The sequence below is a fragment of the Oncorhynchus kisutch genome, linkage group LG13 (genome assembly GCF_002021735.2).
Source record: "Oncorhynchus kisutch isolate 150728-3 linkage group LG13, Okis_V2, whole genome shotgun sequence".
In the NCBI taxonomy this organism is placed as follows: domain Eukaryota; kingdom Metazoa; phylum Chordata; class Actinopteri; order Salmoniformes; family Salmonidae; genus Oncorhynchus; species Oncorhynchus kisutch.
This window is the reverse complement of record NC_034186.2, coordinates 16632401-16755269: the sequence shown is the minus strand read 5'-3', so window position 1 is coordinate 16755269 and position 122869 is coordinate 16632401. Positions and strand designations below refer to the sequence as shown.

Sequence of the window (122869 nt, the reverse complement as noted above, 5' to 3'; positions counted from 1 at the left end):
TGTACAGAGGTTCGAATTGATTAGCAGCCCCGTTAGTTCCATTTGTGCCAGAAAAGTGTCTACTGCACTGTAAAACCTTTCCCTGTAAATTTACAGCATTATAATGGCACCACAGTTGACAACTTAATACTTTTGCTTTACAGCAGAGATGCTGTAAAATGTTTTACAGTACTATTTTCCTTACTGTAAAGACATATTACAGCATCCTTGCTGTACATTTACAGGGATACTGTAATGTTTTACAGTAAGGAATACAGTACTGTAAGTAAAATGACAGTATTAAGCTGTCAACTCTGGTGCCAGGATAATGCTGTAAATTCACAGTGAAATTTTACCTGAAATCTAAACGTAAGAAAAACAATAGATTTGTACATAAAATGTATTTATTCAAAGTGGTAACAACATTAACAACAGAATTGAGGCAACAGAAGTAACAAAAATGAACATGTACAGTACACTACATGCTCGTCAAAATTGAATATGGAGTTGGTCCCCCCTTTGCTGCTATAACAGTCTCCACTCTTCTGGGAAGGCTTTCCACTAGATGTTGGAACATTGCTGCGAGGACTTGCTTCCATTCAGCCACAAGAGCATCAGTGAGGTCGGGCACTGAAGTTGGGCGATTATGCCTGGCTCGCAGTCGGCATTCCAATTCATGCCAAAGGTGTTCCATGGGGTTGAGGTCAGGACTATTTGCAAATCAGTGAAGTTCTCCCACACCGATATCGACAAACCATTTCTGTATGGACTTTGCTTTGTGCACAGGGGCAATGTCATGCTAAAAAAGGAAAGGGCCTTCCACAATCTGATGCCACTATGTTGGATGCACAGAATCGTCTAGAACGTCATTGTATGCTGTAGCGTTAAGATTTTCCTTCACTGGAACTAAGGGGCCTAGCCCAAACCATGAAAAATAGCCCCAGGCCATTATTCCTCCTCCACCAACTTTACAGTTGGCACTATGCATTAAGACAGGTAGAGTCCTCATGGAATCCGCCAAACCCAGATACATCCGTCGGACTTCCAGATGGTAAAGCATGGTTCATTTGTGTGCTGCGGTCTAAGGCACTGCATCTCAGTGCAAGAGGCATCACTACAGTCCCTGGTTTGAATCACATCCAGCTGTGATTGTGAGTCCCATAGGGCGGCGCACAATTGGCCCAGCGTCGCCAGGGTAGGCCGTCATTGTAAATAAGAATTTGTTCTTAATTGGCTTGCCTAGTTAAACAAAAAAAAAATAATAATAATCATTGCTCTAGAGAACGCGTTTCCACTGCTCCAGAGTCCAATGACGGCAAGCTTTACATCACTCCAGCTGACGCTTGGCATTGTGCATGGTGATCTTAGGCTTGTATGCAGCTGCTCGTCCATGGAAACATTTCATAAAGCTCTCAACGAACAGTTATTATGCTGACGTGGCTTCTAGACACAGTTTGGGACTCTGTAGTGAGTGTTGCAACCGAAGACAGACGATTTTTACGCGCTACGCGCTTCAGTACTCAGTGGTCCCGTTTTGTGAGCTTGTGTGGCCTACCACTTCGCGTCTGAGCCGTTGTTCCTCCTAGACCTTTCCACTTCACAACAACAGCACTTACAGTTGACCGGGGCAGCTCAAGTAGGGCAGAAATTTGACAATGTGACTTGTTGCAAAGGTGGTATGTTGAAAGTCACTGAGCTCTTCAGTAAGGCCAATTTACTGCCAATGTTTGTAAATGGAGATTGCATGGCTATGTGCTCATTTTATAAACCTGTCATCAATGGGTGTGGCTGAAATAGCCGAATCCACTCATTTGAAGGGGTGTCCACATACTTTTGTATATATAGTGTATGTAACCAAATAAGATAATCATTACAACACTAATGTAAAAACTAGATTGTGTGCCTGTGTGTGGGCTGTGGGGGGAGAGCGAGACAAAGAGAGAGAGGTAGACGGAGTTAAAACTGGGACTGGTACAATCCTAGATCTTCAGATTCAGTGCGCCAAGCTCCAACATGCAGACTAAGTGAAATAAAACAATGAAAATGGTAATAGGAAAAACAGAAATAGTACAATATACATAATAACAACTGTAGCAGTTATGAATGAATAAATATCCATTGGGGTGGACATTGGCCATAGGGGGAACAGCAGGCTGACTAAACGACCATAGAGGGGGTGTGGGGACCAAGTGAAACAATAAAAAGCAGATAACTGACTAGTAGTGGCTTCCAGTTTTCGCCATATTGCTCTTGTGCTGCCCGTGTCTGAGTAATGGAAACTGGGAGAACAGGCCGTGGCTCAGGTGGCTGGGTTCCCTGATGATCTTCTTGGCCTTCCTGCGACACCTGGTGTTGTAGGTGTCCTGGAAGGCAAGCAGTGTGCACCTAATGGTGCTTTCGGGTGTGTGTATCACCCTCTAAAGTGCCTTGCGGTCTGCGGTGGTGGAGTTGCTAAACGCATAACAGGACAGTTTGGGCCAGAGAGCATCCAGGAGAGAGAAGTCAGCGCAGCATCAGGTGTTCCTCATGGAGCCCTGTAACAAACCTCCTCAATTCTGATTTGTCAGCTCCTCTCACCCCTAGGACAAGCATAGAAAAAGAAAGAATAGAATGAGAGACAGAGAGCACCAGGGCTGCTACTCTGTGGTTAAAAAGACAGGGGACAAGGGACATATCAAGCTGGTGTCGTGTATATGTACTTACCTCACTAGAGGTCTTCATTCAAACTCAGTGAGCTCTTGGAAGAATGGGGCATGGTAGGGATTGAGAATAAACAGCTGGCTTCCTCTGGGCCACCTTGTCATGCACTTCTTCAGGATTCATCATCTTGGGTTGATTTGAACCTACAGCATATATTCACTTTAGTTTATGAAATCAATTGAGGCATTGAACAAATACAAATAAGACTGCTAGATACACCTACATCAAACCCTAACAAACTAATACAACATCACTATAGGCTACACAATATCACAGATTATTTTACCAGACTCACAACATGTTCCTTTCTAGCTGTGCCACCAGATGTTTGCATACTACTGGTCAAGTGAACAGGTTTAGCTAATACTGTAACATTATGGAACAATATTGTTTAAATTAAACAAATGGATAGGGGAAGAGTATAGCCGCAGGAAGTAGTTTGGGGTTGGGGGTGCTGGAAAAATGTTTTGCCCACGCTGCAGACAGCTATATCGGTCCACTAATGCAGGACTACTAAAGGCCCAGTGCACTACTTTTGTGAACAAAAACATATAAATAATATTCTGATTTTTCAGGGGCTGCTGCAGCCCCCTCAGCATCCCTACTTCCCACGGCTATGCAGGAGAGGCTATACGGGACACTCCTGGACTGCAAAACGATGACTTACAGTATGTAGCGCAGATGAGAGCCAAGTGAATGGAATCCCACAGGGTTGTGACAGCCTAGGAGGACTCTGTCCTGGTGTTATAGTCATTTATGCTCTCCCCTTGGAGAAGAATATATCATGGTGACATCTAGATGGCGACTAATATTAGTTATTTCTTGTGTAGGCTTCTATCCTACTTGAAACACTGTATCATCTTGGGCGGGGAAAAAATGTGCCATGTTGCTAGCTTCCGCCGCCGACACTGTGTTAGGCTACAGCCGACCAGTTGCACTGCACCTTAGGTTGTCAAGCACCTCAATACCACACAATGCACTGGTCATTCGCATCGGCTTTAGCAGCTCGTGAGTACGGCCCACAACCTGGTTTATGCAAGATGTGGCCCGTCAATACGAACAAAATATGGGTCATCTTTACAACTGCTAGAAACCGGCCATTTCTCTGTAGTAATGGTGGAAACATAGCGGTCACGAATCTGTGCTCAGTGTATTTCTATGGCACTCAGGAGCTGGAATACAGCCTATAATCACAATCTTTTTCTATGGGTGATGTTTTCTACATCGCACAGCTAGATATTTACGAGCAATTTAGAGCATACCATTAGCCAGCTGTCTAGTTAGGTTAGCTAAGGAAATGTACAGTAAGTCAATGTTAGCTAGCAATAAATATACTTATATAAACAATAAACAATTATAAACAAGTCAACGTACCTACCAAGCATCTGCTGAAAATATTCTTCCATTTCACAGCTGCTTCAAGAAGATATTTACTAAAACTGTCTGAGCTTCATGTGTCTCGCCTGACAGCATAATGTTGTCACCTGAAACTGATCATTTGAACCTCTAGAAGGCATAAGCTATTATTGTAAATAAATAGTATGTTACAGGAGGCTTCCAAATTACAGTTAATAAGAATATTTTTCAGCATTTTACCCATAACGCAGTGCAATCTACAGCATGAAGGCTGTAAGACACACGTATGCTATTATACTGTGCATCGTACAGTGTTTTACTGTTGAAATGACAGAAAAGTCTTAGTGTACTTTGTATCATTCACAACCACATATCATTATTGTCTTATCGTTCACTTAGACACTTTTGGGGACACAATTTGAACTCCAGGGTAGTGTCTCCTGTTGTAACATCCCTCCTCCCTGTCTAGGGCAGTGTCTCCTGTTGTAACATCCCTCCTCCCTGTCTAGGGTAGTGTCTCCTGTTGTAACATCCCTCCTCCCTGTCTAGGGCAGTGTCTCCTGTTGTAACATCCCTCCTCCCTGTCTAGGGTAGTGTCTCCTGTTGTAACATCCCTCCTCCCTGTCTAGGGTAGTGTCTCCAGTCATAACATCCTTCCTGTCTAAGGTAGTGTCTCCTGTTGTAACATCCTTCCTTCCTGTCTAGGGCAGTGTCTCCTGTTGTAACATCCTTCCTTCCTGTCTAGGGTAGTGTCTCCAGTCATAACATCCTTCCTTCCTGTCTAGGGCAGTGTCTCCTGTTGTAACATCCTTCCTTCCTATCTAGGGTAGTGTCTCCAGTCATAACATCCTTCCTTCCTGTCTAGGGCAGTGTCTCCTGTTGTAACATCCTTCCTTCCTGTCTAGGGTAGTGTCTCCAGTCATAACATCCTTCCTTCCTGTCTAGGGTAGTGTCTCCAGTCATAACATCCTTCCTTCCTGTCTAGGGCAGTGTCTCCTGTTGTAACATCCTTCCTTCCTGTCTAGGGTAGTGTCTCCTGTTGTAACATCCCTCCTCCCTGTCTAGGGCAGTGTCTCCTGTTGTAACATCCCTCCTCCCTGTCTAGGGTAGTGTCTCCTGTTGTAACATCCCTCCTCCCTGTCTAGGGCAGTGTCTCCTGTTGTAACATCCCTCCTCCCTGTCTAGGGTAGTGTCTCCTGTTGTAACATCCCTCCTCCCTGTCTAGGGTAGTGTCTCCAGTCATAACATCCTTCCTGTCTAAGGTAGTGTCTCCTGTTGTAACATCCTTCCTTCCTGTCTAGGGCAGTGTCTCCTGTTGTAACATCCTTCCTTCCTGTCTAGGGTAGTGTCTCCAGTCATAACATCCTTCCTTCCTGTCTAGGGCAGTGTCTCCTGTTGTAACATCCTTCCTTCCTATCTAGGGTAGTGTCTCCAGTCATAACATCCTTCCTTCCTGTCTAGGGCAGTGTCTCCTGTTGTAACATCCTTCCTTCCTGTCTAGGGTAGTGTCTCCAGTCATAACATCCTTCCTTCCTGTCTAGGGTAGTGTCTCCAGTCATAACATCCTTCCTTCCTGTCTAGGGCAGTGTCTCCTGTTGTAACATCCTTCCTTCCTGTCTAGGGTAGTGTCTCCTGTTGTAACATCCCTCCTCCCTGTCTAGGGTAGTGTCTCCTGTTATAACATCCTTCCTTCCTGTCTAGGGCAGTGTCTCCTGTTGTAACATCCTTCCTTCCTGTCTAGGGTATTGTCTCCTGTTGTAACATCCCTCCTCCCTGTCTAGGGTAGTGTCTCCTGTTATAACATCCTTCCTTCCTGTCTAGGGCAGTGTCTCCTGTTGTAACATCCTTCCTTCCTGTCTAGGGTAGTGTCTCCTGTTGTAACATCCTTACTTCCTGTCTAGGGCAGTGTCTCCTGTTGTAACATCCCTCCTCCCTGTCTAGGGTAGTGTCTCCAGTCATAACATCCTTCCTGTCTAGGGTAGTGTCTCCTGTTGTAACATCCTTCCTTCCTGTCTAGGGTAGTGTCTCCAGTCATAACATCCTTCCTTCCTGTCTAGGGCAGTGTCTCCTGTTGTAACATCCTTCCTTCCTGTCTAGGGTAGTGTCTCCTGTTGTAACATCCTTCCTTCCTGTCTAGGGTAGTGTCTCCAGTCATAACATCCTTCCTTCCTGTCTAGGGCAGTGTCTCCTGTTGTAACATCCTTCCTTCCTGTCTAGGGTAGTGTCTCCTGTTGTAACATCCCTCCTCCCTGTCTAGGGTAGTGTCTCCTGTTATAACATCCTTCCTTCCTGTCTAGGGCAGTGTCTCCTGTTGTAACATCCTTCCTTCCTGTCTAGGGTAGTGTCTCCTGTTGTAACATCCCTCCTCCCTGTCTAGGGTAGTGTCTCCTGTTATAACATCCTTCCTTCCTGTCTAGGGCAGTGTCTCCTGTTGTAACATCCTTCCTTCCTGTCTAGGGTAGTGTCTCCTGTTGTAACATCCTTCCTTCCTGTCTAGGGCAGTGTCTCCTGTTGTAACATCCCTCCTCCCTGTCTAGGGTAGTGTCTCCAGTCATAACATCCTTCCTTCCTGTCTAGGGTAGTGTCTCCTGTTGTAACATCCTTCCTTCCTGTCTAGGGTAGTGTCTCCTGTTGTAACATCCTTCCTTCCTGTCTAGGGTAGTGTCTCCTGTTGTAACATCCTTCCTTCCTGTCTAGGGTAGTGTCTCCAGTCATAACATCCTTCCTTCCTGTCTAGGGCAGTGTCTCCTGTTGTAACATCCTTCCTTCCTGTCTAGGGTAGTGTCTCCTGTTGTAACATCCTTCCTTCCTGTCTAAGGCAGTGTCTCCTGTTGTAACATCCTTCCTTCCTGTCTAGGGTAGTGTCTCCTTTCATAACATCCCTACTTCCTGTCTAGGGTAGTGTCTCCAGTCATAACATCCTTCCTGTCTAGGGTAGTGTCTCCAGTCATAACATACTTCCTGTCTAAGGCAGTGTCTCCTGTTGTAACATCCTTCCTTCCTGTCTAAGGCAGTGTCTCCTTTCATAACATCCTTCCTTCCTGTTTAGGGTAGTGTCTCCAGTCATAACATCCTTCCTTCCTGTCTAGGGCAGTGTCTCCTGTCATAACATCCTTCCTTCCTGTCTAGGGCAGTGTCTCCTGTCATAACATCCTTCCTTCCTGTCTAGGGCAGTGTCTCCTGTCATAACATCCTTCCTTCCTGTCTAGGGCAGTGTCTCCTGTTGTAACATCCTTCCTTCCTGTCTAGGGCAGTGTCTCCTGTCATAACATCCTTCCTTCCTGTCTAGGGCAGTGTCGCCTGTCATAACATCCTTCCTTCCTGTCTAGGGCAGTGTCTCCTGTCATAACATCCTTCCTTCCTGTCTAGGGCAGTGTCTCCTGTCATAACATCCTTCCTTCCTGTCTAAGGCAGTGTCTCCTGTTATAACATCCTTCCTTCCTGTCTAGGGCGTCTCCTATCATATCATCCTTCTTTCCTGTCTAGTGCGCAGTGTCTCCTGCTGAACAAACTGTAAGTCTACCTAGAATTTTTTATCAAGTTGCTTCAGTTTTTGATTCAATACCCCATGCATGTCCAACCCAACATAGGATCCACAGTTCAATAAAATCCAGTATCATTTAACATAGTTAAATATTGTCATTTATGCATTTTATTTATGAAGGTATGTCATTTTAGTTTATGGTTTTGGTCTACAGTTATGTCACATTAGCTGACATATGTTACATTACTGTTTGAACTTACCTACTGGGTTTGATTGAATGGTCCCAGGAGGTATCTGGAATGTTTTTTTTTATCTGGAGATTATTAACCTCTTATGGACAGACAACATAACATAAATGGTATTGTAACATCTAATGCAACTACATGATATTTTAGTTATGGGTTTCTGAGATTAGGAGAGGAGTAAAGGAAGTATTTTGGTTTATTAACAAACAAAATGCTAGTGCATGGCTGCATGTAGGAGAGTGACTGGTTTAAAGCATCATCTTGCCTCAAGTCTTTCTTCGTTTCCTCTAGTAGTCTGTGGTTGAACGTTTCATGTCGACTGACTTTTCAGTTTGGATAGTGATTTTACGCTTTACCCACACCTACCCAAATGCACCTTTGAGGATTCTGCCGTCTGTAATCGGGCCCTTAATTAACTGGTGTCCGATATCCGCTGAATCTCTCTTCTCTTTTCCGAACTGCACCACACGCACACACCTGCTTAGCCTTTTTGTGAGTGCTCGTTTGATCATTAAGATCAGGGATTTACCATTTGACTTTCACACTTCAATCATATTAGGACGTTTAAAGGGGGATGGGGGCGTGTAGAGACTGACAATGCACTGAAGAATGAGGAGTCATTTCCACAGTCATTACCGTGAGTTCACGGTTTAATTCCTGCAAATCAAACAGAGTGGGGGACCACATTGGGGTAGTAAACTATATTGAGAAATGTGTATCCTAGGCCCCCAAACCCTTCAAGGGAGCAGCACAAAAGGTAGGCAAAGCAGGCAGGCAGGCAAAGTCCCACTGGCTATATACACTACATGAACAAAAGTACCTGCTCGTCGAACATCTCATTCCAAAATCATTAATATGGAGTTGGTCCCCCCATTGCTGAGATAAAAGCCTCCACTCTTCTAGATGTTGGAACATTGCTGCAGGGACTTGCTTCTGGTCAGCCACAAGAGCATTAGTGAGGTTGGGCACGAATGTTGGGTGATTAGGCCTGGCTTGCAGTCTGTGTTCCAATTCATCCCAAAGCTGTTCGATGGGGTTGAGGTCAGGACTCTGTGTAGGCCAGTCAAGCACAGAATTGTCTAGAATGTCATTGTATGCTGCAACATTAAGATTTCCCTTCACTGGAACTAAGGGGCCTAGCCCAAACCATGAAAAACAGCCCAGACCATTATTCCTCCTCCACCAAACTTTAGAGTTGGCACTATGCATTGGGGGAAGAAGCGTTCTCCTGGCATTTGCCAAACCCAGATTTGTCCGTCGGACTGCCAGATGGTGAAGGGTGATTCATCACATCATAGAACGCGTTTCCACTGCTCAAGTGTCCGTTGCCGTCGAGCTTTACACCACTCCAGCCGATGCTTGGCATTGCACATGGTGAGCTTAGGCTTATGTGCGGCTGTTCGGCCATGAAACCCATTTCATGAAGATCCTGAATTCCAGTTATTGTGTTGACGTTGCTTCCAGAGGCAGTTTGCAACTCGGTAGTGAGTGTCGATTGTTATGCGTTAAGTGCTTCAGCACTCGGCGCCCCGTTCTGTGAGCTTGTGTGGCCTACCGCCTCATGGCTGAGCCATTGTTGCTCCTAGACCTTTCACCTTCACAATAACAGCACTTACAGTTGACCGGGGAAGCTCTAGCAGGGCAGAAATTTGACGAACTGACTTGTTGGAAAGTTAGCATCCTATGACGGTGCCAGGTTTAAAGTCACTGAGCTCTTCAGTAAGGCCATTATAATGCCAATGTTTGTCTATGGAGATTGCATGGCTGTGTGGAATAATAGTGAAGACATCACAACTATGAAATAACACATATGGAAACATGTAGCAACCAAAAAAAGTGTTTATATTTTATATTTGAGATTCTTCAAAGTAGACACCCTTTGCCTTGATGACAGCTTTGCACACTCTTGGCATTCTCTCAACCAGTTGTGTTGTGACAAGGTAGGGTTGGTATACAGAAGATTGCCCTATTTGGGCTATTGCAGCAAATGAATGCCTCACAGAGTTCAAGTAACAGACAAATCTCAACATCAACTGTTCAGAGGAGACTGCTTGAATCAGTACTTCATGGTCGAATTGCTGCAAAAAAACAACTACTAAAGGACACCAATAATAAGAAGAGACTTGATTGGCCCAAGAAACATGAGCAATGGACACTAGAATGGTGGAGTCCAAATTTGAGATTTTTGGTTCCAACCACCATGTCTTTGTGAGACGCAGAGTAGGTGAACGGATGATCTCCACATGTGTGGTTTCCACCGTGAAGCATGGAGGAGGTGGTGTGGCGGTGCTTTGCTGGTGACACTGTTAGTGATTTGTTTAGAATTCAATGCACACTTAACCAGCATGGCTACCAGAGCATTCTGCAGCGATATGCCATCCCATCTGGTTTGCGCTTAGTGGGACTATCATTTGTTTTTCAACAGGACAATGACCCAACATACCTCCAGGCTGTGTAAGGGATATTCGACCAAGAAGGAGAGTTTTTTTATTTATTTATTTTAATTTTATTTAACCAGGCAAGTCAGTTAAGAACAAATTCTTATTTTCAATGACGGCCTAGGAACAGTGGGTTAACTGCCTGTTCAGGGGCAGAACGACAGATTTGTAACTTTCTCAGCTCAGGGTTTTGAACATGCAACCTTTCGGTTACTAGTCCAACGCTCTAACCACTAGCCTACCCTGCCGCCCCAGAGTGATGGAGTGCTGCATCAGATGACCTGGCCTTGGACCGCAGAGTGAAGGAAAAGCAGCCAAGAAGTGCTCAGCAGACTGTTGGAAAAGTATGTGGGAACTCCTTCAAGACTGTTGGAGAACCATTCTAGGTGAAGTTGGTTGAGAGAATGCCAAGTGTCCAAAGCTGTCAATCAAGGCAAAGGGTGATTACTTTGAAGAATCTCAACTATAAAATATATTTTGTTCAACACTTTTTTGGTTACTACATGATTCCATATGTGTTAGTTCATCATGTTGATGTCTTCACTAGTATTCCACAAATCAGAACATTTAAAAAAATAAAGAAAACCCCTTGAATGAGCAGGTGTGTCCAAACGTTTGACTGGTACTGTGAATTTGTAGTGTATTTAGGCAAATGCCAGATATGGCCAACAATTCTGTGCTGTATTCCATGACTTAATCAAAAGATTAGAACTTGAATGATTCCGACTGTTTTCCATAAGGAATATAAAGTAAGTATGTCAATTAGGCTCCCTCTTTATCTATATCCAGGCCTCTTATCAAGAGTTAGGCCTGTTTCCTTATCATGGACACACATTTCATTAGAAATCCATTCCAATTAATGATGATTTAATGCATTTACAGTTAGTCTGGCTCAAGTAGTAGGACAGATTTCCCTTTTTGGTAAAGCTAGAATGGGCTTTAGAAGGGGGACAGCACACTCAGTTGTTTCCAAACAAACATACACACAAAAAAGTTTTTCTTTATCACAGGATATCACATACGATTTTAGAGAAATCTGATCAACAAAAACGGAAAAATAAATAAACAAAAACGAAATATAAATAAATAAACAAAAGCTGATAAACAAAAACAAAAAAAGATTATGTTCAACAGGTGTGTTCAAGGCTATGGAAGTTCCATGGGGTTCAAAACCATGCAACACCACCTCATTGTAATGATTCATTTGAACTGACTAACAATGGATCTTAAAAACAAGTTATTTCTCTCTCTCTCCATTCAGTCCTGTTCATCTTGCTCTCTGTTTCCTCGTCCCCATGCTTTATTCTTTTTCCCTGATGCAGGCCGTGTCAATAAAAACACACTGCCATAAATCACCAAAGTCTGTACATTTAGATAACTCTCTCACCCAGGCCAGCTAGTCTTTTGACACACACAAGGTCATCTGGGTCGTATTCATTAGGCACAAACAATAAAAAAAATGTCCCGAATGCTTAGGAACTGTCTGTCCAACAAGAAAGTTGTCCAATAAGAAATGCTCGTTTTCATTTTCCATAATGATTATGAGCCTGCTAAGCACTGGGCCTATGTTGCTGCTCTGCTCGCAGCTCAGGGGAGAGGCGTGATAAGGCAGGTAACCAAGGTGCAGAAAGGACATACACAGCACAGAAGCCAGAAGTTTTATGAGTCGGTCTACCTAGCTTCACCCTTCACACAGAGGGCTTCACAGTACAGTACATTAGCACCTGATGATGAATTGAGATGATGGACATAGCTCATGGTGAAATAATCTATATGGTGATTTTCAAAGGTTAACATATAGCCTACAAGGTGTGGACGTGTAAGGACTAATTGCTCATGTGAGTAATACTCTTTACTCTGTGATATGTAGTGGCTGTGAGGCATTGGCCTGTGTCCAATATGGAACATAGCCAAATATCTTTCACAATGCTGTGTAGAAGAGAGGTGGTTAAATAATCATAGCACTCATAACAATGGACAAACAGTCAAATTATTTCATTTTCAGAGAAGAATTCTGTGAAACCTTGACTGCCTTCTTCTGCTCTGTATTCTATTCTGACCAATTGAATCTGACCTGTTTTCCTCTCCCTCCATCTCTCTCTAGGGGATCCCTACATATCTCATTACCTGTATCATGGCCCTGAGAAATACCTCTGGAACTAAAGCAGTCCCCAGACTAGTTGTCAAGATCATAGGCAGCAAACAGGTCAAGTATTTCATCACAGAAGAGACAGACAAGTGAGTTGAATCAGGTCGATCAAAGATCAAGCTGTGTTCTAAGAATATAAAATAATGGAATGGCATAAAATAGAATAGAATGACATACAATAGAATGGAATAGAATAGAAAAACATAGAATACTATACAATATAATGAATACTTTACTTTTCATTCTTGTGAGAAACGGAAATCTCAAGTAAAGTAGCAGTAAAGTCTCAATGATAATTCTGCTTCAAAACACTACATCTTACACGTGCTTATTACTGTGACTTAACTGGATCTCGATGCATGTCTCTTTAACTTTGCACAAGGGTGAACAAAGCAGCTATTCCTCTGGCCGTTGTGGATAATGTGATGAAGGAACCACCAGACAAACAGGACTCTATAGTGACCAGATCAAACAGACAAGCTGAGGCTGAGGGGGGTGTGGGGTCAGCTCTTCAGGCTGAGCTCCACAAGGTAAACCCTGAACAGTAATATAGTGGTTATACTTATGTTATTAAGTTATGTTATTATTATTATTATTTATTATCATGTAGCTTTGAAAAATACATAATTGTACATTATTTAAAAAATGGTATCTACCCTCTTTTAAATGTCGAATAAAAAAAGAAAATATAACAATAACAATAATACATAGTGAAAAAATGACATTGCATGAGTAGTATATTTCAAGATAGATAGACAAAGGTGACATAAACCCTATGGTTACGGGATTTCATTGATGTATATAGTACATTGTGCACAGTGAGCTGTATCTTTCTAGTGGAGAGCTCAAAACACTGAGTGTTGGGTTCACTTTACAGGCCTCAAACAGGCTGTGTATGACAGCTCCCTCTGGTGACCGTTCCCTGTCCTACATCCATGGGCCAGTATCCGAAAGGTTGCTGGATCGAATCACCGAGCTGACAAGGTAAAAATCTTTCATTCTGCCCCTGAGCAAGGCAGTTAACCCACTGTTCCCCAGGCACCGAAGACGTGGATGTCGATAATGGCAGCCCCCCGCACCTGTCTGATTCAGAAGGGTTGGGTTAAATGTGGAAGACACATTTCAATTGAATGCATTCAATTGTATAACTTACTAAGTATCCCCCTTTCCCCACATCCACACAGAGAGATCTACCAGAGGAAGAACAGGAAGACTGTCTCTCATTGGCCATCAGTGAGCAGCTGGCTGACTGGCTGGCTTCTTCACCCCTGAGGACCATTCAGGAGGAAGTGGTTGCAATTGACTCTGCCCTCAAAGGGACCATCAGCCAATCACAGATCACTCAGGCATTTCTGAGACACGAGGTTCCACTGAAATTATCAGCTCCTCCTAGCGTTCTGTGATGCTGACCATCCAGATCAGGTAGGGTTGAAATTAAACATCACAAAGGAGTTTATTTAGGGTCTTGTTTTTTATAGGAAATACTTGTGGTTCACCACTTCAAGTATTACTGCAACATGGCATTCAAGGTAGTGGCAAGCAGAAGGCCTACAGTAAAATAAGTTGACTGTTACAACATTTTATAGTTTATAGTTAATATTTAATTCACATCAGTGCAACTGTATGAGAGCCTGAGACTTTGGTATCTATTGCATGACATTGTTCTCATACTTAATAAAATGTTTACATACCCTACATTACTCATCTCATATGTATATACTGTACTCTATACCATCTAATGCCTCTTGCTATCTTTATGTAATACATGTATCACTAGCCACTTTAAACTATGCCACTTTTATGTTTACATACCCTACATTACTCATCTCATATGTATATACTGTACTCGATACCATCTACTGCATCTTGCCTATGCCGTTCTATACCATCACTCAGTCATATATCTTTATGTACATATTCTTTATCCCTTTACACTTGTGTGTATAAGGTAGCAGTTGTGGAATTGTTAGTTAGATTACTCGTTGGTTACTACTGCATTGTCGGAACTAGAAGCACAAGCATTTCGCTACACTCGCATTAACATCTGCTAACCATGTGTATGTGACGAATAACATTTGATTTGATTTGATATTTTAGGTGCATTACAAAGACCTTCTACAATTCCTCAGTGGTATTGTGTTACCCAAAGAGCTACAAGATGACATTAAGGTTCTCTATTCTCTTCCATTCTCTTCTTTCTCAGCCCTTGCATCTCTAAAGTTCTCTTCTGTAAATCTTGCTGAAAGTCCTCGTTGATATTTTGACAGGCAGAGTTTGGGCATGTGTCACACACATCAGAAGTCCCCAAGGGTTGCACTGAGCCCCCGCCAGCTTCTGTGTATCCCATGTAAACAGAAAGATGGCTCCAAAGGTTCCAGAGAATGGAGAGAGCCATGCACATATGTGACAGCCAGAACACCGGTACAGTTTTAAAAGTTGATAGGTCAAAATAATTCATAAGGGGCTGTTTTACCTGAAATATAGGGAACTATCGGAACATAACTTGCAGTTACATGTACTAAATTCAAAACATTTTGTTTTTAAACTACTGATATAATTCTGATGATAAATATAGAATTTCTTATGAAATTAATTGGGGATATTATTTAATGTACAGTATTTTTTACCTTTATTTAAATAGGCACGTCAGTTAAGAACAAATTCTTATTTTCAATGGCGGCCTGTTCAGGGGCAGAACGACAGATTTGTACCTTGTCGGGGATTTGAACTTGCAACCTTCCGGCTACTAGTCCAACGCTCTAACCACTTGGCTACCCTGCAGCCCCAGTAAACATTCATTTCAAAGAGACATCATCACTAATGAGCTACAAGTATATGACAGAATTAGGAATCTGTCTGCCATTTCAGGTTACATAGACCAGGACAAAGCCAGACGTCTGATTCAGAACTACAACCACATCTTCAACCTGAACCTGAGTCCCCTGAGGATCAGTGAGGTCACCTACTGTCATGGAGGGAGAAGACAGGGCAAAGTCCACCTGGACACAGCCCTACAGTACCTAAAGGAACTGTGATGGTGTTTGGTGAGGACTTGTAATACTGTGTGTGTGGTGTGTGTTGAAGACTGTAGGTTTTTGTCTGTAAGTAAATATTGGCATTATCTTTGTAGTAGCTACTATGTAATGTGAGTCTTGTTTAGAAAGCAACATTTGGGCAGAAAATAAAACATTTTTCTCTATACACTTTCACTCGAATACTTCCAGTTCATTACTGCATTAATCATTTGGTGCTCTAGCTGTGAATCACATCAGACTAGTCAATCCATCCAGTGCAAGGGCTTTGAAAGTAACTGAAGCCTCAACCCAATGCCCATCGGTACCAGATCAGTCCCAGGTCCAGTTGCGTATCGATCATTTAGACATTTAGTGGCCCTTTTGGGTCCTTTGGATTATCACAGGTGTCTGTAATTATCTCTGACTTATCACATGTAAAATATTTCACAAATAAAAATGTAATGATAATACTGTGAAACATTATCTTAAATGTAAACCATTAACTTAGTTAATACCATTGGTGTTTAATATGAGGATGTAGGAATGTATTTAATGTTTTTGTTTTACAATGTTAATATGTTTTGACGTCAAACTGGTGGCAGTTGTGAAAAAAGTAAATAGTTGGAAGACTTGCAGAGTTAATGGAAAATAATTCCATTGTTGATTAGAAGCTTTTTTTATTTATTATTAGGCTATTTTCTGTTGAACCATATGGTCATATGGTCATATGATCTACTAGAATCAATATGGACAATATGGACACAGATATAAAACATGTATACTTTTTATGAATACATTTTTTACAGTTATCCAAGCATAAATGACCAAAGTAACTTTGGTAAATTACCGGTAGCTTTGCAACCCTATATGAGACTTCTACCAATACTAGCTGAAAGATAGTGTCTGTGGTCGTAATGAAGACTGGACAGGTGTAGAAACATTTATTCTGCAGGCAATGTTATCAAGTTGTGTAATACTTTGCCTGTCTCTTTTTGCATCTCACCTGCATTTCCTCACCAAGTCCTCACAGTTCTTCATGTTGTCCATCAGATAGTTGTGGTATCCACGGAACTTCATGCCATTGTCTAGGAAACGCTGGACCATCTCATCCTGGTCATCAAGGTGTCCTTTGCCCACTCTGTGGAGCATCTCCAGGTGCTCCAACTCCCGTCTGCCCAAAGACTTTCTTCATTATTTATACAACAACACATTCAGACTTTCTTTGTGAACAGTGCAATCAATTGCAAATGACTGTGTTCCATTTTCATGAAAATAAATAATAGTGCAACGACAGCCCTTCCATAAGACTCCGCCTACCTGCTCCTGTTCCAGCATATCCTCAACGTCCCATATATATGAGTTCAGCCTACCCAACGCTCTCCGATGTGACCCATCATGGTCCTAACCAGGCGCATCCTGTTGGCCCAGGTACAGAGAGACTACAGCCAGGACAGCCATCCCAAGCAGGGTGGATATGATCAGTGAGCAGAGACAGACCCTCCTGCAACCCTGTCCACACCTAAATAGAAGAGGCTATTTCAGCCACTCATGGAGGACAAAGTTGATTTTAAAATAAATATTTGTTTCAGCGTGTAGCCTTCATCTGGGTTTTACAGACAGAAGTGGGACATGCTGTAGAAAAACAAGAGGCTTTTCGTCAACACCTCCTATGGCTCTCCCCCAGTCAAGCTCCACAGCAGGTCAGGGGCTACCAGGACAGTCCGTATAGCCAGGACTAACAGCCACAGCATCGGTCTCACCAGATTCAGCACACACCACTGGGCCCACCGAAGCATTGTATCTGGATAGAATAGGTCCTAAGGGTGGTCAATATAGTGGCATCAATACAATGATCCTTTTGAATTATTCTGATTCTATGTGGAATTCTCTGTGCATCAATGTCAGTATAATTTGGAGTGAAAACCGAGAAAATGAAGAAGAAAATGAAGGTGTTATGAATAGTGTCTTATCTTTTGTCCACTGCTATCTTATCTTTTGTCCACTGCTATCTTGAAATAAAACTGCCTGATGTTTTTGTTGTTGTGCTCTAGAATCCAGAGGTAATTTAGAACATCGGGTGACTGGTTCATTCTACTCCTATGTGTTCGTACCTTCGATTTCAGCACTATCTAGCATTGGTCAGCGGCACTTCCAGTTACAAGATGGGAAAATAACAATTTGCAAACTAAACAATTTGTATGGATTAACGCAAAGACATTTAAAACCTAGGCTAGCCGACTGCTTGAAAGCATACTATCTTTCAGAGAAGGTGTATTGCTGTTAAGAATGTTAATAAACCACTCCCATGAAGCGATGGACAACAAGGATGTATTTGATTGTTTCATTTCTGTGAAACCGAAAGTAAAATATCGACTTGAGGAGATCAACTGAAAAACTGTTTGGTAAGCTTTATTCTACAACTACGTTAAGTATTCGTACCTGTTGTTTCTTGTTTTACATGTTGAATAATGAGCCAGTGCTCGAGAGCCTATGGCTGTAAAGTTGTATGCCTAGTGACGACAGGTAGCTCAGTAAACGCCTGAGTTTTCAACTTCATTGAACATAACTACATTATTGTATTACAGTAGCCGTAAACGCCTGCGGTTTGAACATCATTGAACATAACTACATTTTTGTACTACAACAGATATTTATTGTTGAAGTATCCAGCAGCAAAGACAGATGATGGGGAAAGAGAACCAACATAGACAATTAACCATGAGCTATAGAGACGCCCTTCAAACACAATCTAACAAAGGTGAGCTTTCTTTTTTAATTGAGTTAGGGTACTGTATTTTGTAAGACCAGTATATGACAACCCAACCTTTTTGCTTTGGGGAGGGTTGTGTGTTTTTTATTGGGCACAGGGAAGAGTAGTGTGTTTGCCCCCGATTTACATTCACTCTTTTGCAGATTTGACTATATAATGTCTTCCATCCTAGCCAACTTTCCTTGTCTGCTAGCATGCGCCTCCACTATATCAAGGTGTTTTGGTATTTCCCTTATGCGCTATGGTTTTCCAGCTCTCTAACTTTTAATAAAAAACTGGGTGATTTGAGCCCTGAATGCTGATTGGCTGACAGCGGTGGTATATCAGACTGACAAAACATGTATTTTTACTGCTTAAATTACATTGGTAACTAGCTTATAATAGCAATAAGGCACCTCAGGGGTTTGTTGTATATGGCCAATATATGGCCAATGTTCTTATCCGTGATCCTTCGTGCATAACACCAGCCCTTAGCCGTGGTATATTGGCCATATACCACTCCCCCTCATGGCTTATTGCTTAACTATACCACAGGTCAATATAGTCTACCAGTCTATCCTGCCCTTTATCCACCATTCATCGTGACAATAGTGGTAAGGTTGATCGTTTCTCCAGATCTGCAGAAGGCTTAGTACTAGCGGTCAAGCAACACATAAAAGCAACCTGCACAAATGCTCCATATGAATCCACTAGAACAAATAGGAATAGCTAATAGGCAGTGGAGGCTAGGTGCATCATTGCGCATGAATGAGACAAGCAGCTCAAAGGCCTCCCCTGATCTTGTTTAGGGACAATACAATTATCCAGTGGCGTGTATGCTTGGATGCCAAGGAAAGCCAGGCTTCCCCAAAACATTTACAAAGAACAAAATATATATACCTTTTAAAAAAATATATATTTCATCTCTCTATGTTTCATACATTTCCTTCAATTCGCAAGAGGCTGAATGTATTTCACTGGAGAAAGCATCCGAGCGAAAGAAAAAGCACCTCTCTGTCTTACTATGTGAAGCACATCTATCTGATGCTGTCCGGTCAAAATTAATATGACATTGTTTCTGCCCATTGCATTGAATGCAATGGAAGCCAGCAGACATTTGGCCTCCCTTGATTAAAAAAAGAAGCTGAACTGAGTGAGCTCACCTGTGAATGGTCCTGTTGCAAAACAAAAAAAGTGTCAGGCTTGCTAAAATCGTCCCTTTCATTAGGCATGGATGGAGACAGGGAATTGAACTTGTGGTTTTACTTAATTCTCCGTACTGGCCAATGATTATAACAGCGATTCTGATTCAACCATAAATGCATACATTGTGCCCCTGTCCTGAGGATGGAAGTTCAACATGTAGCTAAATGTAGCTAGCTGTCAACTAGCTGGTAGCCTAGGACAACAAAAACTAAAAGCATGTAGAGTCATAGACCGTTTGAGTAACATGAAAGAGAGGAGGATGGCATTGGCGTTTCTCTTTTTCTACTTACACACACACACACATAAATTAGTACCATGGATGATATTTTGCTGACGTTGATTGGACTAAATCATTTTTTGTATCTTTGTTGTCACTGTACTAGACTAAGCATAGGTGATTTGATGTTGAAATGGTGCTGGAATAGGGGAGTCAGCTCCTGTTTCCTCTGCGACTTGCAGTAACTCTTCTGTGTTCTAAATCAATAGTTGTTTAGTAGTCCGAAAAAGTCGGAAATATTAATTTGATTGTCCATGTAAATGTGTTACATGCAATATGCTTTGTAGACTCCACCACTTATTGTCTCGGCCTTAGGCCTACAGTGCATTCGGAAAGTATTCAAACCTCTTCCCCTTTTCCACATTCTGTTACGTTACAGCCTTATTCTAAAATTGATTCAATTGTTTTTTTCCTTGTCAATCTACCCCATAATGACAAAGCAAAAACAGGTTTTTAGAAACGTTTGCACATTAAAAAACAGAAATACCTTATTTACATACTGTAACTATTCAGACCCTTTGTTATAAGACTCAAACATGAGCTCAGGTGCATCCTGTTTCCATTGATCATCCTTGAGATGTTTCTACAACTTGAATGGAGTCCACCTGAGGTAAATTCAATTGATTGGACATGATTTGGAAAGGCACACGCCTGTCTATATAGGGTCCCACAGTTGACAGTGCATGTCAGAGCAAAAACCAAGCCATGAGGTCGATGGATTTGTCTGTAGAGCTCCGAGACAGGATTGTGTCGAGTCACAGATCTGGGGAAGGGTACCAAAAAATATCTGCATCATTGAAGGTCCCCGAGAACACAGTGGTCACCGTCATTCTTAAATGGAAGAGGTTTGGAACCACCAAGACACTTCCTAGAGCTGGCTGCCTGGCTAAACTGAGCAAGCAGGGGAGAAGGTCCTTGGTCAGGGAGGTGACCAAGAACCTTATGGTCACTCTGACAGAGCTCCAGAGTTCCTCTGTGGAAATGGAAGAATCTTCCAGAAGGACAACCATCTCTGCAGAACTCCACCAATCAGGCCTTAATGGTAGAGTGACCAGACGGAAGCCACTCCTCAATAAAAGGCACATGACAGCCCGCTTGGAGTTTGCCAAAAGTCACCTAAAGGACTCTCAGACCATGAGTAACACGTTTATCTGGTCTGATGAAACCAAGATTGAACTCTTTGGCCTGAATGCCAAGTGTCACGTCTGGAGGAAACATGGCACCATCCCTATGATGAAGCATGGTGGTAGCAGCATCATGCTGTGAGGATGTTTTCCAGCGGCATGGACTGGGAGACTAGTCAGGATCAGGGGAAAGATGAACGGAGCGAAGTACAGAGAGATCCTTGATAAAAACTTGTTCCAGAGTGCTCAGTACCTCAGACTGGGGCAAAAGTTCACCTTCCAACAGGACAATGGCCCTAAGCACACAGCCAAGACAATGCAGGAGTGGCTTCGGCACAAGTCTCTGAATGTCCTTGAGTGGCACAGCTAGAGCCCGGACTTGAACCCGATCGAACATCTCTGGAGATACCTGAAAATAACTGTGCAGTGACGCTCCCCATCCAATCTGATAGAGCTTGAGAGGATCTGCAGAGAAGAATGGGAGAACCTCCCCAAATACAGGTGTGCCAAGCTTGTAGCGTGATACCCAAGAAGACTCGATACTGTAATCGGTACCAAAGGTGCTTCAACAAAGTATTAAGTAAAGGGTCTGAATACTTATGTAAATGTCATATGTTTTTTGTAATAAATTAGCTACAATTTCAAAATTATGAGGTATTTTGTGTAGATTGATGAGGATTTTTTTTTATTTGATCCATTTTAGAATAAGGCTGTAACTTAACAAAATGTGTAAAAAGTCAAGGGGTCTGAATTCTTTCCGAATGCACTGTATATATCACGGTGGCAAGGCATATGAACTAATAGGTTATAGAGCAAACAACTCAATTATCACAACACATAGGTTGTAATATGGCTTTTTTCTCTCTGGTTTGCTTTCCCTGGTGATTTTACCTATGCACCGCCATTGCAATTATCCTCCATAGAATTTATTTTCCAATTTACAGATTATGTGAATATTCTAAAATCTACATAAAACAATATACGCATTTTCCTACTGGAGATGTGTTTCCAACTGACTTATTGTGGATAAACGGCTGTGCGTGATGACCTAGTGCACATAAAAATAACTTCTGCAGTTAAATTATCATGTACCCGAATGAAAAATACAAGTTAAATGGGTTCCATGGCATTATCAACATTACTGATGGTTTTGTCACAAAAACTGTTGAGTTTTATAGCAAATGTGCGCACTATTAACAGCAGCCAAGCATCGATCATCATGTCACCAGAATAAGACCCTCAATATTGATTGGACACTCACCACCTTGGATACTCACCACCCTGTGAAGTTCATAATTTCTTTAATCTGCTAATCAACTGCATGCTTTCACGAGTCGTAGTGGGAGGACCACTTAACATATCATCGCATGACTCCCAAGTTTACGTCGACATGGTCATTATATCAATATTTGTGCATAAAGGCGTTTCTCACATAAAGGCGTTTCTCACATAATTCATTTTACATACAAAAATATCCAACCATGTCGACCAAACAAATTGTCTGTCGGCATTTATAAAATTCTACCGGCATTTGCTGTTTCATCAGCCCAGTTTTTTTTTATTAATGCGTCAGGTAATTCATCCTCATGAAATGTTTGTATGGAAACGTGGTAAGTGTCTGCAGCCGGCTCTTGTAGTGTAATGAGGGAGAGCGAGCTCGTCCATTGTTCTGGACGAACCCTCAACTTTCTGGCCGTTACATGCTGACCACACCGCTCACGTTACCTGTGCGAGCTTTCTAATTCTGAGGGGAGAGATTCTGCAAGTGATTTACAGTACAAGGGGAGTCATGATTGAATCAGACCCCCCCAGTACATTTTTAACTATCCCTAATTTGGTTATATTACAACAATGAGAGGACAGCACCGGAGTGCAACCTCATAAGATGATTCTCTTTTCTTTTTCTTAAAAAGTAAGGACTTCTGCTAGACCAGCAGCCCCTACTACTGCCCAGAACAGTTACCTGACCAGACTGAGGAGGAGCCTCCATGACCTGATGAACCAGCACCCAGAGGGAGTACCCCTTTCCCGTATGAGTCAGGCCTGCTCTCTCCTCCTGCACCCGGAGGTACTTAAGCCCTATCCCTCCACCAGGTACCTCTTGGCCTCCCTCCCCGCTGTGGTGAGGCTTCAAGGGATCGGGGTACAGACACTGGTGCTCCCAGCACTAAGCCATTGTGGAGGTGGGACGGATGCTGGTCGTGTTGGTTGTCGCTAGCCTTCTCGACCTATGCCAAGCAGGGACCAGGCCGTCCGCAAAGAGACTGATTTCAAGATTCCAATCAAAGCCAAGACAACGGAAGAACCTCAAATCTACACAGCCCATAACGATATCAGGGAAAAGCATTAGGGAAGTCTACATACAAGACAATGGCACGTCTTACAAGACGGGATACACACAATCAACACATTCTTACCATGAAAGCACACGCCTGTGAATTACAGATGTATGATTTTTTACATTTTTAGACTGTGGCAATACAATTCATTCAATTATTTTATATTTATGATACATCATGGGAAACAAGATTTCACTTTAAAGTGTACATGTTTGAACATAGATACTTTGTGCCCAATTTTATTCATGTTTGACAGATTTTAGACAAGTAAACCTAGAACGCTACATAAACTAATCACTGTTGTGCAGCGTCAATTTGATTATATTTTTCTTAGCGTGATAAGCGATATACTTTACCATATAATAACAGTTTTCTAAACATTTGAATAAAACATTCTGAAAAACATGGAAAGTGCTTTTTTTTGTGCCTCAGACTGAACAGGCAAGGTCTATTCTATCATGTTAAGGTCACATCCCATTCAACAGCATTGTACAATAACACACCCACTACCTCTTCAACACTCTAGTCATCTTACTTTCCCACACAACCTACAACATTCAGTACAATAAAGTCAAAATAAACCAAACACTTTGAATGACACTGAGGGGCAATGCTGTTACATGTAATGCCTGTTTGCCTGAGGCTGATGCCGTGCAGGTGTTGGTATGCATGCATCCACACATTCACTCACACGTAAATAGTGCCATACATGCACTCAAAGGTATTCAGTTGTCCTTGATGTCTTGTTTTATGTTCTCCTTTGTTTTTCGCTTTTGTTCATTGTTGCTGCATTGGGGGATGGGGGAATGGAATTATTTTATCATTATTATTTTTATCAGAGGGGGGGGGGGGGGGTCTCGGATGATTGAGGGGCAGCTCTCGGGAACTGTGGGGGGGATCTTGGAGGACTGGTGGCCTGGCGGTTGGGAACTTGGGCCGGTGGCTGATTGGTTCCTGGGTCGGGTCCCTGTTTTTGACCATGTGGGAGAACTGTCGACATGCCCTTGGGCAGGACGTTGACCCTGGTTGCTTCTGTGGGTCCCTCTGGATGGGAGTCTGTTAGATGACAATGTAATGTAAATGTTGAGCGGCTTCACTGCAGGTAGATTGTATGTTTAATATTCCATAAAATAAAAATGTAAAGTGCTCACGGTGCCATACGGCTGTCTCCATACCGATTCACCTTTAGCTCCTCTCCCTCTAGTCTACTTTGTTTTAACATGATTACTCCACCACAGGGCAAGCTGTAGCAGTTACCCAAGATGGGTATCTAACTGTCAACATCATTAGTCAAAGGGCAAGGAACATCGTCACTACCTCGCTCTCCAACCAAGGGGCTTTAATTAAGGAGAAAACCTAACCGAAGATAACATTCTGCAACTCTTGGAAGTTGATAGAAATGTGTCTTTATTGTTCAAACCAACACATTTCGACTCATAGACACTGTCCTTCAAGAGTTGTTGAATTTCCTCTATACTTCAACATCCCATTAGTTATAAAAATCCCTGGATAATTAAAGTCATTCACACAGCATGTTTTGAGATGAGCTAAGTGTAATTCCATTATTCACCCTGCTGCCCTAGCATTTTCATTAGCTAGCATTTGGTGTTAAGACTAAAGAAGACCCTTAGTTTCATCATATTATTCACTCATTGGTAGACAATCTTGGCCTATGTGATTACTAAACTCAGGTTGGGTTTTGATACAGATGCTTGATACATACGGCCCCTGGTCTCAGTGTTTGGTGCCAAGGCTGTGACAGAGCATGGTGAAGGGTTTGGGTTTGTGGATCAGGTTGAAGAATGCCCTCCGTGTCCTGGGGAGAAGTGTTGGGGGGCCAGGATAAACACAGGCGCTGCAGCAGGGATGTGAAGAACACAGACAGATCCAACTGGCCAGCTACTCCCCCAGACACCCCCACGGGCCTTCAGAGGACAGGGAGCCAGTCAAATCAGGGTTGGGGTCCTATTCAATTCAGTCAATTTAGGAAGTAAATTGAAATTCTAAAAATTACTCAATGCTACTCAGAGAAAAAAATATACACTTCTCAAAAAAATAAAGGGAACACTGTAACTCCAAGTCAATCACACTTCTGTGAAATCAAACTGTCCACTTAGGAAGCAACACTGATTAACAATACATTTCACATGCTGTTGTGCAAATGGAATAGACAACAGGTGGAAATTATAGGCAATTAGCAAGACACCCCCAATAAAGGAGTGGTTATGCAGGTGATAACCACAGACCACTTCTCAGTTCCAATGCTTCCTGGCTGATGTTTTGGTCACTTTTGAATGCTGGCGGTGCTTTCACTCTAGTGGTAGCATGAGACGGAGTCTACAACTCACACAAGTGGCTCAGGTAGTGCAGCTCATCCAGGATGGCACATCAATGCGAGCGGTGGCAAGAAGGTTTGCTGTGTCTGTCAGCGTAGTGTCCAGAGCATGGAGGCGCTACCAGGAGACAGGCCAGTACATCAGGAGACGTGGAGGAGGCCGTAGGAGGGCAACAACCCAGCAGCAGGACCGCTACCTCCGCCTTGTGCAAGGAGGAGCACTGCCAGAGCCCTCCAGCAGGCCACAAATGTGCATGTGTCTGCTCAAACGGTCAGAAACAGACTCAATGAGGGTGGTTTGAGGGCCCGACGTCCACAGGTGGGGGTTGTGCTTACAGCCCAACACCGTGCAGGACGTTTGACATTTGCCAGAGAACACCAAGATTGGCAAATTCGCCACTGACGCCCTGTGCTCTTCACAGATGAAAGCAGGTTCACACTGAGCACGTGACAGACGTGACAGTCTGGAGATGCCATGGAGAACGTTCTGCTGCCTACAACATCCTCCAGCATGACCAGTTTGGCGGTGGGTCAGTCATGGTGTGGGGTGGCATTTCTTTAGGGGGCCGCGCAGCCCTCCATGTGCTCGCCAGAGGTAGCCTGACTGCCAATTAGGTACCGAGATGAGATCCTCAGACCCCTTGTGAGACCATATGCTGGTGCGGTTGGCCCTGGGTTCCCCCTAATGCAAGACAATGCTAGACCTCATGTGGCTGGAGTGGGTCAGCAGTTCCTGCAAGAGGAAGGCATTGATGCTATGGACTGGCCCGCCCGTTCCCCAGACCTGAATCCAATTGAGCACATCTGGGACATCATGTCTCGCTCCATCCACCAACGCCACGTTGCACCACAGACTGTCCAGGAGTTGGCGGATGCTTTAGTCCAGGCCTGGGAGGAGATCCCTCAGGAGACCATACGCCACCTCATCAGGAGCATGTCCAGGCGTTGTAGGGACGTCATACAGGCACGTGGAGGCTACACACACTACTGAGCCTCATTTTGACTTGTTTTAAGGACATTACATCAAAGTTGGATCAGCCTGTAGTGTGGTTTTCCACTTTAATTTTGAGTGTGACTCCCAATCCAGACCTCCATGTGTTGATAAATTTGATTTCCATTGATCATTTTTGTGTGATTTTGTTGTCAGCACATTCAACTATGTAAAGAAAAAAATTCATTCATTCAGATCTAGGATGTGTTATTTTAGTGTTCCCTTTATTTTTTTGAGCAGTGTATATAATTTCAGTTTACTTCTTGAAATGACCCCAACCCTGGAGGGAGCAAGGAAACATGCTGTAGAGATGAGGAACTAGGTAAGGAAAGGAGATGCACACACAGAATATTGCTGCTCCCTAGTGCTTTTCAGTCCTGCAATATGATTACAAACAATGTTCCGACTTCACAGAAGTCTTCCTCAGCTGGAACTAGGATGTGTGTTCCGAGGAGGAACTAACCACAAAAAACACTCAAAGATCACAGAGACACACAGTTTCAACACACAAACAGTGCATTTAGAAAGTTATTCAGACCTGGACTTTTTCACATTAGTTTTATTCTAATATTGATAAATGTGTTTTTTTTCCCTCTTCAACCTACACACAATACCGCATAGTGACAAAGCAAGAACAGGTTGTAAGAAAATTCAGCAAAAAAAAATGAAATATTACATTTGCATAAGTATTCAGACCCTTACTCAGTACATTTCATCTTGGTTTCCTCAGACCAGAAAATCAGCCAAGCGGGCTGTCATGTGCCTTTTTACTGAGTGGCTTCCGTCTGGCCCCTCTACCACAAAGGTCTGATCAGTGGAGTTCTGCGAAGATGGTTGTCATTCTGGAAGGTTCTCCCATCTCCAGAAAGGAACTCTGGAGCTCTGTCCGAGTGACTGACCAAGGCCCTTCTCCCTCGATTGCTCAATTTAGCCGGGCGGCCAGCTCTAGGAAGTGTCTTGGTGGATACAAACTTCTTCCATTTAAGAATGGCGGCGGCCACGGTGTTCTTGGGGACCTTCAATGCTGCAGACATTTTTTGGTTCCCTTTCCCAGATCTGTGACTCGACACAATCTTGTCTCCGAGCTCTACAGATAATTCCTTTGACCTCGTGACTTGGTTTTTGCTCAGACATGCACTGTCAACTGTGGGACCTTATATAGACAGGTGTGTGCCTTTCCAAATCATGTCCAATCAATTGAATTTACCACAGGTGGATTCCATTCAAGTTGTAGAAACATCTCGATGATCATTGGAAACAGGATGTACCTGAGCTCAATTTCTAGTCTCATTGCAAAGGGTCTGAATATTTACGTCAATTACGTGTTTGATTTATAAGAAATTTGCAAACATTTCTAAATACGAGTTTTCGCATTGTCATTATGGGGTAGTGTGTGTAGATTGAGGGGGAAGAAATCTATGTCATCCATTTTAGAATAAGGCTGTAACGTAACAAAATGTGAAAAAAGTCAGGCGCTCTGAATAATTTCCGAAGTCACTATGTGTAATGCATTAAGAAATTATTCAGATCCCTTTTCCACATTGTTAAATTACAGCCTTACTCTAAAATGTTTCAAATAAATAAATCCTCAGAAATCTACACAATATCCCATAATGACAAAGCAAAAACAGGTCTAGACATTTTTACTAATATATTAAAAATAATAGAAATACCTTATTTAAATAAGTATTTAAAGCCTTTGCTATAAGACTCGAAATTGAGCTCAGATGCATCCTGGTTTCCATTGATCATTCTTGAGAATAAGGCTGTAATGTAACAAAATGTGGAAAAAGTCAAGGGGTCTGAATACTTTCCGAATGCACTGTACATACAGTTGAAGTCGGAAGTTTACATACACCTTATAGGCTGACCACTCAACTCGCTGCAAATTAAATTTTGAAATGAAATCTGTTATTCAATTATTGCACCCACACTGCTCGCGAGCGTTAACGAGCGTCTGCATTGCCAAGGGCTAAAATAGAAGTCATTCCTATTTCTGACGCAGATCGCGCAGCAAGTCCTGCCTCCCCAATCTCCTCATTGGTTTATAGAAGCTGGTACCCACGTGCCATTTCCTCATTGGTTATACCCACGTGGGTGATTGGAAGATGAACTGTTGCCGGTTGTCGTGGTAATAATAGGAAAGTTTAGATGCCAATCACCATATAAGTTCAACGATGAAAAGGCCTGGAAGGAGGAGAGATGACTAGAAACAATTCGGTTGACCGTTTTATGTGTGGATTAATTGTCAGAGTAGAGGACCTTGTTATTTTACCTGAAATGCACAACTCAATGTTTATATCCCAGGACAAATTAGCTAGCAACAACAAGCTAGCTAAATAGGACAAATTAGCTAGCAAGTGCAAGCTAACTAACTAAAATGCCATAAATGTTTAATGCTTTTCGCCTGTTCCCAAATTAATGTAATTGGTTCAGAGTTTTTTTATTTTTATATTTCAACCGGCGTGTCGTTATCGCATTTGGTGTAGGGGGACAAAATAAATGTATGCACGATGGTGCAAGCGCGCAGCAGGTTTGGGTTCCGTGTTAGCCAAAAACATTTAAACTCAGTTTCACAATTCCTGACATTTAATCCTAGTAAAAATTCCCTGACATTTAATCCTAGTAAAAATTCCCTGTTTTAGGTCAGTTAGGATCCCCACTTTATTTTAAGAATGTGAAATGTCAATAATAGTACAGTGAATGATTTATTAGACTTGTGGAGATCTACCATTTCTTTTCCTGAGGTCTTAGCTGATTTATTTTGATTTTCCCATGTCAAGCAGAGGCACTGAATTCACTCAAATTATGTTAATTAGCCTATCAGAGGCTTCTTAATTAAGCCATGACGTAATTTTCTGGAATTTTCCAAGCTGTTTAAAGGCACAGTCAACTTAATGTATGTAAACTTCTGACCCACTGGAATTGTGATACAGTGAATTATAAGTGAAATAATCTGTCTGTAAACAATTGTTGCATGCACAAAATAGAGGTCCTAACAGACTTGCCAAAACTATAGTTTGGCAACAAGAAATTTGTGGAGTGGTTGAAAAACCTATGTAAACTTCCGACTTCAACTGTACTGTACATACAACAATATTCTCTATATGGCTATATTGTTCTCTCGAAACAAAAAAGATAATTTGGGCCAATGAGAAGAGGGACTCACCCAGAGAAAAGGCCAGAAAGTTAGCAGGGTTAAAAAGGTATCTGGGTACTTCCGGTGGTCTTTTCCCGTCAGGATCGCAGTCAAGTTGACAAAGTTGGTACATTGAGGGGGTGCAGTCGAACCCCAACACATGAAAAATCTAATCACATCGTTCTGGGATTTTTAAATAAACACAGATAAGCAATAGGAAAGCAGAACGGAGTCTAAAATGGCTGCCTATTCCCTACATTAATATCAGCACTTAATTTCTCACACACACAAACACACACACACACCTTGAATGTATGAGTCCCCATCTGATGTGAAGGTGGTGTCAGTCCCGGCCAGGAAGAGATCAGCCACTGACAACACCATGTTCTCCTCGAAGTACGCTGAGTCCGGACGCGAGTCCTGCTGCTCCACAGAGATCAAGGAATAGTGACAGATATGACATCATATTTATGACAACAGACAATTGAGACTTGAACAAAAATGTAGTCTCTATGGTTGCCATGTTTGATAACAGCTAAATCAACCAGGATTCAAAATGTACAAAAATACTATAGTTAAAAAATATATATATTCCAGACTGTAGCTTTAAGGATGACCTCCAGAGAGCCTTCTATTCACAGATTTACCACTTAAAGGAAAAAACAAGCATTATATAAAATATGGTGTTTGGAGAGACCTATTTGTCACTTAGTTACTCTTCATCTTCTATGGGTCACTTACTCTAAGAGTCTATGAAGTATCAGAGGTTGTCCCTGTCCAGGGTCTTGCAGTGCTGCCTGGCCACCTCCGACACATTCCTCTGGATGCTCTGGTGAGGCCCCGGGAAATGGTTCATAAACGGGAACAGATTAAAGATCTAAAGAAATGTATCAAGCCAAATATTTTGAAAGAAACTACCTGAAAAAACATCAGTTAAATACAGTACACATGATGCTATAATCTTATTTTGAATCTCATTAGCTCTTAGATATTCCTGTTACTAATATGGTCATTTCTGTTACTAATATGGTCATTTTTCACCCATTGCCTCTACATATTTTTAGAGTAGTGATACATTACTAGAGTGGCCCATGTCATAAACCTTCATAACTCTAGAAGGGCAGACATTTTGGTCAAAGATAAATTCCAAACAAGTCAAATTGCAACCATTCAAATGTTTTATTTCTTTCTATGGGTACTCCGTACTCGTACCTGGCCGAGAGCAGATCCATTCAGGAAGAGATTTTAATTGCGGATGTCCAGGAGGCTGTGGAAACGGTGTCCTTTTACTCATAGCAGTCCGAACACCACTGAGCAGATGATGTTGGACACGGCCTTCACGATCACGTGTTGTGGGTTGAATGGCACAATCAGGATTACTTTTCGGGGCAGTCCTGCCAAAAACGAATTACCGCCCTCCTTGTGTAGCACCTGAATAAGGTAGTGGGCCTCCTCTGTGACCCGATGATCCAGAGATTTCTTACCCAGACTGAAGGCCTTAAGAGTGAGAAAGACTAACTTCCTGTTGACACCCAACTTTCCCCTGTAGACATCAAAATCCCTGAGTGGCAAAATAAATCATATAGGGTATATCTAGCTGGCACCCTATTCACTATGTAGTGCACAACTTTTGACCAGGGTCGATTGGGCTATGGTCAAAAGTAGTGCACTTGTGCTAGACTTTGTGACGTGTCAATGCTTTATATCCATCCTAGCACTTGAGTGCAAGAGACCCAACCAAAACCATCTGTTCCAGCACTGCAACAATCTTTGATTAATGAAAAGGAAAATGTGTGCTTTTTAGTTACACCTGGTGGCAAATATTGCAGAAATAATTCTGGTAGTATCTCAAATATGCTTTCTTTTAGCTCAGCAAAAGTGGGGTATACTGTCTCTTCAGTGCATGTTTGATTGAATTCCAGCCTCATTAAATGCAGTCTCAGGCTACGGTCCAAACACTTAAGTGGACACCTCTGATGACGTATCATGACATCTGATTAGTATACACTTAAATGGACCACCCTTGGCCAGAAATTCGTCACTCGTTCATCCCACAATGATTGTGTTTTCAGCCACCGGTAGCTTGTGGCTGCTTTATATGCACTAGTCAATTTTGACTGCATGTCTACTTATATTAGATATATAATTATTAATATACACCTACTGTATGGTAGCTAGCAAATTAATTAGCTAACTAACATTAGCTTGCCTAGCTGGAACTTCTGAAGAAACAAGTTAATTCTACAATTTCCAAAAGGTAACCAAACAAAAACATATTGACTTTTTGCGAGTCGTGTTTGTGACGTCATGTGCATTAGTAGCATAATTTCTAACTTATTTGCATACATTTTTACTTACACTTGTAGGTTGACTTCTCCATTGATGTTGTTTTTAAGTTTTCGCAGACTTTTCTTAGCAAATGTACAATTGTTGCAAAATTGAATAAATGGGGAGTTTCAGGCCCCGGAGTGAACAAAAATTGTACATTCGCAAAGCTGACTAAAAACGAGGGCTGAGAGGCTTACGCTGCAAACTTCCCTTGCTTGGCTAATCATTTGGACCGCCCTCCAAGATGACAATGAGGATTCCTCCAAGGGCATAAGGCGAGGTTAAGTGGACGAGGGTGTCTTTTAAATGTTTGGACCACAGCCTCAGGTTACCACAGCAAGCCGGGCTATGACCGTATTCTCTCTCCTTCCTCCCTAAAGTGTGCACTTGCTCACTTCCCTTCACTCACTGATTTGAAAGGAAATGACTGGTAGCCCATGCCTCTACCAATCCAATGCTTTTCGATTTGTGTGAAGTAGTAAACAAGTGTACACTTCAAGATAAAGGGGATAATATTGTGAAACCAGAGGCTACAGGAAACGTAATGTGTATGACCAAATGGGAATGCATCCCAAATGGCACCCTATTCGGGTTTTGGTCAAAAGTAGTGCACTATATAGGGAAAGTGTCATTTAGGACGCATATGTGATCATGTCACTGACCTCCTCTGTAGATGATCCAGTCCAGAACAGGCATAGATGGCCTCCCTGAAAACACGGCTCCATTCCGGACCAGAGTCACATTGGTGACGTGGAGAGTGTTCAGCACTATAGACAGCTTCCAGCTGTTAAAGGAATACTCCACTCAAACATTTTGTTATTTATTAGTCCCAAAATGTTTTGCATGTCAGCAGTCGCATTTTCAAGGCATAGGATTTTTCCAGAAGCAAAATGTCAATTGCATCATCATGATGTGGTAAGTGATACTTTGCTTCTTGAAAATGCTAAATCTTGAAAACGTGACTGTTATAATGCAAAAACATTTTGGGATTGTATTAAGTAGACTAATGAAAAACATTTTGGGATTGTATTAAGTAGACTAATGAAAAACATTTTGGGATTGTATTAAGTAGACTAATGAAAAACAATTCCAAAAAATAGTTTGAGTGAATTTTCCCTTTAATTATTCTTTCAGGGCGGTTTTCCCCCACACACAAATTAAGCATAGTCTGGACTAAAGATCACTTTCAAATGGAGATTATCCATTACGTTTGTCTTTTAGTCCAGGACTAGGCTTAATCTTGTGTCTGAGAAACAGGTCCTTCGTCTATATTAGTTAGGAAACTGCAGAAAGTCAAACTGACTTGAATTAAACCCTTTTAATGAATAATAAATGGATCATTTGGTGGGTCAGTGCCATGGCCATCCGCACGGTCCAACTTTTCCCCCACAAATATTTATCTTAAAATTAATATTTCAAATATATAACAAATCATTATTCTACTAACTGGATTTATGTCAACTCAGTGAGACACCATAAAAGCCTTTTCATTTTTACAATGATTGTCCAACAAGTGTTTAAAGGCCTTGATTGATTCATTCTAATTCTGTTATTCAGATATGTAATACAAATCTCCAAACTTCTTTTGGATTAATAGCCCTATTAAATGCCCCAGGGATAATGTATTTGGCATGTTTTTTTTTCTAGATTTAGAACATAAAACATTTATAAAGCAAACAATATCCCTAAAGTCTAGCACAGAAAATACTTCCATGTTTTAAGCATATGTTGCAGAACAGTGATTACAATACTTATTCAGAATATTGACAAAACATTATTGAGTCCATCAGTAGAGTTGACAACAGCTATTTGACCTAGATTGTGTGTATGCGTCTAGTTCGGTCCTTGAGCTGTTCTTGTCTATTGATGTTCTGTATTATGTCATTCTGTATTATGCTTCATGTTTTGTGTGGACCACAGGAAGAGTAGCTGCTGCTTTTGCAACAGCTAATAGGGAGCCTAATAAAATACCAAATACTCAAAAACAGACATTTTTGCCTCTAAAGAAACTTAAATGAACATTTTTTAAATATGGAAAAATATTTTTGGCAAATTTGCTTTTCCTCAGTTGCTTTAAGAGACTCTAAAACCTAATTAAATGTACCAGAATATGAATTTTGGTTCAAATATATATCTTAATCTATCAGGCAGATGGAGCTGACAGTTAATGGTTGTGACCACGGTGATTCTAATATTATTCAAATCTATCGAAAGTACAGAACTTCAGACTACAAGTGGTCTTGTTGCACTACATGTAATGAAGAAATTAATATGGAGTCCTTATGGTAAATAGCGGTCCCTGCTTATTCCTAATTTAGGATTTTTGACAAATCTGACAGACCAAATCTCCATACACATCTTTAAGGAATTATAGTTTTGAGAGAAACATTCTTTAAAGTCAGAGGGCTATTGCAAGAAATTACAAAAGATAATGGATATTAACTGAAATGTTTTTGCCAGTTTGTAGATTTTTAAACACTTTTATTTGGATCCTTAACTATGGACAAGGGCATTTCCAGACATAGAGCCGACATGGAAATGAATAACATTTAAAAAGTATTTAGAAAATACCAAAAACAAATATTTTCCCTTGGAAAATCCCTCTAAATGTAAAAATTCTCAACACTATATGAATAAAGTTTCCCTGCCGGACAAGGATTGTCCGACTTTCAAAAATCTCTGGACACATTTCCTACACATTTTGCCATAAGGCTGAGAGAAAATGTTGCAATTTTAAAGCAAATATCATTTAATTCTAAATGATTCCTTCATGGCTTATGACGTGTTCATATGCTATCTGGGGAGGCCCGACCTCCGTGGGCCATGCCAGTGTGGTGGGGGCTTATATGTGTGTCCTATTTCACCCATGAACAAGTGTGTATTATGTATTAAGTGTGTAAACGACCACCCCTCATCACTGTCAAAAGCTCCCTAAAACACTTCTGCGTGTGGACCCGTCTAATCGACCGGGCCCGAGTATCCTGGAAGGATATTGACCTCATCCCGTCAGTAGAGGATGCCTGGTTGCTCTTTAAAAGTGCTTTCCTCGCAATTTTTATTTAACCTTTATTTAACCAGGTAGGCTAGTTGACAAGTTCTCATTTACAATTACGACCTTTCCAAGATAAAGCAAAGCGACACAAACAGAGTTATACATTGGATAAACAAACATACAGTCTATAACAATAGAAAAAGTATATGTACAGTGTGTGCAAATGAGGTAAGATAAGGGAGGTAAGGCAATAAATAGGCCATAGTGGTGAAATAATTCAAATTTAGCAATTAAAACACTGGAGTGATAGATGTGCAGAAGAGGGGATGGGGTAGTTGGATGGGTTATTTACAGATGGGCAATGTACAAGTGCAGTGATCTGTGAGCTGCTCTGACAGCTGGTACTTAAAGTTAGTGAGGGAGATTAGTCACCAGCTTCAGAGATTTTTGCAATTCGTTCCAGTCATTGGCAGCAGAGAACTGGAAGGAAAGGCGGCCAAAAGAGGAATTGGCTTTGGGGGTGGCAAGTGAAATATACCTGCTGGAGTGCGTGCTACGGGTGGATGCTGCTATGGTGACCAGTGAAATATACCTGCTGGAGCGCGTGCTACGGGTGGATGCTGCTATGGTGACCAGTGAAATATACCTGCTGGAGCGTGTGCTACGGGTGGATGCTGCTATGGTGACCAGTGAAATATACCTGCTGGAGCACGTGCTACGGGTGGATGCTGCTATGGTGACCAGTGAAATATACCTGCTGGAGCGCATGCTACGGGTGGATGCTGCTATGGTGACCAGTGAGCTGAGATAAGGCGGGGCATTAACTAGCAAAGACGTATAGATTACCTGGAGCCAGTGGGTTTGGCTCCAGGTATGCCATACAACTCTCCTTCCGTGGCCTCCAACTGCTCATAAATGCAAGTAAAACTAAATGCATGCTCTTCAACCGATCACTGCCCGCACCTGCCCGCCCACCCATTTATCACTACCCTGGACGGTTCTGACTTAGAATATGTGGACAACTACAAATGCCTAGGTGTCTGGTTAGACTGTAAACTCTCCTTCCAGACTCACATTAAGTATCTCCAATTCAAAATTAAATCTAGAAATCGGCTTCCTATTTCACAACAAGGCCTCCTTCACTCATGCGGCCAACACTTCCTCTGGCCGCCTTTCATTCCAGTTCTCTGCTGCCAATGACTGGAACTAATTGCAAAAATCACTAAAAAAAGGTGGAGTCATATATCCCCCTCTAACTTTAAGCATCAGCTGTCAGAGCAGCTTCCCGATCACTGTACCTGTACACAGCCAATCTGTAAATAGCATACTCAACTACCTCATCCCCATATTGTTATTTATCCTCTTGCTCTTTTGCACCGCAGTAGCTCTACTTGCACATCACTCCAGTGTTAACGCTAAATTGTAATTATTTCACCTCTATGGCCTATTTATTGCCTTACCTCCCTAATCTTCTACATTTGCACACACTGTTCATAGATTTTTATATTGTGTTGTTGACTAAGTTGGTTTATGTGCAACTCTGTGTTGTTGTTGATGTCCCACTGCATTGCTTTATCTTGGCCAGGTCGCCAAGCTGCAGTTGTAAATGAGAACTTTTTCTCAACTGGCCTACATGGTTAAATAAAAGGTGAAATCCAATAAAAATAAATAAGGTATTATACTAGTGTAAATTTAACATTTGTGTTTTGCATATCCCATAGTGCATTCAAACTGACATTGTGTCTTCTGCATGTAGTCAAAGTATGCATTGCAGTACATATACAACTTGCACTATAGCAATTTTAATTTAGGCAGTTTGGCGATGTTTGGTGCTGCTACCTAAATTACACGTGTTATAATAAAAATACCCTAATCGCCCACACTGATCATAGAACTGCGTGATTTCATGTTCCAAGTCTTGTGCCATGCAAGTTGAAATAGTTTAAGCTATTACTATAGTAATAGTTTGTCCCGATTCATTTATTACAATTTGTAATAAATGCGAGTGTTTACAGAGGAGATAAATAAAAGATAGTCTAAATCAAACAATGAAACCCTACAAACGTATGGAAGGGAACGAACACTAAATTGGCAGTGAAATATAGGTGGTTATTATTTCCTGAGGCAAATAGGAGAAGTCCTAGCTGACTGTACAGACTACTTCTACTGCCTTCCTTTTGATACAAGAGCTCTGGGCTAGGCAAAGGAGGGAGAGCCCAAGCTCAGTTCAGAGGGTTTCCATCAGTGCAGGACATTATACTACAAGAGCTTGTTTATACTGCTAGACTGGTGTGACAGCTCCTGCCATTGAACATTGAGAAAAACACATGCCAGGGGTGTATTCATTAGTGCATACCATAGGAAACTGTTGCAAAACTTTTGCAATGAAAACAAGAGTTCCTTACTGGAAAAGTTCAGCCGATCCCTCCAGCATTAAGGCCAGTTTGGTTCCGAGTAAATAGACCGCAGGGTCTTTTCTAGGAAAAGGTTCACTTTGGTGACACAACCACTACCATTATGTAATAACAGAAATCCGTGAAACAAAGTCAAGTTTACGATCAATGAACAATATGAATAATAATAGTACAGTGACTTTGCTATAAAAGTCGATAGAGTCCATGTCCTGCTGATTAAGCTCATGCTCTAGTAGTAGAGCAACTGCAGTTCTGGACATTATTACTACAGCTGGATTGTAAACATCTGTACTCATACAATGAGTAAAATCATAAAACTCACCGATCATAAATGATGTGTATTGATACTATACTGAATTGTATGTAGAGCGGCCGTGGTTTGCGGTCCTGACCAGGCTATATCAGGGCATGCAATTAAAAATATTAAAAAATTAAAAAACAGATTAAGAATCTCTATTGGAAATACTTTTAGAACAGGAAAAGACTTAAGATGCCTAGGAAAATTACCGAAATTTTCTGCAGTCAACAAATAATGTCACCAAAAACAAAATGTTTGATTTAACTTTTATTTTTTATGGCTTTGTTTTTTTCTTATTGTTTTCCCCTTACTATAGGTATTTTTGGCACTACATAATTATCTGATAGGAGTGGGCATGTTAAAATGTTGTTTTTTGTTTGAACAAATGTCTATTCAAAGCTTTTATCCTTAAGCAAGCAAAGTATGAACACAGCTAATAAAAATAAAAGGATCATTTTTACCTCCTTTACACAAAATAAAAACACTTTTTGGACCCCTTCAGAAATGGGGGTATTAAAATATTTAACATTTGTATTACAAATCAATGTAATGAGACAAAACACGTAAAAACTGTACAAAAATGATAAAATTCATTTAAAAAAGTATTGTGACCAGATGATGCAAAGTTAAGATTATATAATTTTTGTTTTGTCAGGGTGAAGGACCATAACGCCTAAATGAAAGAAGATGCTATGGGAGCAGAGTTCACAATTCATTTCTTCTGCTGGATGTAGTTGAGGTTGATGTGATGTCGTCCGTGGGGGAGGAGCGGGAAATGCTGATTGGGGTGCACCACAGAACCTGGGGCGGGGCCAAGACAAAGAAGGAAGTAAAGTTAACTACAGTAGGGGCATTTTTGTAAGATCGAAGGGGATAATTATTTAGAGTAGACCAATCAATGAAGTATTACAAACTATACTAAATGAGAGGTGGATCCGTGGCATTCCCAACCCACCAGATATGCAATAATTAATTGTATTTTTTAAACGGACACCCGTTCTGAATGGACTCAAGGACAGACCGACCCGTTCCGAAAAGGACAGTTTGAAACTGACCCAAACAGACCCATGCTGGTTCAGGTTCCGAGACACTCGTTTAGATTCTAAATAAAGCTATTTAAAATATCCAATTGGGCGCTGCCAGCGCCATCAATAAACAAGCGATGTCGGCCAAATTAACTACAGTTACGTGTCCTTAAAAACGGCCTATAACAAATTATTTAAAAAAAACGATTAGTTGTGTTTCGACGTGTAGCGTATGGACTATACTTTGCTAATACAAAATGATATTCATTTTTTTTATATATATTTAAAAAGAGGCGAGCTTAGGCCTAGCCCTAGAACAGAAAAGATAGATAGGTATGCCGGTGTTGTGCCAAAAATCTCCCCCCTGCCAGACCCCCCCCCCCCTTCTAATTTCCTTAATTTTGTGGCTAGTGTCAAATAATTTCTGTCGAACTTCAAGTCAGGATAGGCAACCAAAAATGTATAATTAATTTGTGTGTTTTATTAAACATGGAGGAAGTAAAATGTTGGAAAGCAAATAAACCTTTCAGAACAACTATGGCTGAATTATTATCCATAGACTTTCAAAAATACTAGTCATATAAGACATGGGAGAGATGACGAATTTTGGCAAAGAGATTTATTTATAGACCAATACAAAAATCAGTAGCGGATTTAGGTACGCGACAAGGGCAGCCGCCCATGGCGGCATCTTGCCGGGGGTAGCACGGGGCGCCCCCGGTGTGTGCGCTGAACAACATCTGTCCCACATTCTCCAGCTACAGCGTTCACTTAGACTACGTATGGGTCCATGTTACAAATTCTATAAAGATGCTCAATGTAACAACCAAGCCCATTCCAATCAGGGCGCTATACAAGCTAGAACCACCACATACACTTAAAACAAATAGCCAAACCGAAAACTGCAGACAAAAATGCGTTCTGCTACTAAGATCAGTGAATGTAGGCTAAACTGACAAAGGAGTGAAGAGCAGAAATCTCAACTAGCAAGCAAGTCGCAGCAATGAAGAACGCGAAGGGGGAGGGGGGGGGGGGGATTTGGCAATACTCCAGCGCCATGTTCCCGACATCTTTTAAATCCTTGTCAGATTGTTAAACAGATATAGACTGACGCATAGCTTTATTTATACATTTTCTATCCAAATATGTTTTTATAAAGATAAGCATTATATTGTTAGATTAAAGGTGTAACTCAGGTAGGCATAAAACATTCTTCCTCACCTCAAGTTCAACTCTCGGTGTGCACTGCCTTCATAGGTCTGCAGTACCTAAGCCGAATAGGCATACCACACCAAACAATCACAAAAGTTGCTTAACTTTATTAGGGTAATATCAAAAGTAAGTCACTGTTCACCGGGAAAATAAGAATATTGCCGCAATAAATTGAATACCAACAAAGGTGACTGCCTACCGCAGGCCTACCCAACAAATGACAGTAATAGGTTAATGCCATTTCTTTTACAACAGGCCTACTTTTAGCCTTAAACTACTTAAAATACATAGCACAAAAATATAGATATGTTTTCATTGACAAAAAAATTTCAACAAAATGAAACACTTTTTGCATTGGTAATTTAAAGAACTGGTTTAGATAATTAAAATAGACCTACAATAGTAATAAATAAACAATAATGGACTGGACGATAAATGAAAATAAATTAGGTAGAAATATGCATCAAACCTGAATAACGAATTGCACAGTCCATTTGGCTGTGGCAACATTTTTCTCATCTTTGTCAACTACAATATCACAACTTGTCCCCGAGGACGTTCCCCTTGTCGACTTCTTTTCTCTTTCTCCTCTAACTTTCGTTATACTTCAATGAAAAAGGACTCAATCTTCACGATCAACAGTAGACAAGGGTAATTAACAGAACACGGGTCCAAATTGGGACCAACGGTAATACATTTTAATTGCACATACCTGGTATCCGTGGCAATTGTGTCAGACCCGACCCAGATCCGAGCCAAAAGTCAGATTTTAGGGCCAGGACCCGATTGGGTCCCGGGTCAGATCTCGGAATTTCGGGTCTGTTGAAACCGTGAAGACCTCTAATTCGCATCTATCTATCACAGAGCCTCTTACCTTGGGACATGAAGGGTTTGCCGGGTTGTGGGTAGCCCCCGTTGCCCTGCTGGATGAAGTTCTGTGGCATGCGGTAAGGCCAGGACGGGGACAGGGAGTAGTGGGCTGCATTGCTGTGCTCCCAGGTCCTAGAACCCTGCTGGCTCACACCCCCAAACTGGGTCTTGTAGCCTGGGTCTACAGGGAAAGGGAGGTCTTTAAATTTGGTCCACAAAACGTAATTGGAAAGTTTAAACAAGAAACTGCTCAGCCAACCACAATAATTTGATATCATCCTTCTGACCCAGCAACAGTTTAAGTGCACAGTGAATTAAGTGTGTAGCCCAAAACCACTGGTGTCTCTTACCTGACCACACAATCAGCACAGTTAACAAGGAAACAGAGAGTTACTGCTAAAGACAAGGACAGAATCTGACCAGTTAGTCAGACAAACCAACAAAGACAGACTGTTCTGACAACTAGCAGAGACAGAAAGAGCCCAGACAGAGACAGAGCCACCCAGTGTGTACCTGACTTCCCCACAGTGCCGTTAGCCACCATTGCCCCCTGTTGTGCCAGGTGGTTGTGCCAGTGCCTGTCCCGTCCCTGCCCTCCTCCCAGGCCCATGGGCCTCCCCGCCGGCTGGGCGAAGATGATGCTAGGGTCGTTTAGGTTCATAGGGCTAGGGCTGCCACCCCCCAAAGAGCCCCCTGGCCCTGTGTTCCCGTTCCCTGGGCCAGGGGCCTGGCGCAGAGGGAATTTAAGGCCGGGCGGGGAGGGCCCACCAGGGCCACTGGAAGTCTGGAGGATGGGGCCGTGGATGGGCCAGGAGTTGGAGGGGTGGTGGTGTTGGTGATGAACCTGGTGCCCCTGGGACTGATGTGACTGGTGCTGGTTGTGGTGGGACGGCAGCAGTCCCAGAGCAGTGAGAGCTGCAGAGTGGTGGTACTGGCCCGGGTGGGAGGGAGGGAAGCCGAAGAGAGAGAGGGGAACCTGGGGGTGTTGGGGCTGCTTAGGGGGTCCCACTCCAGCGGAGGTCTTGGAGGAGGAGGATTGGGGGGAGCTGGAGGATTGGCTGGAACCCTGGGAGAACAGGTTGGGCTGGGGGGAGTAGGGCGGAGTCTGGTGGGAATCAGACTGAGGAGGGGGGCGGGGGACAGCAGGGTAAGGATGTAGAGGGAAAGTCAGGAAATGCAGGAAGGGAAAGAGAGAAATCAATTAAAAGGCATCACCATACATAGAGGTCTGTACTGACAGATAAAGAAGCTAGCTGTAGCATGTTTGAACATGGTTAGGGTGGCTCAGGGAGAGAGACAACACCGAGTTGTACTCACACATTCGGAGGGTTGTCTGGTGCGTCCGGGGCGGTCCTGTGGAGGCTGGGGGATGGGGATGGACTGGGAGCTCACCATGGCTTGCACCATGTGGGGAACTGGAGGAAACGGAAGCAAACCATTACATCACTCAGTCATCGAGCCACTGCTGTCCTTGTCCTCTGCTGGGCGGTAGTAGTCATGACAAAACACAGGTCTTTAAAATCAACAATTACATACTGTACATGGGCTCCTATACAATACAGGAACGATAAGTTTTAGTTTGAAACGATTCGGTGCCATTCGGTTTGAATACAGAACAAATCGATTCGATTCGATGCAATACGATTTGATACACTAACATTTGTTGCACAAACACATTCATTTTCCATTCTAAATTAAAAATCTGCTGCTGATGGAGCTCATGAGCTGGGACTCTTAGAGCTGGATCTGTCTTTTTTGCAGATTCATGTTTGAGCTTTTAATATTTATCATTTACAAATTGGCTCTGACATACCCAATGAATATATAGCACAACTTTGGATTTCACTCCCATCTCAAAATCAAATGGTTTTAACCGTTTTTACAGATTGATCTTCTCGTCGTCTCTAGTTTTGGCCATGCAGTGCGACTCGCAAAAGTGATTGCTGGCCTCTCGAGCGGAGCAGTGGTCAAAGTCACTGAATCGCAATGCTAGCTGTGCCACTAGAGATTCTGGGTTCGAATCCAGGCTGTCGTCGCAGCCGCCCGCGACCGGGAGACCCATGGGGCGGCGCACAATTGGCCCAGCGTCGTCCAGGTTAGGGGAGGGTTTGGCCGGTAGGGATGTCCTTGTCCCATCGCGCACTAGCGACTCCTGTAGCAGGCCGAGCGCATGCCCGCTGACACGGTCGCCAGGTGTACGGTGTTTCCTCCGACACATTGGTGTGGCTGGCTTCCCGGTTATGTGGGCATTGTGTCATGAAGCAGTGGGGCTTGGTTAGGTTTCGGAGGACGCACGGCTCTCGACCTTCGCCTCTCCTGAGTCCGTATGGGAGTATGCAGCGATGAGACAAGACTAACTACTAATTGGAGACCACGGAATTGGGGAGCAAACGGGGTATATTTTTTAAAAGTGATTGCTGTCCTCGTTATGAAATAATTAACTTTACACTGGTGTGGTGGGACGGCATTGTTCGAAGCAAAACTACCAAAAATATTGCTGATGGTGAACCTGAACAATCAAAATAAACATTTCAAGCACTGTTCAGCAGGTAGGCCAACAGCCAGTTGTCTCTGCGATAGCTTACTTTTATTCCAGTAAATCAGCGCACAGATGACAACCTAAATGACATCCGACTGATGCATGCTACATTTGGATCTGTTTAGGGTCCGCAGACTGATACACTTGTATCTTAAACATTTGAATTGGGGACCAATGCGTATCGGTGAATCGTTACATTCCTACCTGAATTTGTCTAAATTAAATTCTTGTTTTGCTCTGTTTGCTTCTCAAATGGTAGACTGTTCATGTAATTCATTCACCCCAGAAGTGTAATTATTAGACCAATACGGTAGCAAACAGTTGCAAAAGTCTTTTACTCCAAACAGAAAACGGTTTGGCAATGAAAACAGGACTTTCTATTCGACAAATTCAGGTAGGTTCCTCCCTGTTTAATTTCTGTTTTCTTCCTAGCGGATACACCCTCGATCAGGTGTGTGTGTGTGTGTGTGTGTACCTAGTCCCACTGCGGCTCTCTGTCTAAGATGACGGTACTCTTGGCAGTCCCTCCGTACGTGACCCATGTCACCACACTGGAAACAGCGACGCTCCCGCAGCTCATGATCGTCTCCCTCCTTCACATCCTCCTCTTTCTCGTTCTCCTTCTTCCTCATCCCCCTGTTCAGACAGACACGCACACAGAAGCAGAGGATTAGCTCACTCAAACATGCAGCCACCACTTGACATAGGTTCAAATACTATTATAAATCATTTCAAATACTGTATCTGTGCTTGAGTGAGCTCGTCTTCCAACAGAACCAATGCAACAAAAAGTCTCAAAAGTGCAAAGCCCTCCCACCTGGAATAATTTCAAATAGTATTTGAACCCAGGTCTGTCACACACACACACGCTAGTTCCGAAAGAAACTCACTGATGTTCTCTCCCAGTGTACCTGCGTCTCTTGGGGCAGTCCTTCATATAATGGCCGATCTTGCCACAGACCCGACAGCACCTGTCATTAGGTGCCAGCTCCCCGTCCGTTAGCACCTTGGAGTCAAAGAAGTAGTACTGCACCACAGAAGAAACAATGTTAGACAAATTGAATCATTTGACATCAACAGTGTACAGCCCGGGAAACAATGCCCATAATTACAACGGGTCTCAGAGTGCGGATCTTGGATCAGGTCCCCTTCTTGTTCATCATCATTTAAAAAAGGCAAAAATGATCCTATATCAGCACTCTGAATACAACCCTGTATCTAGTGTGTGCCGTACCGCCTCCAAGCCAGGCTGGGGGTAGAAGGGAGTACCAAACAGCTTCCTGCCGTTGATAAAGGCCTTCATGATGAAGTTAGTCACTAAGGAGAGACAGAGAAGGGGTGTGTTGGGGACCATGATCACTGAACTACTACAGGGAGCACAGACCATAATCACTGAAATACTGTGGTAGATGATACATACTTGGCCTGATAAGGATAACTTAGGAGTAAGGTGGCAAAACTCTCAATAAATTCTGTGATTTTCCAGAAATCCTGGATGGCGTACTCCGGATTTCCTGCTCATTATCTCCTGACAACCTCCAACCAGGATTTCGGGTAAACTAGGGAATTTATTGAAAGTTCCTGAAATGTTGCAACCCTACTGAGGAGACATAGTTCACTTACTTTTGCGAGAAACTCCAGCACCAAGATTGTGATTCAAGTCAAAGGGATCTAAGGAACAAACAAAAAGTAACCAGTGATCAATCGGTCCTTTCATCATCACAACCATGTGAGTGAGAAGGAAAGTTTCACTACCTTCAATAGCGATGCACTTGGAGGTCCACTGCTTCTCGAAGGTGGTGAGTCGTTTCCTCTGGCGGATGCTAATGACATGCTCCTTAAAGTCAAACTCCTCGGTGTAGAACCTGAGCAGGCCTAGCCACAGCTCCCCCACAGACTCACGGTTTTGCTGCAGCTCTGGCAGATGACGACGCTATGAGGGAGGACAAGGGACAGCGAGCTTTTATCAGAACTCTTTAATAGAACGCTTTAGACTACAATGACTAGTAAGAAAAACAACAAACGTATTCAAGATCATCATTTAGGAGAGACAGGTGTGTGTAGGATTTGCTACATTCAGTTGTGTTGATGACTTAACTCACCAGTTCCTCGAGGTCATCACAGAAGAAGGCATTCCAACCATCCACCATCCTCTGTGGTACAGTATGTCCGTCAAAGATCTAAGGAACAGGTGGACATTGGGTTATTTCCTAAAGCTTTTACAAAGACTGAGTGGCTTCTGTTGGTGTCAGCTACATCCACACTGACTGGCTATAACAGGATGGACCTGTAACAAGGGTTAGCAGAGGGTAAGTGAACAGTACCTCTTGGAGAACAGGGATGACGGGGGGCTTTCTCTGCTGCAGGAAGTAGAGCACCATCAGGATGTATGCATAGGACGACAGACTTCCTCTGGACGCGTCACCTATGTCGCAGCGCTTTGCAAACACCTTCATGGTGTATCCCAGGAACTGCACGCGCGGGTCTAGAGCAGCGTAGGTAGCCAGCATTCTGGTGTTGTGTTGAGCCTGAAAGAGGAGCGACGCCAATGAATCCATACAGATGGATAGTACACAATCACTGATTACACAGCAACTTAGCTTGACTTACAAAGGACATGTTACCCAATGATAGTACTCTGTCCCTTACCAGTCCTTGTTATGGCTATCTGTAACGTTAAGTAATGATCTCCGTTTACTCACCAGCGTATTGTAGAGGCTGATGTCTGCCTCCAGTCCGCTCGGTCTGTGTTCAAACTTCACAATAGGCACTTTGGCTGTTGTAATAGGCAGGATGTTCCTCAGACCTGACAGAGGAAAACACAGGTCATCAATCACCAAGTCACAAAATATGACCGTCTGCATTCATAACAAGTAGTCAAACCACGCATCCTGAAAGGGGTCAATGTAATGTGCTATGAAAGAACCTCTTTTACCTGCGTGTTTCTTTAGCACCTTGGCTAGGTCTTCGATGATCTCCTTGCAGTTCAACTTCTGTTGAGTAGAGGGATAGACAGATATACAGCTCAGAATGACTGGGGAGACAAAGACCTGTGGGAATGAGTTTCAATATTCAAAATGGACACCAATCACAGTGAGCCCACGTACCTCTCCGGTGTCGTGGCCCTCCAAGGTCATGCAGATGTCCAGGTCACTGTCACGGAAACCAAAGCCGTTCTTGGAGGAGCCAAACAAACACAGCTGGGCCTCGTCTGTGTGATGATATCATAGATGTTTTATAATACCGAGGTGGTACTACACAGAATAGTAAGTTCCATATTCTTGTGAACTGCTGTTACATATGCAATTCAGTTCTGTACGTACCATTGTATTCCTTTCGTATAAACCTCTCCAGACTACCCATGACCTGCTCTCTCTTCTGCTGCTCTCCAAGAGAGGGGGACAGCTCATCTACAAACAATCATAAAGTATAAAAAGTATATTTAGCGTGTTTGAGTATTCCTATTTGTGCATTTGTGCATGTGAAGTCTATATATACAGGTTTTACCAGTGTAGTGTTCAAGACATGTCTTAGCATGTCTTAGCTCCATAATATAGAAGATCTGCTTGGACAAAATCTGGACATAATCACTCAAACCAACTCCTTGCAAGACAGCAGAATGATGTTAAGCAGCAAATGATTTACGGTAGCAGAGTCTACAAAGGCCATCCAGGATGTCTCTGAAGCGATCGGTCATGGGAGGCAGCGATTTGAGCTCGATCTTCTTGAAGTCCTCAGGACAATCGTCCTTCAGATGGCCATCTCTCTTACAGATGCTGCACACGACTGTAGGAGGCTGCAGAGAAAATAAATAAAGATAATTAAGCAAAGCCTGTGAACTTAATTCTGGAACTTACACTAAACTTCTGTCAAAGCAAGTCTAGAATTTTCATTATCCAATTCAAACAATCAAAAAAGCATTTTGTACAGGTACCTTTCCTCCTGTGAAGATCATCCTGTCAAATATATAATGCAGGTCCTCTGGTGCAATATGTCCCTGCATCTTAAACACAGGCTTAACTTCCTCTTCCCCCTCTTCATCACTGTCCAGCAGGCCGTTCTGGGGCGAGGGGGAGGCGGAGGAATACTCCAGGGTAGCGCCAGGCTCAGCTCCAGTCCCATCTGTAGAACTGTCCCCCTCACTGAGGACCAAGTCCATAAGGCCAGCGTTTAATGCCCGCTCTGCGCCAACCTCTTCATCACTTTCAAACTCATCATCCTCCTTCTGTCCTGTCTCAGAGCTCAGACTGTTCCCTTCTTTCCCATTGCGCTCTCCACCTCCACTCTTCTCAGCCACCTCTTCTCCCTTTCCGCCTCCTTCCTCCGGTTTCATGTCGCCATGTTTGCATGTCTTCTTGCCTCTCTGGCGCCCTCCTGTGTCCCTGTCCTTGCTCTGCGGGCAGGCAAAGTATTTGTAGGCAGTACGAAAGCGCTCCTGGACGTACTCAAAGACCATCTGACTGTTCAGGCTGCGGGCAACATTCCTCTTCAGGGCAAACGGATCTGAGAAGAAATAGAAGAGGATAAGTTTAAAGGTGGTAGAGCAGTGGTGTAGAAACTGACTAAAATAACTAGCCATGAAAAAATAGTTGATTCTGACCACCACATTACTTTAAGCTATTCACACCTAGTAAGTCAGCAGTCTCATTGAGGGAGACAAGTAGAAAGGACAAAAGTGGTAACAATCGAAGGGAGCTAGTCATATAGAAAACAAATCAGACTGTCTGCCATTTAGAATTGTGTGTGGGGGAGTCACATAGAAATAAGAATGAACAGAATGGGCTTGGAACCTCTAACCCTGGCAATTTAACTCATGGGTACACTCGCAATAGCTGTCTAGTATTGTGACGCAATAATTTCCATGGTAAAATAGAATGTTCATTCAAATGATGTTAACTGATGTGGTTCATGCAATTGTATGTATTGTTTGTAATGACATTTGAGTTTAATCAACAAATCACAGCACAAATTGATAGGTACACTTCCTGCTTTGCTCCTATGGGTACACTCACAATGGTTGCCGGTCCACCCATTATGCCATAATTGATTGATCATGTCTATCTGCAACATTCTGAATGTTTAATCTCTGAATACCCTGTTCAGTGGTCACTCTCCCTCACCCTTGATGGCCGCCTGTCTGTTCAGTGGTCCGTCTCCCTCCCCAGCCTGTCTGTTCAGTAGTCTCTCCCTCGATGGCCCGCCTGTCTGTTCAGTGGTCCGTCTCCCTCTCCCTCCCCAGCCTGTCTGTTCAGTAGTCTCTCCCTCGATGGCCAGCCTGTCTGTTTAGTGGTCTCTCTCACTCAGTCTTACCCTCGATGGCCAACCTGTCTGTTTAGTGGTCTCTCTCACTCAGTCTTACCCTCGATGGCCAACCTGTCTGTTTAGTGGTCTCTCTCCCTCAATCTTACCCACGATGGCCAACCTGTCTGTTTAGTGGTCTCTCTCACTCAGTCTTACCCTCGATGGCCAGCCTTCGTCGGGGCCAGTTCTTCATCTCTCTGGAGAGGAGCTCTTTGAGGCGGATGCTGATGATGCGTTCCTCCAGGGCGAACTCCAGAGTGTAGAACCGAAGCAGCTCCAGCCACAGCTGGCCCAAGGACACCCCCTTACCCAGGTCCAGGGCCAGGCGCGTCTGAGAGGGAGCAGAGCGAGAACAGAGTGAGATGGGACATATGAACTAAGCCTAAGACTACATGGACAGTAACCACAAAGAAGAACAGAGGCACTCAACGCCATAGGTGGAATTGATAAAAAAGTAAATGGACTGGTGTAAGAAATATGGTGAGTAATCAGTCTAGCTAACACACAAATACAATGCTTTGTAGCACTCCTGAGAAAAGGGGATACACTCAGTCCTTTGAACTCTGCTTTTAGTACTGCAGAATGTAAACATATTACAATAAGCAGTCATATCATTTCTTAAATGAAACAACTTTATTTGAAAAAGAAAGCCTTGTCGAGAATACTCACCATTCCCTCTGTATGCTGGTTCTTCATAGCTGGTTTCTTCTGCTCAGGCTTGACCTTTCCTCCTTCCCCCCTGCCGTCCCCCCGTCCCTCTGTACTGGGGGGCCGGTGCTCCCACCCCACAAATATATCCATCTCTATCCCTGTTAGATGGTACTCATCCACAGCCTTCACATCAAAGCCTTCGATCTGAAATCAACCACATAAAGTTATAAACAGCATTAACAAAAACAGCAACAAGCACAGTGAAAACATCTTAAACAAAAGCAAAAAAAATATGACCGGAAAGAAAATGAATCAGTTCAAATGTGTGCAGCAAGTGGTGACTATTTTAATAAAATATCGACCTTTGTGTGGTGTCACCTACCCAGTAGCCGAAGTAGACAGGAAGGATGGGCTCTCTGCGTTGTTGGAGGAAGAAGATGACCATGAGGGAGAAGGAGTAGGACGGAATTCCCCCTTCTGCCTGGCAGTCAATGTGGCACAACTAGAGGGACAAACAAGCACACAAACGATAGTCTTTATTTAAATCAGGTAAGTCATTAAGAACACATTCTCTCTGGTCAGGGGCTGTCGTTGTCATCACAACCACTAAAGCGACAATATGCTAAGTTAGGTAAAGCAACCATATAATTTACAATGAAATCCACTCTACACATAAATGCTGGTTCAGTCATCAAAGGCCAATACATTTAGTTACATTTGCTATTTCCACTAAAAGCACTCGCGTCAACTAGACAGATGCTATTTATATCATATGCTGGTATCCATAAAATACTATTTTCCCTAGACCAGCCTTACCTTAGCCCAGAGGCGGAAGGCCAGGACCAGAGGCACCAGTCTGGGTTCCAGTCTAGCTAGGGCAGCCAGGTGGTTGGTGGTGAGGCAGGCCACATCATTACCTGCACTCACCTTGCACATCAACCCACTGTGGAGATACAACCCTGATCAGTGTGTTGTATTCATTAGACACCAAACGGAAGAAAACGTACTGAAGCAGAGATGGGTTACCTGAACTTGTCCAATAAGGAACTCTCATTTTTATTTTGTTGCAAAATGTTTTGCTATGCTGTACCCAGGAATTAAAAATGCACCCAGGAACAACTAACTCAGAGGATATTTCAAAAAAGTAGGTTGTAAATGGATAACAATAGAGCTCATAGAAAACAGTAGAATTAACCTTCCACTGACCTGTTGACATCTCTGCAAAACACTACCGGAACTTTGGCGTGAAAGTCAGACTCAACCTCAGAATATTGAGCTGGAAAAAGAAAGGCCAACATTCTTTGACTGCTCCCAAACCCAACACAATTATCTCCTGGCTGGCTACCTAATTTACATAGCTTAACACCTGAAAAGGATTAAACAATCGAATTTACCAAAGGTGTTTGTATTAAAACTACTGTACATTAGTTCGGATTTCTATTAATTTTATTTTCTCATAACCTTCATTCGAGGTGGTTAATATGAGCTCTCCAAGCTAACAAATAACTCAATATAGATTCTTATACTGAATTTACAGTCTCTCTCAACACTGCGTGTGTGTGTGTGTGTGTGTGTGTGTGTGTGTGTGTGTGTGTGTGTAGCACACCACTGTTCTTCACGATTTCCAATACTTGTATCAGCACATCTGGTTGAGTCATCTAGAGAGACAAAAACATTAAATGTATTATTAAGAGTCAAGGCATCAACATTTATCATATTAAATTCAATCACATGTCTTCATAAAGCAGTTTATACATCATCAGCAGCAGTCAAAGTGATTTTACTGTGACCGCAGCCTAGAACCCAAAGACCTAACAGGAGTGGAGGCAAATCATATTCAGTCCACAGTTCATTTGAGTCCTGTTTTAGTGTCCTGTCTAGGAGTCCAATCATTCACAGGTTCTTGGATCCCTCCAACTGATAAATATACCCAATCAGTTAAACCCTATCCAAGACAATCAAGGTGAAAGCGATCAGAGATCATCCGATACAGACTGACAATACGGCAATAATGCAAATCAAGGCTGTGTCCCAATAGTCTTGAATAACCTCCTTCCTGTTTCCTACGTTGATTCCCACTGATCTTACAATCATTTGACTTGCACCCACATTGCATTTAACACCTGCACACTTCGCATTTACACTCAGTGGCCAATTTATTAGGTACACCCATCTAGTACTGGGTCGGACACACCTTTGCTTCCAGAACAGCCTGAATTCTACGGGCCATTGAATCATTGCTCAATTGGTATCAAGGGACCTAACGTGTGTCAGGAAAAAAACATTCCACACACCATTACAGCACCACCACCAGCCTGTACTGTTGACACCAGGCAGGATGGGGTCATGGTCTCATGCCGATTTCGACAATCCAGACTCAGGAACCGGGATTCGTCGAACAAGGCACTGTTTCTCCACTCCTCAATTGTCCAGTGTTGGTGATTGCACGCCCCCCGGAGCCGCTTCTTCTTGTTTTTAGCTGATAGGAGTGGAACCCGGTGTGGTCGTCTGCTGCAATAGCACATCCCTGACCAGGACCGACGAGTTGTGCATTCCGAGATGCCGTTCTGCGCCATTTGTGGCCCGACTGTTACCTTGCATGATTCGCCTTTGACCTCTCATCAACAAGCTGCTTTCACCCACAAGACTGCTACTGACAAGATGTTTTTTTGTTTGTCGCACCATTCTCGGTAAACCCTAGACACTGTCATGCGTGAAAAGTCCAGGAGGACGTTTGAGACACTGGAACCGGCACTCCTGGCACAGATGATCATACCACGCTCAAAGGTCACTTGTTTTGTCTACTAACGTTCAATCGAACAGTAACTGGATGCCTGTCTGCCTGCTTTATATAGCAAGCCAAGGCCACGTGACTCACTGTCTGTAGGAGCGAACCATTTTCGTGAACAGGGTGGTGTAGCAAATAAACTGGCAATTGCGTAATTATAATTTGCATTAGTGAGTTGTTAACCTCTCTTGGGTAGGGGGAAGTATTTTCACATCTGGATGAAAAGCGTGCCCAAAGTTAACTGCCTGTTACTCAGGCCCAGAAGCTAGGACATACATATAATTGGTCGATTTGGATAGAAAACTCAAAGTTTCTAAAACTATTAAAATAATTATAAACATTGTTTGACTTGTTTGGATAAGTTTATTGGTAACGTTTGGGATTGATTTTGAAGGAGGGAAACCGGTGGATTATTGAATTAAGCGTGCCAGCTAAACTGAGTTTTTATGGATATAAAGAATGACTTAATCGAACAAAAGGACCATTTGTGATGTAGCTGGGACCTTTTGGAGTGCCAACAGAAGAAAAACTTCAAAGGTAAGGCATTTATTATATCGATATTTCTGACTTTCGTGACTTTTTTTCAACCTGCCTGGTTGAAAAATGTTTTTCATGCTTTTGTATGCGGGGCGCTGTCCTCAGATAATCGCATGGTGTGCTTTTGCAGTAAAGCCTTTTTGAAATATGACACAGCGGCTGGATTAACAAGAAATTAAGCTTTTTTTAAATGTAAAACACTTGTATTTTCATGAATGTTAAATATTTATATTTCTGTAATTGGAATTTCGTGCTCTGCAATTCCACCAGATGTTGGTCAGGTGGGACGCTACGGTCCCACCTGCCCATAAGAAGTTTAGAAACAGACAAGACTTACAGTGGAGGGGTAGGTGACGTCAATGTTGATGTCACTTGTCTTGAAGGCAAATCGGGTGAGACAGGAGCCGTAGAGGCGGAGGGCGCAAACTGAAAAGAAAAAAACGTCAACAAAAGCCATTAATTAACCAGGGATCTATTGATACCATACATTAACCAGGGATATACTCATACCATTCATTAACCAGGAATCTATTCATACCATACATTAAACAGTATTCTATTCATGCCATACATTCAACAGGATTTCATTCATACCATTTCCCTACTATTGCATTTTATTTGTTTATTGCCACCCTGGGAACCTTTGCCACTCCTGTAAGCCGATACTTACAATAAGCTACTTTCAACCATCTAGACATGGCAGATGAACAGTCTAGATGACAGGAAGGAGACAGGAGGATAGAAATACTTTACCCAATTTTACCTACCTCATCCCCATACTGTTTACATTTATTTACTTTTCTGCTCTTTTGCACACCAGTATCTCTACCTGCACATGACCATCTGATCATTTATCACTCCAATGTTAATCTGCAAAATTGTAATTATTCACCTACCTCCTCATGCCTTTTGCACACAATGTATATAGACTCTTGTTTTTCTGTGTTACTGACTTGTTAATGGTTTACTCCATGTGTAACTCTGTGTTGTCTGTTCACACTGCTATGCTTTATCTTGGCCAGGTCGGAGTTTCAAATGAGAACTTGTTCTCAACTAGCCTACCTGGTTAAATAAAGGTGAAATAAAAATAACATTTTAAAACCTTGGTTACCTGAGAGGTGCTGCTGGATGATGATCTCCATCCTGGTGACCACTTCCTTTCGCGTCAGGAAGTCCTGGTCAGAGATACCATGTTGTTGGGTGACCTGAAGGACGGCTGCGTCCACGGCTCTGAGCTGGGCTGGGGAGGGGGCAGGCAGCGCACGCAGCTCATTCTCCTCCTGCTTCTCCTAAACACAACACAGGGGAGAGGGACAAAGGCAGGGTGAATCCAAATCCCCTCTAATGGCACTGTCTAATCGATTGGAGAGAATGTGGACAGAATTTGGGGTTTGGGGGAGATACAAAATGGCCGACGTAGGCTTAGAAAGCAGCAAAATAGTACGAATGTATACAGATAGACCAATAAGCTCCACCTCAATTAACCATTTCCACTTCTGAAATAACAAAGATGGAAATAACAACCTAGGATTTTCTTTCAAGTTACAGTACATATCAGTTGTTAGAGAACATGACAATTATGACAAAATAAATAAAAGTTGCTAACTTTTTCTCTCACCATGATGCTCTTCTTGTGTCTCTTTTCCTTGATGTGTTTGTGTGCCCCCTGTATGTTCTCTATGTGTATTGAACATAGCTTGCATAGGTACTGGAAGTTAGGGTACTCTGGAGACGGCTGTAGAGACAGAAAGCAGTGAAACCAATTATATATGTGAGAGACCAGTCACTGATAGTGCCCCTCACTGTACACATGCAAAAAAAAATGTTTTAACCCCTCAGCGATGTGTTGAACTGTTGACTATTAACATTGTTATTGTTTTTCCTGGTGGAGGGTTCTCAGCAACAAACAACAAGTTGATAAGACATCTGACCTAAGAAGTTGCCTTAAAATGTAAAATTGTGTCCACAAATTCCAGTCAACTGTTACAGACAACACAGTGGCTTCAGGAAGTATTCACACCTTGACTTTTTCCACATTTTGTTGCGTTATAATCAGAATTTAAAATGGATTTAATTGAGATTTTGTGCCACTGATCTATACACAATATCCCACAATAATCAAAGTGGATTTCTTCAAAGAACTGTTTACAAATGAATAAAAAACTCAAAGCTGAAATGTATTGACTCAATAAGTATGAAAAGAATGAGAAAAATATTCCAAAGCATGCATCCTGTCTGCAATATGACACTAAAGTTACACTGCAAACTTTTTGTCCTGAATACAAAGCATTATGTATGGGGAAAACCCAACACATCACCGAATACCAGTCTTCATATTTTCAAGCATGGGGGTGGCTGCATCACGTTATGGATATGCTTGTCACCTGCATGGACTAGGGAGTTTTTTTTGTTGATAAAAATAAATAGAAGAGCTAAGCACAGGCAAAATCCTAGAGGAAAACATGGGTCAGTCCACTTTCCAACAGACACTAGCGGACAAATTCACCTTTCAGCAGGATAATAACTGAAAACTCAAGGTCAAATATATTGGAGTTGCTTAGCTAACAAAAAGATGACAGTGAATGTTCCTGAGTGGCCTAGTTACAGTTTTGAATTACATCTGCTTGAAAATCTATGGCAAGGCTGAAATGGCTTTCTAGCAATTATCAACAACCAACTCGACGGAGCTTGAAGTGTTTAAACAATCCAGGTGTGTGAAGCTCTTAGAGACTTACCCAGAAAGACTCACAGCTGTAATCGCTGCCAAATGTGATTCCAACATCTATTGACTCAGGGGGTTCGATACTTATCTAATCACAGATTATTAGCATTTACTAATCTTTAAAACATGTTTAAAAAATCTTCCACTTTGACATGAGTATTTTGTGCACATCTATGACAAAAAAAAGGACAATTAAATCCATTTTAATCCCAATTTGTAACAAAATATGGAAGAAATTAAGGGGTGTTAATACAGACAACTGATAAACTGAAGTAACTTATGTTCTCGCCTCACCTTGACCAGTCTGTGTATGTAGTCTCTGTACAGGCGATCTTCAGCCTGTCTGAGACCCAGCTTCTGCTCAGAGGTCATGTTCCTCCCATGACCCTCCTCATTGACCGCTGACCCCTCCACAGCAGGTTGCCCTGTCTCCAACACAGCACCAGCCTTCACACCTGAAAACACAGACAAACCAACTCTTCACTTACAGTCAGCATGTAGATAACAAATTTTATGACCAGGAAGTGTTTATATAACAACAACAAAAACTGCAACAGGACTCTAACACAGACATATTCTAGCAGCAAATGGCTCAAACATTAAACAGTTATGTAGCTAAAGTATAGAATAACGCACCAGGAGACTTCTCCTTCAACAGCCCCATCTTGGGGGTCTTGGTCTGTGCAGTAAGGACTTCGTCAGATGAGTTGGACACCGTACCTGCCCCTGTGTCTCTCCCTCCACCAGCCGGACTCCTGTCTGAAGCCACCATGGGCCTAGCATCACCCCCCTGCCAAGCCTGCTGCTGGCCTCCCAGTCCCACCTTCCCCTTCCTCCTCTCCCCAGAGCTGGTCCTCCCAGTCAGCCTGCGAGGCTTCCCTCTCCCTGGATCCTGAGGGCTGGCCGTGGAGGCTCTGCCTGTCCCACGGTTACTGCCTTGGTCCTTATGGTCCTCCCTGGCTGTGGTGATGTTCTCCTTGCTCCGGCAGGCAGTGGCAGGCTTGGGGCCAGACCCCTCTCTCTGTGTCGCTGGAGCCTCTTTCAGGGACCTGGAGCTGGTGGAGGATGGAGCTGTGGCTCCCCTGTCCTCATTGCGTGAGGGCTTGATTAATTTTAGGGGGCTTTTTGATTCCTCCATGCCACGATCCAGTCCTCTCCCTCACCCGGGCTGAAGAGAACTAACTACTACTCTGTATTGAGGATGGGGAGGCAGCTAGTTCAATGAAACTCTGAAGAGATGAAAGTCATACATTTTTGGCATTACTTACATTGATCTTAAAAGAACAATAGCCTAAACTATTCATAGACACTTAAAACTATCAAAACATAGCATATTGAACTAATTCTGGATCTGCTAGGAAGAACTGAGAAAGTAGCCAGTGGCAAAACATTTAGCTTGCAATGAAGCCACAAAGGCCTGATCAAACAAGTACATCCTAGTTATGAACACATATGGGTTACAGTAGTTAGACCAGTGCATAAAGGGTAGTAATAGAACTTGCGAATTTTATTGCAAATATACATTATTACGATATAACGAAGAGTGGCTAGCTAAGAAACAAGTGCTTCAGCCTAGGTTTTGTTTGTTATGAAACGAAACCAACCCACAATATACTGCAAGGGCCTTCTCGCGTAGCGAGACACACTGCAGATGGAAACAAACGGGGCAAGTGACATTTACAATAACAGCTAGACAAATACATACCGTGCAGCTAGAGCAGACTTGTTAGCTACCTGACAAATGTTTGTATTTGCTAACGGTAGCTAACTAGCCACCTCGTAAATCGAAGTACCTGATAAATGGCTAGCTAGCAAGTTAGCCATCTATCCGCTAGCTGGCCAGCGGCTGGTAAGCCTTTCTATAAAGTGTTTGACTAGCCACCCGACCCTATAAAACTGACACACGACAAAAGCACCAGAACATGAAAAATAATATACAATGCCTTACTGTAACATGCAGATTTTAGCTCTAAAATACGTCTAATTTCTCTTAATCTTCCTGCTCAGTATTTTGTTGTTTTCATTCACGGATCAAAACCATTGCGGTATGATCAAAACAGCACCATAGACGCCATGTTAATTCTTGCATAGGGCATTGTGGGTACCTTTATTGAATGTAGGTGTATCAAAGAATATGGATATACAGACAAGAAAGAAACTTGTCTAACCGCCCTAACAATGGGAGTCGGCACCTCGGGCTGTCTTCCTCCCGCCTATCTTTCTTTGGATTGGTGCATACATCTCATTATTTTAATACTTTTTTGAATATTCGATGAGGGTTGTCGTCAACCGCCAGTAATCTCCACGGATATAGATGGTATACTGCCAGCCTCATGCCATGAATATCTATATCTATCTGCGCTTCCTCTCTGGTTGTATTCATGAAAGCATTATGGGATGAAAGCCATTGAAATTTTAAGGAAGTATTTTTAATGTAAAGTCAATTTAAATTCATAGAAAATTGGCAAGAAATACAAAAGTATTTGGAGGGATGGGGTCCCTGAACCATTTACAGTGGGTTGTATTCATGAAAGTCTTATTGATAGAAAATAGCCAAAGCCCAAAAATACAAAAGCAGGGTGAATTCAGAAAAAGGGAGAGACATTTTGCTTTTCCATTATATATTATTTAGCGCAACACCTAATACATTTCTAAAAGGATATTCCCTAATCACACAAAAAAATAACATGTTGATATGATATTTGCAGGAGGCATGACACACACATTTGTGTACACAACCAAAACCATATTTTCTGTTCACATTTGGTAAACTGGGACACAATTATCATAGTCCTAATAGTTTTTAAAAAATTTATTTTTATTTCACCTTTATTTAACCAGGTAGGCTAGTTGAGAACAAGTTCTCATTTACAACTGCGACCTGGCCAAGATAAAGCAAAGCAGTGCGACACAAACAACAACACAGAGTTACACATGAAATAAACAAACATACAGTCAATAATACAATAGAGAAAGTCTATATACAGTGTGTGCAAATGAGGTAGGATAAGGGGGGTGAGGCAATAAATAGGCCATAGTGGCGAAATTATTACAGTATGGCAAATTAAACACTGGAGTGATAGATGTGCAGAAGATGAGTGTGCAAGTAGAGATACTGGGGTGCAAAGGATAAAAATAAACCAAATCAATAATAATATGGTGATGAGGTAGTTGGGTGGGTTATTTACAGATTGGCTATGTACAGGTGCAGTGATCTGTGAGCTGCTCTGACAGTTGGTGCTTAAAGCTAGAGAGGGAGATATAAGTCTCCAGCTTCAGTGATTGTTGCAGTTCGTTCAGGTCATTGGCAGCAGAGAACTGTAAGGAAAGGCGGCCACAGGAGGAATTGTCTTTGGGGGTGACCAGTGAAATATACCTGCTGGAGCGCGGTTCTGTGGGTGGGTGTTGCTATGGTGCCCAGTGAGCTGAGATAACGCCTTGAGCCAGTGGGTTTGGCGACGGATATGAAGCAAGGGGCAGCCAACGAGAGCATACAGGTCGCAGTGGTGAGTAGTATATGGTGCTTTGGCGACAAAACGGATGGTACTGTGATAGACTGCATCCAATTTTCTGAGTAGAGTGTTGGAGGCTATTTTGTAAATGACATTACCAAAGTCAAGGATCGGTAGGATAGTCAGTTTTACGAGGGTGTGTTTAGCAGCATGAGTGAAGGATGCTTTGTTGCAAAATAGGAAGCAGATTGTAGATTTAATTTTGGATTGGAGATGCTTAATGTGAGTCTGGAAGGAGAGTTTACAGTCTAACCAGACACCTAGGTATTTGCAGTCAGAACTTTCCAGAATAGTGATGCTGGACGGGTGGGTAGGTGTGGGCAGCGATCGGTTGAAGAGAATGCATTAAGTTTTGCTTGCATTTAAGAGCAGTTTGAGGCCATGGAAGGAGAGTTGTATGGCATTGAAGCTTATCTGGAGGTTAGTTAACACAGTGTCCAAAGAAGGGCTCAAGCAAGTGCCTTAGAAATCTAGATCCACATAGAAAACCCATTGAAAACACTATCACCTCAACAAAAAAAAAATCCTGGATGGTTTGTCCTTGGGGTTTTGCCTGCCAAATAAGTTCTGTTATACTCACAGACATCATTTAAACAGTTTTAGAAACTTCGGAGTGTTGTCTATTCAAATCTACTATGCATATCCTAGCTTCTGGGCCTGAGTAGCAGGCCGTTTACTTTGGGCACGCTTTTCATCCGGACGTGAAAATACCGCCCCCTAGCCTAGAGAGGTTAAGACTCAAAGACCATGAGAAACAAGATTCTCTGGTCTGATTAAACCAAGATTGAACTCTTTGGCCTGAATGCCAATTGTCACATCTGGAGGACACCTGGCACCATCCCTATGGTGAAGCATCATTCTGTGGGGATGTTTTTCAACGGAAGGGACTGGGAGACTAGTTAGGATCGAGGGAAAGATGAGCAAAGTACAGAGACATCCTTGATGAAAACCTGCTCCATAGCGCTCAGGACCTCAGACTGGGGCAAAGGTTTACCTTCCAACACGAGAACGAACCTAAGCACACAGCAAAGTCAACGCAGGAGTGGCTTTGGGATGTCCTTGAGTGTATCTGAATGTCCTTGAGTGGGCCAGCTAGAGCCTGAACTTGAACCCGATCAAACATCTCAGGATAGACCTGAAAATAGCTGTGCAGCAACGCTCCCCATCCAACCTGACAGAGCTTGGGATGATCTGCAAAGAAGAATAGGAGAAACTGTTAAGTGTCAGTTGTGCAGAGGTGAGGACGGAGTCAGGCGCAGGACACAGAACTGAGTAAAATAACGTACTTTACTCTGAAAAATAATCAGCCAATAAATCCACGCAGGGATAACAAACCCTAACACAAAAGACAGAATATCCCATCAAACCAGGACCAAGCAGCGTGCCCAAAGAGGAAAGGATTTCTGGACATGGGAAGAAGTGATGGGGAGATGCGAAACCCTTCCTTGGCGACAGACGGAAGGAGATAATGGAGGTCAGCGACGACGACAGGGTTCACGGCTACAGAATGGAGCTGGCGGCTGAGCAGAGGGAAGAGCCAGAGACTGTCAGGGAGGCAATGGCGAAGTTGAGAGAGAGTGAGATGAGAGAGATGTTGTGCAAGTGTGTTCTGCTCAACATCCGACCAGAGGATCCGGTTAGCAGTCTGGTGCAACCTGTGCCGGTTCCACGCGTCTGGCCTCAAGTGCGCCTCTCCAGTCCGGCACGTCATGTGTCTCCACCTCACACTCTCCCTGAAGTGAGTGTCCCCAGTCCGGTACGTCCTGTGCCTGCTCCTCGCACTCTCCCTCAAGTGCGCCTTCCCAGTCCGGTATGTCCTGTGCCTGCTCCTCGCACTCTCCCTCAAGTGCGCCTTCCCAGGCAAGTACGTCCTGTGCCTGCTCCTCGCACTCGCCCTGAAGTGTGTGTCACCAGTCCGGTGCCACCTGTGCTGGCCCCACGCATCAGGCATCCAGTTTGCCTCTCGCATCAGGCCTTCAGTTTGCGACGGTCCCCAGTCCAGAGCTCCCGGCGACGGTCCCCAGTCCAGAGCTTCCGGCAACGAGTCCCACTCCAGAGCTTCCGGCGATGATTCCCAGTCCAGAGCTTCCGGCGATGATTCCCAGTCCAGAGCTTCCGGCAACGGTTCACAGTCCGGAACCTCCTGAGACGGTCCACGGTCCAGAACCTCCTGAGACGGTCCACGGTCCGGAACCTCCTGAGACGGTCAACGGTCCAGGAGCCTTCCCCTGCGCCTATGCCCAGTCCAGGCACGGTGTCCGGTCCAGCTCCATGGCCGGAGCCTTTCTCTGCACTGATGTCCAGTACAGATCTGGTGTCCAGTCCCGCTCCATGGCAGGAGCCTTCCTTGATACCGAGGTCCAGTCCAGGCGCAGTGTTCAGCCCGGGTCCATGGCAGGATCCACGTGATGAGCGGGTACTTCGGTCCGCAACAGAGCTGCCACCAAAAATGGTGGATCCACGAGCTGAGTGGGGGCTACGACCTGCACCAGAGCCGCCACAGTCACACCCTGACCGTAGAGAGCCTTTGTTTTTCTATGGTAGAGTAGGTCAAGGCGTGACTGGGGGGTTTTCTAGTTATTCTTTTCTGTGTGGGGTTATAGTTTATGTGTTTGGAATGATTCCCAATTAAAAGCAGCTGGCTATCATTGTCTCTAATTGGGGATCATATTTAAGTAGCATTTTTTCCACCTGTGTTTTATGGGATATTGTTTTGAGTTAGTTCATGTAGCACCTCTGTAGTCATGGTTCGTTGTTAGTTTATTGTTTAGTTTTGCTACGTTTCACTTTCTAATAAATTATTTGGAACTCAAAATCCGCTGCGCCTTGGTCTGATAATTTTTCCAGCGAACATGGCAGAAACTCCCTAAATACAGGTGTTAATGATTTTATTCATCCGTTATTTTGCCAGGTAAGTTGACTGAGAACACGTTCTCATTTGCAGCAATGACATGGGGAATAGTTACAGGGGAGAGGAGGGGTATTAATGAGCCAATTGTAAACTGGGGATTATTAGGTGAACGTGATGGTTTGAGGGCCAGATTGGGAATTTAGCCAGGACACCGGGGTTAACACCCCAACTCTTACAATAAGTGCCATGGGATCTTTAATGACCTCAGAGAGTCAGGACACCCGTTTAACGTCCCATCCGAAAGACGGCACCCTACACAGGGCAGTGTCCCCAATCACTGCCCTGGGGCATTGGGATATTTTTTTAGACCAGAGGAAAGAGTGCCTCCTACTAGCCCTTCAACACCACTTCCAGCAGCATCTGGTCTCCCATCCAGGAACTGACCAGGACAAACCCTGCTTAGCTTCAGAAGCAAGCCAGCAGTGGTATGCAGGGTGGTATGCTTCTGGCATACCACCCTTGGCAAAATTGGAAAAAGTCAAGGGGTCTGAATACTTTCCGAAGGCACTGGTTGAGTGGCAATATCTTCCACTATTATCCTCAGTAATTTTCCATCCAAGTTGTCAGACCTCGGTGGCTTGTCATTGTTGATAGACAATCATTCTTTCACCTCTTCCACACTTACTTTACGTAATTCAAAATTACAATGCTTGTCTTTCATAATTTGGTCATATATATTGAAAATGTAGTATCAGTAGACAAAACATGAACCTGAACTAATAAGTTACTGTTCTCTCTTTTCAGCTATGTGACAGCCTCAAAAATGATACTCCTGTGTAAGGGTCTGCAGCGAATCACAGCCAGCCGCCAGAGAGAAGCAAATGTAACCACAGGACATGTGACAGAGTTGATGGACACCCTATGTTCATAAATGGACAGAATGGAATATAATCACGTGCTATCAGAAACTGCTGCACTTGACCTCAGGTTTAAGAAGTTAGCCTTCAGTGATGCCAGAGGGATTGATGAGGCTCTTCTAAGAATAACCTCAACTGCAGGGAGGAACAGCCCCAGCAGTCAGCTGGCTCAGGCACCAGGGCAACAGGAAGAAGAGGGATCAGATGGAGCAGAAGCACCAGCAGTAGTGCCACAAACAACTGTTGTTTGAATGCTGTTTGACAAGAAAGCAACTGGGGATGCAGCACGAAGGAATCCCTCAGCAGATGCCATAAGGGAGGCCAAATCCTATTTGGAGGAGCAACTCCTCCAAAGATCTGCAGATCCTCTGAGCTGGTGGAAGAACAAGGCCTCTGTCTACCCACGGCTTACTAAAGTCTTGACAGGGAGACTCTGCATAGTGGCCACATCCGTTCCCTGTGAGAGGGTCTTCTTGAAAACGGGACAAATAATTACTGAGAGAAGAAACTGCATCAGCCCCTCGAAAGTGAGGCAGCTTGCATTTCTGAATGCAAATCTCTCATAAAAGCAGCATTGGTCAGCAGTGCTGTGTGCTGCTGGTTATAACATGGCAATAAAGAAGAGAGAGAAAAGAGGGACCAGTTTAATGTTTTAAGTGGGATGCTGCAGTTTTGCAAATTGTTATTTATTTGTCTTTGATATAGTGCAATATTCTATTATGCTCTTCAGATTGTATTCGTTTTGAACGGTTAGATTTATATGCACTTTGTTTATATACATTACAAGTTATACTTTAAATGCAAATGTTTAATAGCATTATTTTTCATAACAAACTAATGCATTTTTAAATACATTGTGAGTTAATGTAGAGTATGATTTGATTTAATAATTTAATTAGAATAGTTTTAACACCAATCATAATCAAACTATCGCAACTGTTTGACTTAAATACAAAACATTTTTTTTGTTAAAGAGCCGTTTTGGAGCTAAAAGAGCTTACTGAAAAGAACCGGAATGCCCATCACTAAACCCGGTACAGTAGGTGGCGGCAATTCACCAAAATATGTAGTCTGCCAGAAATCCTTGAATAAGAAGAAGAAGAAGCAGAAGAAGAAGAAGTTCAGTGCACAGAAGCTTCTACAGTAAATTGCTTACGTTGTACATTGATAAATAAGAAGACATGCTTTCCGTCCTCACATTGCTATTGATCTTATTCAGTCTAAATGAGGCCAAACAGAAAGATTTGTACACTTTCAAAGTTGTTAATAGCAGAGGGAGATTAGTCTCTTTGGAAAAATACAGGGGTTCGGTAAGTTTGAAACTCGAGCCGACCAACTTTTGCACGGTAGCCTATGCAAAAGTGCCATTTGTTTACCGGTGAATGCATGCTGCGGATTTTCCTTTCACAAGGCATGTATGATCTATGCACGTTTTATAACAATAGCATCTTACTCTTATGAATAAAATGCTAAGTTTAAGACCAAATTCTTTGTGTCTATCATCTGTATACGTGGCAACTGCTGCTGGACTCCAACGTTGCTTAGAATACTACATTGATTTATAGGCCAATAGCTAGCCTTAGTTTGATCCAACTGTTATGTCTGGTTGTGTATTACTGACTATAATGTAACCTGCATGCAGTTATTTCATAAACCCTATAATCCCTTCTGTAGTCAGTGATAATTTAATATTTTTAAAACATAAAGGTGGGCCATTTAATACATATTTAAAACTTCACAGGACACATTTTATAGACCGTCTGCATGCTGCATAATCTGAACAGAATTTAAAGTGATACAGTAGAAAGGCGTTCCCAAATCTGCCCATTTTCTATCCTTATCACGTGTAGTTCCGTCGTATTGACACTAGAGGACAGCAATACCATATGAGCACTACAGGTAAAACCTTTTTTCTCTCGCAGTGTTTACCTCCGAGCTCCATTTATTTAAAGGCCGGGTGCACAGCCAGGGATACTGATGCAAACACTTTTTGACCTAAGAAGTCCAAGTAACCTATTAATAAACGAAAACACAATGCACAATTAAAAGTGAAAGTCTGCTAAATGGAGCATTCATGAGGGATTTATTGCGAAACATTTATTTATTTATCCTTTTAGAGTTTATTATTGTGCAGTATTATTCTAGCGCTTTGTACAATTTTACAAAAGGGATTTATAAAATCATAGAAGCTCAATTAAAAAAGAAATAATGAAACAGTCCTGTGTAGCTCAGTTGGTAGAGCATGCAATGCCAGAGTTGTGGGTTTGATTCCCATGGGGGACCAGTATGAAAATGTATGCACTGACGTAGTAAGTAGTTCTGGAGTAGTGTAAAATGTCAAACTTTGGAAATGGAATAGCAACTTTTCATTTTGATGGATACAATTATAGACCTTGAAGAGGAAGGGAGATGTATAGAAAAATACAGAAATATAAAGTTGGCCATAAACATGCCTCACAAAACACTTTTTTTGCTGCCGTCTCCGATGAGTCACACATTCACATAAGAGAACATAGGACAGGGCACAGACATTACTTCAACATCTATTCCACGTTGGTTCAACATAACTTAAATGAAATGAGATGGAAACAGCATTGATTAAACCAGTGTGTGCCCAGTGGGAAGTAATGGCTCAAACATTCACCTCAAGGATGTTTGGAATGTGTTTGTGCAATTCTATAATTCCAGTGTTCAAGTGATTCATTGGAGAATTTTTTGGGGCATAAAAGTAGTGCACTGGGCCTTTACTAGTCCTGCATTAGAGGACCCATCTGTAGTGCAGGCAAAAAAAACATGTGTCATAGCAAATCACATGTAATATATCTTATATTTGATCAAAAAGTCACTGCATCTGTTCAATACTAAAACCAAGCTATTGGCCCAGAATTGCTCAAATATTTTAATGGATATAAAGAATTTGACTTGACCAAACATTATTGCAACGATTGACCATTTTCCAGAGCTTCTTTCACTATCACCCTCATTACTATCTGGCCTGAACCGCCACTATTCACTCTGCTCAGAGACTCCTCATCACTTACGTTCACCTCCAAACCTTTGATCTTGTTTTCCTACCATGCCCACTCAGTTCTTAGCCTTGTAGCTCTGTGGTAGTCCCTACACAGAGAGCAGGAGGGATAAAAGGGCCAAACTATTTAATGGAATAACCCCTGTGCCCTTACCAAATGTGCCATCTGGTCACATAGACAACAAATCCTCACATTGAAATAGCCAGTGCGTGACTTTGGCAGGAGCTCACTGGAGCTGAGTACCGGCACCTCAAATGTTCTAATTGTTGAGCTCCTGTTCCTCTTATAGAATATTTGCTCAAAAGTATTGTGGAGCTCCTCCACCTAAATATAAGAAGTACCAGCAGCCAAAATGAGTACTGGTACCTATTTCAGTCAAGCACTGGAAATTGCATTCAGCACCAATGAAAGGCTACTGGTTATTTTCATATTATCGATAACAGTTTTCATCAGTACATTTATATTTTTAGTATTATGGTTGCCTGCAGGTGTCTCTTGTGGTGAATGTGGCCAGTGACTGTGGCTTCACTGAGGATCACTACACAGACCTTCAACAGCTGCAGAGGGACTTTGGGCCGTCCCACTTCAACATCCTGGCCTTCCCCTGCAACCAGTTTGGCCAGCAGGAGCCTGGCAGCGACAAGGACATTGACGCCTTTGTCCGGCGTGTCTACGGAGTCTCCTTCCCCCTCTTCAGCAAGATTGCTGTGGTGGGCACCGGGGCCAACAATGCCTTCAAGTACCTTGTGGGTGAGTGAACAGATGAGGGATGGATGGGGGCAGAGGCATACACACATATACATCTCACTGTATGGGCGGCAGGCAGCCTTGTGGTTAGGAGCGTAGGGCCAGTAACCGAAAGGTCGCAGAGGCATACACACATATACATCTCGCTGTATGGGCGGCAGGCAGCCTTGTGGTTAGGAGCGTAGGGCCAGTAACCGAAAGGTCGCAGAGGCACACACACATATACATCTCGATGTATGGGCGGCAGGCAGCCTTGTGGTTAGGAGCGTAGGGCCAGTAACCGAAAGGTCGCAGAGGCACACACACATATACATCTCGATATATGGGCGGCAGGCAGCCTTGTGGTTAGGAGCGTAGGGCCAGTAACCGAAAGGTCGCAGAGGCACACACACATATACATCTCGCTGTATGGGCGGCAGGCAGCCTTGTGGTTAGGAGTGTAGGGCCAGTAACCGGTTGAAATTCCCCAGCCAACTAGGTGAAAATCTGTCGATATGCCCTTGAGCAAGGCACTTAACCATAATTGCTCCAGGGTCACTGTCAGTAATGGCTGATTCCTGGCTCTGACCCCACTCTCGGGGAGTGGGATATTCATTTGTGAAATAGGACAAATGTAAGCACCCACCTAACTGGATGTGTTTTGGGTGGTGAGAGGAGCTCTAGGACCTCAGATGTAATCATTTTATAACCTAATATCCAATGTTTCCACAGACGAGCAGTCTTCATCAGGGTATAATGACAAACACTGCGGGTCACTAGTTTATATAGTGTCAAAGGACACACACAGGTGTCTGTAATCATGGCCGGGTGTGGCCTGATATCATTGGTTAATTCTCATATAAAAATAACATACAAAACAACATGAATGGATAGCATTTGATCATAGATAGAATTTGGCTACATAGGCCTACAAATGTTTACAATGAATAGCAAAATCACAAGAATGACTTCAGATCAAAGTCTACGTTGAGACCGAAAGGAGCAAGGGTCTTTAAATTGAAGATCCAGGCAGCTTCTCGTTTTAATAATAAATTGTCGAGGTCACCGCCTCTCCTAGGGAGGTTGACATTTTCGATGCCAATATAACGTAGGTACAAAATCGAGTGGTTCACTTCCATAAAGTGGTCCCCAGCTGGGTAAGTCGAGTTTTTGCTCCGAGATTCATACTTTTAATTCACGCTTATAAGTTATAAGATAAATAACTGCCTTAGTGGAGCACGTGATAACACCTTTGATTGGGATCTGTTTCCCTGTTTGTGGGTGTTTGAAAGATCTACATTTGTAAGTGCCATTACATTGAGCGCAGCCATTACACTTGTAGTTTCCATCCGGTAGAGGCACAAATAGACATTGTGCAGAGATATTTTGGGGTGGTATATCAGAGTTTACCAATTGATCTCTGAGATTTCTGCCCCGAGAGAATACGACCAAGGGAGGGTCTGAAAACACATTAACGATACTGTCATCGGATCTTAGAATGTGCTAATGTTTGTGAACGATTCCCTTAATTTGTTCAGAGCACTTTGAATAGCTGGTAGTTCCAACGCAAGAATGCTTCTTTTTGCGAGACTGTCCTTGTAAGAGTCCCGATTTTGTTTAGAATTTTCTCAGTAGCAGTATTAATCTGACAATTTTTGTACCCCTTCTCCTTTAATTTTCTTTGTGTCTCAGCCATATTTCTGTCGAATTCTGATAGTTTTTTGCAAATGATTTTTATTGCATCCTAAGATGCTGGGTTCTTTTACTGCATCCTAAGATGCTGGGTTCTTTTACTGAAGACTCCGAAGCGTACTTATAATAAACAGAACAGATTTATTTAATGTTCTCCTTAACACATTACAGTCAACTACTCTCTACGGTGTCTTCAGACCAACTCTCCTATACATCATTGAACCTTTACCTCCCTTCCATCTCGTAATCCAATCACTTCAATGCAAGAATGGAAACCCCATTGTCATTTGTTAATTCAATTAACTCAACCTCTGCATACAAATCTCATTGGCTATTTGCAACCATTTCAAATCTAAACTCATTAACACATAATACATTTCTCAATACACCACACTTTTGATTTGACAGAATTGGCTGTAGGGCAAACTGCTTTTCAAGGGAAGTGGGTGACAACTATCAGCCCTCAACAAACTGTTAGGATCAGTAGGTTTCCTGTAAAGATCAGTGTATAGAACATTATCCTCACATAAAATCAGAAGATCAAGGAAACTGATTTGACGTGTATCAGATTGCATAGTAAATCTCAGGTGCTCAGAACAAGAGTTAACAAAAGCATGGAACGCCTGGAGCTGTTTTGCATCACCCCTCCATAGAACACAAATATCAACAATATACCGTTTCCAAATAGTAATGTTCGGCAAGAAAACATTTTTGAGAGAGTTGAAAATGGACTGTTTTTCCATGTAACCCACGTACAAATTACCATAGTTAGGAGTCATAGGGGATCCCATCACAGTACCTTTTGTCTGAATAAGGAAATAATTTAGAAACAGGAAGTAGTTGTGTGTGAGTACTATTTCAGCCAATGATATAATGCATGCACTGGAAGGTAATTCATTAGGGTCACGTTGCAGAAGAAAATGTTCCATGGCTTCAATACCGCCCTCGTGTGGAATATGTGTGTATAACGACTCAACATCAAAAGTGACGAACAAGGTATTCTCAGGGAGAAGAAGAGATTCAATGATAGAGATCATACTGCTGGTGTCCTTTACAAAGAAGGGGAGCTGTTCTGCAGGTGGTCTAATAAAAACTAAACTAAACTAAAGTCGATAAAGGAGCCGTTACTGCGTCAACTACATTCTTGTGTAATTCTGTATAGAAAGTGGCAATTTTAGGGTGTTGAATAGCCAAAAAGTCATGTTCTTTCTTGGTGATCTGACCAGAAATTAAATACCCATCTAGGAGAGTAAAGACAGTGTTCTGCAATTGGGAAGTGGGGTCACTTCTGAGTTTGTTGTTAAAGGTGTTGTCAACCAGTTGTCTATGCCACTCATTTACATAAACTGTCCTATCCATGAGTCCAACCGACCCACCCTTATCAGCAGGACGAATAAGGACTGACATATCGGATTGTAAATCAAGCAAAGCTTGTTTTTCATCCTTGGGTAAATTATGGAAAGATTTGGACTCCTGTTTGTTCTTAAGTAGATGAGCAACATCTTTTTCAACGAGTCTGCAATATGTCTCGATCGAGTGATTGTGATTGGCTGGAGGCATAAAATAACTCTTACTTCTAAAAGGAGTCGGAGTATGTGCAGGTGAGTAACCTGCTGGTTCTGCAGAAATATAACGATTAGGGGAGCTAAAGTATTCCCTTAAACGGATGTTACTAAAAAACTTAAACTTGTCTACCTTAACAACTAAATCGTTGCACTGGGTTGTAGGCACAAAATAATGGGCATGGCTCTATATCTTGCTTGATAAATTAAAGTCAGTCAGTCCCGTGGGTTCTAGGACCGTGTGAACGGTCTCCTCTGCCTCTGATAGTCGTTTCTTCTTACCCTGTGGGGTGCGGCATCTCGTCGATGCGCGGCTGCGGCCACCTCCGCCCTTCCGTCCGCCCAGTCTCTCGTTGAATAAAAAACTACCACTGGAAGCCGATGAGGCGCTGGTTGTGGAGCGTGGGTCAGACAGGGGTGGATAGAAGTAAGCGGCATCCCTCCTGCGTCTGCCATGGAGAGGAGGAGCAGGACCTCTTGTCAGGGTTTCTCCAGAAGTAGACTTTACCATCGGTCTTGTCTTTTATGTCTTGGTTGAATTTCTTGATTTTAAGCTCCTTTATTTCTGTAGACAACTTGTCTTGGAGCGCTTGGTTAGATTTCATCAGTTCATTGAATATGCCATCATCATTAACAGCTCCTGGCAGAGCTGTGCGTTTCGCTTGAATTGTTATCCATTTCAATAAAATCCCTTTTCAACTGGTCAACAATTTAATGTCATTAAATCAATAGAGCATGTGTTCAGGATGGCACACCAGCGCTGTACCAATGACGGTTCTATTTGCCACCTGTGTCCCCATGGAATAATGCCTTGACACACATTTTTAATACACACGCAAAACTGTTGAGCGTGAAAAACCCAGCAGCATTGCAGTTCTTGACACAAACCGGTGCACTTGACACCAACTACCATACCCCGTTCGAAGGCACTTAAATATTTTGTCTTGCCCATTCACCCTCTGAATGACACACATACACAGTCCATGTCTCAATGGTCTCAAGGCATAAAATCCTTCTTCAACCAGTCTCCTCCCCTGCATCTACACTGATTGAAGTGGATTTGACTAGTGACATCAACACGGGATCATAGCTTTCACCTGGATTCACCTGGTCAGTGGATGTCATGGAAAGAGCCAGTGTTCTTAATGTTTTGTACACGGCGATGGGTGGGGGATGCATTTTCCAACTTTTTCCTGAATAGCTTGAAGTGTGAACAACAAGTCTATAACCCCTGACTGACATGGGCAGACAGCGACCGTGTTTGGACTCATTAGCAAGCCTAGGCCAGCTCAGAGAGTGTGTGTGTGTTTGGTTTATTATGGGTTTGAGTGGCAGGTTGGGTCCCCCAGCGGGAGATAAAATGACAGGCTACTGGCAGGCTGCACGTTTTTACAAACCCTCAGAGCGTAGGTGATTCAAACGTCAGGAAAAATCAAGGGGAAGGAGAAAAAGAGGCAAATGACATTTTTACCACACTCTCATATTTTCCTGATGGAGTGCTCGTGAAAGGAATGATGATTGCAATCTTCTCCTCACCTTTAAGTGTACTATGTCTAAATATTTTATTCAATGCATTGTTTTTAAACCGCAACAACTAGGGGTTGCAACATGGCTTTTGATCAGATGCTAATGTATTCATGATATATTACTACACAATGAAAATACTGTATATATGGTTAATTCCTGATTTCATTATCATGCAATTTTTTTAATATTTTTTTATACCTTTATTTAACTAGGCAAGTCAGTTAAGAACAAATTCTTATTTTCAATGACTGCCTAGGAACAGTGGGTTAACTGCCTTTTCCAGGGGCAGAACGACAGATTTTTACCTTGTCAGCTCGGGGATTCGATCTTGTAACCTTTCGGTTACTAGTCCAACGCTCTAAACACTAGGCTACCTGCCGCCCCAAAAACACACAAGTATTTATGTTTTTTATGGAATTGTCACAACATTTTTTTTCTCTTTTGATTCTTTACAGAGATGTCAGGAAAAGAGCCTGACTGGAACTTCTGGAAGTACCTCATCGATACAGATGGGAAAGTCGTGGATGCCTGGGGACCCAGTGTCTCTGTCAAAGAACTCCGACCTAAAATAGCTGAAATGGTACGGAATATCATCCTCAAGAAGAAAGAGGAACTTTAACTCAACACCTCAAGACCCATCTGACAAGCTATTCAGGAATATCCTATGTGATTGAAATCCACTGTCTGCAACAAAAATACGCACCAAGCACCACACACTCCAAGCACCACACACTACATACGGTAAATGTTGTATTCTACAGATGTAGGATCTTAATTTGAGCTAGTTTGCTACATCAGGAAAATAATCCTGCAGCAATAGAAAATGTGAATTATTATGTGGATTATAGTTAATGGGCATTTTTGTAGGTGTTGATACATTTTTAGGGAAAATCAAGTCTGGAATTTCAAATGTGAAATTACAAGCTTCAGAAGCCTTTTTAAACCTCAAATACACTAAATAGTTTAAAATCTCCTGCAACAGGGTGATCAAATTAAGATCCTGTATCTGTGCCCCTATTAACTTTTATGAAACCACCTCTGCGACTGCATTCAGCATACTGATATCCTCTTTTGGAAGCAGTTGATCTGCCTGTGAAAAACTCATCAGTAATCAGCTTATTGTTGTGCTGTTGAGAGGTTCTTTGTATTGGATTGCCTTTTCATGGTACATGTGTGCACATTAATAAATATACTCTTACAAAGTGGCATGAATGCTTTCATCAGTCTTTTCTCTACACAAAGCTGTACATGGAAATGTGTAGGAGGTTAATTTCGGTCAAACTTGACTTTTGCATTAACGGTTTTCTCAAATAGATTTGTTTGTTTTTTGACTGTCTCTGCCTGTAAGGAATAATCACATTCCTTTGTAGATAAGTCTTTCACTCTCATGTTTTCAAGGTTAACACTGTGCTTTGTGCTTTTGTGTTCTTTACCTTGTTGTCATTTACACTTTTCTTAGACTGTGCTTGTCCTGCCACCGCTTTGCTTTCAACTCATTTGAAACCATGTCTTTGGAGAATGAAAATACATTTTGGAGATTGTTTTAGCAGCCTTCCCCTATTACCTGTCCTGAATGTGTTTTCTATGGTACAAGGTGTCGTTTCTCTGTTCAGCAAAGTGTTTTTATCCTTGGAAGATTTCGGTTGATTACCTTGGTAAAAAATAGGGCTGTTGATTTCGGAGAAGACCCAGTTTGGCTGACACTGCATTGTCAGTAGGGTTGAATTCCGATGAAATAACAACCTGGAATGTTGTACCAACATACAATGCATTCAGAGCTCTGTTTCATTGAACAGCAAGAAAGTGGGAATGTACAATAGGCCTCAGATCTCCACCACTGACAATTACTGTTCCCTCTCATGTCTCTATCAGGAACAGATTTACCGCAAGGGTCTGTAAATGAGCCCTTACAGATGAATGAGGGCCGGGGACACAGACTGTAGGACCTTTGAGACTATCATGACACACCCCTAAGGGTATACAGTTGTGGCCAAAAGTTTTGAGAATGACACAAATATTAATTTCCACAAAGTTTGCTGCTTCAGTGTCTTTAGATATTTTTGTCAGATGTTACTATGGAATACTGCAGTATAATTACAAGCATTTCATAAGTGTCAAAGACTTTTATTGACAATTACATGACGTTGATGCAAAGAGTCAATATTTGCAATATTGACCCTTTTTAAAGACCTCTGCAATCCGCCCTGGTATGCTGTCAATTAACTTCTGGGCCACAAGATTATGGAGCTTTTCTTTGTTTGCTTTTGAGGAAACTAATAGGCTCTTTTTTTGGTGCATCGTTGAGTAGTACTGATGGCAGCCCATTCTAGCATAATCAATGCTTGGAGTTTGTCAGAATTTGTGGGTTTTTGTTTGTCCACCCGCCTCTTGAGGATTGACCACAAGTTCTCAATGGGATTAAGTCATGGAGAGTTTCCTGGCCATGGACCCAAAATATCAATGTTTTGTTCCCTGAGCCACTTAGTTAACACTTTTGCCTTGTGGCAAGGTGCTCCGTCATGCTGGAAAAGGCATTGTTCATCACCAAACTGTTCATGGATGGTTGGAAAAAGTTGCTCTCGGAGGATGTGTTGGTACCATTCTTTATTCATGGCTGTGTTCTTAAGCAGAATTGTGAGTGAGCCCACTCCCTTGGCTGAGAAGCAACCCCACACATGAATGGTCTCAGGATGCTTTACTGTTGGCATGACACAGGACTGATGGTAGTGCTCACCTTGTCTTCTCCGGACAAGCTTTCATCCGGATGCCCCAAACAATCGGAAAGGTGATTCATCAGAGAAAATGACTTTACCTCAGTCCTCAGCAGTCGAATTCCTGTACCTTTTGCAGAATATCAGTCTGTCCCTGATGTTTTTCCTGGAGAGAATTGGCTTCTTTGCTGCCCTTCTTGACACCAGTCCATCCTCCAAAAGTATTTGCCTCACTGTGCATGCAGATGTACTCACACCTGCCTGCTGCAATTCCTGAGCAAGCTCTGTACTGGTGGTGCCCCGATCCCACAGCTGAATCAACTTTAGGAGACTGTCCTGGCGCTTGCTGGACTTTCTTGGGTGCCCTGAATCCTTCTTCACAACAATTGAACCGCTCTCCTTGAAGTTCTTGATGAACCGATAAATGGTTGATTTAGGTGCAATCTTACTGGCCGCAATATCCTTGCCTGTGAAGCCCTTTTTTTGCAAAGCAATGACGACGGCACACGTTTCCTTGCAGGTAACCATGATTGACAGAGAAAGAACAATGATTCCAAGCACCACCCTCCTTTTGAAGCTTCCAGTCTGTTATTCGAACTCAATCAGCATGACAGAGTGATCTCCAGCCTTGTCCTCGTCAAAACTCACACCTGTGTTAACGAGAGAATCACTGACATGATGTCAGCTGGTCCTTTTGTGGCAGGGCTGGAATGCATTGGAAATGTTTTGGGGGGATTCAGTTCATTTGCATGGCAAAGAGGGACTTTGCACTTCATCTGATCACTCTTCATAACATTCTAACATTCATAGCAGACTTTGTGAAAATTAATATTTGTGTCATTCTCAAATCTTTTGGTCACGACTGTACAACAAGGCAGGATAAATGAGTTAGCCAGAAATAACTAGATCTTATGGATCAATAAAAAAGTTAAACTTAGATGTATTTTTGTTTGTTGAATCAATTAGACCATGACCATTTCAAGCCTCTCTTCAATTAAAAGTTAAGACAAGTTAGCTGGCTAAATCCTTAAACCTACTTTGTAGTATCCCTATGACCTTGCTCTGAGTTTAAAGACTTAATGTAACACATTTAAACACCATAAGCTATGTTTCTATATTATCCAATAACTTTTTAGGACTTGTCCTCAGACCCCATGTGCAGTAGGCTAGAATATCAGAAAGAACCCTGTTGTTTGTCGACTGCACATGTTCCTTACCACGGAGAGAAAAGGCAGCAGGGTTCTCGCTTTTTGTTTTCTGTTTATGTGAAGACTTCAGAGCAGAAACATAAAAGTGTCATTAATATGCATGACATTATATAACACAGATCTTCATATGCATGTCATTATGCAACACCGATTTGTGAGCAAACGATGTTTCAATCCACCTCCCAATTGAATTTAGCAAATTGTTGAAGGATGGCTTTGTGAGACATTTTGATGCAAGTTAAGATGTACCTGGGCTGTGAAAGTCAATATAACCCCAATTCCAAGGCAAATGTGTTACGTCTGAGGTTTTGATGTTGTTCAAACAACTGCTAAATGATTGTGTTTTTTGTTCCCAAAAGGAATAATTGGAACCTGAGCTGTTGAAAATTCTAACAACATTAATAAAAATTTAGGATTTACCTGATTTGTTCTTGAACATGACATTTGGAGAAAATATTAAATGTTTAAAGAACTCCCACAAAAACTGATAGAACCCTCTCTGGTGGCCAACAAGAAGAAATGTAAAGACACATTTTTGAAATTGTGTTACATAATTTACAAAATGTGCTTTAGGATCAGATACAGTAATACCAATTAATCATATTGAGCAGCTTCTTAGGAGATTGAAGAATACTGAACAGGTCTTGGGAGAATAAAGAATACTGAACAGGTCTTGGGAGAATAAAGAATACTGAACAGGTCTTGGGAGAATAAAGAATACTGAACAGGTCTTGGGAGAATAAAGAATACTGAACAGGTCTTGGGAGAATAAAGAATACTGAACAGGTCTTGGGAGAATAAAGAATACTGAACAGGTCTTGGGAGAATAAAGAATACTGAACAGGTCTTGGGAGAATAAAGAATACTGAACAGGTCTTGGGAGAATAAAGAATACTGAACAGGTCTTGGGAGAATAAAGAATACTGAACAGGTCTTGGGAGATTGAAGAATACTGAACAGGTCTTGGGAGAATAAAGAATACTGAACAGGTCTTGGGAGAATAAAGAATACTGAACAGGTCTTGGGAGAATAAAGAATACTGAACAGGTCTTGGGAGAATAAAGAATACTGAACAGGTCTTGGGAGAATAAAGAATACTGAACAGGTATTGAGAGATTGAAGAATACTGAACAGGTCTTGGGAGATTGTAGAATACTGAACAGGTTTTAGGAGATTGTAGAATACTGAACAGGTCTTGGGAGATTGTGTCACATTCTGACCATAGTTCCTTTGTTTTGTCTTTGTTTTAGTATGGTCAGGGCGTGAGTTGGGGTGGGCAGTCTATGTTTGTGTGGACATCCACACTGTTTTTCTATGTTGTATTTTGCGTTTGGCCTGTTATGGTTCTCAATCAGAGGCAGGTGTCGTTAGTTGTCTCTGATTGAGAATCATACTTAGGTAGCCTTTTTCCACCAGTGTTTGGTGGGTGATTATTTTCTGTTTTTTGTGTCATCACTACACAGGACTGTTTCGTTTGTTCGTTCTTCCTAGTTGTTATTTTGTTTAGTGTTCAGTTTTGATTATAAATCATGAACACTTACCACGCTGCACCTTGGTCCCCACCTTCTTCCACTGACGACGGCCGTTACAGATTGTAGAATACTGAACTGGTCTTAGGAGATTGTAGAATACTGAACTGGTCTTAGGAGATTGTAGAATACTGAACAGGTCTTAGGAGATTGTAGAATACTGAACAGGTTTTTAGGAGATTGTAGAATACTGAACAGGTTTTTAGGAGATTGTAGAATACTGAACAGGTTTTTAGGAGATTGTAGAATACCTAATGCAGAAATGATGTTACTACTGAATTCTAATGTAATTAAATAGAAAATACGCTTACAATAATATAATTAAAGCTTACAGTAAGTGCATATGCATGTATATCTGACATAATGCAATCTATCACTATACATAGATTTTTTTATGTACTGTATGTGTGAGGGGATCAGGAGATGGTTTAGAATTTGTTATACATGTAGCATGTAGCATATGTATCCTACTGTATTTCCAGTGCTTGCTGAACTAGTGCTTGAGAACTCTGGAAGCTTTGGACACAGTGCTTCCACCCTCAGACTGAGCAGAGGTACGACATTTAGCTATCAAAATCTAGAGGTAAACTTAATTAAACTTAACACGGCAGAAAAATGGCATGAATAGCCCCCAATATCTAATTTCCTGTCTGTCTGTAGAAAAGTACATTTTAGCTGATAGTTCAGACAAGTCTGGCTGTCTCAGTGAGTTCCTCATCTGATGTCTAGGGTCTTGGCTTTCAAACTCAGACAGGATGATTATAGGCAATGCACTGTCATTATCTCAATACAAAGAGATTAGAATAGTTTTAGGCTTCTTACTTAATTTGAATATCATCAGCACTTTTTAAAAATTCCCTAATCTGCCTCACCTGCTTCACCTTTCACGGTACTGTCACGTCATCCTTGCCTGTTGCACAGAAGAAACTTGTATATGTATGTGCCTAGAGTGTGCTTGTATTCCCAGTGAAATGCATTACTCCTTAACCTGCCATGTACGTAAAGAAGAACAGCAGCACAGTGTGGAAAGAGAGAAAGAGAGAGAGAGGAGAAAGAGAGTGTTGCTAGGGAGATGGGGATAAATAAAGAGATCTACGATGTCAACATGGAACAGGTTAGAGGTAGCATTCTCTTTTGTGCTTGTGAAGGTTATTTATTTTAATACCCACCAAATAGTGCTACACTGGGTACTTTCCATAGCTTTGGTCAAAATGTATGCACTATACATTTACGCTGTCATTAAAGTGCACTATGGAATAGGCTGCCATTTGAGACACATACGCTATACATGCCCAGGGGTTATAAAGGTTCAAACCTACAGATATCTGTTATTTTGCATTGGATGCGTCTCAATCTGCGTCTCAAACTCTCTGTTTGAGAGAGTTTGGGCTGCACACTAATATGACCCATTTGTGGAACGATGAGACTCTCACGAATATGTTTTGACTCTAGGATGCCCACAGGCCTCACAAAACTCATCTGAAGGTCCCCCGGTGCAAGTTTAAAAAATGAATGGAAGTATATAGGAGATAGTTTAGTACCAAAAATAAGGGGTTAAATACATGTACAAAATCAAATAAAAAACATGTTTCCTGATCTTTTATCTCTCAAACATAGGACAGACACTTCAAAACAAACTTCCTTTAGATTTTTTGGGGGGACTATGTGTTGTTCCATGTAATGAATGTGTTATTGAATGAGTTTGTATGGGCTAATAGCAGTAAGGCCCAAAGAAAAATTTGATGTATTTTTGGGGATCTTAAAGGGGTCTTAAAATTCCTAATTAAATAGTCCCTCCCCTGGCTTAGACACGGCTTAGACTGTAGTTAAACCCTGCTTCCTGTGCGCAGAGAAACACATCATTTGCAGTCATGTCTTGTGATAAATCAAATAATCTACAGGTAACTGCCAAAATACTTGAATAAATGAGGGATCCAAAGTATATTGAAAGCAGGTGCCTCCACACAAATGTGGTTCCTGAGTTAATTAAGCAAATCAATTGTTTTATTTTATTTTAATTTAACCTTTATTCAACTAGGCAAGTCAGTTAAGAGAAAAATCGTATTTACAATGACGGCCTACCAAAAGGCAAAAGGCCTCCTGCCGGGACGGGGGCTGGGATTACAAATACAAATAAATCGAATGAAAATAGGTGACAAAACACACATCACTACAAGAGAGACAACACAACACTACATGAAGAGAGACCTAAAACAACAACATTGCATGGCAGCAACACATGACAACACAGCATGGTAGCAACACAACATGGCAGCAGCACATGGTAGCAGCACAAAACATGGTACAAACATTATTTTGCACAGACACAAAGGGCAAGAAGGTAGAGACAACAATACATCACGCAAAGCAGCCACAACTGTCAGTAAGAGTGTCCATGATTAACTAAACCTGGAAATTTGATGTTTATGGACAAACGTTGGATTTAGCAGTGAGACTGTGAGAGCTTGTTGCAGGAGGTATGTGTGTGTGTGTGTGTGTGTGTGTGTGTGTGTGTGTGTGTGTGTGTGTGTGTGTGTGTGTGTGTGTGTGTGTGTGTGTGTGTGTGTGTGTGTGTGTGTGTGTGTGTGTGTATGTGTGTGTGTGTGTGTGTGTGTGTGTGTGTGTGTGTGTGTGTGTGTGTGTGTGCGTGCGTGCGTGCATGGTGTGTGGGTGTGGTTGATCAAATGGATATAGCCATTTTGATCAAATGATTACAGGCATGCAGTGCTTGATCAAATGGAGAGATGTGTGTCTCAGTGAAACTACACTGAACAAAAATATAAACCCAACATGTTAAGTGGTGTCATGTTTCATGAGCTGAAATAAAAGATCCCAGAAATGTACCATATGCACAAAAACCTAATTTCTCTCAAATTTTGTGAACAAATTTGTTTACCATCCTGTTAGTGAGCATTTATCATTTGCCAAGATAATCCATCGACTTGACAGGTGTGGCACATCAAGAAACTGATTAAACAGCATGACCATTACACAGGTGCACCTTGTGCTGGGGACAATAAAAGGCCACTCTAAAATGTGCAGTTTTATCACACAACACAATGTGGAATTGGTATGCTGACTGCTGGAATGTCCACCAGAGCTGTTGCCAAATAATTTAATATAAATGTTTCCACCAACATCATTTTAGAGAATTTGGCAGTACGTCCAACCAGCCTCACAACCACAGAACCACATGTAACCACGCCAGCCTTGGACCTCCACATCCGGCTTCTTCACCTGCGGGATCATCTCAGACCAGCCACCCGGACAGCTGATGAAACTGTGGGTTTTCACAACCATATAATTTCTGCACAAACTGTCAGAAACCATCTCAGGGAAGCTAATCTGCATGCTCGTCATCCTCACCAGCGTCTTGACCTGACAGCAGTTTGGTGTCGTAACCAACTTCAGTGTGCAAATGCTCACCTTCGATGGCCACTGGCACGCTGGAGAAGTGTGCTCTTCACGGATGAATCCCAGTTTCATCTGAACCGAGCAGATGGCAGAAAATGGAAGCTGAAAATGTCCCAGTTTTTCCATGGCCTGCAAACTCACCAGACATGTCATCCATTAAGCACGTTTGGGATGCTCTGGATCGACGTGTACGACAGTATGTTACAGTTCCTGCCAATATCCAGCAACCACAGCCATTGAGGAGGAGTGGGACAACATTCCACAGGCCACAATCAACAGCCTGATCAACTCTATGCAAAGGAGATGTGTAGCACTATATGAGGCAAATGTGAAATCCATAGATTAGGGCCTAATGAATTTATTTCAATTGACTGATTTCCTTATATGAACTGTTGCATGTTGCGTTTATAATTTTGTTCAGTATACTAAAGCTTTTTATTCCCTGTTTGTTCTCCTGTGAGATGGCCAGGGGCTCATTATGCTTAGTAACATTCTCCCAGCAGGGTGTTCTGTGGCAGGGAAAGATCAAGCTTGTGTGGGTGTGTTTCATGAAATGTTGACATTACAACCTACCTGAATATACAAAAGAAAGAGAGTGACAAGAGCGAGAAAGAGAGAGAGAGAGAGCATGAGAGAGAGGGAGAAAGAGAGAGCAGGAGAGAGAGAATGCGTGAGAGAGAGCGAGAGAGAGCGAGACAGAGAGAACGAGTGAGAGAGAGAGAGCAAGAGAAAGAGAGGAGCAAGAGAGAGAGAGAGAGAGAGAAAGTAACCTAGCTGTAAAACGATTCTCTTACAACAGTATCATCCCAGTTTTATGACTATTTAATTGCCATTTAGAGGTACTCTAACTCTACTAGTGTCACGACTTCCACCGAAGTTGGCTCCCCTGCCTGTTCGGGCTGTGCTCAGCGGTAGTCTAATTCGTTTGTCTGTTGGTTTTGTCTTATTAGTTTCACCTGTGTGTATTTTAGTTTAATTAGCTTCCCTATATATAGTAGGTTGTCCCGTCCCCTGTTTTGTACAGGATTGTTTTTGTTACTCTATTGGATTGTGGTTTTCATGTGTGTATTCTCCGGACTGTTTGGTCCTGTGTTTGGGCTGTTCTATTCTATGCGCCCTGTATGTTGGCGTGACCGTTTTTTGGCCAGAGAATAAATTCAAGATATACTGAACCCTGCTCTCTGCGCCTGATTCCAACCCACCACTCCTAGTATCCCGTGACAACTAGGGTATCTTGTGTCGTGTGTACATTAAGTAACATACTGTATATATTGTGGGCACTGTAGTATCTGGGATCTACATCTGTTTATATTAGTTACTGTGCTGTTACTAAGCAGTAATGCATTACGGCAGTGTTACGTTACTACACCTAATAGGAAATGCACATGCGCACTGGAATGCCGTGAACTGTAGAGCACGAGGGTTTTGACTAAACAAAAAACTAACAGTACTCCGGTCTCCTGCCTGGTCATTTCTCCACAACACAAATATTACAAGCACCTCTGCCTCCCACGGTTACTGTCAACACATGCACAGTGTAGCCTAGTGATGGACAGGAGAACCCTATGAGTGGAAGTTCTGTTATGACAAGCTTCAACTGCCTACATCCATTCCACCTGAAATAGCCGTTTACAAAGGTTAGCTGTTACTGTTTTTTGTTATTCCTCTGTATCTCATTCTCCCTTTGCAGGTGATATTAAAAATACTGTTTAAAAGACTCCAAGGGAAATGTTTCACTATCAACTAACAATAAAAGTAGCGGGTCCAAAAACTCCTGTATTCTACTGTACTGGATGTTATTTAGTAAACACAAGTGAGCGTTCGTATTACTCATCCACACGAATGTCATCATCAAACATCAAGCTCATCCACACTGAGGACATCATCAAACATCAAGCACATCCACACTGAGGACATCATCAAACATCAAGCACATCCACACTGAGGACATCATCAAACATCAAGCACATCCACACTAAGGACATTATCAAACATCAAGCACATCCACACTAACGTCATCATCAAACTTTAAGCTCATCCACACTGAGGAGATCATTAAGCATCAAGCTCATCCACACTAAGGGCATCCTCAAACATCAAGCACATCCACACTAAGGACATCATCAAACATCAAGCACATCCACACTGAGGACATCATCAAACATCAAGCACATCCACAGTAACGTAATCATCAAACTTTAAGCTCATCCACACTAAGGACATCATCAAACATCAATCTCATCCACACTAAGGACATCATCAAACATCAATCTCATCCACAATAAGGACAACCTCCAACATCAAGCACATCCACACTAAGGACATCATCAAACATCAAGCACATCCACACTAAGGACATCATCAAACATCAAGCTCATCCACACTAAGGACATCATCAAACATCAAGCTCATCCACACTAAGGAGATCATTAAGCATCAAGCTCATCCACACTAAGGACATCATCAAGCATCAAGCTCATCCACACTAAGGACATCCTCAAACATCAAGCTCATCCACACTAAGGACATCATCAAGCTCATCCACACTAAGGACATCATCAAACATCAAGCTCATCCACACTAAGGACATCATCAAACATCAATCTCATCCACACTAAGGACATCATCAAACATCAAGCTCATCCACACTAAGGACATCATCAAGCTCATCCACACTAAGGACATCATCAAACATCAAGCTCATCCACACTAAGGACATCATCAAACATCAAGCTCATCCACACTAAGGACATCATCAAGCATCAAGCTCATCCACACTAAGGACATCATCAAGCATCAAGCTCATCCACACTAAGGACATCATCAAGCATCAAGCTCATCCACACTAAGGACATCATCAAACATCAAGCTCATCCACACTAAGGACATCATCAAACATCAAGCTCATCCACACTAAGGACATCATCAAGCTCATCCACACTAAGGACATCATCAAACATCAAGCTCATCCACACTAAGGACATCATCAAACATCAAGCTCATCCACACTAAGGACATCATCAAGCATCAAGCTCATCCACACTAAGGACATCATCAAGCATCAAGCTCATCCACACTAAGGACATCATCAAGCATCAAGCTCATCCACACTAAGGACATCATCAAACATCAAGCTCATCCACACTAAGGACATCATCAAGCATCAAGCTCATCCACACTAAGGACATCCTCAAACATCAAGCTCATCCACACTAAGGACATCATCAAGCATCAAGCTCATCCACACTAAGGACATCATCAAGCATCAAGCTCATCCACACTAAGGACATCATCAAACATCAAGCTCATCCACACTAAGGACATCATCAAGCTCATCCACACTAAGGACATCATCAAGCATCAAGCTCATCCACACTAAGGACATCATCAAACATCAAGCTCATCCACACTAAGGACATCATCAAGCATCAAGCTCATCCACACTAAGGACATCATCAAGCATCAAGCGCATCCACACTAAGGACATCATCAAGCTCATCCACACTAAGGACATCATCAAGCATCAAGCTCATCCACACTAAGGACATCATCAAGCATCAAGCTCATCCACACTAAGGACATCATCAAACATCAAGCTCATCCACACTAAGGACATCATCAAGCATCAAGCTCATCCACACGAAGGACATCATCAAGCATCAAGCTCATCCACACTAAGGACATCATCAAACATCAAGCTCATCCACACTAAGGACATCATCAAGCTCATCCACACTAAGGACATCATCAAGCATCAAGCTCATCCACACTAAGGACATCATCAAACATCAAGCTCATCCACACTAAGGACATCATCAAACATCAAGCTCATCCACACTAAGGACATCATCAAGCTCATCCACACTAAGGACATCATCAAACATCAAGCTCATCCACACTAAGGACATCATCAAACATCAAGCTCATCCACACTAAGGACATCATCAAGCATCAAGCTCATCCACACTAAGGACATCATCAAGCATCAAGCTCATCCACACTAAGGACATCATCAAGCATCAAGCTCATCCACACTAAGGACATCATCAAACATCAAGCTCATCCACACTAAGGACATCATCAAGCATCAAGCTCATCCACACTAAGGACATCATCAAGCATCAAGCTCATCCACACTAAGGACATCATCAAACATCAAGCTCATCCACACTAAGGACATCATCAAGCATCAAGCTCATCCACACTAAGGACATCATCAAACATCAAGCTCATCCACACTAAGGACATCATCAAGCATCAAGCTCATCCACACTAAGGACATCATCAAGCATCAAGCGCATCCACACTAAGGACATCATCAAGCTCATCCACACTAAGGACATCATCAAGCATCAAGCTCATCCACACTAAGGACATCATCAAACATCAAGCTCATCCACACTAAGGACATCATCAAGCTCATCCACACTAAGGACATCATCAAACATCAAGCTCATCCACACTAAGGACATCATCAAGCTCATCCACACTAAGGACATCATCAAACATCAAGCTCATCCACACTAAGGACATCATCAAACATCAACCTCATCCACACTAAGGACATCATCAAGCTCATCCACACTAAGGACATCATCAAGCATCAAGCTCATCCACACTAAGGACATCATCAAACATCAAGCTCATCCACACTAAGGACATCATCAAGCATCAAGCTCATCCACACGAAGGACATCATCAAGCATCAAGCTCATCCACACTAAGGACATCATCAAGCATCAAGCTCATCCACACGAAGGACATCATCAAGCATCAAGCTCATCCACACTAAGGACATCATCAAACATCAAGCTCATCCACACTAAGGACATCATCAAGCTCATCCACACTAAGGACATCATCAAACATCAAGCTCATCCACACTAAGGACATCATCAAACATCAACCTCATCCACACTAAGGACATCATCAAGCTCATCCACACTAAGGACATCATCAAGCATCAAGCTCATCCACACTAAGGACATCATCAAACATCAAGCTCATCCACACTAAGGACATCATCAAGCATCAAGCTCATCCACACGAAGGACATCATCAAGCATCAAGCTCATCCACACTAAGGACATCATCAAACATCAAGCTCATCCACACTAAGGACATCATAAAGCATCAAGCTCATCCACACTAAGGACATCATCAAGCATCAAGCTCATCCACACTAAGGACATCATCAAACATCAAGCTCATCCACACTAAGGACATCATCAAGCTCATCCACACTAAGGACATCATCAAGCATCAAGCTCATCCACACTAAGGACATCATCAAACATCAAGCTCATCCACACTAAGGACATCATCAAGCATCAAGCTCATCCACACTAAGGACATCATCAAGCATCAAGCTCATCCACACTAAGGACATCATCAAACATCAAGCTCATCCACACTAAGGACATCATCAAGCATCAAGCTCATCCACACGAAGGACATCATCAAGCATCAAGCTCATCCACACTAAGGACATCATCAAACATCAAGCTCATCCACACTAAGGACATCATCAAGCTCATCCACACTAAGGACATCATCAAACATCAAGCTCATCCACACTAAGGACATCATCAAGCTCATCCACACTAAGGACATCATCAAACATCAAGCTCATCCACACTAAGGACATCATCAAACATCAACCTCATCCACACTAAGGACATCATCAAGCTCATCCACACTAAGGACATCATCAAGCATCAAGCTCATCCACACTAAGGACATCATCAAACATCAAGCTCATCCACACTAAGGACATCATCAAGCATCAAGCTCATCCACACGAAGGACATCATCAAGCATCAAGCTCATCCACACTAAGGACATCATCAAACATCAAGCTCATCCACACTAAGGACATCATAAAGCATCAAGCTCATCCACACTAAGGACATCATCAAGCATCAAGCTCATCCACACTAAGGACATCATCAAACATCAAGCTCATCCACACTAAGGACATCATCAAGCTCATCCACACTAAGGACATCATCAAGCATCAAGCTCATCCACACTAAGGACATCATCAAACATCAAGCTCATCCACACTAAGGACATCATCAAGCATCAAGCTCATCCACACTAAGGACATCATCAAGCATCAAGCTCATCCACACTAAGGACATCATCAAACATCAAGCTCATCCACACTAAGGACATCATCAAGCATCAAGATCATCCACACTAAGGACATCATCAAGCATCAAGCTCATCCACACTAAGGACATCATCAAACATCAAGCTCATCCACACTAAGGACATCATCAAGCATCAAGCTCATCCACACTAAGGACATCATCAAGCTCATCCACACTAAGGACATCATAAAGCATCAAGCTCATCCACACGAAGGACATCATCAAGCATCAAGCTCATCCACACTAAGGACATCATCAAGCTCATCCACACTCAGGACATCATCAAACATCAAGCTCATCCACACTAAGGACATCATCAAGCTCATCCACACTAAGGACATCATCAAACATCAAGCTCATCCACACTAAGGACATCATCAAGCTCATCCACACTAAGGACATCATCAAACATCAAGCTCATCCACACTAAGGACATCATCAAACATCAAGCTCATCCACACTAAAGACATCATCAAGCTCATCCACACTAAGGACATCATCAAGCATCAAGCTCATCCACACTAAGGACATCATCAAGCATCAAGCTCATCCACACTAAGGACATCATCAAACATCAAGCTCATCCACACTAAGGACATCATCAAGCATCAAGCTCATCCACACTAAGGACATCATCAAGCTCATCCACACTAAGGACATCATAAAGCATCAAGCTCATCCACACGAAGGACATCATCAAGCATCAAGCTCATCCACACTAAGGACATCATCAAGCTCATCCACACTCAGGACATCATCAAACATCAAGCTCATCCACACTAAGGACATCATCAAGCTCATCCACACTAAGGACATCATCAAACATCAAGCTCATCCACACTAAGGACATCATCAAGCTCATCCACACTAAGGACATCATCAAACATCAAGCTCATCCACACTAAGGACATCATCAAACATCAAGCTCATCCACACTAAGGACATCATCAAGCTCATCCACACTAAGGACATCATCAAGCATCAAGCTCATCCACACTAAGGACATCATCAAACATCAAGCTCATCCACACTAAGGACATCATCAAGCATCAAGCTCATCCACACTAAGGACATCATCAAGCTCATCCACACTAAGGACTTCATCAAGCATCAAGCTCATCCACACTAAGGACTTCATCAAGCATCAATCTCATCCACTCTAAGGACATCATCAAGCTCATCCACACTAAGGACATCAAGCTCATCCACACTAAGGACATCAAGCTCATCCACACTAAGGACATCATCAAGCATCAAGCTTGTCCACACTAAGGACATCATCAAGCATCAAGCTCATCCACACTAAGGAGATCATTAAGCATCAAGCTCATTCACACTAAGGACATCATCAAGCTCATCCACACTAAGGACATCATCAAGCATCAAGCTCATCCACACTAAAGACATCATCAAGCATCAAGCTCATCCACACTAAGGACATTTTATTTAATTTTTTTATTTTACCTTTATTTAACCAGACAAGTCAGTTAAGATCACATTCTTATTTTCAATGATGGCCTGGGTACAGTGGGATTAACTACCTGTTCAGGGACAGAACGACAGATTTGTACCATGTCAGCTCGGGGGTTTGAACTCGGAACCTTCCGGTTACTAGTCCAACACTCTAACCACTAGGCTACGCTGCCACCCCATCATCAAGCTCATCCACACTAAGGACATCATCAAGCATCAAGGGTCCATTATGGGCTTGCTTGAAGTGGTGTGCTGCCTCACAGCCAGAGTTCTGATACGTGGTTACTTGCAGGACAGAGCCAGTTGGCAAAAAGTCATCAATGTAAGGGAAGTTTGTACCCTAACCCTAACCCTAACCCTTTGAACCTAAATCCAATGACATGGTGAAATTTTTTGTTGATTTCACATTAGTTGACAACTAAACCAAATGTAAATGAAAACTAAACGTTCCAACTGATGTCTCTGCCCAGTGAGTAGGCTGTGAGTTCTCTCACAGAAAGCATCGACACACATAGCCGCTTTTCAGAACCTCAACAGATCGAAGTCTATCTACCGGTAAGCCTGAGTGTATGAACCCACAGCACCCAGAGATAGAGGAGAGGAAAGTCTGGCAATCCATCCCATAATTGGCCTGACTCACCCCTTGTCCGCATGCATAGAGTATGCGAACTGAATCTATCTGCGCTACTGTAGATATGATAACAGGGACTCTCCTTGTGAATCAGGACTATTAGTCCATGCACTCTTCCCTTCCTGAGGGTAAGGTGAAAGAGGTCTAAAACCATAGTACTTTTCAGAAGAGGCGCTTTGACAGGTGGAAGTTTGATAATTAGATTGGTTTCGCATTTACATTTTAGCCATTGAGTAGACGCTCTTATTCAGAGCTACTTACAGGAGCAATTATGGTTAAGTGCCTTGCTCAAGGAATCAAGGGCACATCGAGAGATTTTTCACCTAGTCGGCTCGGTCAGGGCTCAACTTTTTTAGCCACTTGTCCTTTGGACAAGTAGGACAGATTTTTTACACAATTTTTACATCAGCCACTTAACAAAATAAAACAGATTACTATCTTTTTTACCATAGAGATTAAGACAAAAATGGAGACTACTGTCACGATCGTCATTGTAATCATACTCAGACCAAAGCGCAGCGTGGATTCGGTTCGACATCTTTTTATTTAAGGAGAACCGAACAACAAAACAATAAAGAATAAACGATACGTGACGTTCTGTAGAGCTCACAGGCATCAACACAAAAACAAGATCCCACAAAAACCTATTGGGAAAAGGCTGCCTAAATATGATCCCCAATCAGAGACAACGATAGACAGCTGCCTCTGATTGGGAACCATACCAGGCCAATATAGAAATACAAAAACTAGAGAACCCACCCTAGTCACACCCCGACCTAACCAAATGAGAGAATAAAAGACTCTCTAAGGTCAGGGCGTGACCCAAAGGTGCGGACTCCGGCCGCATAACCTGACTCTATAGGGGAGGGTCCGGGTGGGCATCTAGCCTCGGTGGCGGCTCCGGTGCGGGACGTAGACCCCGCTCCGATCGCGGATCTGTCAGCGTCGGTGGCAGCTCTGGTGCGGGGATCGCCGCCAGAAGCTCCGGACCGTGGATCGTCGCCGGAGGAACCGGAGAGTGGATCGTCGCCGGAGGAACCGGACCGTGGATCGTCGCCAGAGAGACCGGACCGTGGATCGTTGCCGGGGACTCCGGACCGTGGATCGTTGCCGGAGAAACTGGACCATGGATTGTCGCCGGGGACTCCGGACCGTGGATCGTCGCCGGAGGCTCCGGACCGTGGATCATCGCCGGAAGAACCGGACCGTGGATCATCGCTGGAGGCTCCGGACCGGGAACCCTCGCTGGAGGCTCTGGACTGGGAACCTTTGCAGGAGCCTCTGGACTAGGAACCTTCGCAGGAGGCTCTGGACTAGAACCCCTCGCAGGAGGCTCTGGACTAGGAACCCTCGCAGGAGGCTCTGGACTGGAAACCCCCGCAGGAGGCTCTGGACTGGGAACCCCTGCAGGAGGCTCTGGACTAGGAACCCCCGCAGGAGGCTCTGGACTAGGAACCCCCGCAGGAGGCTCTGGACTAGGAACCCTCGCTGGAGGCTCTGGACTGGGGACACGCACTTCAGGGAGAGTGCGAGGAGCAGGCACAGGACGTACCTGACTGGAAAGGCACACTTTAGGGAGAGTGCGAGGATCCGGCACAGGACGTACCGGACTGGGGACACGCACTTCAGGGAGAGTGCGAGGAGGAGGCACAGGACGTACTGGGCTGTAGAGGCGCACTAGAGACCTGGTGCGTAGACCTGGCACAAATTGTACCGGAACAAGGGGAGCTGGCATAGGACGTACTGGGCTGTGTATGCGCACTGGAGACCTGTTGCGTAGATCCGGCACAACTTGTCCCGGAACGGTGACACACACTTCAGGGCGAGTGCGTGGAGGAGACACAGGACGTACCGGACTGGGGAGTCGCACTGGAGGCCAGATGCGTGAAACTGGTGCAGATGACACCGGACTGGTGTCCCGCTCCTCAGCACGCCCACGCTGCAGCACTCTCATCACCACCACCTCTCCGGAATCTTTCATCAAGTTCCTCCTCCATCCACTCTGGCTCATTTCTCAGCTCCGCCGACCACCCCGTTTGCCCCCCCCCCCCCATTTTTATTTTTTGAGCTTTCTACCTGGCCGTGAACCCCGGCGTTGTCGCTGTCCTCCCTTCTCTTCTTGCGTCTCCCGCCAAGAAGGGCGATCCCGTCCTGCCAGGATTTCCTCCCAAGTCTAGGATCCCTTCCCATCCAAAATCTCCTCCCAAGTCCATGATACTTTCTCCACCTGGGCATGCTGCTTGCTCCTATTGTGGTGGGATCTTCTGTCACGATCGTGTTGTAATCATACTCAGACCAAGTGGAATCGGTTCGGTGAAATACGTAATAGATAAGTTTCTTGCCTATTTCACTTGCTTTGGCAATGCAAACACATGTTTCCCAGCATGGGAAACAATAAAGCATGAGAGAGAGAGTGAAAGAAACAGTCAGAGGGAGAGAGAGAAATAGAGAAAGAGACAGAGGAGAGAGAGAGAGAGAGAGAGAGAGAGAGAGAGAGAGAGAGAGAGAGAGAGGGAGGAAAGGGAAGGAGGGAGGGGGGCAGAGAGGATATTATTGTCTTGATCAGAGTCTCAAATCAAACATTTAATAGAACAAAAATAGCTTTAATGGATTTTCAATTACTACAGTCATTTCAACGTTGTTTACTGTGCTCCTTTGCTCCCAGTGTTAATGTATAATAATACATAATTTAATAAAAATAAATCATAATATATAATATTAATAAATCATATTAATATAAATATATAATAATCATAAATAATAGTAATAATAATAATCATGTAATTACATGAAGGCCTACTACCATCAATAAATAAACAGTGCATCTGGCAGAGTTAAAAGGTGCATCCTTACACAGTGGTATCATTGGTATCATTGTTGTATCAATATTGAATTCATTATGGTGGTAGATGAAACATTGAGTTTTACTGAAGCTGCTCAGTGGTATCATTGTTGTATCAATATTGAATTCATTATGGTGGTAGATGAAACATTGAGTTTTACTGAAGCTGCCCATAACATGAAGCAATCCTGTTGTATTTAATCAAACCACAACATTAAATCAGGATTCTCAATGCCTCACCAGACAAAAGCACACATCTGGCATTTGTAAACAGCGACATTACTGACAACCATTATGTACAAAGTCAATCGACAGCTGATTCAGACATTTCAGTTCTATGAATATAAACCCTACAGGTTTTTGTGTGCATGATACACAACTGGCTATCATTATCTGCCTGATAAAACAAAAACAATACAAAAACATTTTATTTGGCACTTTGAAAAATGCATAAAAACCTCACAGTAGCACACATTGTTTAAATCAGTCAAAGATTGAGACAAACACATGTTGTTGACAAACATTTCACATACCAAACAGAACAACCAACACCTTTGCAAAAAAGCGACTGCAGATAGAGGCTCATCATTGTCTGTAAAACAGCTTGGGCACATGATACCACTAATTTCTTATTTTTGTCCAGCAATGAAATACTTCTGCATACTGGAGCAAAGTAGGCCTAAATTAGGACGAGCAATGTAACTCTTTTGCATTTTTATTTATTATCGATCCCCATTAGTTCCTGCCAAGGCAGCAGCTACTCTTCCTGGGGTTTATTATGGATCCCCATTAGTTCCTGCCAAGGCAGCAGCTACTCTTCCTGGGGTTTATTATGGATCCCCATTAGTTCCTGCCAAGGCAGCAGCTACTCTTCCTGGGGTCGTGCAAAATGAAGGCAGTTTACATAATTAAAAAAACATTACTATACATTCACAGATTTCACAACACACTGTGTGTCCTCAGGCCCCTACTCCACCACCACCACCACCACATATCTACAGTACTAAATCCATGTGTGTTTGTGTGTATGCATGTGTCTGTGCCTATGTGAGTGTTGCGTCACAGTCCCCGCTGTTCCACAATGTGTTCCATAATGTTTTTTCAATCTTCTTTTACTGCTGGCATTAGTTACTTGATGTGGAATAGAGTTCCATGTCGTCATGGTTCTATGTAGTACTGTGCACCTCCCATAGTCTGTTCTGGACTTGGGGACTGTGAGACGACCTCTTGTGGCATGTCTTGTGGGGTATGCATGGGTGTCCGAGCTGTGTGCCAGTAGTTTAGATAGACAGCTTGGTATATTCAACATGTCAATAGCTCTCATAAATATAAGTAGTGATGAAGTCAATCTCTCCTCCACCTTGACCCAGGAGAGATTGACATGCAGATGATTAATATTAGCTCTCTGTGTACATCCAAGGGGCAACCGGCCGCTCTGTTCTGAGCAAATTGCAATTTTTTGTGGTACCTGACCACACGACTGAACAGTAGTCAAGGTGTGACAAAACTAGGGCCTGTAGGACCTGCCTTGTTGATAGTGTTGGTAAGAAGGTAGAAACTAGAACCTGTAGGACCTGTCGTGTTGATAGTGTTGTTAAGAAGGTAGAAACTAGAACCTGCAGGACCTGTCTTGTTGATAGTGTTGGTAAGAAGGTAGAAACTAGAACCTGCATGACCTGTCTTGTTGATAGTGTTGGTAAGAAGGTAGAGCAGTGCTTTATTATGGACATACTTCTCCCCATCTTAGCTACTGTTAAATGAATATGTTTTGACCGTGACAGTTTACAATCCAGGGTTACTCTAAGCAGTTTAGTCATCTCAACATGCTCAATTTCCACATGATTTATTACAAGATTTAGTTGAGGTTTACGGTTTAGTGAATGTTTTGTAGCAAATACAATGCTTTTAGTTTTAGAAATATTTAGCTAACTTATTCCTTGCCACCCACTCTTTGTTAAGTGTCGCAGTCATTTCAGTCACTGTAGTAGTGTTGGTCATTACTGAGATGTGGCTAAGGAAGAGTGTTTGGAATACTGATGTTAACCTTTCTGGTTATAACCTTTTTAGGCAAGACAGATCTTGCCTAAAAAGGTGGGGAAGTGACAATCTTTACTCAGTTGTCTCCACCAAGTCTGTCCCCAAACAATTTGATGTGCTGGTTTTAAATATTAAACTTTCAAATAGTTCTTTGTTGACTGTTGCTGGGTGCTATCGTCCTCCATCAGCACCGGCCTGTACCCTACTCTCTCCTGGCCCAAGCTTTCTCCTGCCCACTTACACCAAGTCTGAATTTGTCCTGCTAGGTGACCTAAACTGGGACATACTTAAACCACCTGACCAAGTCCTAAAGCAATTGGACTCCCTAAATCGTTCTCAGATCATTACCAATCCCACAAGGTATGACTCCAAACACCCAGAAAAAGCTACTCTTCTTGATATTTTAGCTTCCAGGCAAATCAAGTTTTATATGTCATCATGCAAGGAGATTTGTTTTGATCTAAATCTAATCTAACCTTCCTTTACCCTCCCTTCCTTCCTTTACCCTCCCTCCCTTCCTTTAACCCCCTCCCTTCCTTCCTTTACCCTCCCTCCCTTCCTTTAACCCCCTCCCTCCCTTCCTTTACCCCCTTCCTTTACCCTCCCTCACTTCCTTCCTTTACCCTCCCTCCCTTCCTTTACCCTCCTTCCCTTCCTTTAACCCCCTCCCTTCCTTCCTTTACCCTCCCTCCCTTCCTTTAACCCCCTCCCTCCCTTTACCCTCCTTCCCTTCCTTTACCCTCCCTCCCCACCCCTACCCAACTTTACCCTCCACTCCCCACTTTTACCCTCCCCTCCCCACCCCTACCCAACTTTACCCTCCACCCTCCACTCCCCACTTTTACACTCCCCTACTCACCTTCACCCTCCCCTACTCACCTTTAGCCTCCCCTTCCTTTACCCTCCCCTCTCTTCCTTTACCCTTCCCCTATAGCTTCACCAGAGCTGCAACAGTTGGACAGCCACAAATTATTACCAACAAGAGAGTGGGGGGGGGGATGAGAGAGTTAAAGGCCCAGTGCAGTCCCTTTTCCTGTATTTTATATATATTTCCACACTGAGAATAGAATAGTACTGTGAAATTGTGGAAATTATGATAATGCCCTTTAATTGTAAGAGCTGTTTGAAAAGACCTGGTGACATCACCAGGTGGAAAATTAGTTAACAGCACAATAAGAAAGAGAGCAAAATTCTTACTTGAGAAATTGCTCTTTGCTAAGAAGCTATTTTTGCATATTTTTGGCCATTTGAATTGAAAACAGTCACAGTAAGATACTTAATTATTACCCATAAAGAATTTGATATTGAGATATAAAAGGCTGCATTGGACCTTTAAAGAGGAGACACAAATAGAGAGAGAAAGAGAGAGAAAGAGAGTCCTGGTAGTAGATGCATTGTCAGTCTGGTTTAATGCTCCTATCTCCTCCTCCTCTTCCACAGCCATCCCCCTCTCCTCCCAGTCTATACTGGTTTGAGAATCCTAGGCCAGTCTATGAGGACCCCTCCACATTGATGGTGGTGACGGTGGCCATGAAGCACCTCTGGAAGAGGCGGTCTGGATCTGGAGGCTGGTTGTCACAGTCCAGTTTACCACTCAAGAAGTGCTTCTTAAACCCTTGGGGACCCGTAGGGGGGCTACTGGGGTGACTCCGACTCGGCCCCTCTCGTGGACTGGGTTCAGCACCTGAAAATACAATGTTTTCACATTAGTATTAGTATTTTGTATTTTGTGTCTGATGAAGAATCATGTAATACATTACTATGAGATGGAGAGCTTTTCTCTCCATGGGTCCCCGCTCTAAAATGTTACAAATATCTGTTGACTGAAATCGAGTCTTAGTTATTTTCCTTATACTCCAGAATCAGTAGCTTCTTATTCATAAAAAATATGGTTTCTGAGTAGCCATGCTGGATAGCATACAATTGGATAGCTAACTGAAATCCTTTCATATCTCAAATGAAAAGGACAAGGAGGAATCCTAAATAGGGGCTGTCTAAAAATATATTTGACATGTCATAGGAAAAATCTTTCTTTCACTATTCTTATTAGGAACATCTTGTACACCATCTTGTAAAATGAATCAGTCTACTTTCCCATTCACATGAACTGATTATACAGAGTGACAAATAATCGACTCCTACAGGCATGTCCAACATCTAATTAAATTCTATGTGCTTTCTTTTCACTATAAAAACCTTAAACTCCATGATCTCGGTAGCCAGTTGGCCAATGGATTTGGTTCACTTTACCAATCAGACAAAGGCAATCACAATGGCAGTTATTGGTTGACGTTGCTAGACTAGTCAAACTGTGCATATTGAGAGTGAGTGTTCGTGAGTGAGATAGACTTTCATATGGAAACGACTACCCTGAGTCCTTACTTTGAGAATGCTACAGAATTTCATCTCAAATAAACCCTTTTTCATTTTCAGAACGACACTTTCTTTTTGGTTAATGACGCTTTCATTTTGAGAGTCGAGTTGTGTAGTTAACGAAAGGCACTCTGAATGCTGCATGAATCTACATTACAATTACGAGCAGACAGCCGCCCCTTTCAGCATCAGCTCAGTTTCATCCCCCACCTTGAAACTGATCGCAGAGGATTAACATCAGTAGTACACTCCACTGTGGATTGGCTGTGTTTTCTTCTGGTTCCCCATCAAATTTCAAGGGCTACGCAGCATTCATTGTTTTTCTCAGCATGGCAGCAGTGGGTATATTTTGGTATTGCTCTGGCCTGGCAGGCACACAAAGAGACACTCACCAATATACACACACACACAGTTTTAAAAAGTATTCACCCAGTTCAGTTGATGCATATAAAAAATTGTTTATTTGTCACGTGCACAGGATACAGCAGGTGTAAACAGTACAGTGAAACGCTTCCTAGCAAGCTCTTTCCCAACAATGCAGTATATCTCAGGTAAGAATAAGATAAAATCAAATAAAAACAAATTAGAATGTACGCTTCACACAGGGTCATGTTTCGAATGTGCTGCACAAATTGAAGGCTCCAAGGCTACAAAATGTGAAAAATGTGCACTTGAATACTTTTTCAAGGCATGTTCAAGACCATAGAAAATATTTTCGAATAAGAGAAGGATTAGAAGGATCCTCCCCAGTTCTTGCCAGCGTACCATGGGCTTTAGACTCGTTAAGTAACTCAGGCAGAGTGTTGCGAGACCATGTACCTCCAGGGTAAAGGAAGGTACAGGCGTGGGTTGGAGGCAACCACGCACACACGCATGCGCAAGCGCACAGAAACGCACACACAGACAATTATCTCAGCAGGTGTGAGAAGAAATTAACTGTGAACTTTTCTATTAACAGACGCTTTCTGGCTTCCTGCAGGCTTCCTCTATGGCTATCCAGTCAGGGAAATCGAGAGGGGGAGGGGTTTACCTCTTCATCAACAACAAATGTTGTGCTTAATCAAGCGCAGTGGAAGTCTAGAACCATTGTTCACCTGATGGTCAAATGCCGACGCTTCTACCTCTCCAGGGAGTTTTCAGCTGTTATTGTGACTGTTGTACACATTCCACCTGGCACTTAAAAAAGTGTACGAGGCTATAAACAAGCAGGTAAACTTGCACCCAGAAGCTGATTTCCTTGTTTCTCATGATGTTAATTCCATGCCTTTACTTTTGATACTTTTGATATGTACAGTGCCTTGCGAAAGTATTCGGCCCCCTTGAACTTTGTGACCTTTTGCCACATTTCAGGCTTCAAACATAAAGATATAAAACTGTATTTTTTTGTGAAGAATCAACAACAAGTGGGACACAATCATGAAGTGGAACGACATTTATTGGATATTTCAAACTTTTTTAACAAATCAAAAACTGAAAAATTGGGCGTGCAAAATTATTCAGCCCCTTTACTTTCAGTGCAGCAAACTCTCTCCAGAAGTTCAGTGAGGATCTCTGAATGATCCAATGTTGACCTAAATGACTAATGATGATACATACAAATCCACCTGTGTGTAATCAAGTCTCCGTATAAATGCACCTGCACTGTGATAGTCTCAGAGGTCCGTTAAAAGCGCAGAGAGCATCATGAAGAACAAGGAACACACCAGGCAGGTCCGAGATACTGTTGTGAAGAAGTTTAAAGCTGGATTTGGATACAAAAAGATTTCCTAAGCTTTAAACATCCCAAGGAGCACTGTGCAAGCGATAATATTGAAATGGAAGGAGTATCAGACCACTGCAAATCTACCAAGACCTGGCCATCCCTCTAAACTTTCAGCTCATACAAGGAGAAGACTGATCAGAGATGCAGCCAAGAGGCCCATGATCACTCTGGATGAACTGCAGAGATCTACAGCTGAGGTGGGAGACTCTGTCCATAGGACAACAATCAGTCGTATATTGCACAAATCTGGCCTTTATGGAAGAGTGGCAAGAAGAAAGCCATTTCTTAAAGATATCCATAAAAAGTGTTGTTTAAAGTTTGCCACAAGCCACCTGGGAGACACACCAAACATGTGGAAGAAGGTGCTCTGGTCAGATGAAACCAAAATGGAACTTTTTGGCAACAATGCAAAACGTTATGTTTGGCGTAAAAGCAACACAGCTCAACACACCATCCCCACTGTCAAACATGGTGGTGGCAGCATCATGGTTTGGGCCTGCTTTTCTTCAGCAGGGACAGGGAAGATGGTTAAAATTGATGGGAAGATGGATGGAGCCAAATACAGGACCATTCTGGAAGAAAACCTGATGGAGTCTGCAAAAGACCTGAGACTGGGACGGAGATTTGTCTTCCAACAAGACAATGATCCAAAACATAAAGCAAAATCTACAATGGAATGGTTCAAAAATTAACATATCCAGGTGTTAGAATGGCCAAGTCAAAGCCCAGACCTGAATCCAATTGAGAATCTGTGGAAAGAACTGAAAACTGCTCTCCATCCAACCTCACTGAGCTCGAGCTGTTTTGCAAGGAGGAATGGGAAAAAATTTCAGTCTCTCGATGTGCAAAACTGATGGAGACATACCCCAAGCGACTTACAGCTGTAATCGCAGCAAAAGGTGGCGCTACAAAGTATTAACTTAAGGGGGCTGAATAATTTTGCACGCCCAATTCTTCAGTTTTTGATTTGTTAAAAAAGTTTGAAATATCCAATAAATGTCGTTCCACTTCATGATTGTGTCCCACTTGTTGTTGATTCTTCACAAAAAAATACAGTTTTATATCTTTATGTTTGAAGCCTGAAATGTGGCAAAAGGTCGCAAAGTTCAAGGGGGCCGAATACTTTCGCAAGGCACTGTATATTTAAAACCAAATACTTTTAGACTTTTACTCAAGTAGTATTTTACTGGGTGACTTTCACTTTTACTTGAGCCATTTTCTATTTAGGTATCTTTACTTTTAGTCAAGAATGACAATTGGGTTCTTTTTCCACCACCAGTCAAAATCCACATGACGGTTTAGTCATGATAATTAGTCTTCTCCAAGTTCTGTCACGTTCTGGCCTTAGTTCCTTTGTTTTGTCTTTGTTTTAGTATGGGCATGAGTTGGGGTGGGCAGTCTATGTTTGTTTTTCTTTGTTGTATTTTGCGTTTGGCCTGGTATGGTTCTCAATCAGAGGCAGGTGCCGTTAGTTGTCTCTGATTGAGAATCATACTTAGGTAGCCTTTTTCCACCTGGGTTTCGTGGGTGTTTATTTTCTGTTTTGTGTGTATTTCACTAGACAGGACTGTTTCGTTTGTTTGTTCTTCCTAGTTATTATTTTGTTTAGTGTTCAGTGTTGATTATATAAAAAATCATGAACACCTACCACGCTGCACCTTGGTCCTCACCTTCTTCCAGTTACACTGATGCTGCTGATGGTCATTAGTAACCTACCAAACTTGGTACTCAGCACTCTATTGTCCCTCTAATCACTCTGACATTTATATTTGTATGTATTATGGATCCCCATTAGCTGCTGCCAAGGCAGTAGCTACTCTTCCTGAGGTCCAGCAAAGTTAAGGCAGTTATACAATTTTTAAAACATTCGCAACACACTAAGTGTGTGCCCTCAGGCCCGTACTCCACTACCACATATCAAATCAAATCACCTTTTATTAGTCACATGCGCCAAATACAGTGAAATGCTTACTTACAAGCCCCTAACCAACAATGCAGTGTAAAAAATATGAATACGATTAAGAAATAAAAGGAACAAGTAAAATAAAGAGCAGCAGTAAAATAACAATAGCGAGACTATATACAGGGGATACCAGTACAGAGTCAATGTGGAGACTATATACAGGGGATACCAGTACAGAGTCAATGTGGAGGCTATATACAGGGGATACCAGTACAGAGTCAATGTGGAGACTATATACAGGGGATACCAGTACAGAGTCAATGTGTGGGGGCACCGGTGCCGAGGTAATTGAGGTAATATGTACATGTAGGTAGAGTTATTAAAGTGACTAAACACAAATAATAACAGAGAGTAGCAGCGGCGTAAAAGAGGGGGGGTGCATGCAAATAGTCTGGGAAGCCATTTGATGAGATGTTTAGGAGTCTTATGGCTTGGGGTTAGAAGCTGTTTGGAAGCTTCTTGGACCTAGACTTGGTGCTCCGGTACCGCTTACCATGCGGTAGCAGAGAGAACAGTCTATGACTAGGGTGGCTGGAGTCTTTGACCATTTTTAGGGCCTTCCTCTGACACCGCCTGGTATAAAGGTCCTGAATGGCAGGAAGCTTGGCCCCAGTGATGTACTGGGTCATACGCACTACCCTCTGTCGTGCCTTGCGGCCAGAGACCGAGCAGTTGCCATACCAGGCTGTGATGCAACCAGTCATGCTCTCGATGGTGCAGCTGTAGAACTTTTGAGGATCTGAGGACTCATGCCAAATCTTTTCAGTCTCCTGAGGGGGAATAGGTTTTGTAGTGCCCTCTTCATGACTGTCTTGGTGTGCTTGGACTAGAGGTCGACCGATTATGGTTTTTCAACACCAATACCGATAACGGTTATTGGAGGACCAAAAAAAGCTGATACCGATTAATTGGCCGATTTTTATATATATATTTGTAATAATGACAATTACAACAATACTGAATTAAAACTTCTATTTTAACTTAATATAATACATAAATAAAATCAATTAAGTCTAAGTTTAAGTAATGCATGGTTTAAGTAATGCAAAAACATAGTGTTAGAGAAGAAAGTAAAAGTGCAATATGTGCCATGTAAAAAAAGCTAACGTTTAAGTTCCTTGCTCAGAACATGAGAACATATGAAAGCTGGTGGTTCAATATTCCCAGTTCTTCAATATTCCCAGTTAAGAAGTTTTAGGTTGTAGTTACTATAGGAATTATGACACGTCAACTATTTCTCTCTATACCATTTGTATTTCATATACCTTTGACTATTGGATGTTCTTATAGGCACTTTAGTATTGCCAGCCTAATCTCGGGAGTTGATAGGCTTGAAGTCATAAACAGCGCTGTGTTTCAAGCTTTGCTAAGAGCTGCTGGCAAAATGCAGTAAAGTGCTGTTTGAATGAATGCTTACGAGCAGGCTGCTGCCTACCACCGCTCAGTCAGAGTGCTCTATCAAATATCAAATCCTAGACTTAATTATAATATAATAAACACAGAAATACGAGCCTTTGGTCATTAATATGTTCAAATCCGGAAACTATCATTTCGAAAACAAAACATTTATTCTTTCAGTAAAATACAGAACCGTTCCGTATTTTATCGAAAGGGTGGCAACCCTAAGTCTAAATATTGCTGTTACATTGCACAACCTTCAATGTTATGTCATAATTATGTACAATCTTGGCAAATTAATTACGATCTTCACACGGTTCGCCAAACTGAGCCAAACTGTTGCATATACCCGGACTCTGCTTGCACTGAACGCAAGCGAAGTGACACCATTTCTCTCGTTAATATTGCCTGCTAACATGAATTTCTTTTAACCTGTCAAAGATCTTGGTTCCCAATTGGGGATCAGCCCTCCCACCGTCAGCTGGAATGTGGCGCATGGAACGCAAAAAATATTCTTAGAAATATTTAACCTCCACACATTAACAAGTCCAATAGCTCAAATGAAAGATAAACAACTTGTTTATCTAGCCAGCAAGTCAGATCTCTAAAATGTTTTACGGCGAAAACATAGCACATATTTATGTCAAACCACCACCGAAGACACACCGAAGACACAGCTAATTTCCATAGCCAAATTGAACAAAATATGCAATCACCAAACGCAGGATTAAAAGAAAAATAATTTCACTAACCTTTTGAAATCTTCATCAGATGACAGTAATATAACATGTTACACAGTACATTTATGTTTTTTTCAATAATATGCTATAAATATCCATAAATCTCTGTTTACAATGACGCCATGTTAAAAAAATGCTACTCAAATGTCCGGAGAAATGACGATAGCTTCGGCAGATGCCGTCAGCTAACATGGAATACACAACATAAACTTTGACTAAATATGCATGTTCTACATATATATATAGAAAGATACACTTCTTCTAAATGCAATCGCTGTGTTACATTTATTTTTAACGTTACAGATTTCGTACACTAGGCTATAATATGAGTCGGCGCTCAGGAATTAGCATTTTGGCTCCTCTATCGGAGTCCACAGAAACCCAAATTTTACACATAAATATTCCCTTACCTTTGCTGTTCTTCCGTCAGAAGATCTGGAAGAGTTTATACTTACCAAAAACAGCTTTAGTTTTGAAGTCTGTGTCTTTCGGTTATCAAACACGACATATTTCGGTTGAAATGCAGCCAAAAAGTCAAGTGGGTGCGCACCAAAACGTCGAAATTACATATTATATGTCGACTAAACTTGTCAAACTATGTTCAGAACACAGCGTTAGCATGTTATATAGCTTCACAGCAATTCTGAGGACGAACAGAAACACACGCATCGTTTAATCAATCTTGGAAGAAAGACATCACCGGAGCAGAACGCGCATGAGAGTAACCTGTTTTCTCGCGTGACCGAAAGGTTTCGGCCCGCCAAAACTCTCGTGAGCGCGCGATTCTCACAATGAGAATTCCCCATTGAAAGCAGACATCGCGCTGAAGACATAGAAACTGTTCCCAGGACTGTAGGTGCTTGGGAAGGGTGGGGGCGATGACGTCAAAGTTGGGCCAACTTTTATGATGACAAGAGAGAGTTTGGGAGAATGAGTGCCCTGAGAGTTCTGCTTTACATACAGACATAATTTAAACGGTTTTAGAAGCTTTAGAGTGTTTTCTATTCAATAATAATTTTTCATATGCATATATTAGCAATTTTTGACAGATTTTTTTTCTGTTTACCTACTCAATCACTTTTTATAGCTACTGTTTACAGGCCTCCTGGGCCATATACAGCGTTCCTCATTGAGTTCCCTGAATTCCTATCGGACTTTGTAGTCATAGCAGATAATATTCTAATCTTTGGTGACTTTGATATTCACATGGAAAAGTCCACAGACCCACTCTAAAAGGCTTTCGGAGCCATCATCGATTCAGTGGGTTTTGTCCAACATGTCTCTGGACCCACTCACTGTCACAGTCATACTCTGGACCTAGTTTTGTCCCATGGTATAAATGTTGTGGATCTTAATGTTTTTCCTCATAATCCTGGACTATCGGACCACCATTTTATTACGTTTGCAATTGCAACAAATAATCTGCTCAGACCCCAACCAAGGAACATCAAAAGTTGTGCTATAAATCACAGACAACACAAAGATTCCTTGATGTCCTTCCAGATTCCCTCTGTCTACCCAATGACGCCAGAGGACAAAAATCCGTTAACCACCTAACTGAGGAACTCAATTTAACCTTGCGCAATACCCTAGATGCAGTTGCACCCCTAAAACCTAAAAACATTTCTCAAAAGTCACTAGCTCCCTGGTACACAGAAAATACCCGAGCTCTGAAGCAAGCTTCCAGAAAATTGGAACGGAAATGGCGCCACACCAAACTGGAAGTCTTCCGACTAGCTTGGAAAGACAGTACCGTGCAGTACCGAAGAGCCCTTACTGCTGCTCGATCATCCTATTTTTCCAACTTAATTGAGGAAAATAAGAACAATCCGAAATTCCTTTTTGATACTGTCGCAAAGCTAACTAAAAACCAGCATTCTCCAAGAGAGGATGGCTTTCACTTCAGCAGTGATAAATTCATGAACTTCTTTGAGGAAAAGATCATGAAGGCAAATTACGGACTCATCTTTAAATCTGCGTATTCCTTCAAAGCTCAGTTGTCCTGAGTCTGCACAACTCTGCCAGGACCTAGGATCAAGAGAGACGCTCAAGTGTTTTAGTACTATATCTCTTGACACAATGATGAAAATAATCATGGCCTCTAAACCTTCAAGTTGCATACTGGACCCTATTCCAACTAAACTACTGAAAGAGCTGCTTCCTGTGCTTGGCCCTCCTATGTTGAACATAATAAACGGCTCTCTATCCACCAGATGTGTACCAAACTCACTAAAAGTGGCAGTAATAAAGCCTCTCTTGAAAAAGCCAAACCTTGACCCAGGAAATCTAAAAAACTATCGGCCTATATCGAATCTTCCATTCCTCTCAAAATTTTTTGAAAAGGCTGTGGCGCAGCAACTCACTGCCTTCCTGAAGACAAACAATGTATACGAAATGCTTCAGTCTGGTTTTTGACCCCATCATAGCACTGAGACTGCACTTGTGAAGGTGGTAAATTACCTTTTAATGGCATCAGACCGAGGCTCTGCATCTGTCCTCGTGCTCCTAGACCTTAGTGCTGCTTTTGATACCATCGATCACCACATTCTTTTGGAGAGATTGGAAAACCAAATTGGTCTACACGGACAAGTTCTGGCCTGGTTTAGATCTTATCTGTTGGAAAGATATCAGTTTGTCTCTGTGAATAGTTTGTCCTCTGACAAATCAACTGTAAATTTCGGTGTTCCTCAAGGTTCCGTTTTAGGACTACTATTGTTTTCACTATATATTTTACCTCTTGGGGATGTCATTCGAAAACATAATGTTAACTTTCACTGCTATGCGGATGACACACAGCTGTACATTTCAATGAAACATGGTGAAGCCCCAAAATTGCCCTCGCTAGAAGCATGTGTTTCAGACATAAGGAAGTGGATGGCTGTAGACTTTCTACTTTTAAACTCGGACAAAACAGAGATGCTTGTTCTAGGTCCCAAGAAACAAAGAGATCTTCTGTTGAATCTGACAATTAATCTTAATGGTTGTACAGTCGTCTCAAATAAAACTGTGAAGGACCTTGGCGTTACTCTGGACCCCGATCTCTCTTTTGAAGAACATATCAAGACCATTTCAAGGACAGCTTTTTTCCATCTACGTAACATTGCAAAAATCAGAAACTTTCTGTCCAAAATTATGCAGAAAAATGTATCCATGCTTTTGTCACTTCTAGGTTAGACTACTGCAATGCTCTACAATGCACTAAATAAACTTCAGTTAGTGCTAAATACGGCTGCTAGAATCCTGACTAGAACCCCAAAATTTGATCATATTACTCCAGTGCTAGCCTCCCTACACTGGCTTCCTGTCAAGGCAAGGGCTGATTTCAAGGTTTTACTGCTAACCTACAAAGCATTACATGGGCTTGCTCCTACCTATCTCTCTGATTTGGTCCTGCCGTACATACCTACACGTACACTACGGTCACAAGACGCAGGCCTCCTAATTGTCCCTAGAATTTCTAAGCAAACAGCTGGAGGCAGGGCTTTCTCCTATAGAGCTCCATTTTTATGGAATGGTCTGCCTACCCATGTAAGAGACGCAAACTCGGTCTCAGCCTTTAAGTCTTTACTGAAGACTCATCTCTTCAGTGGGTCATATGATTGAGTGTAGTCTGGCCCAGGAGTGGGAAGGTGAACGGAAAGGCTCTGGAGCAACGAACCGCCCTTGCTGTCTCTGGCTGGCCGGTTCCCCTCTTTCCACTGGGATTCTCTGCCTCTAACCCTATTACAGGGGCTGAGTCACTGGTTTACTGGGGCTCTTTCATACCGTCCCTGGGAGGGGTGCGTCACTTGAGTGGGTTGAGTCACTGATGTGATCTTCCTATCTGGGTTGGCGCCCCCCCCCCCTCCCCCCTTGGGTTGTGCCGTGGCGGAGATCTTTGTGGGCTATACTCGGCCTTGTCTCAGGATGGTAAGTTGGTGGTTGAAGATATCCCTCTAGTGGTGTGGGGGCTGTGCTTTGGCAAAGTGGGTGGGGTTATATCCTTCCTGTTTGGCTCTGTCCGGGGGTGTCCTCGGATGGGGCCACAGTGTCTCCTGACCCCTCCTGTCTCAGCCTCCAGTATTTATGCTGCAGTAGTTTATGTGTCGGGGGGCTAGGGTCAGTTTGTTATATCTGGAGTACTTCTCCTGTCCTATTCGGTGTCCTGTGTGAATTTAAGTGTGCTCTCTCTAATTCTGTCTTTATCTCTTTCTTTCTCTCTCTCGGAGGACCTGAGCCCTAGGACCATGCCTCAGGACTACCTGACATGATGACTCCTTGCTGTCCCCAGTCCACCTGGCCGTGCTGCTGCTCCAGTTTCAACTGTTCTGCCTTATTATTATTTGACCATGCTGGTCATTTATGAACATTTGAACATCTTGGCCATGTTCTGTTATAATCTCCACCCGGCACAGCCAGTAGAGGACTGGCCACCCCACATAGCCTGGTTCCTCTCTAGGTTTCTTCCTAGGTTTTGGCCTTTCTAGGGAGTTTTTCTTAGCCATCGTGCTTCTACACCTGCATTGCTTGCTGTATGGGGTTTTAGGCTGGGTTTCTGTACAGCACTTTGAGATATCAGCTGATGTACGAAGGGCTATATAAATACATTTGATTTGATTTGATTCTCTGATCCATCTCTACATGGACGACACCATTCTGTATACATCTGGCCCTTCTTTGGACACTGTGTTAACAAACCTCCAAACGAGCTTCAATGCCATACAACTCTCCTTCCGTGGCCTCCGACTGCTCTTAAATACTAGTAAAATTAAATGCATGCTCTTCAACCTATCGCTGCCCGCACCCGCCCGCCCAACTAGCATCACTACTCTGGACGGTTCTGACTTAGAATATGTGGACAACTACAAATACCTAGGTGTCTGGTTATACTGTAAACTCTCCTTCCAGACTCACATTAAGCATCTCTAATCCAAAGTTAAATCTAGAATTGGCTTCCTATTTCACAACAAAGCCTCCTTCACTCATGCTGCCAAACTTACCCTTGTAAAACTGACTATCCTGCCGATCCTTGACTTCAGCGATGCCATTTACAAATTTGCCTCCAATACTCAGCAAATTGGATGCAGTCTATCACAGTGCCATCCGTTTTGTCACTAAAGCCCCATATACTACCCACCACTGCGACCTGTATGCTCTCATTGGTTGGTCTTCTCTACATATTCGTAGCCAAACCCACTGGCTCCAGGTAATCTATAAGTCTTTGCTAGGTATAGCTCCGCCTTATCTCAGCTCACTGGTCAATTTAGCAATACCCACCCATAGCATGCGCTCCAGCAGGTATACAAAGCTAACACCTCTTTTGGCCGCGTTTCCTTCCAGTTCTCTGCTGCCAATGACTGGAACGAATTGCAAAAATCCCTGAAGTTGGAGACTTATAACTCCCTCAATAACTTTAAGCGTCAGCTGTCTGAGCAGCTTACCGATCGCTGCAGCTATACACAGCCCATCTGTAAATAGCCCATCTGTCACACCCTGACCATAGTTTGCTTTGTATGTTTCTATGTTTTGGTTGGTCAGGGTGTGATCTGAGTGGGCATTCTATGTTGGATGTCTTGTTTGTCTATTTCTATGTCTGGCCTGATATGGTTCTCAATCAGAGGCAGGTGTTAGTCATTGTCTCTGATTGGGAACCATATTTAGGTAGCCTGGGTTTCACTGTGTGTTTGTGGGTGATTGTTCCTGTCTCTGTGTTTTGCACCAGATAGGGCTGTTTTTGTTTTTCCACGTTTATTGTTTTGTAGTGTTCGTGTTTATCTTTTTGTTATTAAACATGAATCAATATAACCACGCTGCGTTTTGGTCCGCCTCTCCTTCACCTAAAGAAAGCCGTTACACCATCCATCCAAACAACTACCTACCTCATTCCAATATTTGTTTTTGTTTTTCTGCTCTTTTGCACATCAATATTTCTACTGCACATATATCACTCCAGTGTAAATTGCTAAATTGTAATTACTTCGCCACCATTGGCCTATTTATTGCCTTACCTCCTTACTTCATTTGCACACACTGTATACAGATTTTTTTTCTATTGTGTTATTGACTGTATGTTTGTTTATCCCATGTGTAACTCTTTGTCATTGTTTTTGTCGCACTGCTTTGCTTTATCTTGGCCAGGTCACAGTTGTAAATGAGAATTTGTTCTCAACCGGCCTACCTGGTTAAATAAAGGTGAATTAAAAAAATTAAATAATAAGTTTAATGCTAGCTAGCAACTTACCTTGGCTTCTTGCAGCCACAAGGTCCTTTTGACGCTGCACTCGCACAACAGGTGGTCAGCCTGCCACGCAGTTTCCTTGTGGATTGCAATGTAATCGGCCATAATCGGCGTCCAAAAAGGCCGATTACCGATTGTTATGAAAACTTGAAATCGGCCCTAATTAACCATGCCGATTAATCGGTCAACCTCTAGCTTGAACAATGTTAGTTTGTTGGCAATATGGACACCAAGGAACTTGAAGCTCCCAACCTGCTCCACTACAGCCCCGTCGACGAGAATGGGGGCGTGCTCGGTCTTCCTTTTACTGTAATCTACAACACAAAGTACCTGTCTATTGTGCGATTTATTGTGAAGGTGTAGGCTATATATTAAATGGATTTATTAGACTTTTTAAAATGTAGGTGTTCCAAAGGTCTGAATCAGTGGCTTGTAGGCTATGCATGGAAGCCAGGAGATGCTAAATGTGTTTAAGCTAATTAACGGTAAATTACAGTGAGTCTGGCAGTAATTGACAATCACCTGGTGACAAAATTTCATGACCGCCACATTCCTACTCCTGCGTCCCCCATTCGGCAAATCAGATCATGACTATGTACTCCTGTTTCCTGTTTTACAAGCAGAAGTTCAAACAGGAAGTACCAGTGACTTGCTTTGTTGAGAATTGGTCATCAGAATCAGAGATTATGCTACAGGACTGCTTTGCTAGCGGTGACTGAACCATGTTCCGAAACTCCCCCGATAACATCAACGAGCTAACCACCTCTGTGACCGGCTTCATTAGGAAATGCATCAGCAACGCTGTCCCCACAGTGAAGGTTCATTGCTTCCCCAATCAAAAGCCCTGAAATAACACAGAGATTGTCGCTAAACTAAAGGACAGAGTTACCGCACACAGGGGTATCGCTGATAAGTACAAACAAATCCAAACAAATCCAGAGTCATCAAATGAGCAAAAGGACAATATAGGAAAGGTGGAATCATATTACATAGATGCCGACACCTGCCGCATGTGACAGGGACTACAGTCCATTACGGATTACAGGGGAAGACCCAACCGTGATCTGCCCTACAATGCCTCTCTACCCGACAAAACGTGTTAAAGACACCAGCCACCCAAGCCATAGACTGTTCTCTCTGCTTCCGCAAGGCAAGCGGTACCGGTGCATCAAGTCTGATACCAACAGTCTCCTGAACAGTTTCAATCCCCAAGCCATAAATTAGCTAAATAGCTAACAAAATGGCTACACAGACTATCTGAGTTAACCCTAGTATTTTTTCTCTATGCACACTCACAGGACTCTACGCACTCACACACACTGACACTTAATTTGCTCACACACACATTTTATACTGACTCTCTCACTCTCTCTCTCTCACAATGAACTTTTGTTCTAAGAAGGCTACATATATTAAGTACAATTTTGGTATCTAGGATGATAATGGATTTTAGGGCTTGGAGGTTATTCTGCCAGATAAGTGGAAAGTCATTTTATTTATTTATTTTATTTTATTTTACCTTTATTTAACCAGGTAGGCAAGTTGAGAACAAGTTCTCATTTACAATTGCGACCTGGCCAAGATAAAGCAAAGCAGTTCGACAGATAAAACAACACAGAGTTACACATGGAGTAAAAACAAACATACAGTCAATAATGCAGTATAAACAAGTCTATATACAATGTGAGCAAATGAGGTGAGAAGGGAGGTAAAGGCAAAAAAGGCCATGATGGCAAAGTAAATACAACATAGCAAGTAAAACACTGGAATGGTAGTTTTGCAATGGAAGAATGTGCAAAGTAGAAATAAAAATAATGGGGTGCAAAGGAGCAAAATAAATAAATAAATAAAAATGAAATACAGTTGGGAAAGAGGTAGTTGTTTTGGCTAAATTATAGGTGGGCTATGTACAGGTGCAGTAATCTGTGAGCTGCTCTGACAGTTGGTGCTTAAAGCTAGTGAGGGAGATAAGTGTTTCCAGTTTCAGAGATTTTTGTAGTTCGTTCCAGTCATTGGCAGCAGAGAACTGGAAGGAGAGAATTGGAGAATTGGTTTTGGGGGTGACTAGAGAGATATACCTGCTGGAGCGTGTGCTACAGGTGGGAGATGCTATGGTGACCAGCGAGCTGAGATAAGGGGGGACTTTACCTAGCAGGGTCTTGTAGATGACATGGAGCCAGTGGGTTTGGCGACGAGTATGAAGCGAGGGCCAGCCAACGAGACCGTACAGGTCGCAATGGTGGGTAGTATATGGGGCTTTGGTGATAAAACAGATTGCACTGTGATAGACTGCATCCAATTTGTTGAGTAGGGTATTGGAGGCTATTTTGTAAATGACATCGCCAAAGTCGAGGATTGGTAGGATGGTCAGTTTTACAAGGGTATGTTTGGCAGCATGAGTGAAGGATGCTTTGTTGCGAAATAGGAAGCCAATTCTAGATTTAACTTTGGATTGGAGATGTTTGATATGGGTCTGGAAGGAGAGTTTACAGTCTAACCAGACACCTAAGTATTTGTAGTTGTCCACGTATTCTAAGTCAGAGCCGTCCAGAGTAGTGATGTTGGACAGGCGGGTAGGTGCAGGTAGCGATCGGTTGAAGAGCATGCATTTAGTTTTACTTGTATTTAAGAGCAATTGGAGGCCACGGAAGGAGAGTTGTATGGCATTGAAGCTTGCCTGGAGGGTTGTTAACACAGTGTCCAAAGAAGGGCCGGAAGTATACAGAATGGTGTCGTCTGCGTAGAGGTGGATCAGGGACTCACCAGCAGCAAGAGCGACCTCATTGATGTATACAGAGAAGAGAGTCGGTCCAAGAATTGAACCCTGTGGCACCCCCATAGAGACTGCCAGAGGTCCGGACAGCAGACCCTCCGATTTGACACACTGAACTCTATCAGAGAAGTAGTTGGTGAACCAGGCGAGGCAATCATTTGAGAAACCAAGGCTGTCGAGTCTGCCGATGAGGATATGGTGATTGACAGAGTCGAAAGCCTTGGCCAGATCAATGAATACGGCTGCACAGTAATGTTTCTTATCGATGGTGGTTAAGATATCATTTAGGACCTTGAGCGTGGCTGAGGTGCACCCATGACCAGCTCTGAAACCAGATTGCATAGCAGAGAAGGTATGGTGAGATTCGAAATGGTCGGTAATCTGTTTGTTGACTTGGCTTTCGAAGACCTTAGAAAGGCACGGTAGGATAGATATAGGTAGCAGTTTGGGTCAAGAGTGTCCCCCCCTTTGAAGAGGGGGATGACCGCAGCTGCTTTCCAATCTTTGGGAATCTCAGACGACACGAAAGAGAGGTTGAACAGGCTAGTAATAGGGGTGGCAACAATTTCGGCAGATAATTTTAGAAAGAAAGGGTCCAGATTGTCTAGCCCGGCTGATTTGTAGGGGTCCAGATTTTGCAGCTCTTTCAGAACATCAGCTGAATGGATTTGGGAGAAGGAGAAATGGGGAAGGCTTGGGCGAGTTGCTGTTGGGGGTGCAGTGCTGTTGTCCGGGGTAGGAGTAGCCAGGTGGAAAGCATGGCCAGCCGTAGAAAAATGCTTATTGAAATTCTCAATTATGGTGGATTTATCAGTGGTGACAGTGTTTCCTATCTTCAGTGCAGTGGGCAGCTGGGAGGAGGTGTTCTTATTCTCCATGGACTTTACAGTGTCCCAGAACTTTTTTGAGTTAGTGTTGCAGGAAGCAAATTTCTGCTTGAAAAAGCTAGCCTTGGCTTTTCTAACTGCCTGTGTATAATGGTTTCTAGCTTCCCTGAACAGCTGCATATCACGGGGGCTGTTCGATGCTAATGCAGAACGCCATAGGATGTTTTTGTGTTGGTTAAGGGCAGTCAGGTCTGGGGAGAACCAAGGGCTATATCTGTTCCTGGTTCTAAATGTCTTGAATGGGGCATGTTTATTTAAGATGGTTAGGAAGGCATTTAAAAAAAATATCCAGGCATCCTCTACTGACGGGATGAGATCAATATCCTTCCAGGATACCCCGGCCAGGTCGATTAGAAAGGCCTGCTCGCAGAAGTGTTTCAGGGAGCGTTTTACAGTGATGAGTGGAGGTCGTTTGACCGCTGACCCATTACGGATGCAGGCAATGAGGCAGTGATCGCTGAGATCTTGGTTGAAGACAGCAGAGGTGTATTTAGAGGGGAAGTTGGTTAGGATGATATCTATGAGGGTGCCCGTGTTTAAGGCTTTGGGGAGGTACCTGGTAGGTTCATTGATAATTTGTGTGAGATTGAGGGCATCAAGTTTAGATTGTAGGATGGCTGGGGTGTTAAGCATGTTCCAGTTTAGGTCGCCTAGCAGCACGAACTCTGAAGATAGATGGGGGGCAATCAGTTCACATATGGTGTCCAGAGCACAGCTGGGGGCAGAGGGTGGTCTATAGCAGGCGGCAACGGTGAGAGACTTGTTTTTAGAGAGGTGGATTTTTAAAAGTAGAAGTTCAAATTGTTTGGGTACAGACCTGGATAGTAGGACAGAACTCTGCAGGCTATCTTTGCAGTAGATTGCAACACCGCCCCCTTTGGCAGTTCTATCTTGTCTGAAAATGTTGTAGTTTGGAATTAAAATGTCTGAATTTTTGGTGGTCTTCCTAAGCCAGGATTCAGACACAGCTAGAACATCCGGGTTGGCAGAGTGTGCTAAAGCAGTGAATAGAACAAACTTAGGGAGGAGGCTTCTAATGTTAACATGCATGAAACCAAGGCTATTACGGTTACAGAAGTCGTCAAAAGAGAGCGCCTGGGGAATAGGAGTGGAGCTAGGCACTGCAGGGCCTGGATTCACCTCTACATCGCCAGAGGAACATAGGAGGAGTAGAATAAGGGTACGGCTAAAAGCTATGAGAATTGGTCGTCTAGAACGTCTGGAACATAGAGTAAAAGGAGGTTTCTGGGGGCGATAAAATAGCATCAAGGTATAATGTACAGACAAATGTATGGTAGGATGTGAATACAGTGGAGGTAAACCTAGGTATTGAGTGATGAAGAGAGAGATATTGTCTCTAGAAACATCGTTGAAACCAGGAGATGTCATTGCATGTGTGGGTGGTGGAACTAATAGGTTGGATAAGGTATAGTGAGCAGGACTAGAGGCTCTACAGTGAAATAAGCCAATAAACACTAACCAGAACAGCAATGGACAACACATATTGACATTAAGGAGAGGCATGCTTAGTCGAGTGATCAAAAGGGTCCGGTGAGTGGAGAGGTTGGTTGGTGATTTAGACAGCTAGCCAGGGCATCGGTAGCAAGCTAGCATAGGATGGAGGTCTGTTGTTAGCCACCTCTTGCGTTCCGTCAGTAGATTAGTGGGGTTCCGTGTGGTAGAGGGGATTAATCCAAATCACACAACAACAACAAAAATAAAAACAATAGATATAGTTATAGAGGCCGCAGATGGGCGTTCAGGTAACGTCGCGACGGAGGAGCCAGCCGAATAACTCCTTCGGGTAGATAACGTCGGCAGTCCAGTTGTGAAGGCCCGGTGGGGCTCCGCGAAGGCAGTAAAACGGGTCCGGATAGGTGACTGCAGCCCAGGTGTGATTGATGGAACTCAGGAGTGATTGACGGAGCTTGCTAGCTCCGGAATAATTGATGTTTGCTCCGGAATCGACGAAGGCCGATAGTCACACGGATAGCAGCTAGCTAGCTGTGAGATCCGGGTATGAATGTACAGAGAGCAGTCAAAATCCAGGGACATGGAGAGAAAAATTGGTCCGGTATGTTCCGTTCCGAGCCGCGCTGCGCCGTACAGAACTGGCGATAGATTTTCGAGCTAAAGGATAGCTGATGACCACAAACCGTGGTTAGCTGAATACTAACGATTTGCCAGTAAAGGAGCTAACTAGCTTCTGAACTAGCTTCTGGATTAGCTTCTGGCTAGTTTCAGGCTAGCTTCTTGGAGTTTCTGGCTAGCTTCTTGGAGGATTACAGATCTGAGGTAAATAATACTTTTTTATAAATATACATTGGTGAGGCGGGTTGCAGGAGAGTGTTTTGAAGATGAGTTGATGGAAAATAAAAATAAAATGTATGTGAAAAAGTTGTAAATATATATATATACAGGACACGACAAGACGAGGACAAAAGACGTCTGAACTGCTATGCCACCTTGAGCCACTGAGCCACTGTAGGAGCCCTTTGCTAGAGCATTCATAATCAGCCCCTGTTTTCAATGTTATTTGTTCCTACTGTACTAAGGAATGGGCATCTTACTGCATCCTATACACCAGAAGTCATTCCAATCTGAATCTGAGTGCTACTGCAACAACAGAAGACAGATGCCACAAGCCCTTCTGGCATGTCAAATTAAAATGATTTCCATAGAGATGAGCTTAACTTCTGTTCATATCTTCTGTTTCCATCATATACTGTAGCATTAAAGCACCTTGAGGGTGGGATAAACGCAATTCAAATAAAATGAATTTTTATAGCCATCAAATGAACATATGATACTATATTGAATTCTATAGGCTATTTTGGCATGGGTCCTATTCATTGGGGCACAACATAGCAAAGCGTTTTTTTAACAGAAAACGAAAACAGGTAGCTTAGTGAATACAACCCTTGCCTTGTAATAGTGGGTCATACAATTGGTGACATACCTGGTGCTATGAGGGGCAGTCCGTTGTCAAGGCCTCTGGGTTTGGTCGCGATGAACAGATAGCACAGGACACAGATAGTGATGATGAACGCTAGCAGGACCACAGCTGCTATGGACAGGCCAACCAGCGCTCCCAGACTGTCAGACAGAGTGGGTGAGAAGAGGGGAGGAATAGAGAGAGGGAGTGTGAGTGAGAGAGCGATAGAGAGAGAGAAGGACGAGAGAGAGCAAGAGCAAGAGAGAATTTCATGGAACGAATGAAAGAGAAAAGGGAATATAAAGTACAGCAGACAAATGAAAGAGAGAATAGGAGAGGAAGAAAACAAGAGATATTTAAGTTCTTCTATGCACTTTCAAAGATATAAACATTTCTTTTGACGTTTGAAAATGTTATCATACGTTTTAAAAGTTGTACAGCAGTAACTGAGAGACTGTTGAGTGTGATCAAAGACAAAACATAATTTCCACTTTGACAACATTCCACTTCAGAAAATGCACATATCATCAAATTCAAATGAAATTCTTCCCCAGTAGGCAGTGATGACACATGCATTCCACTGAAATGAGAAGAAAAGTCCTTTGATGAAAAAAAAAACTTTTATGATATCTACAATCCCTGCCTCTAAGTATTTTCATTTGAAATTATACCAGACTATTTGCATTTACTTTTAATTTCTGCTTTGACAGACTGGTGTTTCATTCTCAGAAACTAGAACATTCTTATTTTGTTTTACCCAAAATGCAAAGCACCTAAGAAAACAACTTCAATCAAACTAATTGACTGTTAAATCAATCAAATCAATTAAGTCTAAAACTTAAAGCACAAGAGAGTGGAGGGAATAGTTATCCTGCTAGTAGTTATGCTGCTGCTCCAGTTTCAACTTCCACCTGACTGTGCTGCTGCTCTAGTTTCAACTGTTCTGCCTTATTATTATTCGACCATGCTGGTCATTTATGAACATTGAACATCTTGACCATGTTCTGTTATAATCTCCACCCGGCACAGCCAGAAGAGGACTGGCCACCCCACATAGCCTGGTTCCTCTCTAGGTTTCTTCCTAGGTATTGGCCTTTCTAGGGAGTTTTTCCTAGCCACCGTGCTTCTACACCTGCATTGCTTGCTGTTTGGGGTTTTAGGCTGGGTTTCTGTACAGCACTTTGAGATATCAGCTGATGTACGAAGGGCTATATAAATAAATTTGATTTGATTTGATTTGATCCTGTATCAGTGACTAGCCAGGCGGATTATCAATCAATTACAAGTGCATTTAATATGCATTCTGAAAGAGCCTATAGTGGTTTATGAAGAAAGATCACTGTTGCCACAAGATGCCAAATCCACAACTTAACAATAATGACGAATGAGTCTGAAAGCGACACAGAGCAGATTTTTGAAAAGGCATTAGGATCAGCAACAGATTATTTTGAGATCTATATTATGTTTGGCACGTGCACACACACACACACACACACACACACACACACACACACACACACACACACACACACACACACACACACACACACACACACACACACACACACACACACACACACACACACACACACACACACACACACACACACACACACAACCTAAGCCTGATGTATAATTTTCAACTTCCTGTTATTAACCAAGGCATCAAAGGAACACTTACAAACCTGCATCACTCTCTGCTCTCTGCCATGGGATTAAAATCATAAACTTTTCTGTTCAGTTCTGTAAGGACTTCTTTCACTTCTTTCACAGCAGCAACCCTTATTCATGTGATCTCTCTATGATCAGTCATTCACTGTGGGAACCTCAGAAAGCCCTTTCAAGATGGCTTTCTTTCTCCACAGGTCAACAAGAAGCCCTTTCAAGATGACTTTCTCCACAGGTCGACAGAAAGCCCTTTCTAAATATCTTTCTTTCTCCACAGCTTGCCCTTGTGATCTATTTATAGAACTAGATCAGAAGGAGAGGGGATGCTGTTGACAGGAACCTTCCCCATTGCTGGTTGCCTTAAAGCAGTTCACAGGGAGCCTTAAAGCAGCTCACTCGTAGGGAGCCTCACAGGGAGCCTCATAGGGAGCCTCGTAGGGAGCCTTGCATGGAGCCTCGCAGCCTTTTTATTAAAAACATGGAACTACAATTATACAATATCACAAACACTACAGGTTAGCCAGGCGTTTTGTTACCATGTGAATGAAAGAGATCGTAAGACAGCTACTGCTCAAACACAATATCGCTTCAGGATACTACTGTATTTGTAGGAGAAAACAGAACCCCCTCTCATAATGTTGGGTGGTTTGAAGGACTGACTCCATGGAAATGTTTAAAAGCCTGTATAACTGAATAATGCATTAAAGGGGCAATCTGCAGTTGCTACATTCATTTTTAGACTGTTAAATGAATGATATATGTAACGCCGTTTTACTCCAATGTTTGTAAACAAAGTCAACGATAACAAACACTTTTCTTGCTTCAAAACATGCTTAAAACTATCATTTTTATCTCATGGATGGTCAGTCCTTGCATCCATGGCTCTGTCTAGAGTTTCTCAAGCTGCATCCCTCAACTGTTTATTGGTTGAACTGCAGATTGGTGCTTTAAGGTGGCTTTTATACATGATGACTACCTGCCTGACAGACTCAACAGCTGGCTACATCATCTTCACATCGTGAAGAAGACGTTATAGTACAGTAGTACAATGTGCCTTCTGACAGCTTCTGAATTACTCATATAATAGCTTTTGTATCACTGGCTAAAAGTTTAGCACTTTGGTAGGCTATTCTCTGACATTTCAATGTATTTTTGTAGAAACTCAGATCTGGATCCTCACAATATCAAGAGCATCTAATTTTCCACAGCTTCTACTAATTTGCTTATTGAAGTCTTCACCTCTCCTACACTGCAATGCTGCAAAGGTCGCTGTAAATGAGTGTGTTCCCATTCTTAAATCCACGGGCTGCATCATCATTAGCTTTGTTTTATATGAGTATGTTAATGTGGGGACTTGACAGCATTTATTTTCACTTATAGGTTTACATAATGCAACAAGCACCTTCCTGTGATGTGTTGATCATGATGGAGCCATTGATGCATGGCTTCTAGTTGCTTTTTACCAATACACAATACATATTTTCACCAATACACCACTACACCACTATCACATTTGGGAGTTGCCAGAGAGAAATTCACTGTATAAAAGAAAGAGTGCAGTGCAAAGTGTTTTAGGCATTCCTTATAAGTTAGCAAAGTTACATTATTATTCTTACCTCAACCACCACATGTATCCATACTCGTATGGGAAAAAACTGTTTGGGTCATCACAACAGTATTTCATGTCATTGAAGCCACAGCAGAAAAGGGCTCCTGCATCGTTGTCCGGTTTAGGGCACGTGAACTCGTTTACGAGCACTTTCTCTGCGTTGTAGTAGCTCGTGCAGTCCGCGCTCATGCTGACCCCAAACGCGCAGACACGCCAACTATACAATCTGTTAGATCAGTTGAAGTTTCAATCCGTCCATATTATTGTCGATCCAAACAGCAGAGTGCTCTGTGTCTTGCTGGTTGACTTGCAAGGTATTTAAGTAAATCCCCATTACTGAGCCCACCTCTCTCCCTCGCTCTCTCCTCGCAGCACTGTAACGCAATCTCCAAAGAATACACTATACCTCTCTCTGTGTGTGCGCGCGCTCGTGTGCATCTGTTCAGAATAGCCTTCATTTGGCCTTCCCTAACAGAGTATAGATGTCCTTGGTGCTAATTTGTATCCACGTCCGGTGCACCAGAATGCATGAGTTTATTGTCAGTTTTGCCCACTGGTTGGCATGTTAATGGTTACATTCTATTGGAAATAGAAATAGTTGAATTGCTGTTCGCAATGTAAAGCATATATTATCATGGATGTCTTTGGTGTGTGATTAGTGGGATGTTGAAAGGTGCTCCTGTGTTTCTCTGACAGTAAGATAGGCCTACAATATCAAGCACAAAACCCCCTCTTAAGCCATAGCCCCACCCATCTCTTGGTAGCTAAAGCTAACCAACTAGGTTCAATGTTAGCTAGCTAACATTAGGCTATAACTAGCAATGCAAATTACTCTGAGATATGGATAATATTACTACACAGATCATACACGTAGCATTAGCAAGCAAACCAGCCAGCCAGGTAACATTAGCTAGCTAGGTAATAGTACGCATTCATTTGCAAAGTTAGAAACATACAGTGCCTTGCGAAAGTATTCGGCCCCCTTGAACTTTGCGACCTTTTGCCACATTTCAGGCTTCAAACATAAAGATATAAAAGTGTATTTTTTTGTGAAGAATCAACAACAAGTGGGACACAATCATGAAGTGGAACGACATTTATTGGATATTTCAAACTTTTTTAACAAATCAAAAACTGAAAAATTGGGCGTGCAAAATTATTCAGCCCCTTTACTTTCAGTGCAGCAAACTCTCTCCAGAAGTTCAGTGAGGATCTCTGAATGATCCAATGTTGACCTAAATGACTAATGATGATACATACAAATCCACCTGTGTGTAATCAAGTCTCCGTATAAATGCACCTGCACTGTGATAGTCTCAGAGGTCCGTTAAAAGCGCAGAGAGCATCATGAAGAACAAGGAACACACCAGGCAGGTCCGAGATACTGTTGTGAAGAAGTTTAAAGCCGGATTTGGATACAAAAAGATTTCCCAAGCTTTAAACATCCCAAGGAGCACTGTGCAAGCGATAATATTGAAATGGAAGGAGTATCAGACCACTGCAAATCTACCAAGACCTGGCCATCCCTCTAAACTTTCAGCTCATACAAGGAGAAGACTGAACCGAGATGCAGCCAAGAGGCCCATGATCACTCTGGATGAACTGCAGAGATCTACAGCTGAGGTGGGAGACTCTGTCCATAGGACAACAATCAGTCGTATATTGCACAAATCTGGCCTTTATGGAAGAGTGGCAAGAAGAAAGCCATTTCTTAAAGATATCCATAAAAAGTGTTGTTTAAAGTTTGCCACAAGCCACCTGGGAGACACACCAAACATGTGGAAGAAGGTGCTCTGGTCAGATGAAACCAAAATGGAACTTTTTGGCAACAATGCAAAACGTTATGTTTGGCGTAAAAGCAACACAGCTCAACACACCATCCCCACTGTCAAACATGGTGGTGGCAGCATCATGGTTTGGGCCTGCTTTTCTTCAGCAGGGACAGGGAAGATGGTTAAAATTGATGGGAAGATGGATGGAGCCAAATACAGGACCATTCTGGAAGAAAACCTGATGGAGTCTGCAAAAGACCTGAGACTGGGACGGAGATTTGTCTTCCAACAAGACAATGATCCAAAACATAAAGCAAAATCTACAATGGAATGGTTCAAAAATGAACATATCCAGGTGTTAGAATGGCCAAGTCAAAGTCCAGACCTGAATCCAATCGAGAATCTGTGGAAAGAACTGAAAACTGCTGTTCACAAATGCTCTCCATCCAACCTCACTGAGCTCGAGCTGTTTTGCAAGGAGGAATGGGAAAACATTTCAGTCTCTCGATGTGCAAAACTGATAGAGACATACCCCAAGCGACTTACAGCTGTAATCGCAGCAAAAGGTGGCGCTACAAAGTATTAACTTAAGGGGGCTGAATAATTTTGCACGCCCAATTTTTCAGTTTTTGATTTGTTAAAAAAGTTTGAAATATCCAATAAATGTCGTTCCACTTCATGATTGTGTCCCACTTGTTGTTGATTCTTCACAAAAAAAATACAGTTTTATATCTTTATGTTTGAAGCCTGAAATGTGGAAAAAGGTCGCAAAGTTCAAGGGGGCCGAATACTTTCGCAAGGCACTGTACATGGAAATACGCTTCTCCCTCTCTGTCACGGATGCAATGGTTGCCCTTCGTTTGAAGATATAATCCAGAGACAGTTGTTTTATACCACATCTTTCTGTGCGTTCTCTTTTTAAGTCCCTCCACATATTTGCAATCAAACACCTGGACTTTCTCCATCTCCTTGGCTATCACATTCTGCTTCCACTGGCAGTCCACTGATTTCAAAACTTGGTTCTCCAGAAAGTGGAGAGCATTAGCAACACCTTTGCAGTTCTTCATGGTATCTTTAAAAAAACATGTTAGAAAGGCTTACCTAGAAAGGCTTACCTTTCAATAAGTGTAAAACTAAGAACAGATATAGCACTTGGTTCACTCCAGACCTGACTGCCATCGACCGGCACTAAATCATGAATTTCATGAGAATTTCAATAAGCATTTCTCTACGACTGGCCATGCTTTCCTCCTGGCTACCTCATCCCCGGCCATCAGCTCCACACCCCCCGCAGCTACTTGTCCAAGCCTCCCCAGCTTCTCCTTCACCCAAATGCAGATAGCAGATGGTCTGAAAGAGCTGCAAAACCTGGACCTGTACAAATCAGCTGGGCTAGACAATCTGGACCCTCTCTTTCTAAAATTATCCACAGCCATTGTTGCACCCCCTATTACTAGTCTGTTCAACCTGTCTTTCGTATCGTCCGAGATCCCTAAAGATTGGAAAGCTGCCGCGGTCATGCCCCTCTTCAAAGGGGGTGACACTCTAGACCCAAACTGTTATAGACCTGTATCCATCCTGCCCTGCCTTTCTACAGTCTTCGAAAGCCAAGTTAATAAACAGATCACCGACCATTTCGAGTCCCACTGTACCTTCTCCGCTGTGCAATCCGGTTTTCGAAGCTAGTCGCAGGCAATATCATAACCACCATCAATAAAAGACAGTGCTGTGCAGCCGTCTTCATTGACCTGGCCAAGGCTTTCGACTCTGTCAATCACCGCATTCTTATCGGCAGACTTAACAGCCTTGGTTTCTCAAATGACTGCCTCGCCTGGTTCACCAACTACTTCTCAGACAAAGTTCGGTGTGTCAAATCGGAGGGCCTGTTGTCCGGACCTCTGGCAGTCTCTATGAGGGTGACACAGGGTTAAATTCTCGGGGCGACTCTTTTCTCTGTATATATCAACGATGTCGCTCTTGCTCCAGGTGATTCCCTGATTCACCTCTACGCAGACGGCACCATTCTGTATACATCTGGCCCTTCTTTGGACACTGTGTTAGCTAATCTCCAAACGAGCTTCAATGCCATACAACACTCCTTCCGTGGCCTCCAACTGCTCTGAAAAACCAAATGCATGCTCTTCAACCGCTTCGCTGCCTGCACCCGCCTGACTAGCGTCACTGCTCTGGACGGTTCTGACTTAGAATATGTGGACAACTACAAATACCTAGGTGTCTGGCTAGACTGTAAACTCTCCTTCCAGACTCACGTTAAACATCTCCAATCCAAAATCAAATCTAGAATCGGCTCCCTATTTTGCAACAAAGCCTCCTTCACTCACGCCGCCAAACATACCATCGTAAAACTGACTATCCTATCGATCCTCGACTTTGGCAATGTCATTTACAAAATAGCTTCCAATACTCTACTCAGCAAACTGGATGCAGTCTATCACAGTGCCATCCGTTTTGTCACCAAAGCCCCTTATACCACCCACCACTGTGACCTGTATGCTCTAGTCAGCTGGCCCTCGCTACATATTTGTCGCCAGACCCACTGGCTCCAGGTCATCTATAAGTCTATGCTAGGTATAGCTCCACCTTATCTCAGCTCACTGGTCACGATAACAACACCCACCCTGCGCTCCAGCAGGTATATCTCACTGGTCATCCCCAAAGCCAACACCTACTTTGGCAGCCTTTCCTTCCAGTTCTCTGCTGCCAATGACTGGAAGGAATTGCAAAAATTGCTGAAGCTGGAGACTTATATTTCCCTCACTAACTTTAAACATCAGCTATCTGAGCAGCTAACCGATCACTGCAGCTGTACATAACCCATCTGTAAATAGCCCACCCAATCTACCTACCTCATCCCCATATTGTTTTTATTTACTTTTCTGCTTTTTTGCACACCAGTATCTCTACTTACACATCACCATTTGCTCATCTATCACTCCAGTGTTAATTTGCTACATTTTAATTACTTCGCTACTATGGCTTATTTACCTATTTACCTCCTCACACCATTTGCACACACTGTATATAGACTTTCTTTTTTTTATATTGTGTTATTGACTGTATGCTTGTTTATTCCATGTGTAACACTGTGTTGTTGTTTGTGTTGCAGTGCTTTGCTTAATCTTGGCCAGGTCACAGTGGTAAATGAGAACTTGTTCTCAACTAGCTTACCTGGTTAAATAAAGGTGAAGAAAAAAAAATAAAGACAAAAAATATATGCTGAACAGCTCATGTTATAGTCAGAAACGCACTACATGGCAGACCAATCCAAACTCATCTCTCGACATGTCCAGCCCATCCATTACATCAGACAATCATGGCTAGAGGGAAGGTTCCTGTCTTTTTACAATAGTATGGTTCCAGTAGGCTACATCTGTCAAGAGTGAGTGAGGCAGTTAACAAATACATAATTTGCTCTCCTAAACTAGTTTTGTCCAAGAGTTCCAACAGTCGTTGAAAGGATAGAGTGTTTTGAATGTTGTTCACTTTTCTAACACCTAACACCTAGCTGTTTCACAACAGCTACTCTCTCAAATAAAACAATGCAACAGCTATAGCTTGGAAAAGATCTCTACAAGAAAACATTTTGTACCAGTAACTTGTTGGCATAGTCTTGCTTGGAGTGGATTTACAGTGGTTTAAATGGAAACATAAAATCAGATTTTTTATTTGTCAACAACTTTTGACCAATCCCTTAGTTTGTCTCAAACTAAGATAAGACATGTACCATTGGACT

At 42.7% G+C, this 122869-nt stretch overlaps 3 protein-coding genes and 1 long non-coding RNA gene across 13 annotated transcripts; 2 read left to right on the top strand and 2 right to left on the bottom strand.

The window, feature by feature from the left end:
• Positions 1–17574: 17574 nt before the first annotated feature.
• Positions 17575–23465, top strand: LOC109901613 (uncharacterized). Its single transcript, XR_002256764.2, has 3 exons — positions 17575–17767; positions 18013–18123; positions 22635–23465. It is a non-coding gene; the product is annotated as an uncharacterized LOC109901613 (long non-coding RNA).
• A 14346-nt stretch (positions 23466–37811) lies between these two features.
• Positions 37812–57409, bottom strand: LOC109902805 (terminal uridylyltransferase 4). Of its 10 annotated transcripts, XM_020499457.2 has the most exons (30): positions 57151–57301; positions 55839–56431; positions 55497–55657; positions 54087–54215; positions 53592–53769; positions 52818–52906; positions 50762–50813; positions 50362–50431; positions 49972–50098; positions 49538–49657; positions 49174–49359; positions 48661–48835; positions 47138–47706; positions 46849–46999; positions 46527–46613; positions 46311–46414; positions 46139–46196; positions 45906–46009; positions 45528–45731; positions 45306–45383; positions 44959–45136; positions 44827–44874; positions 44438–44520; positions 44094–44230; positions 43679–43839; positions 41982–42079; positions 41178–41784; positions 40669–40845; positions 39804–39850; positions 37812–38358 (listed from the first exon to the last, which is right to left on the bottom strand). In XM_020499457.2, the coding sequence occupies exons 2-29, from the start codon at positions 56338–56340 to the stop codon at positions 39834–39836; spliced, it is 4650 nt and encodes a 1549-aa protein (XP_020355046.1). In that variant the 5' UTR covers positions 56341–56431; positions 57151–57301; the 3' UTR covers positions 37812–38358; positions 39804–39833. The 10 variants fall into 10 exon arrangements, 8 of the variants coding, with proteins under 8 accessions (XP_020355046.1, XP_020355042.1, XP_031641555.1 ...); XR_004202339.1 differs by lacking the exon at positions 39804–39850 and having other exon boundaries at positions 41641–41784; XR_004202340.1 differs by lacking the exon at positions 39804–39850 and having other exon boundaries at positions 41641–41784; positions 54099–54215.
• Positions 57410–63568: 6159 nt separating this feature from the next.
• On the top strand, positions 63569–72226 carry gpx7 (glutathione peroxidase 7). The gene is made up of 3 exons (XM_020497617.2): positions 63569–63792; positions 66000–66261; positions 71474–72226. The coding sequence occupies exons 1-3, from the start codon at positions 63664–63666 to the stop codon at positions 71635–71637; spliced, it is 555 nt and encodes a 184-aa protein (XP_020353206.1). The 5' UTR covers positions 63569–63663; the 3' UTR covers positions 71638–72226.
• Positions 72227–94089: 21863 nt separating this feature from the next.
• LOC109901615 (protein shisa-like-2A) lies at positions 94090–117696 on the bottom strand. The gene is made up of 3 exons (XM_020497618.2): positions 117351–117696; positions 114091–114227; positions 94090–94702 (listed from the first exon to the last, which is right to left on the bottom strand). Exons 1-3 carry the CDS (start codon positions 117530–117532, stop codon positions 94509–94511), a joined length of 513 nt encoding a protein of 170 aa, XP_020353207.1. The 5' UTR covers positions 117533–117696; the 3' UTR covers positions 94090–94508.
• Positions 117697–122869: the final 5173 nt, after the last annotated feature.

Excerpts from the sequence above, each read along its gene's own strand:
- LOC109902805 (XM_020499453.2), bottom strand. The coding sequence starts at position 56,340 with ATGGAGGAATCAAAAAGCCCCCTAAAATTAATCAAGCCCTCACGCAAT. Across the intron at positions 49,360-49,537 it reads CTGTCTACTTCGGCTACTGG|ATCGAAGGCTTTGATGTGAA; the intron begins GTAGGTGACACC and ends GGTTGATTTCAG. Across the intron at positions 42,080-43,678 it reads GAGAGCCGCAGTGGGACTAG|TTCCCCACATGGTGCAAGCC; the intron begins GTACACACACAC and ends CGTTTCCTCCAG.
- gpx7 (XM_020497617.2), top strand. The coding sequence starts at position 63,664 with ATGCTTTCCGTCCTCACATTGCTATTGATCTTATTCAGTCTAAATGAG. Across the intron at positions 63,793-65,999 it reads TGGAAAAATACAGGGGTTCG|GTGTCTCTTGTGGTGAATGT; the intron begins GTAAGTTTGAAA and ends GGTTGCCTGCAG. Across the intron at positions 66,262-71,473 it reads TGCCTTCAAGTACCTTGTGG|AGATGTCAGGAAAAGAGCCT; the intron begins GTGAGTGAACAG and ends GATTCTTTACAG.
- LOC109901615 (XM_020497618.2), bottom strand. The coding sequence starts at position 117,532 with ATGAGCGCGGACTGCACGAGCTACTACAACGCAGAGAAAGTGCTCGTA. Across the intron at positions 114,228-117,350 it reads GGATACATGTGGTGGTTGAG|TCTGGGAGCGCTGGTTGGCC; the intron begins GTAAGAATAATA and ends TCTGTCTGACAG. Across the intron at positions 94,703-114,090 it reads ACTGCCCCTCATAGCACCAG|GTGCTGAACCCAGTCCACGA; the intron begins GTATGTCACCAA and ends TTGTATTTTCAG.